Source organism: Pongo abelii, chromosome 23, assembly GCF_028885655.2.
Source record: "Pongo abelii isolate AG06213 chromosome 23, NHGRI_mPonAbe1-v2.0_pri, whole genome shotgun sequence".
In the NCBI taxonomy this organism is placed as follows: Eukaryota; Metazoa; Chordata; class Mammalia; order Primates; family Hominidae; genus Pongo; species Pongo abelii.
The window spans coordinates 25316912-25457319 of record NC_085929.1 but is presented as its reverse complement, the minus strand read 5'-3'; the positions used below and the strand labels follow the sequence as shown (position 1 = coordinate 25457319).

The 140408-nt window shown below is 52.6% G+C and overlaps 3 protein-coding genes and 1 non-coding gene across 15 annotated transcripts; 2 read left to right on the top strand and 2 right to left on the bottom strand.

Annotated features, from left to right (window-relative positions):
• Positions 1–37676: 37676 nt before the first annotated feature.
• RSPH14 (radial spoke head 14 homolog) lies at positions 37677–117670 on the bottom strand. 5 transcript variants are annotated; one of them, XM_024239968.3, is made up of 7 exons: positions 117530–117670; positions 115804–116054; positions 114425–114527; positions 110038–110156; positions 42180–42405; positions 40080–40216; positions 37677–37987 (listed from the first exon to the last, which is right to left on the bottom strand). In XM_024239968.3, the coding sequence occupies exons 2-7, from the start codon at positions 116000–116002 to the stop codon at positions 37731–37733; spliced, it is 1041 nt and encodes a 346-aa protein (XP_024095736.2). In that variant the 5' UTR covers positions 116003–116054; positions 117530–117670; the 3' UTR covers positions 37677–37730. The 5 variants fall into 5 exon arrangements, with proteins under 5 accessions (XP_024095736.2, XP_054399577.1, XP_054399575.1 ...); XM_054543602.2 differs by lacking the exon at positions 117530–117670 and adding an exon at positions 117268–117523 and having other exon boundaries at positions 37691–37987; XM_054543600.2 differs by lacking the exon at positions 117530–117670 and adding an exon at positions 116782–116936 and having other exon boundaries at positions 37691–37987.
• GNAZ (G protein subunit alpha z) lies at positions 48662–101501 on the top strand. Of its 3 annotated transcripts, XM_054543599.2 has the most exons (4): positions 48669–48853; positions 71477–72648; positions 97662–97806; positions 99572–101501. In XM_054543599.2, exons 2-4 carry the CDS (start codon positions 71926–71928, stop codon positions 99601–99603), a joined length of 900 nt encoding a protein of 299 aa, XP_054399574.1. In that variant the 5' UTR covers positions 48669–48853; positions 71477–71925; the 3' UTR covers positions 99604–101501. The 3 variants fall into 3 exon arrangements, with proteins under 3 accessions (XP_024095735.1, XP_054399574.1, XP_054399573.1); XM_024239967.3 differs by lacking the exon at positions 97662–97806 and having other exon boundaries at positions 48662–48853; XM_054543598.2 differs by lacking the exons at positions 97662–97806; positions 99572–101501 and adding an exon at positions 74845–80334 and having other exon boundaries at positions 48712–48853.
• Positions 113383–113442, bottom strand: LOC112130691 (U7 small nuclear RNA). The gene has a single exon (XR_002912923.1). It is a non-coding gene; the product is annotated as a U7 small nuclear RNA (small nuclear RNA).
• A 3210-nt stretch (positions 117671–120880) lies between the features above and the next one.
• Positions 120881–139836, top strand: RAB36 (RAB36, member RAS oncogene family). Of its 6 annotated transcripts, XM_024239966.3 has the most exons (12): positions 120881–121122; positions 121530–121601; positions 122176–122256; positions 125612–125703; positions 127991–128056; positions 128548–128649; positions 131528–131592; positions 133560–133611; positions 134470–134551; positions 134736–134826; positions 136422–136541; positions 137049–139836. In XM_024239966.3, exons 1-12 carry the CDS (start codon positions 120937–120939, stop codon positions 137111–137113), a joined length of 1074 nt encoding a protein of 357 aa, XP_024095734.1. In that variant the 5' UTR covers positions 120881–120936; the 3' UTR covers positions 137114–139836. The 6 variants fall into 6 exon arrangements, with proteins under 6 accessions (XP_024095734.1, XP_054399572.1, XP_002830945.1 ...); XM_002830899.4 differs by lacking the exon at positions 121530–121601 and having other exon boundaries at positions 120922–121122; XM_054543594.2 differs by lacking the exon at positions 127991–128056 and having other exon boundaries at positions 120922–121122.
• The last annotated feature ends 572 nt before the right edge of the window (positions 139837–140408 follow it).

Here is a 140408-nt window from a genome sequence, read left to right as displayed (position 1 = left end):
CACAATGGTTGAACTAATTTACACTCCCACCAACAGTGTATAACCATTCCTTTTTCTCCACAGCCTTACAAGCATCTGTTTTTTTGTTTTTTGTTTTTTGTTTTTTTTTTGACATACTCTGATGGGTGAAGCCACAGGGGCAGAGCAGGCAACTTCCATGGGAGGAATTTGCTGCTGTGCTTTTGACAAGGTCAAAGTGTAGAACACTTTCTATTGCTAAGTAACATGCAGGAGACATCTCTAACCCTAACTCATCTTTTAATCTGCCCCTGAGATGTGCCTATTTTTAAATACAAATTCCTTTCCAGTTTTAACAGAGAGGAGCGCTCTGTTTCCATGTTCCCGGGTTTGGTCTTCAGCTGTCAGGCAGCCCTCTGTTAGGTCTCTAGGTGGTGCTTCCTCACAGGTTAAGAAATAGCTCCCTGGCAGGGCCGTGTGAGGTGGCTCATGCCTGTAATCCCAGCACTTCAGGAGGCCGAGGCAGGTGGATCACAAGGTCAGGGGATCAAGACCATCCTGGCTAACACGGTGAAACCCCATCTCTACTAAAAATACAAAAAATTAGCCGGGTGTGGTGGCGGGCTCCTATGGTCCCAGCTACTCGGGAGGCTGAGCCAGGAGAATGGCATGAACCCAGGAGGCGGAGATTGCAGTGAGCCGAGATCCCGCCACTGCACTCCGGCCTGGGCGACAGAGCGAGACTCCGTCTCAGAAAAAACAAATAGCTCCCTGGGTCTCCAAGATGTTAGAGCCCCAAATACTCTGAAATAACACCTCCATCATGGCTAAGGGAGTGAGATTGTGAATTGCTCACACATTAGTGCATAAACAAGTAATCTGTTTGCTTTTCTGAAACCTGGCTGGCATCACTGAAAGGCTTGTTGAGGCTACATGGCTTGCTTTGGGTCACGCAGTGAATTGGAAGAACATCTATATCACCCTAAAAGCCTACATTATTCTTAATGAAGAAACTAGAGAGGAATAGTAACAGTGTCCCCCTCTCACCACTATATTTTGACAGACACAGAAACAGAGAGAAAGACAGGGATGGAAGGAGGGAAGGAGGGACAAGAGAAAGGGAGAGGTAGACCCACAGGTGATATTAGCAGACAAGGACTTCAAAACAACCATTTTCATCTGTCTTTTTTCTACTGGTTCCTGTTCTTCATGATTTCCTTTTTTCTATTCACTTGGATTTACTGCACTGTTGGTTTTTCTGGCTTCTTAAAGTGGAAATTAAGAGAATTGGTTTAAAACCATTCTTATTTTTTACTATAACTACTTAAAGTTATAAATCTCAATTTCTAATTTACTTCCACTGTGATTCAATAATATACTCCAGGAGATTTCAGTCTTTTGAAATTTACTGATACTTTTGCAGATGAGGAGCCAGAGACTCAAAAAAGGCTACTTGCTATATAGGTAAACTTGGGGTCAGTTTCTATTGATTGCTTTTTGTCTAAACTATGGGTCACATTTTCTTATTTCTTCACATGCCTAGTAAGTTTTATGTATGCTGGACATAGTGGCTAACATGTTGTAGAGACTCTGGATCATGTTCCTCTGGCTTTTGTTCTAGCATTCAGGTAAATTATTAGCTGCTCACCTTAAACTTGTGGAAGTCTGGTTTTAGGCTTTGTTGGGGTGGGTCCTTTCTGTTTTGCTCTTAGTCCTTGGGCAAGTTCTTAGTCCTGGGGTACAGTCTCTACTCCAAAAACTTGATCTTTCTGAAGTTTCAGTGACAGGCCTGTGGTGGTTACACAGTCCCTCTAACTTGATGAGATCCAACTCCGATTTCTGTCTCCTTTGCTGTAAGCAGTGGCTGAAATCTTTGCCTAGCTTTTCCTGCCTTCCAGTGGTGGCTTGTTGGTGGAATCTTTGGAGATTCTCACACACATGCACAGTTCAGGCATCAGCCAAGGGTTGAAGGGGAGTATCCATGCAGATTTGGACCCCTGCAGTCTGCGGCTCCCTCCCTTCTGAAATTTTCCCCTTAAATTTTCAACCACTCTAAATCCCCAACCTCTCCTCCATCTCCTCAACTCAGCAAGAGTGGGGCTTTATGTCCAACTTCTGGCCACCCCACACCATGAAGACTACGGAAGCCACCCAGGAGAAAATCTGTGTAAATGCAGCTATCACCTAGTGTGGTTCCTTTCTTTCAAGGATTGAGTCCTATCCCATTTCTTCCTGCTTTGGGTGGTTCTTCAGTGTCTTCAAGTTGCTTTTGCATTTGGCTCAGAGTTCATCATTGTCATCTGTGGCAAGGTCAGTCCACTGCCAGATACTACATCATTCTTGGAGTAGGAACTCACATCCTTGCCTCTTCTTTGACTGTCAATGAATTAGTCCTTTCTAGCTTCATTCACTCTCTCCAAATTATAATTTTTCAGCCCTTGTTGACATAGAACTAAGTTTTATTCATCTTTGGAGTGACATTTAATCTAGTGTGATTTTATACATGGATACACATTAGAACATTATTTACTTAGAAAAAGTACTGAGCATTGGCTGGGTGCGGTGGCTCACACCTATAATCCCAGCACTTTGGGAGGCCAAGGCAGGTGGATCATAAGGTCAGGAGATTGAGACCATCCTGGCTAACATGGTGAAACCCTGTCTCCACTAAAAATACAAAAATTAGCCAGGCATGGTGGCAGGCACCTGTAATCCCAGCTACTCAGGAGGCTGAGGCAGGAGAATGGAGTGAACCCAAGAGGCGGAGCTTACAGTGAGCCAAGAGCGCACAGAGCAAGACTCCATCTCTAAAAAAAAAAATTAAATTAAAACAAAAATAAATTTTTTAAAGTACTGAGCATTTGTAGCCTCTAGTCAGTTATTTAAAATTTTCAGCAAAATTTAATAAAATACATATATGAACTTAATTTGTTGAAATCTTTTATATCATGTGCTATACTTATCTCTCTGAAATTTTAAAAAATATATTACCCCTCAATAAATTAATATTTACCATGTATTATGTGTTTTAAGCCTGACTGCCCCAAACATACCCTCCAAATTTGCTGAAAATTCATCCATTATCCAGTAACAGGCAAACAGACACTTGGTTGGTTTTATTTGTTCAGAAGTTGAAGTGCTTTTGTATGTAACTCAGTAACACTCATTTGTGTTTAAGCATATGGCTGTCTCCTCTGCTCCCACACTTAAAATGGGCATCTGAATTTAAACTAGGGAATAACAAAATCAATAGCTTATGGTTTGTAGATATTTTATTGGCAAGAAGAAAAAACTCACCAAATTGTCATTGACTGTTGGTTCAATTTACTGTTTTTTTTTCTTACAGTCTTACTTGTCTCCCCATTGCATCCCTATTATGGAGATGAGTCAAAGAGAACAATTGTTTGCACACATGCAGGCATTTAGGAGTTACCTGATGCCACCCACTACAGTAGTCTCCCTGCTTGCTGTGATAAACCAAACTAAAATTTTAAGCCCTCCAACTGACTGATGGACCCCCCAGCCAGCCAAGGGCATTCCAAAGTAAAGCTGAAAAACTAGTTCAGGCTATTATGGGAAGTGGTGGGGGTGGGGGAAAGGTGGGACATACATCATTATATCACCCTCTCTTTGGAATTCGTGCACAACTGACCAGCATTATCATTAAAACAGAGATTTTAAGATTGGCAGGGCATGGTGGCTCATGCCTGTAATCCCAGCACTTTGGGAGGCCGAAGTGGGTGGATCACCTGAGGTCAGGAGTTCCAGATCAGCCTGGCCAACATGGTGAAACCCCATCTCTACTAAAAACACAAAACAATTAGCTGGGCGTGGTGGTGTGTGCCTGTAATCCCAGCTATTCAGGAGGCTGAGGCAGGAGAATTGCTTGAACCTGGGAGGCGGAGGTTGCAGTGAGCCAAGATCGCACCACTGCACTCCAGCCTGGGCAACAGAGTGAGACTCCATCTCAAAAAAAAAAAAAAAGAAAAAAAGAAAAAGATTAACAGTATAGACTTTTTGTAGCAATAAGACACCAAATTCCAGCCTGACACTAGTATAGCATCATATGATGGATAGCAGGCCCTGAAAGAAACCAAAGTATTTTATCCCCAAAATATATTTATTTGACATATTTTGAAATGGCCCTGCAAAGCTGTCTCTCGTGGGGGAAATCTGAATTCTGTAGAGAATTCCCTTTTCTTCACAGGTCTTTCCTTTGATCCGGAAGAAAATTATCTAAGAGCCTGGAATATTTTTTGGTCTGATAAGAGCTCTGAAGCCTGCTACCTGGAGGCTTCATCTGTGTGATAAAACCTTGGTCTCCACAACCCTTTATCTGAACCCAGACATTCTTTTCTATTGATTCCAGGTCTTTAGATAATAACTCTTTTAACCAATTGCCAATCAGGAAATCTTTGAATCTGCCTATGACCTGGAAGCCCCTCCACCTTCCCTGCTTTGAGTTGTCCCACCTTTCTGGACTAAACCAATGTACATCTTACACATATTAATTAATGTCTTATGTCTCCCTAAAATGTATAAGACCAAGCTGTGGCTTGACCACCTTGGGCACATGTTCTCAAGATATCCTGGGGCAGTGTCACAGGCCATTGGTCACTCATACTTGGCTCAGAATAAATATCTTCAAATGTTTTACAGAGTCTGACTCTTTTTATCAACAATAATTGGCACCCAACATCAGGCCTCAGAGCTCCCAAAAGAGTTGCCCAAATCTGAAGCTAAGGGACCAGCAGGAACCCACTGAAATACTGACAATGAAATTGCAAAAAGGTTTTAATTTTTAAATTCCATAATCTCTTTCTTTTTGAAATTTTTCAAGTTGGTATCTCAGAAGTTCAACTTCTGCTGTACCCCTGCTGCTTCAGCTCTTTCTTTCTTTGAGAAGGCCTGGGATGGTAACTTTTGTCAGCTCCTGTGTGTGTGCTCCTATAACTTTTTTTATTAATAGTCTAAAGTAAGGGAGAGGATTTTTGAAAACAGGCAAATCTTACAGGATCTGCCACTGTCTGTGTGTCTCTTATGTCTACATGTTTATATGTGTCATGTGGAAGTGATATTTTACTACCAAATTATATAAAAGAGCTCTAATCAGTTGGCTTAAAGAGGCCAGGCATAGTGGCTCAGGTCTGTAATCCCAGCACTTTGGGAGGCCGAGGCGGGTGGATAGCTTGAGGTCAGGCGTTCAAGACCAGCCTGGCCAACATGGTGAAACTCCATCTCTACTAAAAATACAAAAATCAGTCTGGTGTGGTGGCACATGCCTGTAGTCCCAGCTACTCAGGATGCTGAGGCAGGAGAATCACTTGAACCTGAGAAGCAAAGGTTGCAGTGAGCCAAGGTCAGGCCACTGCACTCCAGCCTGAGCAACAGAGTGAGACTCCATCTCAAAAAAAAAAAAAAGAAAAAATTGGCTTAAAGAAAAGTAAGTGCTTGTCAGACTAACAGAAGGTAGCTCGCATGCCTTTTACTTCACATGATTTTAGTAATCTTTGGTAAGATTAACTTGGTAAATTGAAGCTCAAAATTGTCTCCAGTTCTTAAGAAATTTAAAGTCATGTTATGTTAAATTAAGTAATCCTGGATTTTCCACTGGGAATTTGGATTACTAAAAATTAGAATACTTGGAGAATAAGATGTGTTTTTGGTGAGGATGTAAAAACATGAGGATATGGTTTTGCTAAAGAAAATGTATTTTTTTCTAGTTTAGAGACCATTTAAGGGTCACTTTAAAATAAAATTTAAAAAAAAATTTTTTTTGAGATGGAGTCTTGCTCTGTTGCCCAGACTGGAGTGCAGTGGTGCAATCTTGGCTCACTGCAACCTCCACCTCCTGGGTTCAAGCGATTCCCCTGCCTCAATCTCCCAAGTATCTGGGACTACAGGTGCACATCACCACATCTGACTAATTTGTGTATTCTTAGTAGAGGTCTGGTTTCATGTTTGCCAAGCTGGTCTCAAGCTCCTGACCTCAAGTGATCTACCTGCCTCAGCCTCCCAAAGTGCATGAGCCACCATGCACGGCCTAAAATAAAGAAAAAATTATACAGGCTAAATGGATAAAGAGAAAAATAAAAGAAAGGGTGGAGAATGGGAAACCTTTGACTCCTGGGTGGCCATGGTGTCACCCATCTTAAGGAGTTGCAGCTGGGCTGCATTCAGTTACTAAAGGTAAAAGTTACCAGTAGAACTTAAAAATGGATCATGCATGCTCCCAGGAAGTTGGTTCACTGGATGCATAAGGAAATACAAACTATAACCACAAAATAAGTGAAAAAATTTTTAAAAATAAAGAAAATGCAAACTAATAATGAAGAAGGAAAATATTTAATCCCTTGGTTATTGTTATCTGTAATAGCTGAGATGAAAACAAAAGAGAGTGCTGGGTTGGGCCTTAAGACTGGCCAAGCTCAGATGTGGGTCTGTCTCAGCTCAGGCCACTAGCCTCAAAGTGAAATGGGAAAGGTTCCCTTGTCCCCCTCGCAGGGCATGCAATGGGGGTGTGGCTCATTTCTTCAGTGCCCCACTGCTCAAACCTCTAGGGGAGCCTACAGATGGGCAGGCTGTGGGGCTCCCACCCCACAGCAGTGTCTAGGGGTGAATGTTTAGCTGAAGCCCCAGTGGGCGTGTGTTACAGGGTGCTCTGTTACAAGTTTGCGGCCTATAGGTGGCTTGTGTAAACCCTCTCAATTAGACCCTCTACCTTGTCGCAAGGACAGAGGGCTTTCTGTATCCTGGGTTCTTGCCTTAGTATACCGGAAGAATCAGATCACACGTGGGCTTGAATAATGGGTGCAAGGTTTTACCGAGTGGAGGTAGCTCTCCACTGATGGAGGATCCAGAAGGGAGATGGTTTTCCCCTGTAGTTGGGCCACTCAGCAGCCCCGGCTCTCCGCCGACTGCTCCAGCCAAACTCCGCATCATTCTGCTGGTCATGGCCTGCCAGCAAGCCGGCATCTGCCAGTGTGCTCTTCCACCAGCGTGCTCCCTCAACGTCCTCTTGCCATCCAGCTGCTTGTGTCTTCTTCCAGTGATGTGCTCCTCTCAATGTCTGGCTGCCTGTGTGTGTGCCTGCTAGGGTCTTGGGTTTTTATAGGCCCAGGATGGGGACATGGCAGGCCTGGGTGGTCTTGGGAAATGCAACATTTGGGTGCAAAGGCAGGAGTGCCTGTCCTCACCTAGGTCCGTGTGTGTTGAGCCCCAGCCAGGGACCACACCCTCCTCTACCCAGCACTTCAATTTCCCTTTTCATTTAAAGGGACCACACTCTTCCCTTCCCAGCACTCCCATATCAAAAGCTACCCACAAAAGGAAACATTAAGCCAGGGTGACAAAAGGTACCTCTGAGGTATGTAATTACCAAGAAGGTAGTCAATGTAGGGGAAGGGCAAAACCACGTAACTATTAAAACAAGAGGGTATAATATAAAGAAATCGTACCATTTGGTAGATTGGTATCATCAGCTTCCTGAGAAACCTTTGCTAAAATGGACTGTAAGAATAACTACTTTAAGGACAGTATCTTTAATTTTAAATGCTACAGAATGAAAGGGCATCTCTGGGTTGATGCAGGACCCATAGCTCACTATTAAACAATTGCGGCTGAGTATATGTGATCCAAATGCCCAGGAGGTTATTCCTGAGCAAATGGCCAGCCTAGTGAACTGGATAAATGCCAATGTAAGATCTTTTTACCCTGAGAAGGGCATTTCCTAACTCTCCCTATAAAATGCCAAGTGGAGCACCTCAGATGAAACAGCTGATATGCTTCCTATACAAGCCATCTAGGACTGGCTTTATCATGACCAGGATATTCACCCACTGAATATGGCTATTACCCAATTTATGGTAAATGCTGTAGTTGAGGGGGTCCCTTCTACATGGACACCCCAGGCTGTAACCAGAAAGGGGTCCCAATCTAAACTCCAAGAGAGGGTTCTTAGACCTCACGCAAGAAAGAATTTGGGGCAAGTACATAAAGTGAAAGCAAGTTTATTAAGAAAGTAAAGAAACAAAAAAATGGCTACTCCATAGGCAAAGTTATTTCTCACTTATATGATAAATAAGAGATGGATTATTCATGAGTTTTCTGGGAAAGGGGTGGGCAATTCCTGGAACTGAGGGTTCCTCCCACTTTTAGACCATATAGGGTACCTTCCTGATATTGCCATGGCATTTGTAAACTGTCATGGCACTGGTAGGAGTGTCTTTTAGCATTCTAATGCATTATAATTAGCATATAATGAGCAGTGAGGATGACCAGAGGTCACTTCTGTGGCCATATTGGTTTCTGTGGGATTTGGTTGGCTTTTTTTTTTTTAACCACAACCTGTTTTTTATTTATTTTTTTTAATTTTATTTATTTATTTTTTTTGAGGTGGAGTCTTGCTCTGTCACCCAGGTTGGAGTACAGTGGCACCATCTCGGCTCACTGCAAGCTCTGCCTCCCGGGTTCACGCCATTCTCCTGCCTTAGTCCCAAGTAGCTGGGACTATATGCGCCTGCAACCATACCTGGCTAATTTTTTCTATTTTTTCATAGAGATGGGGGTTTCACCATGTTAGCCAGGATGGTCTCCATCTCCTGACCTCGTGATCTGCCCACCTCGGCCTCCCAAAGTGCTAGGATTACAGGTGTGAGCCACCATGCCCGGCCACAACCTGTTTTTTATTAGCAAGGTCTTTGTGACCTGTATTTTATGCCAACCTCCCATCTCATCCTGTGACTTAGAATTCCTTAACCTCCTGGGAATGCAGCCCAGTAGGCCTCAGTCCTTTTTCTTTTTTCTAAAAAAAAATTTTTTTTTTTTTGAGATGGAATCTTCCTCTGTCACCCAGGCTGAAGGGCAGTGGCACAATCTCAGCTCTCTGCAAGCTCCACCTCCCAGGTTCAAGCGATTTTTCTCTGCCTCAGCCTCCTGAGTAGCAGGGATTACAGGCACCCACCACCAAGCCCGGCTAATTTTTGTATTTTTTAGTAGAGACAGGGTTTCACCATGTTGGCCAGGCTGGTCTTGAACTCCTGACCTCAGGTAATCTGCCCACCTCGACCTCCCAAAGTGCTGGGATTACAGGCGTGAGCCACCGCACCTGGCCAGTCTGAGCCTTATTTTACCCAGCCCCTCTACAAGATGGAGTCACTCCACTTCAAATGCCTCTGACAAAGTGATACTACTTCTGCAGAACAAATTTGCTGTTCTTCATGGGTCTTGCATATGCTAATAAAACATTGGGCTTAAAAGAAAAATAGGAAAGGCAAAGGGGAGTCAAAAGACTCTTCTAAGATGAGTGGTTATTAAGAAATGAAATAAATAAAATGAAAATTGATGGGGTTAAAACAAAGGTCTTTACAACACTATCAAAAGTTATAATAGCTTTGATAGTGGCTATTATATATAGCTTGGCTATACTAGTCCTCTAAAGACAAACCAGGTTATAATTCCCTTCCTGATGTTTTTAGTTGATGCCCTAATGGAATAGGTTTCTTTTTCTGTGCTGACACACAAATTGTCTTCTGATCGTCAAATTATTGATTAAAGGGAGCCCCTGCTGGTCCCCAACATTATAGAGCCCCACACCAGTTTTTAGTTTTCTGCTTTCTGCATTTGCTCCAGATTGGAGAAATTTAAGAAAAATCAAAAGACACGGAGTTATGAGAGAGCTGACATTGCCTGGGGCAATGTTGAGGCAAATTAAGATAATGATTGACAAAAGGGCCTGAGTCCCTTCACCCAGCCCCCTGCTGGAAACCCAGATTCACTCTCACCAGGGAAGATAAAATGGTCTGGGATAGAGAAGAAATGTTCCTAGAACAAGAACATAAAAATATAGGGGACGTGAAGCTATCCCTGCAGTAATGGAAATAATGATGCCCAAAAGAGTTCCATGAGAAAACTAAAATGGTTTATGTAAGATCTTGCTTCCTAGAAAATGCAAGAAGAAGACACTTGCAAGCAGGGAGCCTCTTTTCCCCCTTCGGATTAACACTGCACGAGGAGCTGCAAGATTCTACAGTGCTTGATAAATAGCTCTTCCCTGACTGACAAAGAGCTTCTTAGTTTGTGGATAGCCTTTCCTAGGTGAACAACTGACATCCTATTTGGAAGGCTGCTACTCTGTATACTTTTATGAACAGAATTTACCTTTCTTGCTACCTGAGTTCCCCTAAATTTGGTAACTATTCATGAGCATCCTTATTTTATGGCAATATACTCATTTGCATAAGTTTGGTTAAGAGGACACAATTGGAGACACTGTTTATTTTACCAAGGCTTTGACTAAATAATATATTTTTAGGAGTCCCAGCAAAGCCAACTTGAAAAGAGCCTGTGTGGTCAATCAATTCTTGTTGAACTTTATGCACATAATTAGGCCAAGTATAAGCCTAAAACTTAACTTACACACAAATCGGCCTTACTATAATTTCTCTTTAGTGGAAAAACAGGGCTAGAGAGAGAAAAATTATGTTTCAAAAGGAAAACTATTCAAACACCTGTTACTAGATTGCAGCCCTGACCTTTGTTTCTGAGTGCAGATTAAATCATGAATTATTTCTTGGCTATAATAGTCCTCTAAAGACAAACAATTTTATGATTTTCTTTATGATGTTTTTTAGTTGGCATTCTAATGGAAGAGGGTTATTTTTCTGTTCTGACACACAAAATTCTTTTTTGATGGTCAAATGATTGTTGTTTAGCTCACATGGCTTTACTTCTGAGAAAACCAGAATTACGGTATTCTGAAGGCTAGAGACAATTTGACAAAGCCTGTGAATCTCTCTCATTTGAGATCCTACTGGGCCCGATGTGTTTTTCACTGCCAATGCCCTGCTGCTAAAACTATACAAGCACCTGGCTGGGTGCGGTGGCTCACGCCTGTAATCCCAGCACTTTGGGAGGCTGAGGCAGGCGGATCACAAGGTCAGGATATCAAGACCAGCCTGGCTAATGCAGTGAAACCCTGTCTGTACTAAAAATACAAAAAAAATTAGCCGGGCATGCTGGTGGGTGCCTGTAGTCCCAGGTACTTGGGAAGCTGAGACAGGAGAATGGTACACAAATTTCCACATGCAAAAGAAAGACTCTGAAACCTTACTTCACACTATACACAAAAAGTCATTTAAAATGGATCAACAGCCTAGGCCGGGCACGGTAGCTCACGCCTGTAATCCCAGCACTTTGGGAGGCTGAGGTGGGCGGATCACGAGGTCAGGAGATTGAGACCATCCTGGCTAACACAGTGAAACCCCATCTCTACTAAAAATAGAAAAAAAGTAGCCAGGCGTGGTGGCGGGCTCCTGTTGTCCCAGCTACTCAGGAGGCTGAGGCAGGAGAATGGTGTAAACCCAGGAGGCGGAGCTTGCAGTGAGCCAAGATCGTGCCACTGCACTCCAACCTGAGTGACAGAGCAGACTCTGTCTCAAAAAAAAAAAAAAAAGAGAGAAAAAGAAAAAGAATGTTAAGGGTTGATGAATGCCTGTGCACCTTTCCTGTCTGGCTCAGAACATTTAAATTATGTGTTTTAGCTCTAAGTCTCTTGGCTGTAGGATCCCACTTAGAGACAGAAGGGACCCATGGCAGGCAGCCACACCACCCCAGCAATGCTGTGGGACGAAATAAAAGTTTGGTGGCTTGCTGTTTTCTCTGGGAAATCTTGGCCAGAAGGAGGAGAATGTAAACCAAAAATAAAATTCTAAGCCCTGCAACTTACTGATGGACACCCCTCTTAACCAAGGGCATTCCAAAGTAAACCTGAAAAGCTAGTTCAGGCCACAGTGGGAAGTAGAGGTCAGACATGCTTCATTATACCCTCCTCTTTTTGGAATTCAAGCATAACTAACCAGCATTAACATTAAAACAGAGATCTTAAGACTGACAATACAGACTTCTTGTAGCAATAAGACATCAAATTCCTGGCTGACTCTAGTATAGCATCACATGACAGATGGCAGGCCCTGAAATAAAGTATTTTAGCCCCAAACATGCTTCTTTGACATATTTTGAAATGGCCCTGCAAAGCTGTCTCTTCTGGGGGAAATCTACATTCTGTAGAAAGTCCCCTTCCCTTGCCAGGTCTTTCCTGTGACCCAAGAGAATTAACTAAGAGTCTGGCACCTTTTAGGTCTGATAAGAGCTCTGAAGTCTTCATCTACATGACAAAACCTTGGTCACCACAATCCCTTATTTTAACCCAGACATTCCTTTCTATTGATTCTAGGTCTTTAGGTAATAACTCTTTAACCAATTGCCAATCAGGAAATCTTTAAATCCACCTATGACCTGGAACCCCTTCACCTTCCCTGCTTTGAGTTGTCCCACCTTTTTGGACTGAACCAATGTACATCTTACATATATTGATTGATATCTTATGTCCCCCTAAAATGCGTAAGACCAAGCTGTAGCCCCACCACCTTGGGCACATGTTCTCAGGATCTCCTGGGGCTGTGTCATGAGCCATTGGTCACTCATATTTGGTTTGGAATAAATCTTTTCAAATATTTTGCAGAGTTTGACCCTTTTCATCAACACCATGTTTTGCAGGAGAGTCACTGAGCAGGTGGGTGTTGGCACAGCCACTGCCTGGACCAGGGTGATGGGTTGCCTTCACTTTGTAGTTGTCTTTGCAAGTGTTGCCCGAGAAGGGTCTATTTCACCTCATGGGTTTACACCCTGGCATCATTTGCTTTCTGAGACATGATTGTCTCCAGGCCAGGGTTGATTCAAGCTCCCTCTTGTTCGTGGAGGAAAAGAGAGAGCTCTTATTTGTTTTCCTCCCTTTGTAGTGTAATCTGCTTTTAGCCATGCCATAGATTATGCAAAATTGTAAATGGTTCTCTCTCACACAATTTGGCTGTAGGAAAATATTATTCTATGGCCTCTGTACATGGATGTGTCATGCTTAGAGATTTCATGCCCACGGGGGATGCATAGCAGTGGGCTCCTTCCACCTTCCCTGCAGTGAGGAGGGAATTATTTGACCATCTCTTTCAGCCACACTTAACACCAAAGATTCCAACTAATGGCTCGATATTTTATCAATAAGACTGAAAGTGTAGCTTGTCAGATATTTTCTTTCTTTTTATTTTTGAGTCCTGTATTAAATCTTGTTTCCCCTAACAGCACTGCATAGCTGGGCATTGCAAAAGCACAGCACCGGGTGCTCTGTGATCTGGTACTGCCTGCCTCTCTGGCCTCACTCTCTGCATGCACAGCCCTAGGTCCCAGCCACTCCGAACAGCTCACAGTGCTGATTACTGAATTGTCGTGTACCTTCTCTGGCCTTTCTTCATTGGCGGAGACTGCTTTCTTTGCCAGAAATATCTTTTTACTCCTCCACCTGGCCAGTGCTTCCTCCCTTGCATTCAGTCCTCTAAACCAACCTGCCAGTGCTCCCTGCACCACCCAACTTAGCAGGACTCAGCTTAGCACCATGCATGTGGAAGGAGAGCACTAGGCTTCAGGGATGCCAGAGCTGCCTCTCTTTGCTCTCCCTGAGAAGGGCATGAGCAAGAGGGCAGGCAGTAATGGGACTCTGCCTCCCACCTGGGATGCCAGCCTCAGGGTATTGGAACCTATCACCACAGAAAACTGGAGGATCCAGTCAGTGGCTCTCCTGCTACCCATGGTCTGAAGTTGTGGGCACATTGCACATACTTTCCTGGATTAGAGAACTCTCCAAGCCCTCTCTCCTGCCCTGCTTCAGAAAGCATGCCAATCTGGCTTCTGCCCATCTCCAGCAATGGTTCCTGTGGATCCTCTGCCTAGCAACAGGATATACCAATGGATCAGTGGCAGGGCAGAATAGAAAGGAATCAGGGATGGCTCCCAGAGGATGTTTTACCTTAAGCAACCAGAGAGATGAAGGTGCCACATAGACAGATGGAAAAGTGTTATTTAGGACACATTTGGAACTTAGCTAGTCAGGGGAGCAAGGATGAAAATGGTTTGTCTTATCACCCACCTTCCTGCCAAGTGACTCCGATGGGTTCCTCTTTGGTAGGGTGCCTTCTAGGGGCTGACTTGTGGGATGCTGATTGGCTTCTTTTGATTGGGGGTCCATTGGGGCTATAGCCCCTCGAGCTGTGTGGAGAACAGCAACGACCCTTTGCTCATCTGCAGCTTACAGCACTGTTTCTACTTCATCTTGATGCTGCTCCTGGTCAGTCTCAGCATACTAGGGATCTCCTTACTCACAGACCCAACTCCTGATAAACAAGTAAGTGCTGCTAGGTAGGGTGCTCTGGGGTGGACCCTAATAGCACTTTGGAAGGCCGAGGCAGGTGGATCACCTGAGGTCAGGAGTTCGAGATCAGCCTGGCTAACATGGAGAAACCCCGTCTCTACTAAAAATACAAAAGTAGCCGGGTGTGGTGGTGCATGCCTGTAATCCCAGCTACTCGGGAGGCTGAGGCAGGAGAATCACTTGAACCTGGGAGACAGAGATTTCGGTGTGCCGAGATCACACCATTGCACTCCAGCCTGGGCAACAGGAGCGAAACTCCATCTCAAAAAAAAAAAAAAAAAAAAAGAATAGGGGAATTCCTGCATTCTCTTTGGAAAGGGGAGGGCTGGGGGTGGCACTGGAGTGAATTAGAAATAGGAGCGTAACGCTGGAAGGGCCCAGCTTAATGAAACAAAGCTGAACTCACCTAATGCTCTGCAGTGATCTGTCAACTAGGTATTCATTTAGATAGAGAAGTTTGGCTTTTAAAATGCAAATTTTCTTTGGAAGTATTAAGTTCACCAACCTCAGTATGAATTAATGCAATCAGGGCAATCCCAGCTGCTACCCACCAGGGGGAATTAAGCCAATGGCAAGGGGGAGGGGTGGTGTTGTGGGCAGCTGCCTACAGCCTTCTCCTCATGAGCCATTTCTTACCTCCCAGGAGGCAGGTGTCAGTCACCCCTGTTTTGAATATTTATTACAAAGTCTGGGTTCAGAGAAATTAAGTAATTTGTCCAAGGTAACAAAACTACTAAGTGTCAGGCCTGGGCCCCAACCTGGCTCCAGAACTCATGCTGGCTCCACCAGGTTGTTACAAGTTTAGATAAGTGTGAACAGGGCGGGAGAGGGCTCTCCCCTACCCACTAGAAATGTCGGGTGATGGTTCAGCAGTTATCACATTGCCTCTCTAAAAATGATAACGCAACAGCACCAGAGAGAGGTCATTTCCTGATGTTCCACACCTGTTAACATCAAAATGTTAATTGAATGCAGGCCCCAGGGAGAAGCAACTTCCTGGGCATACAAGTTAGGGGACAAAAATGGTGAAGTATGATCTTCCGGGGGCACATGCCACTGGAAAAAGAAAGAAAGCCTCAGACGGGCGTGCATATAACTCCCTAAACACAGTGAGCATGCTCAATTCCAAAGGATAAGGAAAGCACTGGGCATGCAGAAAGCCCACCCGAAGGGCAGAATCATGGGAAAGAGGCGAGCTCATAAAAGTCCTAGGATCATGGTTAAATGGGGCACTTGACCCTCTCTCTTTAACCTTCACATGTCCTCCTGGGTCTCTTCCAAGCACCCCTTCCTTTCTTTCCTGTTCTAAGGCCTTTGAAAATAAACTTCCACTCCTGTTCTGGAACTTGCCTCAGTCTCTCTTTCTGCTTTATGCCTCTCAGTTAAATCCTTTCTTCTGAGAAGGCAAAGACTGAAGTTGCTATGGACCCATATGGATAGGCCACCAGTAACTTGGGGTAACTTGGATCTCTTCCATCAGTAACAAAGTCACCTACTTTGCCAACTTAGCAGGACAGGGACTTGGCCCCAACAGAAAGCAGCAGGAGAGAGGGTCCTGAGGGTTCAGCCAGCAACCAAGAGGGTCTGAAGTTCAGGGAGGACCGCAGAAGGGACTGGGGACAGAAGACCTGTATCTTTCTACCAACTTCACCCAGGGTCTGGATAAAAACTGGCACTTGGAAGACTGCAAGCCCCAGGGTCCCCCAGCTCCATCATGGGGATTTTCCCTCTGGCCACCCTACTTTTTCTGCTCAGCATTTTCCATTTGGTTCATTCCTGTCTTGCACACACAGCCCGGCTGGAAGAGGGGCAAAGCACATGCGGAAAGGAGCCGGCTGCTCACACCCCATGTGATTGCCACCTGCATCAGTGACACACATGGGAGACTTCCCTGCTCCTGGCACTTTGAGAAGCTGGGGGCGGGTGACTTTCTATTTCCTGTTGCTCAGGGTCTCATCCGTTGTCTGCATTCTTTTCTGCTGTTCTCTTACTCTCAACTTCTTGATGTTGCTCACTTCTTGTTTAGTCAGCCACACATTTTTTGAGTGTTTCCTACCTGCCTGGCTCTAGAGAACACAAAGAAAGTAGCAGCTGAAGCTGGGCGCAGTGGCTTACGCCTGTAATCCCAGCACTTTGGGAGGCCGAGGTGGGCAGATCATGAGGTCAGGAGATCGAGACCATCCTAGCTAACATGGTGAAACCCTGTGTTTACTAAAAATACAAAAAAAATTAGCTGTTCATGGTGGTGCGTGCCTGTAGTCCCAGCTACTCGGGAGGCTGAGGCAGGAGAATCACTTGAATCCAGGAGGTGGAGGTTGCAGTGAGCCGAGATTGCGCCATGGCACTCCAGCCTGAGTGACAGACTGAGACTCTGTCTCAAAAAAAAAAAAAAAAAAGAAAAGAAAAAGAAAAAAGAAAGTAGCTGCTGAAAGAGGAAGGGGCGAAGAAGACAAAAGTGAGTGTTTATGGGTCCGTGACAATGTGCCAGGCCCTAGTCCACTGTGCATGGCACCTCTGCTCACCACTGTCAGGGAAGGATGACTCTGTCCCTGACTCAATGCAAGCTCAGAAGCCCACAGGCACTGTGCAGCCCTCGGCCCTGGCTCTTCCAGTGACCTCATCCACAGGAAGCTGATTGTGTCCTTGAGAAGGCAAAATGTGCACATATGGCATCACCAGGAAGCAATTAAAGGCTAAGCTGAGTCTCTGTCATCAACACAGCAGAATCTGAGTCCCAGCATTCTAGTCTGAGAGGTGGGGCTCAGGCTGGGGAGGCAGCACAGCCCAGCAGGGTTCCTAAACATCCCTGCCATGGTTTAGCAGGAGACACCGTGGGGCAGAGCTTCAAATACCCTCTGCTGAGGCTGGGGTAACAGGTTCCAATGTATCTACTCTCCTGACCCCAGCCCTTAAAACAAAACAAAACCACAATAATCAGCTGGGTTTTGTTACTTCCCCAAGTTCCCAGATATGTTTTTAGGAAGAGGGAAAAATGACAGACCAGAAGGGAAAGGGAGTGCCCCCCTTAGGATCTGCAAAGGTGCAGTTGAACTAGGCCCTAGGCCCAGGTGCTGGCTCTCCTGGACTGAGCTAGCACCATCTCTGATGCCCATAGAGGGCTCTGGAATGAAAGCAGCTCTGGGGCTGCCCTGTCCTGTGCATCCACATGACAGAGCTTCTCCCAGCACCACCATCAGAAGTAGACCCCAGCGTGATAGACAGCTGCTCCCCATATGAAGAGGTTCACATTCCTGCACCCTCAGACTGGGAAAGAGCTCTGAGCTCATTGCCTCCAACCCCTGCCTCACAGCTGAGGGACACTGAGCCGCAGAGCAGTGTGTCAGCCTTTGCCAAGGTCACACACCACAGGGTGCCAGAGCCAGAACAAACTCCAGGGTCCTGATTCCTACACTTTCCCATCCACATTCCATCTTGTGTTGGAGTCTAACAACCAGATCTCTTCAGTCCTTTGAGACCCTGGTGTCCAGCTGTGGACAAGGTACTGTGTGGCCAAGGTACTGTGTGGCCCTCGTGGCAGGGTCCCAAGTGGTGACACACCCCTCTCTTCCGTCCATGGCTCCACCAGCTCTATTGGAGTTTATGCAGCAGCCAAGAGGAAATGGTAGATCAGGACGCAGAGACACAAGGGAGCAGAATCCCCATCCCCCCGGCACAGCCAGATGAGAGGAGGTTCCAAAGCCCTGGGGGTCCTGCGTGCAGTACTCAGCACCCCTCGGCCCCACATTCTGCACCCTCAGAAATGTCCCTCCAGGCAGGGGCCCGGGCATTCATTTTTCCTGAGACACCTCATGGGGGTGTTCAGGGCAGGTGGAGGCACCTATGGAACAGCCAGGTGGAACCATCTGGGCTGGTGGGACGGGCATGGGAGAGGACAGAAAATGCACCGGTAGGCCCCCAGAGGTGCATATAAGGGAAACACAAGGGGTGCAAGGGCCACCCCATGGGATGTGGAAGAGACAGCGCAGGGGCAGAAAAGCAGAAGTGCTTTGTTTCCTGGAAGTGTTTTAGGGAGGGAGAGGTGGTGAGGATCCACTGAGGGAAATGCTAATGGCTGAAGAAAGATGAGGCCTGATGACTAGTAGTTGGGTTCCTATACATGGAGAACACATTGTGCCCCACAGGAGCAATCTGGTGTTGTGGTGTCAGGGAGGGTGGAGGAACTGGGTTACAGAGCCTGTGCAGGGATTTGGAACAAGAAGGCTCCTCAGAACGGGTGAAGGAGATGGTCTGTAAGGACCTGTCTGACTCCAGTGAGGGTACGAGGGACAGGGAGGGAGGAAAGCAGTCCCACAAAGGAGGATGCCCAGAGTGGGGAAGCAGGTCTCAGGGAGAGCTAGGTTTCAGTCCGAGCAAGAAGGGAGAGGATGTTCCAGGGACAGGCTGAGACCCTGGGGCCTCCAGAAGGCTTGAAGGAAAGGTTTCAGCAGATGGGGTCAGAAAAGGAGTGTTCAGGGCCATAGGGGGAGGGTGACCTGAGCTTCTTGCAGCCCCTGACGCAAACAGGGATAAAGGACATAATGAGATTAGTCCTGAATCTGAGGCAGAGAGTGATGAGGAGGCTGTGAGTTTGCAGGAGGGAGGGGAGGGCCTGGCTGGGAGAACTCTGGGTTCTAGGTTCCCTACTGTCCTGCCAGGGAAGGTCAGAGCCCAGAGAGTCAATGGCTCCCTCCTGACACCTGCACAAACAGGTGTACCCCTGGTCAGGGAGTGCTCTGTAGACTGCTGTGGGGTGAGGGAGCAGCTTCTCCTGGGCATAGGACCCAAGGCAACTGCAGGATGCAGGGCTCCAGGCTCCCTCAGATGCCTGCTGATGGCTCTCCTCTGAGAGGGGGTAAACTGGCTTCCTGGTTACCCACAATGTGCAAGGCACTTGTTCACAGTATGATGCACCAGGAACTGTCAGAAGTATACCTATATGTGACAGGCATGATTACTGCTCCAATTTTGGAGGTAGGGAAACTGAGGCACTGAGCAGTTAATCAATTTGCCCCAGGCTCCATAGATAAACAGTCAGCATAGAGCTGGGGTCTCAACACAGGCAGGCTCCCTCCACAGTGTGGGCTCCAAGCCACACTGGCTATCCTGCTGCCAACATCCAGCCTTGGCTATGTTTAAAAAGAAAAACAACGTCGGGCGCGGTGGCTCACGCCTGTAATCCCAGCACTTTGGGAGGCTGAGGTGGGCGGATCACGAGGTCAGAAGATGGAGACCATCCTGGCTAACACAGTGAAACCCCATCTCTACTAAAAACACAAAATATTAGCCGGGCGTGGTGGCATGCGCCTGTAATCCCAGCTACTCGGGAGGCTGAGGCAGGAGAATCACTTGAACCCAGGAGGCAGAGGTTGCAGTGAGCCGAGATCATGCCACCGCACTCCAGCCTGGGCAACAGAGCAAGACTCTGTTAAAAAAAAAAAACCCTCAGCCAAATTAAATTTAACAGAGTTTAATTGAGCAAAGAATGATTTGTGAATGAGGCAGCCTTCTGAGCCAGAGTAGGTTCAGAGAAACTCCAGTGCAGCCACATGATGGAAGAAGATTTATGGACAGAGAAAGGAAAGTGACACAGAAAACAAAAGTGAGGCACAGAAACAGCCGGATTGGTTACAGCCAGGCATTTGCCTTATTTGAACGTGGTTTGAACAGTTGGCCCTCTTTGACTGGCCAAAACTCAGTGATCCGCACCAGAGTAGCTTACAGTCTGTTTCTACCTCCATTTAAGTTATAGTTTGCTATGTACAGGGAAACTATGAGGGCAAACTTAAAAATATGTTAGGAGGAAGCTTTAGACTAAATTTGATGTAATGATTCCCCCCTTTTGGTCATGCTCCCAATTTTGATAGATTGACCAAAACTTTAGTCATTGATGTCACTATCACCATTGTAAACATACTTATTTGGTCTCAAAACCTATGGAAATAGCAGAAGAGTGGATTTTGTAAGGTGAGAACAAGGACATCAGGTTATTTTTTTGTAAGGGTTAAAGTAGAGAGTACTTCCTTATGCTGGAATGTCTAGTTTACAGAAGAAAAACAAAACCTGGTCTGTTCTAGGATATATTTGTATCCTTAAAGTCTTAGTTTGATTATGTCAAGTTTACCAGAAGTGACTCCATTTTGGTTTGATCTGATCTGTTGGGATTAGTACAGGAGCTCACATTCTCACATAGGTGAGAGTGTGACCGAAACTTAAGGCCTTAGCACCACTCTCAGTTGCCGTCATTTTGGGTTTCCAGTCTCAATGCATCATTCATAGGTTACAGTGCCCTCACGGTCATACATTTATTTGAGCTCTTGTCATTCCAGTTGAAGAGCGACCATCTGAAATTCTAGAGATGGCTGCAAGCAAACATTTAAAACTTTTGAGAGAATACAGTGCACCAGGAAGGCTACTATTATGACTATCAAGAGGATAATACACAGAGTTTGGAGTATGCTCCTTAGCCAGGGTCCCCATAAACCAAACCACCTAAAACCAAATAGATCAAAGAATTAGCTAGATGAAGAGTCTACTTGCTTTAACCAAGCAGCCTGTTCATTCATCTCTTACAACCAAATCTCTATAATACCTGATTTATTTCTCCACAGGAAACAAGAAGTGCCAGCAACTGCAGAGATACTTCTCTGTTTAGCCAGTAAATAATCTGGAGAAATTCTGTTATTTAGCATAACTTTCACCAGAGAATTTATTTACTGATTGATTGATTGATTGATTGAGATGGAGTCTTGCTCTGTCACCCAGGCTGGAGTGCAGTGGTGCGATCTCAGCTCACTGCAACCTCCACCTCCCAGTTTCAAGCGATTCTCCTGCCTCAGCCTCCTGAGTAGCTGCGATTATAGATGCCCGCCACCACGTCCAGCCAATTTTTTGTATTTTTAGTAGAGGCAGGGTTTCACCACGTTGGCCAGGCTGGTCTCAATCTGACCTCAGGTGATCTGCCTGCCTTGACCTCCCAAAGTGTTGGGATTACAGGCATGAGCCACTGCTGTGTAACCATTAAGCCTGCTGTGTAACCATGGCCTTTACAATAGAATCTGGTGTAGAGCCTATCACCAGGGATACATTTCTAATCATTGCCTCATTTACTCCAAACCGTGGAAAAAGAGACCTAAGAAATGATGCCCATCTAGAAGAATGAAGGATCGCGGAAATGTTCTCTTTAGCATGTGATGCATCAATAGGTTAAGAGAAGTGAAAGAATATTCTGTTTCTGACTGCTTATGAGGCAACACATGTGCCACTAAAATTTCTTACCTACATTGGCCTTTTATCTTCCATCTATCAAGACATAAGTTTGTCCATGTATAAGGCTAGCTGTAAAATTCTTCATTTAAAAGTATACCCCATGCGTGCACACAAAAGACCCCCTTTTCACTCCTATTGTTTGCAGAGGCATAAGCAAGGAAAAAATTGAAAGATAAGAGTCTCATGCTAGCAGAGAAATCTTGATTCATGATCTTGGAAAAAAGCTGTCCACATCAAGGATGCTGTCTACTTCTGGGGAGAAACTTCCCTGGTTAGCTTTACCTTAAGGTTTCCAATGGATGTACAGTTCCAAGAGTGTGGAGGGGCCCTTATGAGTTGTGAGATTAAAAACCCAAGATTCAAGGTCTGGAAGTTTTGCTGCAGTGTGGATGGCAAGTGCAGTCTTTCTCTGATTTTCTCAGAAGATTCAATCTTCAGGTTCTAGATTGTGAAGGTGTTGCTTGTCCTGTCAGTGGACCATGAAAAGCTTTCTTTACCTGAAAATACACTTTGGCATAATGACCTACTGTTCTATCAGCCCTCTTGCATGCACGAAAAGTTTTTATACAACCAGAAAACATGCATTGGAAATGACAATGGAATAAAATCCCTCTATAAAAATTTAAATGACTCTCCACATAGCAAAAATGTACCTGAAGTTTTGACTACCTTTCCAGGAATGTGGGTTTGACAAACTAAATATTGGTCATAAACTATTTTAGCAATTTAGAACAGTCACCACACACACATATATATATTTAATTTGAATCATTTTATCTCTTTCATGATAAGTCATGGAATGCAAAGCTTTTAATAACAAAAGCTTTAATGACTCAGGAAGGATGAGGTGGGCATCCAAGTTCTCCATGAATCCACACTTAACACTGAACTTACGTCCTCTTACATACCAGCTGTTTCTCCAATTTAGGTGCATAGCACTGATAACTGATAGGTTATCATAGGTAATTTGACCTGGACCATGGAATTCATTTGAACTGCGTATCTAAACAATTCATTGATTTAGCATAAAAATCTGGCAAAGTACCTTCTTGGTATTCAGTTTTTTTCCTGCTTGTGTAGCAGTTTTATAAACTAGTCAGTCTCTTTGTTAGAGTTCAGGAATTCTTACCCAGTCCAAATGATTTGATCTGAAAGTTATCAGAAACCTGTATTCGAGAGTGTTCATCAGGGTCCTTTTCATCCCTTCATGAACCTCCTTAAAGACACCATATTCTAAGACTTTGTGTGCTTGTGAAGTTTTCAGAAACTGCATCAGAATTAAGCAATTAACTGTGGAAATAACTTTAAATGGTCATAGTTAAAGAGACAATTTACAAGGAAATTTGGTTATTTCTGTGGCTTACAATAATTTAACATAATAACCATAATTATGACTGATAGCATATACCCAAACATTAGAATTTTATAAATGCCATATAATTCTGGAATATATATTAATAACATAGTCACTAAAATAGAACTTGAGGAAGGTTAAACATTATTTCTTATTTGACAATGCCTCCCATATAGTTTAACATGTCAAATAATTCTATTTATCTTTCTTTTGGATGCTTCAGGAGCCTTTTTTATCATCCAAAAGTTAAAGATAAAAAATACTTAATTTTGAAGGTGAAATTTGATTTTGGAAAGCCTGTAAAATATGTCAAAGGTTTAAAATATGTAACCAAATAGGATCACAGGCTACCATAAAATAATAGTCATTTATTTAGCCAAAGTGATAATTAAAATATTTTTTTAAACCCAAAACCTACACTCTTCGATAGAGGATACTCAGTTTTCCAAACAGTCAAGAGACCTGAGAAAGACTTCAGGGGATAGAATCTGTCTCTTCTCTTCTCTCTTTTTTTCCTTTTTGCTGTTTACTTAAAAGATGAACATAAATATTTTACTGTGTCTTATCGCCACTACACAATATTTTTGTTCAAAAGAGAAAACCAAATTTTACTTTTGTATTAGTGTACTATCAACACTAAAGCTGATTTTTATAAAATCTTATAAAAATTTATCAAATCTGTCATTTTTAACTACACAAGATTTTCATAAGCCTTTTGCTTTACATTTTCTCCCCAACTTTCTATGTTTATCTAGTTTTATCTATTTTTTACTCCTCAATTTGAAATCTTTAGTAACTTCAAACTAAAAATTTTTAACAAACACACTTTTATGCCTTTAAAACTTCCTAATCAAGGCATAACTTACTTTTGTTTAGATACTCTTTATACAGAATTGTTTCTCTCATATCTAGTATTTTTAATTACATATATTAACTATAATTTTAACTCTTAGTAACCCTAATTTCTAGTGAAAACCACACCAACCAAAAAGTAATTTTGAACTGTTTTATATTAGTATTTGTAGAAAAAATCATTTTTTAGAAAGATGTTTCTTCAAATTACTGTTTATTAACAGATCTAAATATGTTTGGCTTTTCTATACCACGTTAATGAAAATATCAAGGTATATAGGCTTAAACTCTTGTTTAATAATTAATATTTCAGGTCGGGCAAGGTGGCTCAGGCCTGTAATCCCAACACTTTGGGAGGCCAAGGCAGGCAGATTACAAGGTCAGGAGTTCGAGACCAGCCTGGCCAACATAGTGAAACCCTGTCTCTACTAAAAATACAAAAATTAGCCAGGCATGGTGGTAAGTGCCTGTAATCCCAGCTACTCAGGAGGCTGAGGCGGGAGAATTGCTTGAACCCAGGAGGTGGAGGTTGCAGTGAGCCGAGACCACACCATTGCACTCTGGCCTGGGTGACAGAGTAAGACTGTCTCAAAAAATAATAATAATAATTAATATTTCAGTATTTTAAGTTATAAATGACTCAGACATTTTGTGATTATCTGTTACTTTGGCATAATATGACTTTAAGATTTTTAATTACTAAAAAGAATTTTGAAACTATAACCCAAGTACCCTCCCTAATTGTTGTAGAACTCTTAGTTCAGATAAAGATGGGGGTCCTTGTCACACGGCCACAAAAAAATTAGGCTCATAGACAATTTGAACGATGAGGATGGCAGGGTTTATTGAGTGAAACGGAAAAAAGATAAACAGGGATTCTCCACAAAGCCAGAGTTCTGCTAGTGTGCTTCCCACCTCACAAACTGAATCCCACGTACCACCCAGGAAGAGAAGGGGCCAGGCTCCTCCCCACTGCAAATGGCACGAACTTCTGCGGCTCTCATAACATCTTCCCCAGGTCATCTGGGGTCTCAAGTAACCATGTAGTACCGAGGAGGACTATGAAGGTCAGGGCCTGTCTGAGTCATGAATTTACATACCTGGTGTAGAGGCCAGGACAGAAGACAGCTGTAAAGACTGTGCCTAGAGGATCCAACCCCTTCCCAAAATAGCCAGTAGGCAAGTAGGGAAAGCAGGGAAAAAGAGTCATATTTGGCTTGATTCTGACTTGTAGCTGCTGGTCTAGGAACTGAGAACATGTCTCCAGACCTCATCATGGACACCTATTCACATCCCTAAATCCAGAGGCTCTAAACCAAAAAAACATAAGTTCACAGTCAAGTCAAACAGGTATCTAATTATATTTAACTGATAATTGTGAACTCATTCCTATTTCCCCAAAAATAAACCAGCTTTATTTATCAAATATTATCTCATACACATAACACATATAGACATACAAACACACAAAAGCAGATCTTATAGCTTCCATAAAGGATTTTTATTTGCTAGCTTTCAAATAGTTTTTCTTTCCCCCATACAGACTATCAATCTTCCAGTTATCTGTTTCACTGCCCTAAGCAATTGTTAACTAGGCAACAAATTTGCATTTCTAAAGAGACAGCTCTTACATGAAACAAAAAAAATTATATTTCATAAGCACAGAGCTAAGATTTTAGGCATAAATATTGTATCATCATTTGCTCAAATCAAGGGAAAAAATGGTACATAAATGAAAGTTGATCAAGATAAAGTGGCCAGAAAAGCACCTTAAGCAAAGGCATGACTTATTATGTAAATTTAAAACAATGGTAAGAGTTTCTAATGGACATAGGCAGACTTTCTTACAAATGGAGGTTTCCTTTATAGATGTAAATTTCTTTTACAAAAGGCTTTTAAGATTGCCACTTCAATTCCAGAAAGGTGTATTTTAGTTCAGTTGGTGTTCTTTTTAACTTAGCTACTGTTTCTTAGCTAAAATTACTAAATTCAGGGTGGAGCCTCTTAAGGAATAGGGCAAAGAGAGCATTCTGTATGCCTGGACTTCGCATGAATAGATATGAAAAAGAAGCAAGGCTATTTTAACTGAGGGTCTACCTTTTATAAACACTTTACCTAGGATAGCTTTCATTTCACCTTTGGGGCAGCATAGCAACTAAGCCAAAAGGTTAACAGATTTAATTTTTCTTATCTATTAGTAACTTAAGCTTTTTGCCTTTTTAAAAGTCTTTAAATAAAAATATTGCAATCTTTTTAGAAGCTTCTGCATATCAATAGACATCCCTAGATGAGACTATATTGGGAGACCTCATTTTCAAATGCACTTCTTCAAGTGCAGGGTTGTTCATTTGGAACATTTCACTGTAACTTTAACTTATCTTTAGTAAGATTTTGCCATTTCTGTAGTCCCAGCTACTCGGGAGGTTGAGGCAGGAGAATGACATGAACCCGGGAGGCGGAGCTTGCAGTGAGCCAAGATCGCACCACTGCACTCCAGCCTGGGCAACAAAGCAAGACTCTGTCTCGCAAAAAAAAAAAAAAAAAAAAAAAAAGGCCATTTCTGTAAGCCTTTGCTACTTCTAGGGCCTTCTAGGGCCTAATACTGATACGTATATTAGCCGGAAGGTACTCAGCTCTTTAGAAATAAAGGATCCCATTTTTACCTCAAATATTGACTTTGGCTCTCAGGTCCCCTCAAGCAAATATGTCAGTGATTTTTTTCCATACCTAAGTGTACAAGAAAAAAGAAACAAAGGAAGTAGAAAACAAAAATCCCTGTGGACTTCCAAAAGCCAAAGTTTACAGCCCCTGCAATATTGCCATCTGCTACTGGTTTCTTTCTGACCCAGTCAGACAAAAGAGGCCCCTAACTGTATCCAAGCCAGTTAATTATCAGATACAATCCAATTGTAGAACCAGTTCAGTTTCTGTCAGAACTTCCAAACCCAGTGTTGATCAAAAATTTGCTCAAACAAACTCAGAGAGCTCAAAACGCAAATCCACGGAGCCTCAGAATCTGAGGGAGAACTTACCAAGATCCCCAGTTGCTGTGACAGAACAATGGAAACAACAGGCACAGTGGGTAACTTGCTTGCTCACTTGGCACTTTGGGGGTTACTAGAAGTTCTAGCTCAGATCCCACTTCTGACACCATCTGTTAAAAGAAAAACCTTAGCCAAATTAAATTTAACAGAGTTTATGGGTTTTTTTTTCCTGAGGATCAAGGCAGACAGGAGGCAGAACTAAATAGCAGCTTTCACTCAAATGGAGCAGAGCAGCATGTGGAGTCTCTAGAACTACTGCAAGAATAATTCAGGAAAGCCAAGAGAACCCACAGACCCTCTTAAGGAAGTGGATTGCTCCTGCAGGACCTGGGAGACACCCCAATTACCATGAGTACCCAAACTGTGGGAGTGAGAAAGGGAGATTATCTGGCCCTGAACACACACCCTCACTGGGGAACCTGAAGTCTAGATCACAAGAGAGGATTCTGACAATACCTGGAGCTGAGTCAATTTAGAGAGCCGAGGGAAATACAGGGGTAGGGGAAGCAGTGGGAAAAGCTCTGTGGGCTCTCTGGGTTCCCAGCAAAGCCATTTCTGACTTGTCTCACAGGGTTACCTGGAGAGGGCTGCCAGAGGAACTGGGAAAAGGCCACAGAGAGAAGGAAACCTGCAGCTGAACTTTGCAACAATTCCAGGAAGTCTCCTGGCCAGAACTCAGGGGAGGGCGTGAATCCAGTGTGCAGACTCCACAGGCAGGGAAGCCTGAAAGCCCTACTTGCTTTTGCAGCTGGGGGCTGGTAGCCTGGGGCAAGTTCTTGGCCCTGCTCGCAGACTGCTTGGAAACAGACTCAGTGCTGTTGTGGGGTGGGGCACGGTGAGAGTGAGACCCGCCTTCTGGGTTTCATGGGAGCTGGGTAAGGCCTGTGACTTCCAGCTATCCCCCCCTTCTCTGACAACCTGCATGATACAGCAAATGCAGCTATAATTCTCCTAGGAGCATAACTCCACTGACCTGGGAACCTCACTCCCATCCGCCACAGCAGCCGTAGCAAGATCTGCCCAAAGAGAGTCTGATCTCAGACATGCCTAGCCCTGCCCTCACCTGATGGTCCTTCCCTACCCACCCTGGTAGCTGAAGACAAAGGGCATATACTCTTTGGAGTTCTAAGGCCCCATGGCCCCACCCACCACCTGATACCCCCCATACTACCACAGCTGATGCTGTCTTGAAAGTGTCACCTCCCGGCAGGAGGCCAACCAGCACAAAAATAGTGCATTAAACAACTAAAACTAAGGACCCTCACAGAGTCCATCTTGCCCCACTGGCACCTCCACCAGAGCAGGTACTGGTATCCACAATGAGAGACCCACAGATGGTTCACATCACAGAACTCTGTGCAGACAACCTCCAGTACTAGACAGGAACCTGGTAGACCTGCTGGGTGGCTAGATCCTGAAGGGAAACAAGAATCACTACAGTATGGCTCTCAGGAAATCACATCCCTAGGAAAAGGGGGAGAGTACTACATCAAGGGAACACTTCATGGGATGAAAGAATCTGAACAACAGCCTTGACCACTAGACCTTCCCTCTGACAGAGCCTATCCAAATGAGAAGGAACCAGAAAACCAACTCTGGTAATACGACGAAACAAGTTCTTTAACAGCCCCCAAAAAATCACACTAGCTCATCAGCAGTGGATCCAAACCAAGAAATCCCCAATCTGCCTGAAAAAGGTGTCAGCAAAACTAAGCTTCATAAATGAAGGAAAGACCGTCTTTTTCAGACAAACAAATGCTGAGAGAATTTGCCACTACCAAGCCAGCCCTACAAGAACTGCTAAAAGGAGCTCTATATCTTGAAACAAATCCTGGAAACACATCAAAATAAAACCTCTTTAAAGCATAAATCTCATAGGACCTATAAAACAAAAATACAAATAAAAAGCAAAAAACCAAGGTATGCAGGCAACAAATAGCACAATGAATGGAATAGTACCTCACATCTCAAAACTAATGTTGAATTTAAATGGCCTAAATGCTCCATTTAAAAGATACAGAATCACAGAATGGGTAAGAATTCACCAACAAACTATCTGTGGCTTTCAAGAGACTCACCTAACACATAAGGATTCACGTAAACTTAAGATAAAGGAGTGGAAAAAGACATTCCATGCAAATGGACACCAAAAGCAAGCAGGAGCAGCTATTCTCGTATCAGACAAAACAAACTTTAAAGCAACAGCAGTTTAAAAACACAAAGAGAGACATTATATAATGATAAAAGGCCTTATTCAACAGGAAAATATCACAATCCTAAATACATGTGCACCTAACACTGGAGCTCCCAAATTTATAAAACAATTACTACTAAACCTAAGAAATGAGACAGACAGCAACATAATAGTAGTGGGGGGCTTCCATGTTCCACTAACAGCACTAGACAGGTCATCAAGACAGAAAGCCAATAAAGAAACAATAGATTTAAACTATACCCTGGAACAAATGGACTTAACAGATATTTACAGAACATTCTACCAAACAACCACATAATATACATTCTATTCATCTATCTATCTTGAAATTTTCTTCAAGATAGATCATATGATAGGCCACAAAACAAGCCTCAATAACTTTAAGAAAACTGAAATTATATCAAGCACTCTCTCAGACCACAGTGGAATAAAACTGGAAATCAACTCCCAACAGAACCTTCAAAACCATGCAAATGCATGGAAATTAAATAACCTGCCCTTGAGTGATCATTGGGTCAACAATGAAATCAAGGTGGAAATTAAAAAATTCTTTGAACTGAACGACAACAGTGAACAACCTACCAAAACCTCCGGGATACAGCAAAGGCAGTGCTAAGAGGAAAATTCATAGCCCTAAGTGTCTATATTGAAAAATCTGAAAGAGCACAGACAATCTAAGATCACACCACAGGAACTAGAGAAACAAGAAAAAACCAAACCCAAACCCAGCAGAAGAAAGGAAATAACCAAGATCAGAGCAGAACTAAATAAAATTGAAACAAAAATATTCAAAAGATAAGTAAAAAAAAAGCTGGGTCTTTGAAAAGATAAATAAAATTGATAGATCATTAGCAAGATTAACCAAGAAAAGAAGAGAGAAAATCCAAATAAGCTCAATTAGAAACAAAATGGGAGAAATTACAACTGACACCACAGAAATACTTCAGATCATTCAAGGCTACTATGAACACCTTGGCTTAGGCAAGGATTTCATGACCAAGAACCCAAAAGCAAATTCAATAAAAGCAAAGATAAATAGCTGGTACTTAATTAAACTAAAGAGCTTTTGCACAGCAAAAGCAACAGTCAGCAGAGTAAAGAGACAACTCACAGAGTGGGAGAAAATCTTCACAATCTATACATCTGACAAAGAACCAGTATCCAGAATCTACAACAAACTCAAACAAATTAGCAAGAAAACACAATCCCATCAAAAAGTGGGCTAAGGACATGAATAGAAAATTCTCAAAAGAAGATACACAAATGGCCAACAAACATATGAAAAAATGCTCAACATCACTATGATCAGGGAAACGCAAATCAAAACCACAATGTGATACCACCTTACTCCTGCAAGAACGGCTGTAATAAAAAAAAATCAAAAAATAATGTATGTTGGTGTGGATGCAGTGCACAGGGAACACTTCTATACTGCTGGTGGGAATGTAAACTAGTACGGCCACTATGGAAAACAGTGTGGAGATTCCTTAAAGAACTAAAAGTAGAACTACCATTTGATCCAGCAATCCCACCAGTGGGTATGTACTCAGAGAAAAATCAGCCATTATACAAAAAAGATATTTGCACATGCATGTTTAAAGCAGCACAATTCGCAACTGCAAAAATGTGGAACCAACCCAAATGCCCATCAATCGATAAGTGGATAAAGAAACTGTGCTATATACATACAATGCAATACTACTCAGCCATAAAAAAAGAATGAATTAATGGCATTCACAGCAACGTGGATGAGAATGGAGACTGTTATTCTAAGTGAAGTAACTCAGGAATGGAAAACCAAAATTGTATGTTCTCACTCATAAGTGGGAGCTAAACTATGAGGATGCAAAGGCATAAGAATGACACAATGGACTTTGGGGATTCTGCGGGAAAGGGTGGGAAGGGGATGAGGGAAAAAAGACTACAAATTGAGTGCAGTGTATACTGCTCAGGTGATGGGTGCACCAAAATCTCACAAATCACCGCTAAAGAACTTACTCATATAACCAAACACTACCTGTTCCCCAATAACTTTTGGAAATAAAAAAATTAAAAATAAATTAAAAACAAATTAAATTTAACAGAGTTTAATTGAGCAAAGAACAATTCATGAATCAGGCAGCCTCCTGAGCCAGAATAGGCTCAAGGAGACTCCAGTACAACCACATAGTGGAAGAAGATTTATAGACAGAAAAAAGAAAGTGGCATACAGAAAACAAAAGTGAGGTAAAGAAATGGCCAGGTTGGGTACAGCCTAGCATTTGCCTTATTTCAACATGGTTTGAACAATTGGCCCCCTTTAACTGGACAAAACTCAGTGGTTGGCACAAGAGTAGGTTACAGTCTGTTTACACCTCCACTTAGGTTATAGTTCATTATGTACAGAGAAACTTTTAAGACAACGTTAAAATATGTAAGGAGGCAACTTTAGGTTAAACTTGATTTAACTGCTGTGTGGGATGGCATTTTTGCCTTTGGGCTGTGGGGTTGAATGACCAGCTGCTTTTTCCAGACTGGCTCCCACACTTCTTAGGTCCCAGAAGCTGATAATGGTATAATTAATGGACATTTGAGAATAGAGGCAAGGATGTGGTCCTCAGGACTTCTCAGTCCTAGCATAGGCTGTGTTCCTGCCCCCTCCCCTTGTAACAGAGGCTCCTCTGTCCCTGTGTGATGAATTCCCTCATTTCTGCTTCCTCCTCAGCCTCTGCTGCAGGGGTGGGAACACAGGAGACACTGGCATGGAGGCTGTCCAGCAGGATGACACCCAGAAGACGTCACAATGCACACTGCTGGGAGCCTGTTCTGAATGAACACAGGGTCGTCTCATCTTCCAGGAGGGAATGATTCTCAGGAGCTGACCATGGTGCTAAGCCAGGTGAGCAGGCCCCAGGGGACAGGCCAGCACATGCTGCATGGACATCTGGGTGATGTTCAAGCCCCTCAGTTAGCTGTCTCCCCTAGTTTGGCCTAGAGAAGTGGATGGCAACCTTCCTGTGATTTCTAGGCTCTCCTCCTGGACAGCACCAAAAATGTGCCTTCGAGGGCCCCAGGACAGCCTTACTGTGGGCCAAGTGCAGTGAAACTGGGAGTTGCCTGGAGAATACACTCCCCAAGAGGTTGCCAAAGAGAATGGTACCTATTTGCATGACTCAAAGGGCTTCCTCTGTCCTGCAAAGAGCAGTGTTTGGAGCGTAGAGGTGAAATGTTCAGAGGATCAGGGACCATCTGCCCTAGACCCATAGGGACAGAGAAGGGTAAGCAATTACTGCAGCACCCCAGGGAGGGTCATGTTCTTGTAACACCACCTCCGCCAGCCAGTTACGGGGATCTGGGCATGCAAAGGTCAGTTCTTTTTTATTAAGAGTAAGCCCATGGGTCTTCACACAGGACTCGTGGAGGCTGAGACGTTATGAGTCCCTACACAGGCTTCCCTCCTGTGCCATGGCCTGCCTGCCTCCTGACCTTTGCCTATTCCCTCTGTTCTAGATGTAGGCAAGGAGACCAAGAGCTGCACCTGGATGATCTGGGACATGTTCTGTGGACTGGAGTCAGGAGGGCCCCAAAGTGGCCCCAGCAAAGGCAATAGAGGAGGTAGAGCATGGTGACATTTTTGCAAGGTGCAGAGGCGCTGGCCCTGGGAGAGGCAACTGAGAAAGTAGAGGTTGCTGAGAAGACGGAAGGTACAGAGTGGGGCAACATGTCAGAGAACCCCTACTGGAGGACAGTTGTGGGCATCAGTGGGATCATCCTGATCACACTCAAGGTCCTTGGCCTCATCTACTTTTCCAGAAGCAGCTGGGCGGGGGCCGTCCAGGAGGAGGCAGAGCTGCTACTTCTCCAGGATCATCATGAACAGGCACAAAGCGTTTCCTACTGGGAGACCCATGGGCCTGGGGCCAAGGATTACATTAATAAAAATGTTCCCTTGGTGTCATGCATCAAGGGCTACCAGCAGCAGCACACACATGCTGTGTGGCAGGACAGAGCAAAGTCCATTCGCCATTACAGAAAGTATGCAAATGAGAACATCTGTTCCTTTACAAAATGAGTCATTTTCTCCAAATGGCTGCACTGCATAAACACTTTCACTTTAAATTTAATTTTGGCTTTTCATCTCTATATATATTTGGAATTTTTGCTTGTGTTTACTTCACTGTCACCAATTCTTTCATGTACCCAACTTCCATTGCTTGGTTCTCTCCTTATTTTCCAAGGTATGTCCCTGCTGGCCAAGATGCCGAGTTGTGGAAGCCCCACCCCACCCCTGCAAGGGAATCTCACCTGCAGGTACTCTCCAGCACTGATGACCACACAGGTGGTGGGGCAACAGGTGCCAGGGATAGAAGCTTTGGCCCCTGCCTGAACCTCGGTGGGACTGAGGCAGGCTCTGCTTTAATAGAACAGGCCTCCCCACCACTCAACTCTGTTTAGCTTCTGCTGTGCTGCATCCCTTGAGGGCAGGTTAAGAAGAAACTCCCTCCAGGCCAGCTCTCCCCAGTCACACTCACAGCCTGCCTGGCATCACGACATTATTATGAGTTGGCCCCATAGGTTAGATCCACTTGAGCTATCAGACTGAGGACACTCCTGAGCCGTGTTTCCATAGGGGTTCCCTAAACCTTTCCTTCACTTTTCTTCTTCCCAGTCCGAAATAAATGATTTGTGTCCTTAGGAAAAGTTCCAGGTGCCTTGAAGTTATTTCATCATGAGAATCACACTCTGAAGGTATATTCACATGACCAGCCCTCATCCTTTCTCTAATCCTTCAGCTGACACTTTTGAGTGCCTAATACGTGCCAGCCACCATGTCGAGCTCAAAGAAAATAACCGTGAACAAAGCACATGGGAAGTTCTCTCCAGAGTATATGGTGTTTGGTGGAAAATAAGCAATCACAGCAATAGACAGCATTTCATGTGTCCTGCTGTTTTCAGGCCCAGGGTAAGTGCATTATCATATTCAAGCCACAGAACCACCCTTGTGGAGGGACAAGAATTAGCCACATTTCACAGGGTGCAGTGTGTGCACTGCAAGAGCATCCAGCAGAAACCTCCATCTAGCCTCAGAGTCAGGGAAAGGGGGAATCAGTTGGCTGGATAACAGAAGGGACACGTGTGGGAAGACATGTGGCAAGAGTACAAGGCATGTTTGAGGATGCTGAGATATGGCATGTGCATGGAGAACAGTAGGAGGGAGAGAGTCAGAAGCCTGACCAGCAGACCTTGTATGCTTTGAGGGCCTACGTCCCTGGAAGTGTAGGCAAGGAAGTGACAGGATCAGATTTGCTTCCTGCTGCTGGGAAGATAAAAGTGAGACAGGAACACCCACCAGGACACTGCTAGAGCAAAGCAGGCAAGTTGGTGGCAGAGAGGCAAAGAGTTGGAGACCTTTGGAGGAAGGGGCCGGGGGTGACTCTCTGGCTGGAGCAGGTGAATGAAGGGGGCACCAATTCCAGAGACAGGCTGCACTGGAGTAAGTGCAGGTATGGGGAAAAGATGAACCCGTTTCTGACATGTAGAGTTTCAGCTGCATGAAGATGTTTATTGCCATCTTGATAATATTAAGTCTTCTAATCCATGAACATGGGATGTCTTTCCATATATTTAAGTCTTTAACATCTTTCAACACTGTTTTGTTTTCAGTGTAAAAATCTCGCACTCCTTTTGCTGAATTTATTTCTGAGTATTTTATTTTTTTGATGTTATTGTAAATGAAACTGTTTTCTCAATTTTGTTTTTGGATGGTTCATTGCTAGTATTTGGGAATACAATTAATTTTTGTATATTGATTTTGTATCCTGCAACCATGTTGAACTTATTCATTAGTTCTAATCATTTTTAAGTGTACTTCCTTGGGAGTTTTCTTATACAAAATCATGTAATCTGTGAATAGATAATTTACCTTTATTTATTTGCAATCTGTATGCTCTTTCTTTTTCTTGCCTGCCTAACTAGAACCTCCAGTACAATGCTGTATAGAGATGTCTTGTTTCTGATATCAGGGGAAAGCAATCAGGTTTTGCTATTAAACATAATGTCAGCTGAGTTTTTGCAGATGTTCTTTATTATGTTGAGGAAACTACCCTAGATGTTCTTTATTATGTTGAGGAAACTACCCTCTTTTCCTAGTTTACTGAGAGTTTGTTTTTCATCATGAATGGGTGTGGAAGTTTGTGGAATGCTTTTTTTGCATCTATTAAGATGATTATGTGACTTTTGTCCTTTATTCTACCTATATGTTATATTACGTTAATTGATTTTCATATGCTAAACCAACCTTGCATTCCTGGGGTAAATCCCAGTTGGTCATGCTGTATAATGCCTTTTATATGTTGCTGAATTTGGTTTGCTAATATTTTGTTGTGTTTTTGTTTCTATAATCATAACAAATATTGGTCTGCAGTTTTCTTGTGATATCTTTGAGTGGTTTTTGTTTGTTTGGCTGGAGTGCAGTGGTGTGATTTCGGGTCACTGCAGCCTTGACCTTCCATGCTCAGGTGGTTTTCCTGCTTCAGCCTCGCAAGTAGCTGGGACTACAGGCACATGACACCACGCCAGGCTAATTTTTGTATTTTTTGTAGAGACATTGGAATGACACGCATGAGCCATCGTGCCCAGCTGATATCTTTGGTTTTGGTATCAGGGTAGTATTACACTCATAGAATGAGTTGGGAGATATTTCTTCCTCTTCTATTTTTTGGAACAGTTTGTGGAAGATTGGTATTAATTCTTGCCTGGAGCCATTTAAGGGTAGATGTTAAGTTGACCATAAGAACCCAGAACTCAGGAGAGAGGCTGGGGCTGGAGTCCCAGATATGGGGAAGACAGGGGAGAGAAATCAGGCCCAGCTCAGAAGGGAACCTGGTAGAGAAGGCCCAAAGCCAGGCGGATGAGATTGCACAGGGAAAGTGGGAGAAGAGAGTGCCTAGAACAGAGGCATGAGAAGCATCAGCACCACTAGCCATGTAAAGAAAGAGGGTTCTACAGAGGAGACCAAGAGCACAGGGTCTTGCAGCAGGGAGTTTGATGATCTTGACCAGAGCCTGTGGAAGGGGTAGAGCCAGCCTGCTGTGTTAAGGCAGGACTGGGACGTGAGGAAATGGACATGAAGAAATGTTTCCTGAAGGAGAAAAGGTTTCCTCTTAGGGGGCCTTTTTTAAAGTTTTATTTTGAAACAGAGTCTCACTCTGTCACCCAGGCTGGAGTGCAGTGGCATGATCTCAGCTCACTGCAACCTCCGCCTCCTAGGCTTAAGTGATTCTCATGCCTCAGTCTCCCAAGTAGCTGGGAATACAGGCGTGCACCATCACGTCCAGCTAATTTTTGTATTTTTAGTAGAGAGGGGGTTTTGTCATGTTGGCCAGGCTGGTCTTGAACTCCTGGCCTTGATTGATCTGCCCACCTCAGCCTCCCAAAGTGCTGGAATTACAGGAATGAGCCACTGCACCCAGCCCTCTTAGGGGCAGCTTTTTTGAGAATGGGGATGAACCTGAAACCCCAGCTGGGCCCAGCTGCCCATCCCTTCCACAACAAGAGGCCCTACTTGGATTCATCCTGTGCTTCCAGGGACAATAACTTCCCTGTGTTTCTTCTGGGAAAGTGAGGGCCCCTGGGGCTCATTGAAAGGACTGCAAGAAGGGGCTCCCTTTGAGATTCTGGCTTTGCTGAAAGGTTTATTCTGGGAGAAGTGGGCACCTCACAGGAAATATGACTGCCAAGGGGTGATGTGAATGAGGGAAACCTTTGAGAGAGAGAGAGCCTCAGAAAGCTCCTGGAGAAAGAGTAAGGCCCAGCTCAGACCCAGACGAAAGGGCCCAGCCCGGAAGCTGAATTCTGCTCTGGCAGCTTCTCCAACAGAGGCCAGGACAGGCTGCTTCTCCCCCGAAACGAGGAGAACCATTGCCTTGCCAGACCATGCAGAGATGAGTAGGAGGAGATTAAGGAGCTCTCCCAGTCACTCCCCAACCTCAGCCCTATGCCCCATAGCCCCCTGCAGCTGGGCTTCTCCCCTCCTCCACCTCTCAGCCCACCTCTCTCTCCTTGCCTAAGCTCCCAGCCTGCTTGTCACCTTCACTGCAGAGAAAGGGCCCAGATGAAGGCACAGGCAGAAGAGGGCTGCCCTGGGGGCCACATACACCCAAAGGGAGAGAATGGAGGGTGGGATGGGCTTCAGGCCAACCTGGGGGCATGCTTGACTGACTTCCTTGCTTTGGAGAAGAATGAGGCTGTTTGGGGTAAGACATTAACAAGGAAACCAGAACCTACCCCTGTCCTGAGCACTCATCCCTAGGGGAGCCTCTATGACTGAGTCACCTTCTCCACGAAGAACCTGCATTGGGTTTCACCTATCACCTTCCTTCCCATCACCCAGGGTGGGGAAGGGACAGACCTCGCTGAGCAGAGCCACACCCATCCACAACCCAGGGGTCAGTCACTGGATCTTCTGAAACCTGGGTGGTGCCTGGCGCATCTGGGTTCCTTCCTTCCCCCAGCCCAAGTCCCTGCCCCCAGCCTTGTCCCTGGAGGGCTCAGCCCTATTCTCTGCCTTCTGAGGGGGACTCTTGGCACCAGGAGAGAGAGCACAACTCCAAGGCCACCTCCCACCCATCCCCCGCACTGGGTTCAGCCTGTGCCACCCAGACCCGGTGCTTCTGGGCCTCGCATTTCCCCTTTGGCAGGAGAGCAAGAGAGGATGTGACTGTGCTCCAGGAACAGAAAGTGCCATTTGGACCCGAGATAAAGAGACTTAGCGCATTTATTCACTCACAGAGGCGAATGAGGGGCTCAGGGTTTGAACTCGATGACACTGACGGCGATCCGGGCTGCCCGCTGTAAGGCTTCGGCCACTTGAGGCTTTTCATAAGTCTCCAACTCCATGACACGGAAAGTGGGCACGTGCGCCTGCAGGGCCTTGCGGCCCTCGGGGGCCTCTGCCAGCATGGTAAGGGCCTTGGTGGCATTCAGGCGCGCTACGGCCATGGGGGAGTGCAGCAGCTCCAGGAGCGGGCTGATGGCTTGTGCCTCCAGGGCCGCATACTTCCCTACAGGCCACCAACACAGGGCGTTCCAAACAGACCAAGGGGCCCTCTTCTCACCCCCTCTCACCCTAGCCCTCTCCTGACCCTCCTCCTTGTGTAGTCTCAAGGGGTTTATGCCTGGTTTATGCCCCACCAACATGCCCTCACCCTCAGGGCTCTTGCACCTTCGCTGAGTCCAGCCTGGGCCTGGCCTCTTCATCTCCTGCCTTTCTGGCCTCAACTGGCTCCTCTCCATCCACCCTCATATCCTGCCCAGGAGTTCAAGACCAGCCTGGGCAACATAATGAGATTCCATCTCTACAAAAATTTAAAAATTAGCCAGATGTAGTGACAGGTGCCTACAGTCCCAGCTACTCAGGAGACTGAGTGGGGAGGATCACTAGAGCCTGGGAGTTTGAGGCTGCAGTGATCGTGACATTGTACTCTAGCCTGGGTGACACACTGAGACCCCGGCTCTTAAAAAAAAGTAAACCCAGCCGGGCGCGGTGGCTCACGCCTGTAATCCCAGCACTTTGGGAGGCCGAGGTGGGCAGATCACGAGGTCAGGAGATTGAGACCATCCTGGCTAACACAGTGAAACCCCGTCTCTACTAAAAATACAAAAAATTAGCCGGGCGTGGTGGTGGGCACCTGTAGTCCCAGCTACTCAGGAGGCTGAGGCAGGAAAATGCGTGAACCTGGGAGGCGGAGCTTGCAGTGAGCCGAGATCGCGCCACTGCACTCCAGCCTGGGCGACAGAGTGAGACTCCATCTCAAAAAAAAAAAAAAGTAAACCCAATAGTTCATTTATGTTGCCAGTATTTCTTGAGCACCTACTCTGCACAAAACACACATAGTTCCCGAGAGATGCCCTCCTCAACCCTTCGCTGCCCCTTCCTGCTGTCCTTGCCGGCCCTACGCTCCTGCAGTGCCCAGCGGACTCTCCCCTTTGCTGGTGGAACCTCTCAGCCTGGGCCCTGCCAACTTCCATTGTCCTTGGGATTGACCCCAAGCCCTTCCCAGAGGAGACTTGTCCCCTGTGTTTGCCCCACCCATGCTGGGCTTCTCCTCCACATCCCTCATCACTGCCTCCCAGGGCCTGGCACGTGGCAGGGGCTTCAGGACCCTCAGCTGGAGTGCCAGCTTAGGAATAAGTGGCCTCATCTCCCTGGGTCTCAGCCTCTTGTGTCTTGAGCCCCATGGCCCTCCAAGCACTCCTACAGGAAGCCTGGACCGAGAAGGACACTGGGCTGAGGCTGCCCCAAGATAAACACGCAGGGGGAGCTCCTGCCACCGTGCAGTCAGCATCCTGAGTATACCAGTAAAAGGAGGGGCTGTGGACTCCAAGAAGGTCCCAACCTCTCCCATCTGCATACCTCAAGCAGCATTAGGGTCAGGTGTGCAGGGCCTGGGAGGACCTGTCTTTGGGAGGCTGATTGCAAATCCAAGCCCAGATGGTCCTCCGTGGAACTCAAAGGAAGCACAGGGCCCCAGGCTGGTGGGTGTGTGGGGGCCAGAGGGAAAGTCAAATGCTTTCAGGGGGTCCTGGGAGTGCTATGCCCCAGTCTGCCAGGTGTGGAAACAGCCCAGGTTTCTTCCATTAGCCCAGGGTTGGGTGACTTGGAGGGGAAGCCTGACTGGCTGGGAGTCCCAAGGTGGGGGGCTCGGGGGAGATAATTCTGATTTTGCCCCCTCCCCCAGTTTAAGAAAAATAATTATGATGAATAAACACCATAGAGTCAAGGGCTCCAGGATTTGCTTAGACTTCAGGGTAACAGAATCATGGATGGCAAACTAATCAACCCCTGAGTCACAGCTCACGAGGGGCCTGGGTGGGAGACGGGAATTCCAGGCCCAGGGAACAGACTGGTGCGAAGGCACAGAGGTCCTAATGTGAGTGACTGGTGAGGGGCCACTGTGCTGGGGAGAAGAAGGAGGGCTGAGCCTTGGACCCAACCTTGAAAGGACATCAGTGATAGGCCAAGGGGAGGGTTTTTTTTTTTTTTTGCAAAGTGTGGGGTTTGGGGGACAATACCCAGCCCCTGAGCACGGAAAGCTCATCACGGCTGCTAGCCTGCTACGGTCTCCCTCCCTGCGGCACCCCCCACCGCCTCACCTTCAGTGATCACTGTGGCGAACATCAGGGCACCGGCGGCGTTAGACTTCACATGCTCCACCGGGTCTTTCAGCAGATGGACCAGGACGGGGATGACGTCAAAATGACACACCTGTTTCTTGCCCTCTCGAGACATGCTGGGGCAGAGAAGGAACAGAGAGGGGCTCTGCTTGGAAGGGAGAAGAGGGGCAAGGCCCAGGAGTGCCCCAAGGAGACACAAAAGAAAGAATTGTGTGGGGGCTACCCCAGGTAGTCCCAGGACTGGTCCCCATGATCCAGGACTGGTCATGGCAGGGATGCTGGGCTACAGAGAAGCATTGGTGTGAACGCGGCCCACTGCCAGTGAAGACCACGGGGTGACAGGGCCTCATTCTGAGCCAGCACACAGAAAAGAAACAGGGCATGTTCTCTGTGGCCCCAAAATGGGGAACAGCAGGACCCAGGGGTGTCAACCACAGGGAGACCTGTTTTGACTTTACCTAAGAGCCAGAGCTGACAGTGATGGGCCAAGCTGCCCCCAACAGCAGCAGCTGCCGGGCACTGGGCAACTGCAGCTAAGGACTCAGACCAGGTGACTTTTAGGCCACTTACTCTGGCACTGAATGAAGTTGTGGAAATGAGAATGATGGACTCCCCAAAAGTTTCCTGAGAGAGGGTCAATTCTGTCCCCTAAAAAGAAAGGGCTCCCTGGGCCAGGAAACACTGTTCACAAGCCCCACAGGAGTGCCACAGTGCAAAGACCCCTGTGTCACTTAGTTTAATCAACATTTCCCAAACGTAGCCACCAAAGAACCCTCATTTTTGTAGAGCTCTTAATGACCTCAAAGACACAGGTGTTCCCTGGGAACACAGATTGGGAAATGGGGTTGGCCAGCCACTAGCTGTGACATTGGGAGCCTGTGGAGCTTTCAGGACAGTGGGCCTCAACCCCAAGGCCTGTGATCAAAGATGCAGAGTCCTGGGCCCCACATGCAGGGATTCCCCGATTCATTCACACAGCGAGACACTGAGACAAGAGCGATGCAGGGATTCCCCGATTCGTTCACAAGAGCGGGGACAAGAGCAGGGTTTCTCCAGCTCAGCGTTCTTTAGGGCCAGATAATTCTCAACTGGGGGCCAAAGCTCCCCCGCTGCAAACCCTGGGTTTAGGGCAGCAAACAGAGGAAAGCTCTGTCCTCAGGAGCTCCCCTCGGGGATGACACACAAAGTAACAGCAGGGACGGTCGTCACAGTGGACATGGGAGGACAGGGGACAGCAGGGAGGTTACAGTTTCAGAGAGAGAGCTCTCTCCTGGAAAGCCACTCTCGTGGTCCCACAGAAAGGGGACCTCTGAGCAGACCTAAGAATGATGGGGCTGGGACAGGGCCCGGGAATCTGCATTTTCACAAACCTCCCTGGGGGCTTGGGTCAGGGGCCCCACTTGCAGAAATACTGGCCTGGACCTCTAGTGAGACTCTCAGAAGAGAAGCCAGGACTTAGGGAAGGCAAGAGGGCCTCCACTAAAGAGACATAGCCACAGCTAAGGCAGAGACTCTGGGGTTCGGTGACCAGCCCGTCCTCCTGAAGAGGGGCCCAGTGTGAGAACACACACCGCACCCCGCCCCCTGCAGCTTTCAGGCTTTGGGCTCCCTCGGTTTGCAGGCCAGGATGTAGACTGTGATCCTGTGTGACCTGGTGTGAGACACAAGACACTGCCTCCTTTTCTCACCTGTAAAGGCAGACATCACCTCCCTGGAGGGTTGCCTAAATGTGAGGTTTGTAGACAATGCTTGGCACACAGGAGGCACTCAGTGACCGCTGGGTGTCATGATCATCACCAGTGCATCTCCTGTGCTGGCCTTCCTCATGGGGAGGGGGTGCCCAATCATCTGGCTTTGTCCAGGCTGAGGGGTTTCCTGGGATACAGGACACTCCCAGGCCAACGGGATGGTGGTCACCCTAGGGGAGAAGGTCACCCTCCGTCCCAGCTACCTCCTGCCCCTGGGCACAAGCAGGCAAGGGGAAGCAGGCCCAGGGTGGCCGCCCTTGAGCTCTGGACCAGTCCAGCTCAGGTGCCTTCTCCCAGCCTTGGTAGAAACCCAGCCTAGGCCAGGCCTCACCTGACATTAAGGAGCGCACGGGCGGCCTTGCTGCGGATGTTCTGGTTGGTGCTGAGGAGCTTCTGCTTCAGGACAAGCACCACATTGCTGCCCAGGGCCTCGGTGGCATCCTCCTGCAGGCAGAGGACGAGTGTGTCCAGGATGAACTCCTGGAACTCCTCCACCTCCACCTGCAGCTTCCATACCAGTGAGGAAATCAGACCTTTGCTGATGATCTCTTGGGCCCCTACAAGGCAGGAAAGGGCACTGAGGGCAGGCTGGCCACACACCCACCCACCCATGCCAGTTGGCCTGCAGGGCTCAAGGAGGGTCTTGCAGAGCCAGTGGGTGGGTTTGACAAGAGGACTTGCAAGTGCCACCCCCACACACACATCCCGCCTGGCCAGGGGCCTGAGCGACCAGCAGGCAGCTGCAGTGACAGCCATGTCAGGGGCTGAGGGCGGAGGCTCAGAGAACCCAGGAAGGACCAGTCTTTGGTCACCCATTTCTCAGGGGGCATCCACCATAGCAAGCACACAGCAGCCGGAGAGGCAGTAGCCACCCCTCGGAGAGGCAGTAGCCACCCCTCGGAGAGCCGACAGCTCACTCCTGCAGGGCCCAGGCACACCAGGAGACCTCCACTCTTCCCTCTCCCTGCCCCAGAGTTGGGGAGCCAGCCAAGCCCCCGCTTCCCATCCACCAAAATATTTCAAAGCTGCTGGAGACCCCACACTGGTCTGACCAGCCCTTGAGAAGAGCTTGGGTTTGACTCTGAGACAGAAGACCTAGAGTGTAGGCCAGTGTCACACACACCAAAAAGAGCTGTGCCCCAACTAAAGGTGACGGGAAGCCATAGGCTTTGTTCTTCAAGGAACCTGGGTCTCTGTGGGAAGGGGGCTCCACAGGGCACAGCTGGGGTGCAGGTACTGGGAGAAGCACAATGAGGCAAGGCTCCCCCATAAACAGGCCCCACCTGGCTCCTCCCAGCTCCCTTCCCTCCTGAGGAATGTCAGCAAGTGGTTGCCTAGAGAACCCAGCACGAGTGGCATCCTGAGCCCAGGACAGTGGGCAGAACAGCCCTCCTGAGTCACTGAGATGAGAAGCACAGGGAATGTGCACAGTGCCCTTCCCTACGGCACGCGGCTGCCCTTGCCACTGCCCTGCAGCCCACTGCCTACTGCAAAGCCATCTACAGCCCCCAGGGAGGTGGCCACCAGCAGACACCTCTTTCTTCTGCCCTCCCCAGCTAAACCCTCTAATTTACTCTAGAGAGAGAAATAAACAGGTTGATTAGCCTAAAGGTCTCCAAGTGCCAATTAGTACCAGGGATTTCCTCTTTGAAGACATCACCCCAGCCTTCTTCCCCTACTCCCTGAGGACATCAAACAGCAGGTGCCCAGGGTGATGGGGTAGAGAGGCGGAGCAGGGTACTGAGTGGCTCTTACCGCCCCCCCACCATGTCTCATAATGTCCAGCAGCTCTCCGTGCCCCATCCCCCAGGTCCTCTGGTGTCAGGTGGCTCCCAGTGCCCCTGGCCAGCTTCTTACTGGGGTATCAGATGGAGCAGCTAGATCTGCCCTGTTTGTTCTCAAGGCTCTGACCACCCAGGAAAAGTGGGTTCCTGTTGCTTCTACTGTGTTGGCCTTTTTTATTTAATAAGCACAGATTGAAAAAAAAAAAAAAAAAAAAAAAAAAGCCTAGGTCTCATTTAAAACATATCCTTTCCAATCTGTGTGACCTTGGACGAATTACTTAACCTCTCTGAGCCTAGTTTCCTTATCACTGAAATGGGCCTATCTGGCAGGGGGTTGTGGATGAAAACATGTTCCACGTGCTGTGGATTTCTTCATCCATATAAGGGTCCATCCCTGTGTGCCCAGAACATCTGGGCCTAGGGTGGCAAGAGTCTCCTGAATTCCACCAACACTGAGTCCCAGCTACAAGCAAGGGCCTGCTGGAGGCTGAGGGGTAAGATACAAGACAAATGCTGCACAGCCCAAGCCCTGCAGAGCCCGTCAGTGCAAAACCCCCCCAGCCCCGCCACCCCTCCTGAGGCCTGATCCTCTCTCCCGCGCAGCTCCCTGTATTGCCCAGACCACACACCTGGCCTCCTGCTCCCGCTCTGCTTCCCCTCAGGTTCTGCCCACGGTCTCCCTACCCACTCCTGGCTATAGATTCAACTCAGTGGTGACCTGGACAGCCCTCTTCCAGCTCACAGCAGGGAGGTGACAATTTGACCTTCTGTTAATTTTGCTGGCAGATGGAAGGACAAAGTTCTGGGATGGGGACACTTGAGCAAAGATCTGGGGGTAAGGAAGTTGTTAATTTTCAAATCAGGGCTAGACTGTAGCCTCATCTCACCTATCTGAGCTTCCCAGGCAATCCCTGGGACAGGTGTCATTGCTGAGTCAGGATGGGCACAAGTTAGGGGAGGAATAAAGAGAGAGTTGAGGTCAGAAAAGTCAACATTCAAGGTGATCACCTCCATTACCCACCTCTCCTTGGTGAGGAAACTGAGGCCCAGAGAGGCAACTTGAATACCCAAGGTCACACAGCAGATGGTGGCAAAGCCAGGCAGGGCCCTCAGCTCCTTGGGTTTTGTTTCTCAGGCATTTGTCTTGTACTTCTGCTCCTAGAAATGCTTAGCACGGGGACCGGGGTTCATTTTGAGACAGAGGGAGAAGATTAAAAATAAAACGCGTGCCGGGTGTGCCTTTCTGCTCGTTCACTTTGCTTCTTTTCAGCTAAAAGAAGAGTCTCGGGCCTGGCTATTTATAACTAACCCAGATCTGCGATGGCTTGCTCAAGTGGGGGTGGGGCACACAGACCCCAGGGAAACAATCGGGGAAATCCACCCAACTGGGCGGCAGCCTGAGAGTGTGCTGTGGGTGGGGGGTGGTTGCAGAAGAGGTAGGACAGGTGGGGCACAGAGAACCAGCCAGATGGGGTGGCACCAGAGCAGGCCAGGCTCTGGGCCATCCATGGTTTAGAGACAAGCAGCATATGCCCACCCCACCCCCAGGAAGTGGGAAAACTAGTGGAAGAGTCAGCTGGGGACAGGTCACTACAGAACAGGTTGACATGTGTGTAGACCAGGAATTCCAGGGTCCTAGGGGCTCTGGAGGTGCACAAAGGGAGGCCCCAGGGAAGCTGGTTCTCATGGAGGCGGAGGAGAGTCCAGAACAGCAGGGGAACAAACGTGTGTGTTTGTGGGGAGTCCCCGATCTGGCCTGGCTGATATGTAGGGGCTAGGATGGGTTCAGTGGTTGATGAGCCAAAGAGATCCAATGGGACTGAGGGGTCACGGTTGTCCATGGTGTGGAGCCCCAGTGGCGGAGGCTGGGTCATTTTCTTTGTGGTGGGGCAGGGCGGGTGCTGACACCATGTTGAGGCGCCACTCCTCAGCCAGCTGTGCCTGCTGCGTTGGGGAGGTGCTGAGTGGGCTCAGTCACCACCATGGCCCCCTTCCTCTGTCTACTGCAAAGCCCCAGCTGTTGTCTCCCAGCCAATGAGGGCTCAGGACAGAGCACCAGCGCCCAGGTTCTGGTCACAGCCACACCCTTTCCTGTTAGGGGACTGCACATCCACACATGGCATCTGGGGCCCACCTTGCCGCAGGTGACCCACCTGTCCAGCTTTAGCCTTGCGTGGCCCTGTGCCCTGAACTTCTGGCCCACTGGGCTTGCCTTTGCTCCAAGGGGTGCTTCTCTGTCCTCAGCTTTCTTGGCTTCCCAGTAGCCGGGAGCATGGTTAACAGCTTCTTCCTTCACCACATGCTCTCTTCCCGTGCCTCTGGTACCCTCCATTCTCTGGTTCCTGACCACCTCTCCAACTGCTCCTCCATCTTTTTGGTAAGCACCATCTCTTCCTCCAGTGGTCCCCACCCTCTCCCCTTCTCTCATCTCCCTGGGTCCTGATACTGCCCCGCCACTGTCTCCTAACATGCTCTTGGTCTCCCTGCCATCTCACAGCCACAGCAGAGCCTACACTGAACTCAGCCTCACAGACTGACTTCTGTGCTCACTCCCACTTCCTCTGGACTGACTAACTGATGTTTTTGTTATTTTATTATGTCCAGTAGGACAACTCACATTGTCTGTGGGACCATGCCTACTGTAAATAGGCAATAAAAACTTCTCCTCCTCCTTCTCAAATTTAAAAGACTAACGTTAAAACTCTCTAGCGGTTCTTAGGCCAACGTCCCCAATCCTACTGTCCCGAGCTAGCATCTGTGCATGGGCAATGACCCTGGCCCCAGCCACATTGGTCTTCTCTGGGTTCTTCCTGGCCTCGTGCTCCTTCATGTCCTGCACCCTCCCCGCCTTGGAACTCACTTCCCTCCCACCCTATGTCACTGGCCACCTCCACGCCAGCTATGGCCTCATTCCAAGCATCTCTTCCTTTGGGAAGATGGCCCAATGCCCAATGCTCCCCAACTCCACGTGCCCCCAGAGCCCCCGTGGGTCTCCTCAGATAGCCTCACATGACTGTAAGGCCCAATCGTTGTTTGCTTTCTGCCCTTGCCCTACAGGCAGAGGGTCTGCCAGAAAAAGGCCGGTCTGAATCCTAGAACTGTGCCTACAACTATACCCTGGTGGAGGAGGCTATCTGTGACTGCTGCATGAATACAATATTGGTTTGATGCCAGGTAAGATGTCCCTCTCTTATTTTGAGGTCAAGTCAGGGAGGTGTCAGCCAGCCCCAGTGGACCCCTCCATAGGCTAGCCTCTGCTCTGGACCACTGGAAAGGGCCATCTCACTGTTGCATGTGGGCTTACCCCTGCAAACAATTCAACTCTGACCCCCTGACTCTGCAGTGGAAACAGCCTCTGGCTATCCCAAGACATGCTAATATGCATTTCCTATATACATTAACCCTCAGAGTCACCGTCTGACCACAGTCTGTTACATTCCCTTTCGACAGAAGAGGAAATAGAGGCTCAGCCAGGTAGCACAGCTGCTGGTCTCTGTGTGGTCCTCCTGGCAAGAGGTCCGGCCTGACACAGCCTGGTGGTGTGGAAGGCAAGCACAAAGGGTAGCCCCTCAGCCATTGGCTGAATTCCCTTGGTCCTCACTGGACACCTCCAGTGAGCACTAAGTTCGCCTCCATGATGCCCATAACAAATATACGTCCTGTTCCTGACAGTTGAGGCAGCACCCTCACAGGTGGCCCATGACCCTGCAGGTACGTATGGCAATGGTCTCCATCTCACAGCAGAGGAAACATTCCTAGGGAGGTTATGGGATGATGCTGAGATGCCAGTGTCCAGCTGGCAAAGCCAGGCACATGCCCCTGCCTCTCCACCACAGAGCTACAATGGAGAGACCGCTCCATGGACCTCTGCCATGGTCAGGTCCAGGGCTGCTGCTCAAAGAATGGCACGATCCACATAGTTTGACCACAAAGGTGTAAGGTGATAAGGAAGGCGTTAGCTGGGAAGGCATTTGCACTTTGCCAGGGATGCTCTAGGATACACAAAGCTTCAGGTTTACAAAGATGGAGAAGACAGACAGGAGCATTCATGTCTTGGCCCTCTGGCTTGAGAGTCTTTTAAGCATGGAACTAAGGGACTCCTGGCCCTGAGGTCCACAGATAGGCTTTGAAATTGAAAACAGAATTTTGCAGCCTGGGTTCAGCTGCGTTTTGCTGAGGGTCTGATGCTTTCCACGAGCTTCCCAAAAGCGCCAATCAATGGCCTTAACTGAACTGGCTCCCTCACGCTTGTCTGGGCTGGGGGCCAGCTCCTGGGTCCTTCTCCCTTCCTTCCCTCCCAAGGCCACCTTTCCGTGTGCCAGGATTGCCAGGGACGCCAAAGAGCCCCTAGACACTGGGCGGGGGCGGGGGGGGGGGGGCGGGGGCCGGCAGCAGAGATGACTAATGCCCCCTCCCATCGCTGCACAAACCTCACCGGTGTAAATCGCTAGGGTTTGCATAAGCCTTTCACACGTTCTGAAGGATTGGTGAGACAATCCAGGAAAGCAGGTGCCACTAGCCCCACTTTGCAAACAGAAAGGCTGGGAGAGGTCAGTCGGTTGCCCAAGGACGTAGAGCTCACAAGAGGCCGAACTGGGTTTGAACTCGAGTGGAGAGAAGGCGAGCCGGGACTGGCTGCGGTAAAGAGGGCCAGGACCATGGCTGGGCTCAGTCTCGGTTTCCCGGGCTGCCAGACGTGGCCCCTGGGGCTCGGCTACCAGGCCTCAGCCCAGCGGAGTCGCTGGGACGCCGGCGCGGGGAGCGCGTGCGGGACTGCGGCGACCGCGGAGCCGCGACCCCGCCCCTGTCCGTCCCCATTGGGCTACTGGCCCGTCCGTCAGCCGCCTGTGCCCAATGGACAGAGGGCCGGCGCTCGTGGCGGGGCGGAGGTGGCCGGCGCGTGGTGCCCGGCGGGCGCGCGGCACCCCCCGCCCGCGGTTGGCCTGGCAACGGGCTGCGCTCGCGGCTCCGCCCCCTGCCGGCGGCGGCGCGGCGCGGGGCGGGCGGACCCGCGGGCTGGCGGCGGGCGGCGCGGGAGGGCGGGCGGAGGGAATCAGGCCGGCCGGAGCGTGTGCGCCGCCCGCGGTCCGGTCACGTCCCCGCGTGGGCGCCGCCGCCCGCGTCGTACGGAACGAGGGCGCCGCGGCCCCGCGCTCGCCGCCCCGCCCCGCCCCGCCCTGCCCGGAGCAGCTCGGCAGATGCTCTGTGCCGCGGCCCGGAGGTGAGTGAGCCGACCCGCGGCCGGGCGCGCGCCGCTGAGCCTCGGGGGTCGAGGGCACGGCCGGGTCATCCACCTTGCCCCCACTTGGGACTCTTCCCAGGCCTTTGTGCCCCGGATCCGCCAGGACGCAGCGTCGGGGATGCCCGTCAGGGGTGGGGGACACCAAGGGCGGGGACGTCTGCGAGGTGGGCAGGGGGCGGCCTCTGGTCGAGCAGGTGCTGGGGGAGGGATGCGCAGCCGAGCCGATGACCCCGCGGGAGGGGGCGGCTGCGGACCCGGGAGGGTGGACAGAGGGCGCCGGGGATGCCGCGCGGGGCCGCCGGGCGCCCCCGAGCAGCGGCTGATGCGGAGCCCGGGCGGGCCAGGCGAGCTGCGGGAGCGGCGCTGAGGCGGGTCTCCCAAGGAGGGGATCAGGGAGGGGCGGCCGGAGCCGATGCAGGGCCTTGCCCGAAACCGAGGAGAGGGCCCCAGAGGCCTGGGCCCGAGGACCTGGGCCCGCAGACGGACAGCTAGCAGTTCTCGGTCACTGCTCTTGCAGCGAGCAGGTTCCTCACAGGCATTTAGAGCAAGAGATGAGTATCGACCTGCTGCGATTGTAATACGTTCCCGGCTCAATATTTTTTCCCTTAAAAGGCGGTGGGGGTGTTTGGGGGAGGGGAGTGAGGGCCTCAGGGCTGGCGCTCCGTATCCTGCAGGCGATCCGAGGGGGCTCTGCCTTTAGGGCGGTGCTGAGCCTTTCTGGGTGATGATGGCAGGATTCGGCCTAGGCCGAGAATGGGGGCTCCTGTTAACTGAGACAAGAGGATGATGCCAAGCGAGACCAGCGTTCCGCGTAGTCCGTGTTGGGGTGGAGGGACCCGCCTGGTAGAGAGGTCTGTCTTGCTTGGGGAGACAGCTGAGCCCCTGACCGGCTTCTTTCTGCCCAGGTGATTTCCCTGCCCTGGGGATTGAGCTGTCTGGAGAAGGCTCCTTGGCCAAATTCAATTAAGCAAATATTTACTGAGTGCTCACTCCCCCAGGGCCTGGCGCTGGGGTGCACCGGGTGGGAGTGGACTGGGCTTGCCCTCCCAGGACTGATTCACCACCGCATAGGGGAAAACGTCTCTACTCGACCAACCCAGCTTGAGTGCAGGTGCAGGGGCCTCGGGAGGGACCTCAGAGTGGTGTCCTGGGCTGGGGGGTCAGGTGAGCCCGTGGGCAACATGACATTTGAACTGGAGCTTGAAGGACATGGGCACAGCTAAGCTGGGCATTGTGGGCAGAGAGGAGAGAATAGACCGAGGCACTTGGGCAGTTAGGTGTGATAGGAGCACTCAGCATGCCTGGGGAGTAGGAGGAGGTATGGCGGGAAAGGCCTGTGGGGGCTGCACGGGGCTGAGGGAGCTGGGAAGTGGAATGACCCCACTGCTGGTTAACTGTGGCTGTGGTGGAGACCACAGCTTCCTCATCTGTGAAAGCGAAGCAGTCCATGACCCCATGAGCTGGGGTGGGCCTGGAGAAGAGCTAGCTTTAAAGACTGGGGAAGGCTCCTTGCAGTCTGAGGCTGTGCTTCCAGGCACTTCTCCCTCGGGCACAGCCAGGGCACTGGGTAACCACCCAGGCAACCCCCTTGTTAGGATTGAGTTGCCTGTTTCGGGGATGATGCTTAGCTGGTGACTCTGTGCCTCTGGGATGTGGATGTTTGAGAGCAGTAATCGTGGCAGCCTGGGAGCATCCATCTAGGGGGTGCAGTGGGGGTGTGGATGGCCTGGCGGTGCTTGGATAAAATATGCGCCTTGAGCAAGCCTCATTCTCTAGGAATGAGGAGATGCTGGCATCTGGTTTAAAAGTCTTCCTGTGTGTTCCTCTAACTGACGTTGATTTTCTGAGACAGGAGGTGAATAAGACATAATTTCTCCCCCTTGGAAGTTGGTGTCACTTACTGTCCTAAGTCAGCTCCCTCATTTCTGGGGATGTTTTTGCTCTCCCTCTGAAGGGGCTGTTTGTTACTCATCTTTGTAGTGTGCCTACCCTCCCCACCCAACACACACTTGGCTTTGGCTAAGGCCCAGGTTGATGCAGCAAGAACAGGGCCTGCCCTCGTGGGGTGTGCAGTCTGTGCTGAGCAGGGTGAGCTGCTGCGCTCTGTGCCTGTCGCCTGGACTGTTGCAGGGACCTGGCATGTGACTGTGGGTTTGGGACACAGGGAATGGATTCTTCCCTCTGTCCCCAGCCTCTCAGTCCTTTTGTTTTCTAGAGTCTCAGGAGGAACCTCAGAGACCTGGAGGCCCCACCAGAGTGGCCAGAACCTGGTGCAGGAGTGTGGGTGGGGTCTCAATCTGGCCCTCAGGAGCTTCTAGAACAATTCCAGGTATTTGCAGGTAACTGGATGGACTTGACAAGGCTGCCCAGGGCCCCCGCAGAGAGGCCAGTGGGACAGGAATGCTGAATATAGCAATTGAGGAATGCTGAATTTAGTCATCTTGTGTGTGAACACACGTGTGCGGCTTCCTCCCCTGGAGGCAGGGAAGGCAGCCCTGTGGTTTCTGTCCCACGCTAGCCTCAGAAGACTTAAGACGGTGTGCGGCGGCAAAGGCACTCTCACTGCTGCTGACCGTGGAAGGTACACGAGCGCACTGGAGGAGGCAGGTCAGCACGCTGCTCTCCCCAACCCTCCAGCAAGGAAACCTGAGGTAGCCAAGCCTCTGGGCGCCTGTGAGCACTGTGCTTGGCTGGAAGGAGCACAAAGTGAAATAGACAGAGGTGTCAATGCAGATGCCAAGGGTCAGCCCCAGGCAGAATCCCAGAGCAGAGGCTATGCGGCGGCCTGGGAAGAATGAAGAGGGACATGGGAACACCCAGACTGTTGTGGCCCCAGGGTGGTGAGGTGAGAATTCCAGTCTAGGTGGCCGAAGACCTGGGGTCAGGCCCTGGCCCCGCCATCCTAGGTCCAGCCCCTTTTTCTCTGAACCTCATTATCCTCATCCATACCCAAAGCCAAGAGTGCCCCGCCCTGTCCCCACACCAGCCCCTGCCACACATTTTGGCCTTTTCGTGCGAACACCGCCAGGGGAGGCGCTTCACAGGAGTGAACCAACAGGGACCGCTTGACAGATCCTGGAGCACATAGGAGGAGACATCAGCCCTCTGGACTGAGCCGGAGGAGCAGAATCTCACGCGATTCATCCATTCATTTGTTCAGCTAACATTTACCAGCGCATGCTGCATGCCAGGCACTGTGCCAGGTGCAGGGGTACAGCAGGGACATAGCATCCACTCACAGTGCTCACACCAGACGGGCAGGGGTTGACAGTAACACGTGTAACTAAGTGCTGCACTGTGGAGAACACTAAAGCAGAAGGTGGGGGACACGAGATGGGGGTAGGGGGGCTGACACAGTGCCAGGGAGAAGTGCTGGGTGAGTGGTGTGGCTGCGCAGGGGAGAGACAGCAGGTGTAAATGCGCTGAGCAGACACTCCCTGGCCTCTGGAGGCCCTACCGGAGTGGCTGGAACCTGGTGCAGGAGTGTGGGTGGGGTGTCAGGGCCAGGTCCTGCAGGACTCAGTGGGCCCCAATGAGGCAGGAAGACCTTGGCAGGGTTGGAACAGAGAAGAGACTGGCGCTGCCCTCCCAGGAGGAGCTAATCTACACTTTGAAAAGATCTCTCTGCTGAGGTGGGAAAATGGGCTAGGGTGGGGTAAGGCTGGGGGCCATGAGGGGCCACTGCAACATTCCAGGCAGAGAGGCTGCTGACCCAGGGGTGGGGGCTCTGGAGGCCCTGAGAAGTGCAGGTGGGAGATTTGTTTTTTAAAGCTGCAGCTTTTAAAGGACAGCTGCAGTTTTGGTCTGAGCCAGTAGAAAGATAGAGCTGGTATTGGCTGAGAAGCAAGATACAGAAAAACCCATTCTGGAGAGGTGGGGAATTGGGAGGTGGGTGTGAGACCTGGAGAGCCATTGATGGGCACATGTGGCCAGAGGGAGAGCAAGGCTGGAGGTGGCAACCTGGAGCCCTTGGCACTGAGGTGTGTGGGAGGCCGGGGACCACGTGAGGTCACTTAGGGATCAAGGGTATGTAGGATCAGAAGAGGCTAAGCTGGGCCCCTGGGCCTCCACTGTGGGGAGGATGAGTTGAGAAGCATCAAGAAAGAGAGATTGAGGATTGAAGTGAGGTGGAAGCACAGTCATAGTGGCGCCTCGGGAGGCTGGAGAAGAGTGGATCCCAGAGAGCAGGTCCCCTGTGTCAAGCAGGCAGGGCATGCCCAGGGACTGAGCAATGTGGGCACAGCTGGCCACATGATTTTGGGGGCCCCCTATTTGAAAATTATTAAGGGCCTGACATGATGGCCCACACCTGTAATCCTATACTATGGGAGGCTGAGGTAGGAGGATCACTTGAAGTCAGGAGTTTGAGACCAGCCTGAGCAACATGTAAGACCCTGTCTCTACAAAAGTAAAACTAAAATTATGCATTCCAAAACAGTAACAGCAGAGCATTAAAACTGTATGGATGCCCAAGTGAGTGCCCAGGAAGCTGGCTGGTCACGGGGAGCTCAAGGATAATACTGGGGCTGTAGTGGCCCCTGTGGAGAAGGAAGGCCTGGAGGGTGGGCCCGAAACCTGCCCACTGCCCACTCCCCACAGCATTTCTCCTCCCTTCCCTGAGTGGGCGGGTGGGTTGCGTTGGACTTTCAGGGCCGCTGGAGTGAGTCACACCCAGCCTGTGAGCTTCGCCTTGGCTCCGTGGCCCGGGGAACCCAAAGTGAAAACCGCAGCCGGCAATTGCTGCAATTGTTCACTAAATGTGCTGCCCGCTGCAATTCTTCACTAAATGAATTGCCCGCTGCAATTCTTCACTAAATGTGCTGCCCACTGCAATTCTTCACTAAATGAATTGCCCGCTGCAATTCTTCACTAAATGTGCTGCCCGCTGCAATTCTTCACTAAATGTGCTGCCCGCTGCAATTCTTCACTAAATGTGCTGCCCGCTGCAATTCTTCACTAAATGTGCTGCCCGCTGCAATTCTTCACTAAATGTGCTGCCCGCTGCAATTCTTCACTAAATGAATTGCCCGCTGCAATTCTTCACTAAATGTGCTGCCCGCTGCAATTCTTCACTAAATGTGCTGCCTCCCGCCCCTTGGTCTGTGGACCCTTGGGCAAGAGGCAGCAGGAGGCACATCTCGAGGTTGAGGTTTAGATGGTCCCATCAGCAGGCCCTGGACCTGCATGGCCACAGCTTCACACAGCAATGGCTTCTTTGCATTCATCTCTTTTCCAAAGGAACCTGCCACATCACAGAGTTTTGAGTTATTTGCTTCTAAATTAAGGTATAACTCTCTTTTAGAGACGTCCCTGGAGAATCCATCAAAAAGTGCTAAGAAGCGAGACTGTTAAAAGCCACAGTGCAGGGAGGGGCCTTACACATGGTGTCAAGCCCGGGGGTGTTCCTTCTAGCAGCCTCCAACCAGAAACACACCCCGTCCCCGAGGGCTCAGCCAGGCCTCTCGTGGCCATGGGGGGCCGTGGTTAGAGCAAACCTTTCAGGAGACCCTGGGCCCCTGGGATGGAGAGCTGCCAGGACAGAGGTCCCTGAGCCCCTTTGTGAGGTCTGCCCCTGTGAGTCATGGAGGCCAAGGTCCTCTGAGGTGTGGAGAGTGGACCTCATGTGCCCAGTGCCTTAGTAGGTCTGGGCAGCCCCGCATCTGGGCAGCATGGCCCCTCTCACCCTTGTTGGTCATAGGAAGGGTGGCTGAGGAGGAGGCTGTGCTGGAGGCTGGCATGGCAGTGAGGGCTGGCTCTTAGGCTGTGGCCCTGCTCCAGACAGGGCTGGTGGGGCCTCTATGTAGAACAGCGCCATGTTCCTGACCATGTTTCCTATGCCCTTTCCTGCTGCTATTTTTTTTCCCCTTAGCACTCGCCACAGCGTGGCCTGCTCCCTATTTGATTCATTCATCATATGTGTTTCCGTAAGCTCCATGAGGGCAGGGACGTTGCAGAGTCACCATTGAGAATCGCCACCCAGGGAGTCGCTGTGGAGGGACTGAACATTAGCAGACAGTCATGCCTCAGTGGCCCTGTCCAGCCCCTTTCACCCTAGGGCTGGGCTGTGTGCTTGTGCGCTGCAGAACCCCTGCTGCAGCTCAACCCTCTGCTCCTAAGAGGTTGTACCTTTGGGTCCCCAGAGATGTTTCTCTGGGCCTCAGGTTTGGCCACCAAACACAAACCACCCTCAGGTGTATGCTACCAGCTGGGCCCCGTCAGGCCCAACCGTGGGTTACTCTCAAGCCAGAGGCAGGTGGACAGATGCCTCAGGCTGACGCCGGGCCACTCAGTGATGCATTGTGACTCAGTGGGGCCTTTGTCAGACATGGAGATTCACAGAGTGATGACCTTCAGAGGCATGTCAGTGGAAAACTGTCCTAAGGGGATGAACCAAGACCCTGAAGGTAGTAAAGGAACATGATGATGGTAGAGTGGCCTTTCCAGGTGGCCCCTGTGCCCCAAGATCAAGGAGTGGCCTCTCAGGCCAGCAGAGGAGCTCAGGGCAGGGGAAGGCACCAGGCCTGGGTAGAAGTCCAGCTTTGCCTGTGATGGTGACCCTGTGAATGCTTTCCACTCTCTGGGCCTTGAGTTGGAAGCTCTGGGCTGGGTCAAGGGTACAGATAGTTTCCTTCCTTATCTCAACTCTGTAGTGGCCGTCCAAAGCATGCTGTGCTGAAGAGGATTCTAAGGCTGTGCTGCAGCCCAGAGGGAAAGAGTCATGGTTGATTAGTGATGTCTGCAGCGGGCACGGGAGGCAGGATTTAGATGAGCTTGCCAGTGACTGGTGAACCTCACCACTGCACCCCCCTCCTTCCTAGCAGCTTTAATCCCCCCCATCTCTCCTTACATGCCCCTTCCTTAGTGACACCGATGCTAACCCCTTATTGGGAAGGACTGGCCTCCCTCTTCCTGAGTCCCATGAGCAGCTCAGGTCATTGCTTGCTGACTGTCTATTCTCTCATTTGATGCCTCACTCCCTGCAGTGACCTCAGGGTCCAACCCCATGCTTGGTTCATGGCAGCCTCTTTCTGTACACTGAAGAATGAATAAGTGAACGAGTGGTAGAGACTCAACCACTCTACAAGGCCGGGAGCCTCCTCTTGGATGTACACCTGATGTTGATCTCTGTTCCAGCAAGGAGCCCCTAAAAGCCTTCCTGGAATTGGGAGGCTGGATGGCCACAGAAACAAGGTGCTAAACCGTGTGGTTTCAGCTCCAGGTGTTGCAGGAGTGGGGTCAGCAAGGGAGGAGGGGGCAAGGTGAGCAAGGAGGGCTGAGGAATGTGAGTACCAGGCTCTGTGTTTGTGGGGCCCAGTGGTCCTGTCTGACCTTGGCTGTGGAGCAGCTAATCAGGCTTCCCCAGAGGCGAAGCTGGGAAAACCTTCCAAGCTGCCAAGAGGGGCCTTCTGAAGACCCTTCTGACTATGGGCGGGAGAACTTGGCACCTACAGCCTTCACCCTGACCCCAGCAGGCCCTGACCCCCTATGAACTGGTGGTACCCCACCCCTACCTCTCTTGCACCCCCACACTAGTGGCCCTACCCCTCACCGTGGCCAGGCCAGGGGAGGAGCAACTCCGCCATGAGGGCTTGGCCCTCATGCCTCCTCTTGCCCAGCTCTGCATGGCATGTACTCTCTGGCCTTAGCTGCCCCAGCTGCGTGTGGCCTCAGGCCAGCCCCGCCCAGCCCTCTTGCTTCCTGTGGCCCTGTGGAGTGGCTACCAGGACCCCTGCTGGTGAGGGCGGGTGCGGGTGGCCTGTCTCCGAGCTGGGCTGTCCTCCAGCATGGTCACCCCCTCACCCGCTCCGTTACCTCTGATATGCTGTGCAAACATATTTCTCGATAAAATGCTGGGAAGAAAAATAATTAGAGTGTTGCCTCCATTATCCAATTTCTGATTAATCAAACTCTCTTTGTCCTCGGCCAAAATCTATTCATTTCCCTTAAACACTGGGCCAGTGCCAGGCATTGATTTCCTCTATGATAACACCACGCACGCAAGCACAGCCATGCCCAGCCTGGCCCCACCCCGTGTCTGGGACACAGAGGCACTGGTGGGGCTGCCCTTGTTCCCCTAACACTGCCCACCTCCTCCAAGGAGTCTCCTGGCCACACTGACACCCCCATCTCTGTCGCGGCTCCTGGAGTGCTTGGCCTCAGTCTCCAGTGTGTTTGTCTTGCCACGCTGGCTGTTCTGAGGCTCTCCCTCCTCCCAGGATGGTGTGGAATGGATAGAGGAGGTGTGAGGGTGTGGCCACTGCGGTCCCCAGGGACCACAGGGAATGGGCTGCAGCCCCAGGCTCTGCGTGGGCCAGGGTTTGGGGGATTATCCCCATCACTGGCACAGGAAGAAGGCCAAGGGTGAGGGCCAGGGCTTCTAAGGGGGCTGAGGGGCCATGCAGTGTATGTGGGGTGGGAGCACATTTGCAGGGTAGCAACAGAAGCCCAGGCCCAAAGGGCTTACAAGACGAGGGGACATCCTGGCTCCCGGGCCTGAGGGCTCAGTAATGGGGCAGCATCAGGATCGGCCAAGTCCAGGTGGGAGGGGGCTGTGCATCTACCCGTGTCCACCCAGGGAAGGCTATGGGCCTTTCCAGAAGACCTCCCAGAAGTCCCCAACTATCCCCTCCGTGAGCCACGTTGACCGATCCCTCACTCAGTCACTACAAGGGCCTGGTATTGATTTATTGGCACCTGCTTGGTGCTAGGTCCTTGTGGGCACATGGGATACATCAGTGAACAAACAGACCAACAGCCCCTGCCCTATGGCACAGTAGGAAAGAGGTGGGCGATAAACACTAAGTAAATTATACAGTGTGCTAGAAAGGGACCATGCTTGGGGCAAGGCAGCACATGTGGTGTGGCTGTGTGCGAATATGGGGGTCATTTTCCATCGTAAATAGGATGGGCCGGGAGGCCTCCTAAGGAAGGGACATCTGAGCCATTGGATGGGGAGGGGTCGTGGAAGCCAAGTCCACTTGGCTTTCTGGACAAAGAGCTTTCCAGGAGGAAGGAACCGCCAGTGCACAGGCCCTGAGTTAAGAGTGAGGGATGGTGCTGGAGAGGCAGCTAGAGGCAGCATGGCAGGAGTGGGGGAGGGGGAGCATAGGCGTGGGAGTCAGAGAGGCCAGGCATTGCAGAGCGCTGGTGCCCTGGCTGGACTTTGACTCAGGGTCTGCCCATGTCAAGCAAGCGTCGGGGGCAAGCATGAGAAGGTTTCAAGCACAAGTGAGACATACTCTGCCTCATTTTTCCAAGGATCCCCCTGGCTGCTGGTGGAGCACAGGGCACAGGGGGCTGGAGACAGCAAGACCAGAGAAGTCATACTGCTGCAAAACAGATGAGAGGCTGGGGCTGACTGCTGGGAGCGAGTGGTAGAATTCTGGACAGAGTCAGGGCAATTGAGGGTTTCCCTGAGGCTGGCTGGGTCCAGCCACAACCTGTGGTGCCAGCCTCAGTTCTCAAGGAAAGGGACCCAGGGAAGGTGTGCTGGGCATGTAGTGGACACCACTCATGCCCCTAGGTCCCCAAGGTAGGGGATGGGATTGTGGGATGCCACACATGGAGGCAGAGGGCAGGAGGTTGCAGGGCCTCAAAGACCCAGAAGGTGAAATCAGATTCCCTACTCAAGTGAGGGGTTTGATGGAGTCAGCAGTTTCCTTCCCTGGGGAAACTGGGGAGCCAGGAGCCTGGGGCTACGGCTCTCTCCAAGGCAGCAACCTCTTTGATTTGGCTCTTAATGAAGGCCCCACTTCTTCTCTGCTGTCACGGCCACCCTCTCCTCCATAGGCGGAACCATTGCATATTGATTTATTTATTTACTCCTGGCCCAGAGAAATATCTGGCTTGATTTCCTCCTGAGTCAGTGTTCCTCAGGCGACACTATCACCCTTTGTCTGGTCAGCCATGGTGGCTGTGGGCCAAAAGACGGGACAGGTGGCTGAGGGTGTCCAGAGCCAGGACAGCACAGGGTTACAGGGAAGGGCCTCCCTGGTCATCTCATCTCCCCTTCCTTTAGCAGAAGGACACTGGGAGGTCCAGCCAGGGCAGAGCCCGGGGTTGTCTGTAGGATGGGGACACTGTTTTCACTAACCCCAGTCCTTCCTCCCATCTGCTTAGACTATGGCTTTAGGATAGGCAGAGAGCTTTGAGGAGGCAAAGAAAGGAGGACCTGTTTCCAAGGTGACACCCATTGCAGATCTGGCCCATTGCCAGGCCCATCAGGCAGGTTGTGGGGAGAGTGTGGAGAAGCCAACCCAGTGGCCTGGGCCCTGGTTACTGTGGAGTGGCTGCAAAGAGCCCACAAACATGGAGTCACATGTCCCCAAGCCATGCATCAGTGATGTCTTGCATGTGCGTATGCTATCACTTTTCAAACATTGCAAAAGCTATTGTGATAAATGAAATGCAGAGTCATTTACAAGCCCTGAGGAAATCTTGGCGAGCAAAAACCCTTTTTACCTCTGTCATCAACACTCACTGGATTAATGGGTGCTCTCCCTTCTCACTGTAAAGCATGCTGGCTTGTGTTAGTACAGGGTGGGCCCTCCAGGGCAGCGGGTACTCTCTAGAACCCCCTTGCCCTTCTGCATGTATCCCTTTGAGTCCATTGTGATTGTCCCAAACCTATTGGTGCCAGTTGTACTCATTATAATCACAGCCTGGAATACTGTGTAAACTGATGGGCTGTGACTGTATAGAGGACTTCTGTGGAAATGAAAGTGGATGCTTTGGAAAGCCTCAATAAAAGCCGTGGGTAGGTTTGGTGTGGGCAAGCCAACTATGAGTTTGGGGACAAGGAGTATAACAGCCTAAAGTTCAGATTCCAGGTCCTTTGCCACCTCACTTGTGTTGGAAAAAGTAAACGAGATGTCACGCAAGGTGTGCTGTGGTTTAAGCAAGAAGTGGCATAACCCAAGGACCGGAAACTTTGATTTAGGAAGAGTTTGTGTCTCTGAAAATTGACAGACATATGAATGTATGTTTGTCTGAGTTAAGTGAAAATAAAGTACACGTGTGTCATTTCTTAAGACTTCCTGCTTTAATTCACTTTTCAGTAGATCAGCCAGCCAGCAGTCTCAGGTTCGATTGCAACTTTTGGCCATCAACAGTTATTAGAAATATATCTGTTATAGGCCAGTCGCGGTGGTTCATGCCTGTAATCCCAGCACTTTGGGAAGGAGAGGCAGGTGGATCATTTGAGGTCAAGAGTTTGAGACCAATGTGGCCAACATGGCAAAACCCTGTCTCTACTAAAAATACAAAAATTAGCCAGCCATGGTGGCGGACACCTGTAATCCCAGCTACTTGGGAGGCTGAGGCAGGAGAATCACTTGAACCCAGCAGACAGAAGTTGCAGTGAGCCGAGATCATGCCACTGCATTCCAGCCTGGGCAACAGAGTGAGATTCCATCTCAAAAAAAAAAAAAAAAAAAAAAAGGCCGGGGGCGGTGGCTCACGCCTGTAATCCCAGCACTCTGGGTGGCCGAGGCGGGCGGATCACAAGGTCAGGAGATCGAGACCATCCTGGCTAACACGGTGAAACCTTGTCTCTACTAAAAATACCAAAAATTAGCCGGGCGTGGTGGCGGCCACCTGTAGTCCCAGCTACTTGGGAGGCTGAGGCAGGAGAATGGCATGAACCCAGGAGGTGGAGCTTGCAGTGAGCCGAGATCGTGCCGCTGCACTCCAGCCTGGGTGACAGAGCAAGACTCCCCCTCAAAAAAAAAAAAAACACCCCAGAAATATATGTGTAATAATGTCAGAATCTGCAGGTTGGTCTTTTTCGTTGTGTTTTTTTGTTGTTTTTTTGTTTGTTTTTTTGTTTGAGTCTCGCCCTGTTGACCAGGCTGGAGTGCAATGGCGTGATCTCGGCTCACTGCAACCTCTGCCTCCCAGGTTCAAGCTCCTGTCTCAGCCTCCCAAGTAGCTGGGATTACAGGCGCACACCACCACACCCGGCTAATTTTTTTTTTTTTTTTTTTTTTTTTTTTTTGTATCTTTAGTAGAGATGGGGTTTCACCATGTCAGCCAGGCTGGTCTTGAACTCCTGACTTCGTGATCCACCTGCCTCAGCCTCCCAAAGTGCTGGGATTACAGGCGTGAGCCACCGCGTCCAGCCTCGTTGTGTTTGTTTATTTTTGTTTTGCATGGGGAGGGTCATTCCATAATACTTGGAAAGGTTGTAAACCAGGAGTCTACAACAGAGCCAAGGCCACAGGGGCCAAGTGTGAGGAGGGGGCTGCTTGATAACACTGCAGAACTCCCATGACAGGCCAGCCTGGAAGCCCCTTTTTCCCCAGGACTAGGATTCACAAGGCCCTTGGAGCCCCAGCCCACCCAAGTGGAAGAGTCCGGGGACAACCTGCAGGGAAGTGTGAGGTTTTCTCGCACAAGAGGACATGGGGGATGGGCTTGAGGACCAGGAGATGCTGGTTTCACAGAGCCGAGGCTAGCTGGGCTCTCAGCCTGGGGTGTGCAGAGCCCACAGTGTCTTCCCCCCAAACCTTGCCCCCAGAAACTCCCATTTTAATTCAGTAAGGTGTGAAGTGGTCAAGATCATATTAAGGTGGGGTGTGAGCTGGCTGGGATGGGAAAGGGCAGGTGGGAGACTGGGAGGCCAGGCAGGGGGCTCCAGGGAAGCTGGGAGAGTGAAGGAGGAGGGCGAGCAGGAGAAGTTTCAGGAAGCGGATTCTCCACACAGACAGAAGGAACTGGAAACCATACCAAAGGAGGGGTCCTTAGAGGCTAGTCCGCAGCTCGGAGAGGGGCAGGTGTGATGTACATTTGAGAAATATTTGTGGAAAGCAGAAGCAAGAGGGCTGTGGGAGGCCTGGGGTATTGGGGGTAGTAGCGGAGGGTAGACCCAGGCAGAGGGGTCCCAGGGGAATCCAGTAGAGCTGGCCCACAGAATCCCAGGGATATCACGGGCTCCAGGAGCAGGCCATGGGTCAGCAGCAACCTCAGGTCCTGAGGCCTGTGGACTGCAGGGTGACCCCTTTGCAGGCTGCTGGGAAAGGTCATTTTAGGTAATGCTCTCAAAAGGGAGTACTGGGGAAGCTTCCGAGCTCTGTACAAATATTTTTTGGTGTTCCTCCATCTACCCATCCATCTGTTCTGTGAATCTTTCACAGAGCACCTGCTTCCAGGGAAGCAGAGCTGGTGCCTGGGGGAGGGAGGGCAGAGCAGGAGCCCAGACCAACCTGCGGTGGGGACCCTGGGGAACTACACACAAGCCATTGGAGGTGAAGGTGGGAGGAGGGGATGTGAGCCAGATGTGGTCAGGGAAGGTGCCTGCAGGAGGAGCCAGCAGCCCTGAGGCTGAGGAAGGACCGGTTTATGGGGCATCCCTTCCATTTCTTCCCCAGGGGAGGTCCAGTCCCACTGCCGAACCAGCGGCACACCACACCTATTCCAGGTCACGCGGGCCAGGTCGTGGGCCCAGACTGAGTCCACTGGGGCTCCAGGGATCCTGATGCTGCAGTAGTCAGGGGTCCTCATCAGGGAAGGAGGTTCTCCCTGGGCTTCACAGGGCTTTGTTTTCAGCCAGGTGGGGTGGAACAGGGCACTGTGGGTGTGGTGGGTGGGAGATGCAGCCGAAGAGGTAGGAACCTTGCTTCTTGTAGAGTTAACAAGGAGGGAGGGGTGAGCTATGCAGGCGATCTTTCCCCAGAGGGCAGTTCCTGGGAGGGTAGCTTGTCCCTGCCCATGTCCAGTGTCACTGGCATTAAGGCAAGTTGGGGTTTTTATCTTCTCCGGAAGATGTGGCTTTTTAGTCCAAAAATACAAGCGGTCCCCAACTTAGGATGGTTTGACTTGCAGTTTTTCAAGTTATGGTGCAAAAGCAATAAACATTGAGTAGAAGCCTTACTTCGAGTACTCATACAAACATTCATTCTGATTTTCCCTGTCAGTACAGTATTCAGTAAATTCCACAAGATACGGGTTAGATCTTTTGTCTACCTGCAGGCTAATATAAGTGTTCTGAGCACATTTAAGGTATGCTAGGCTAAGCTGTGAGGTTCAGCAGGTTGGGGGAAGTCAACGCATTTTCAACTTAGGATGGGTTTATCAGGACATAACCCCATCCTAAGTCAAGGAGCATCTGTAGGTGTTGTATCAAAAGCTTTAAACCATCAGGCCTTCCTGCAGACAGCCACACTGGCCAGGATGAAGCAGCATGGGGAAGCCCTGGTGCACTGGGTGTGAACGTATCCTTGCTCATTTTCGCCTTCATCCCCACCTGGTCCTGAGCACCTGCCCTTCGTGGCCCATGATGCAATGCAGCCTTGAGAGCTGCAGCCCTGCCCTTCACTACCCCAAGGCCCAGTGGGGAGCTGGACAAGGAGCCATTCAGTGGGGATGCCACAGACAGTGTCGTGCTGGGAAGGCAGGGAAGTCAGGTCCCTGCTCTCCCAGATGAATGTGGGCGTGGACACCAACCCTGGCTCACTTGCCACAGGACATGCTGTCTGCGGTTTTGTTGTCACCCTACCATCGCATGTCCAGGTGACATCGCATGTCCAGGTACCATTGCACACTGGAGGTTATGATGCAGAAGTGCTGCTCCAGGAGGCCATACCAACCCCCATCCTGTCCTGGATCCCCTGGGGCCACCTGCTACTAGGTGGGGAGCCTCATCTGGAGCCCCTGAGCTTTCTGGGGGCAGCTCTTAGGATGGAACCCCCACCTCAGATAGGTGGACGTGGTTTCCAGGCAGCTTCTCCCCAGGCTAAGCCCGTCTGCTGCATCTGCGGGGTCAGCTCTGGGAATCACCCCACCCCTTGATGTCCTCAGCGATTCCTCACTGCTGCCATTCTACATTTTTCTCTGTGTCCTCTTCTCCATGGTGCTGAGCTTTATTTGAAATGGCCTGGATGCCTTATGTGCTCACCATCTACCCAGCGAGAATACAAGCTCCTTGACACACAGACTCAGCTTGTTCCCCACCATGTCCCCCTGTCCCCAAGCAGGGCCACACACAGTGGGGCTCGATTCTGGGAGAGCAAAGTATTGATCAGAGCAGGTTGAGTGACTGATCAGTTGCCCATACAGATCTGAGGGTGGAAGGCCTCAGGCCTGGGCGCACGTGCTGGGTGATTTAGGAGCAACTGGAGAAGCAGTGGAGGGTGCTCTGCTGAGCAGACAAATGGAACTGAGCCAGGGAGAGGGTGACCCACTTTGCTGAGATAAGAGATGGGCTCCGGCCTGAGGACAAGGGGTGCAGTGTTTACACCACAGCCCAACAGCCCCCATCCCTTCAACACCAGTACCAGTGCCTCCGCCCTGGTTGTCCCAGCTTGTCCCAGCAGAGAGGGCCTCTGGCCCCAGTTCCCCATGTACCCCACTTGTGTCCCCAGGAGGCAGAGGCAGTGGGGACAGAGCAGGGGGCTGCAACACCACCAAACCCTAGGAGGTGTCCTAAGGCCACAGCTGTGAGTGGCACTAACCCTTCCCCGGAGGAAGGTAATCCTTCTTGTTTCTCTCTCAATCCTTCTCCTTCAAGGAGAAAATCCCAGTTTGGTGCCAATGTGGCTCTCACACCCTCCAGCAGGCGCTAATCCCCGCTGTTTAAGCAACAGCCAGTGGCCTTGCCTGGCCCCTCGGCAGTGTCCCGCCCCTGGCTAGTGGCAGAAGTGGTTCCTCTACACTGTTTTGTTTTTGGATTACTTCTGTCTACGGCGGGTGACCCTGGCTTTCCACTGAAAGTAGGACTATGAAGTTGTTATGAAGTACATTTTTTAAGTAAAAAAGGCAGTCAATTTAAAGAAAAATGCTGAGTAAAAACAGCAAGTGATACCCAGGTGTGGCCAGGTTAGGAAGGCTGCAGTCCCATGGGGCCCAGTCGAGGGCTTGGTGGGAGCTGAGGCTTGCGGACTCCCAGCCAGGCCACCCCAGGAAATCACCTCCATCTTTGCGCTTTGGTTACTACAGCCGTAAAGCCGAGGCCACCTCCCAGGCCTGCTTTTAACATGAGATGACATGTGTGTGAGCAAAGCACTCGGCCCAGCAGTGGCAGCAGACAGGAGTGGCATGGAGGTGCAGCTGTCCCCTGCATGTCTCCAGCCACGGGCCTCTGGACCTAGGTTCCCTGGGCACCTTCCTCTCCTTCCAGTGGCCTTAGCCACCCAAGGAGGCACACTATAGATGAGGAAAGCACAGCAGAGCCACAGCTAGGACCCAGAGTCCCCTCCCCGACCCCACCATGCCCAGCTTCCCTGAGACAGACCCTCCCCAGGGCCCAGCCCACAGTTGCCCCTGACCTCCCATGAAGATGTGTGGAAATGGCTCCATGAAGAGCCTGTGGGGACACTGGACCGTGACCAGACCACTGGAGAGAGGGGAAAAGCAGTCATGGGGCTGCAGCGTATGTGGAGCCCACTTCCCACTGGGTGGGGCCAGCATGACAGGATGGAAGGCAGTGGGACAGAAGAACTGGGCAACACAAAGGACACCTGGCTCCTCAGCAACCACAGAGAGCTGCCACCGAGGAGGCCCCTACAGGTGCAGGGCAGGCCCTGGGAAACTCATGATTGGACGCATGGCTGGGGCAGGACAGGGAGTGTGCAGCTTGTCAGCCGGAAGCAAACGCGGCTCCGATAAGTCGGGCGTAAAAGGGCAGTGGAAAGTGCTTCCTCATTCGGCGAGGAGGAAACCTGGTAATCCGCAATGGCCACAGGCACGGGCTTTTCCAGACCTTCGGTTTCTAAAATAGTATCATGGTGGGAGCTGATGTGGGGACGGCGGCTCCAGAGTTAGGGGCAGCACCCACTCTTTAAGAGATGATAGAATGAGCGTGGTGGCTCACACCTATAACCCCAGCACTTTGGGAGGCTGAGGCAGGAGGATTGCTTCAGCCCAGGAGTTCAAGACCAGTCTGAGCAACATAGTGAGACCCCCCATTTCTACAAAAAATAAAAAGATTAGCTGGGCATGGTGGCGCGTGCCTGCAGTGCCGGCTACTCAAGGCTGAGGTGGGAGGATGGCTTGAGCCTGGGGGGTTGAGGCTGCAGTGAACTGTGATGGTGCACTGCAGCTGGGTGACAAGTGAGACTGTGAAGATAAAAATGCCTCAGTTGAGCTTGTAACTGCCCAAGGGGTTCACCTTGCCCGCTGCCTAGACAGAGCCGATTCTTCAAGATGAGAATTGCAGTAGAGAAAGAGTAATTCATGAAGAGCCGGCTGTGCAGGAGACCAGAGTGTTATTATTACTCAAATCAGTCTCCTGGAGCATTCAGGAAGCAAAGTTTTTAAGGATAACTTGGTGGATGGGGGGGTAGCCAGTGAGCCAGGAGTGCCGATTGGTCAGGGATGAAATCAAAGGGAGTTGAAGCTTTCTTCTTGGGCTGAGTCAGTTCCTGGGTGGGGGCCACAAGATCAGATGAGCCAGTTAATCGATCTGGATGGTACCAGCTGATCCATCAAGTGCAGGGTCTGCAAAATTTCTCAAGCACTGATCTTAAGAGCAGTTTAGGGAGGGTCAGAATCTTTAGCCTTCAGCTGCATGACTCCTAAACCATAATTTCTAATCTTGTGGCTAATGTGAGTCCTACGAAGGCAGTCTGGTGCCCAGGCAAGAAGGAGGTCTGCTTTGGGAAAGGGCTGTTACCGTCTTTGTTTAAACTATAAACTAAGTTTCTCCCCAAGTTAGTTCAGCCTACACCCAGGAATGAACAAGGACAACTTGGAGGTTAGAAGCAAGATGGTCAGTGAAATCTCTTTCACTGTCTCAGTCATAATTTTGCAAAGGCGGTTTCAAGCTTGGCCCTCAGGTTCCCATACTCATGCAGCAAGTTGAGTGATCTGAGTTATATGAACCACCTACATGCCCAAAATGTGGGTTCAGGGTACCCCAGTGCATTTCCTCCTGCTGGTCCCTGCATGCTCTGAGCTGTGGGCTGGCTTGGGGTTGGAGCCTTACCCACTCTGCCCCACATCCTTGTGTGAGGAAGGGCCTGTGGTCACAGGCATCAGTGAGCCTGGAGATCTGTCACTGCGCGGGCCTCCTCCCTCCCTCCCCCAGGTCACCACAGACCAGCTGCTGGGTGCCAAGGTGGAGCTGGCAGGTACAGGACCTGCAGCTGTCTGGATAGAAGGCATCTCAGCAAACAGGTCAGGGTGGGGGTGGGGCAGTGCTGAGTCATAGCCCTGCTTGGGGCATGCCGGGCAGCTCAGCCTCCACAGGGGACTCCAGGACAGGGTAAGTGGCAGGTAGGTGCAGGCAGCCCTGGGGTCAGCTCCGGTGGGGTGGAAAGGACTTGTTGGTCTGAAGTGGGTTCCATGACTCCTGCTGCCACCCCACGCCTGGGACAGTGGATACCACTGGTCCCCACATTGAGGCTAGAGAGTCCTGAAGGTTCAGGGTATGTGGTATCTGGGGAGGGCTGGGAGCCCATGGGGCATTAGGGGTGTGGCCTTGCTCTCCCGTGCTGGCCCTGTGGCCTGGGCTGCCTGCCAACTCTTGGGGTCCTAGCTTCTGTTACCAGCAGAGGTGGCCATCTGAGTGGCCTCTATTGGGCCTCAGGCATGACTGCCTGTGCCTCTCCCCCAGTCACAGTCTGGGTACAGTTCCATTTCCTCAACAAGCCTAAACTACTTCCCTGGGGGCACGGTCTGTGTGTTGAACCATCACTTCGTCTTGGCTCACCCTTTCGGTCGCCCAAGCTCAGCGTGGGGCAGGCTTTCCTGGGAGGTGAGGAGGGAGGAAGGCAGGTAGCTAGGGACCTGGAGAGTGAGGGGCTGGACTACCATCTCTGAGGAAGTCGGGCACAGTGATGAGGGAGCTAGTCTATAAGCTGATAAGTCTTCCCACCCCTGGCTTAGCCGGCTTGGGCAGTGAGACCTTCGGTGACCTTGGCTGTGGGCTGTCTTCTTCTGCCTCAGCGGAGGGCACTGACTCTGTGCTGTGCTGGCTGTTGTGGAGGAGGCCTTGAGTGAGGCTTTGGGGAGAGGCTGGAGGTTACGGGCAGGGCAGGGTGGCTCCCATGGCCTGGTGTGGCCGTGGCGAGCTCAGGCTATGGTGGGTGTGGCATGGGTATTATGTTGCCCAAGCTCTATGCCTAGCAGCAGGCTGAGCCTCCAGGGATTGTGCCTGGGGAGGGAAGTGTTCCTAGAGTGGAGGGCATCCAGGATGCAAAGGTCCCGAGAGAGGTGGCAGCACTTTCCCTCCATGGCCATGTCCCCATCCTGGCTCAGGGCTGTCACTCAACATCTGTTACAGGAACAGACTTGAGAGGGCCACGTCTGGAAGGAGGGTCATGAGGGCAGGCCGGGCCTGCTGGGCGGTGGGTGAGAAGGGAGGGTCTTGAGGGGGAAGTCCATGTGTGGGCTGAAGGATCAGTCCTGAAACCACAGGAAGCAAGCAGCTCTCAGCAGAGGGCTCCTGAGTGGGCTTAGGGCTTGGGGATCGTGCCTTAGGAATCTTTGGATAGGTGAGTCAAGGACCAGGATGGAGCTCCTTAAGAGCCTACAGCCAAGAGGAGCTAGTTTCCTGAGGCTGCTGGGGAGGAGGCAGGCAGGTGCAGACTGTGACCTGAGCACAGCCTACTAGGGCTTCTTGGCCTCTGGCTGCCTGCGTGTTGAACCTGGTGCCTGGCCTTGTGTCGCACTAAGTCCTAAGTGACCTCCTGGTGAATTTGCCACACTCTTCGTGCTGCAAACACTACACATCTGCTGGGGGCGGGGGCCGGGGACTGGATACTAGCTGGTGTTCACTGATACAGCCCACTCATCTGTACTGAGCCCTGGCCATAAGCACAGCAGGGTCCTATACCACAGGGATAGCTGACAGTCCCCCTTTCCCAGTACCTGCCACTTTCTCCTAATGTGTCCCCTCTCCAAGAGCAGCCCCTGCTTCAGCCTACTGGCTGGACCCTGGAGTTCCCTGATCGTCTCCCTGTTCCCACCCTGCCGCCACTCCATCACCAGGCACTGTGCACCGTACAGCTCACACATCTTGCCCTTTTCTCCCACATTGCCCTGTCGTTGCCGGTGCACACTGATCAAAGACTGCATGGGCAGCCCTTAGCTCCAGGCTTCCAGACAACAGCAGTTCAGGGCCCAGGCTGCCAGCCCAGTGTCCCCAACCTGCTCTCCTGATTCCCCAGCCTTGGAGCCAGGGAGCACATACATCCCAAAGCACAAATCACACATCCTTGGACAGAGCAGCTTCTCTGCCCACCACTGGGGACAGAAGGGGCACCTGGCTGTACCTCAGATTTTCAAACGCTGAATTGAGAAGAACAGTCATCACAACAGAGGACACCTCCCACTGGGTTGGACACTGCCTTCTGAAAGGAGCATGTTGGCTTCCTGCTGGAATGATGGTGCTGGTAGGGAGAGCCCTGGGTCCCCAGGCATTGGGCTGAGGGCTTTGGACACCTTTCGACACCTAAGGGGCTGTCAGGTCGTCAGCAGGGACAAGGGAGCAGCCACAGGGTCCCCATCCTCCATGCGCTGATGGTTCGTGTGCATATTACACATATTATGTACATGTCATTTTTAAGCAGATGTTCTGCCCACTGTGTGCTGGAGTGGGAGGGTCATCTCGAGGCTTCCATTCTCAGATGTAATTTTCAGCCTTACTGGGATTGGGCTGAGTGACTGTTTTAATCACTGCCCTCTTGGCAGAGATGTTTCTAGGGCGTTCCCTGGTGCACCTCTCATCGGTGGCTGCCTGGTGAAGCGGGAAAGTTCCTCAGCCTCTCCAGTGATTCCTTCCCTCCCTCTCTCCTTCCACCAACCAGTGCTTACTGAACACCCACTGTGCACCGGGCACTGCTCTGTTCCCAGTGGGGAACGAGGCCAGGACGGGCCCTCCTCACCCGCACTCTGGCTGGGGGTAGGGGCGACAGCAGCACACAAGGTCATGTAGGTCACACATTAGCTGAGGGCTGCTATGGAGGAGGAGGAACGGGGGCAAGGTGACGCTCACAGTGACAAGCACAGCAGGGCAGTGACTGCTACTGGCTGTCTCTCTCTGAGGACCAGGCTTGTGCTGGACGCTTTACTCTTCACAGATACCTGTGGCCAGTGAGGGACAGGCTCTGAGATGGGAGTAAGTCGCCAGAGGCCACACAATCTGGAAGAGGCAAGCAAGGCATGAAGGATGAGACCACCCTGAGAGTGGTGGGGGTAACATCAGGGTTTGACCAAGGGAAAGAGGCGGCATTAGAGCCTCTGGCTGTCAGAGGCTGGCGGGGCTAGGGAGCAGCTGTGAGAGGCTACCACCACTGCCAGGAGAGACCAGAACCTCTGCCCAGGGAGAGGACAGCCCACCAGGGGCCTGCTTCAGAGCAGGATCGCCAGGACTAGTGGTCAAGGTCTGTGAGGGGCAAGGGACAGTGAGGGGCACGGATGGCTGCTGAGAGGATGAAGTGCCATTTGCCGAGGGTTTAGCAGGTTGAGTTTCAGATGCTGGTCACACCCAGGAGTTGGGGGTGGGGCCTTGGCTGTTGGAGTCTGTCTGCCTCGGGCCTTCCCACCCCAGGGCCTGTCACGGAGTTGATGGGTGGTATTAGAGGGGAGAATGCTGCCTGTGGCAGGATGGGGAGGCTGCATGGGTCTCCAGACAGGGACAGAGGTCAGGGAAGGAGCAAGAGGGGTGCGTGCGAGCTGGGTGGGGCCTGGTGCCACCCTGGGCTCACAGCCAGGGGCAGAAGCCCGAGCTTTGAGCTGCCCCTCGTGTGGGGAGGCCTGGCCCAAGCACCCGGCAAAGTCACAGGGGCATCCTAGGGTGTGCCCCTCCCTGCTGGCAGGAAAGGTGGATGGGGAGGCCCTGACTTGCGGGGTTGGTGAAAGATTCTGCCTGAGGCCTCTAGGCCACCCTGCCTTGTCCTGGCCTCGGTGATTACTACTACCCTTGGGAGCCACTGTGACATCTGGTCTCCCAGGTGGATTTCCCCGCAGCACCACGTGCAGCTCCCAGCTCCTTGGTCTCAGCCTCCTTCTGCAGGAGTGAGGCTGCCCCTGCCCATTGTGCTTAGGCACCTCATGGTGCTCCCACAGCCTGAAGCCTCCACCTTGCTCTGGTCCCTGCCTATCTGCTGGCTCCTGGGCTGCCCCTCAGAGTGCCCTCAAGGGAAGGCAGAGGCCAGTTCTCCCTCCTGGTGCTTTTCCTCCCTGTGATCAGCAATGACCCAGCTCCTGCGGGGGTAATGAGAGTCAGGGAGGCGCTCAGTTATCCCAGGGCTGGGCTGAGGCCTGGCCACCCGTGTAAAACAGGGCAAGGCTGAGCTCTGTCAGTGCTCTCTGGGAGAAGGGCCCCAGGGGGCATCACAGCAGGGTGACCTTATTGAATCCTAACTGGATGCAGTAGAAGTGAGTCCAGCATGGGGGCTGGGTGGGCAGAGACCTCGCACACACCCTCCTCTCCCTCATGCACCTGGCTTCAGGTAGACTGTCCAGGCAGCAGCAGACATATGTGTTACACCATGGTGTGGACCCTGCAGCGCCCCATGGAGGAGAGGAGGTTAGATAGATTGTTGCCGGCTCGTTTTCTGAGGCCAGTCTCTGCTGCTCTGCTTTCAGAAGAGCTCCCTTTCACTGTCCAGCCTGAGGTGGGGCCGCGGGGAGGAGGCTCACACTCTTCTCTGTGTTTGGCAGGTGAAGGGCTGGATGCACAGTGGGAGCCGGAGGCGGGGGGCTGCAGGGAGCACACCAGCGACCGGCCCTCCAACCCTCCAGCCACTCAGCAACATCGCCACAGCAACCAGCAACCAGAGGGCAGCAGCCGAGGCAGACACAAGCGGACGGCTTCCCACCGTCGCCGAGGACAGGGAATGACTACGGCAAATCAGGCCACTTTGCCAACTAGGGAGCTGGAGTGTCACTAGTGGGGAGGGGCGGCCGCCTCCCGCTGCACGGAGCGCCATGCCAGCTGGAGAAGAGGCGCTGGGGCAGGGGCTACAGTGTGGCTCGGCCTCACCCCCTTGCTGGCACTGAGTGCCTCCAGGGCAGCTGGGCTCTTGTCTGCCTGGTCTCAGCGTCCCCTGTGGCAAGAGGGAGAGGTGCCCCATCCCGTGCTCCTTGTCTGGTCCCTTTGCTGCCAGACCATGGGATGTCGGCAAAGCTCAGAGGAAAAAGAAGCAGCCCGGCGGTCCCGGAGAATTGACCGCCACCTGCGCTCAGAGAGCCAGCGGCAGCGCCGCGAGATCAAGCTGCTCTTGCTGGGCACCAGCAACTCAGGCAAGAGCACCATCGTCAAACAGATGAAGATCATCCACAGCGGCGGCTTCAACCTGGAGGCCTGCAAGGAGTACAAGCCCCTCATCATCTACAACGCCATCGACTCGCTGACCCGCATCATCCGGGCCCTGGCTGCCCTCAGGATCGACTTCCACAACCCTGACCGCGCCTACGACGCTGTGCAGCTCTTCGCACTGACGGGCCCCGCTGAGAGCAAGGGCGAGATCACACCCGAGCTGCTGGGTGTCATGCGACGGCTCTGGGCCGACCCAGGGGCACAGGCCTGCTTCAGCCGCTCCAGCGAGTACCACCTGGAGGACAACGCAGCCTACTACCTGAACGACCTGGAGCGCATCGCCGCAGCTGACTATATCCCCACTGTCGAGGACATCCTGCGCTCCCGGGACATGACCACGGGCATTGTGGAGAACAAGTTCACCTTCAAGGAGCTCACCTTCAAGATGGTGGATGTGGGGGGGCAGAGGTCAGAGCGCAAAAAGTGGATCCACTGCTTCGAGGGCGTCACGGCCATCATCTTCTGTGTGGAGCTCAGCGGCTACGACCTGAAACTCTACGAGGATAACCAGACAGTAAGTGGGGCCAGGGGTTTTCCTCTGCTTGTTCCTGCTGTCATGGGTTCCTGGAAGCAAGAGGACTCGCGAGGTCCAGGACAGTCTGCAGCCAGAAAGGGAACCAGGCGCAGGCCTGGCCCTGCTGCACGATAACTGAGGCAGCTCCAGCAAGGTGGGGGCAGAGGGAACAGGGTGTGGAGTGCAGGTGTCATGTCCCATGCCTGAAGTACTCAGGGTGTGGAGGCCACAGGGCAAGAGAGTGTGAGGCTCCGCCGGGCATCCATGGTCAATCCATGTGATAGTTTGGCAAATCCATGAAGCTCCTGCCAGCACCAGTCTCCTACCAGCATGTAGGTCCAGGAGCAGCAGCCACCCCTGCAACCCCATCTTGAGTCTGCGAATCTGGCAGAGATGGGGTTAAGAGCTGTTTAGAAGGGATAATCCCAGGTCCTGGTGGAAAGGGGATGACGTAAAAGCAAGTGTTGGGATTCTTCCACAGTGGCATGGGCACAGCCCGAGGGAGACCTGGACCCAGTGCGAAGCAGTGGGGGCTTGAGAGTGGAGTTGCTGGAGAGGGTGGGGAGCTGGGCGAAGCAGCAGGGCAGTGTGCTCAGGCCCAGCCAAGACAGAAGGTCTAGCACACAAAGGGGGCCGCAGCCAGGAGTGGCAGCAGTGGAGGCCGTGGCAGACAAGGGAGGGGCTGTCTTGCCCAGCAGGATTCCCTGAGCACAGATTTCAAGTCTGCCCTTAAGAGGGAGGCCTTTGACCCTGGGGATGGGGGAGTGGGGGCAAACAAGGAGTCACGAAGTTATGGGTACTCTGGGGCTAGGGGAAGGTGATGCTGGGAGACAAGGGCCCAGCCTCCCCACTTGGGAGCACTGGCCTCCGAGGTCACTCCTTGCTTCACCCAGTCCTAAGGCAAGCTTTATTCTTTGGGTTCAGCCGAGAGCAACAATGGTTCTAGCTTTGGACCTGTGCCCCAGCCAGGGAACCTGGACAGCTCCAGGCAGTGGCCATGGTGCTAGGAGCCTGAGCGTTCTGAGAGAGAGGATCTTTGGCTTTCATCAAGCAGCTGGGGAGGCGGGCTTGCCTCCCTCCCCTCCTCGCATCAGGGGTCACCCTGGAACTGTGCCTAGGTGCTGATGGTGTGCCTGGGGGAAATGAGTGATGGACGGGCAGGCAGGTGTGTATGCAGGCGGCTGTGTCCACCCTGTTCCCAGTGTGCATCTGTGTGCTCTCTAGGGTTCTGGCCCCTTACCCTGTGGTTGCCACGAGTTCAGCCCCGTGTGTGGTTCTGGGCAGAGGGGACATCCCAGCAGATGAGTGAGGTTGGGCTCCCTTGATGAGGCATGGCCGTGGGCAGAGGGCTTGGGGCTGAGAAGCTGCAAGGCAAAGTGAGGTGCTCAGGCCAGACCCCTGGGACAGTGCCATGGTGGGTCTGCCAGTCACACGGGCTTGCACCACTGGCCTCATTCATCAACTCAGTGGCAGGCATGGCAAATTCCCCAGGCGCCAGGCCTGGCTTCCAGTTGCATCCTTTGACAGGCCGTGCCCACAGGTGTGCTGGACACAGGAGGCAGGATACCTGGGCCTTGAGTTAGTCCAGTTTTTCATGGAGGGCTTTGGCTGTCACCTTTGCTTTCTGAACTTGTCAGTGAGGAGATGACCCAGGTGTCTTCACAGATGGGCCCAAGGCTAGGCCTTTGCCTGCCTGCAGCCCTCTCGGCTCTGCCTGGCCTGTGCCTGCCACCTTGCTGCCTCTCTCTCCTCTCCTTCTGCTCCAGCCGTGGTCAGCTTGTTTTGCTCCAGCAGTACTGCTCTGTCCAGCCTTAAGTTTGTCACGATCCTGATCCCTGCCTCTCGTCCCCCTGCCCTTATCCTCCAGGTCTCATCCCAAGTGGCGCCTCCTGGGAGGGAGGCCTTTTCTGACCTAGCCCGGCACCTCCTCACTCCTGCATCTAGTGATGTGTGAGTGAGCTCCTCGGGGCAGGCCCTAGATGGGCTGGGTGGCTCCTGTGGGGCCTCACGTCTCTAGCCTGCTCTCTCCCAGGCCTGTCCCTGGGGAGAGCCATGGTGGGCAGCCATGGGCAGGGACAGCAGCCACTGGCCTGGCCTCAGGGATCCCGGGGAGGTTCCAGGCATTAGGGCACTTTCTAAAGGGAGGGGCTGGCAGCCAGGCTGGCACACCCACCACCATCACCCTGGTTTCTGCAGGCCTGGGGAAGTGGTTGTTCACCAGAAAAGGAAATTCTTGATGAGAAACCCAAGCGAGGCTGGAAATTCACTGGATTCCAAATGATTCTGACCTTTCATGCTCTACCAGTAATATCTGGAGATGGAAAACAAACAGGCTGCGGAGGAAAGACAATCCCCTTCCGTGATTCCTCCCGCAGGCTGGGCTGGCCCCGGAGGTGAGCTGGCCCCCAGAGTGGTGCCGGCAGTGAGGACAGCCCGCCTCCAGCCGGGCCATGGCCAGGGCCAGTGCTGGCACGGGCTGCACAGGGCTGCCATTCTCTGCCGTCTCCTTTTGGAATGTGCTGAACTGTCCTCCCTGGGCCCTGTCAAAGGCAAGGCAGCCAAGAACAGGCCAAGCTCGTTTTCACAAAAGCCGAATGAACCCTGGGGCCCTGTGCCAGGGCTCTGGACACGGCTCCTCCATAGCTCTCCTTCCATGCTCAGCTTCCAAGGCCTCATCTTCCCTGATGCTGGCAGTGCCTCCCCACCCCCACGCCTGGCTAAGGAGCCACAGCCCCCCGGCCCACCCGCTGGCTTCTGCGTCAGCACGTTGCCAAGGAGAACGTCAGTGTCTCTGGGCTCCCGGGTGTGAGGGCTGCAGTGAGTGCAGGGCAGCACCTCAGAGCAGGGAAGGCAGATTTCGGGGTGTCTGTGGAGCATGGCAGCGAGCCATATGGGGAGCCACGCCCCTCTATGGCCACGGTTTCCACCCTCGTCCGAAGGAATTGGCAGACCCTTGCCCTGACTAGGGCCGAGTCCTGCAGGTGTGGCAGGCACCCCGGTGCCCCCAAGCCCAACACCCAGCTGGGGCTTCCTCAGGCAGCACGGGAGGCCTGAACACAGCCCAGCAACACAAGGGGGTTTTTCTGGCGCACCTGTTCCCTGAATGATCCTGTGGGGCAGCAACGCCTGTTATTTTTGTCACAGATCGAGGCACTGAGGCTCAGGCACACAGCCGGCGCTGGCGGGCCCCCAGCCCTCAAGTCCACAAGGACAGCTCCTGAGAGGCCATGTGTTACAGGACCCACCATGGGCCTCCCACTTAGCCAGAGCCATGGCAGAGGCTCTGCCCCTCCTCTTTAGTACATTCACACAAGGGTCAGTCAGCAAAGACAGTCACTCTGCTGCCCTAGGAGGGAAAGGCAAAGTGGAGAAGCTGGCACCTACCAGCCCACGCTGAGGGACAGACATAGGTGGCTGTGACCGGCAGAGCCTGGGTCTTCACTCGGCCCCACTGGAGGCACCTGAGGGGGTAGGTGGGCACTTGTTGCCCAGCCTCTACCCTTGTGGATCAGCTAATGGACTCTGCCGGCCACCTAATGGTGTGGGATCCTTCAGAAGGCAAGATTAAAAGGTCTAGTTGTAAAGCATCAAATGTTCTCATGTGGAAACCCACAGAGAGCTCACTGCCCATTTCCCAACAGAGCTGTCAGCATTCCCAGCCCTGCGGCGGGTCTGCTGTGCACCTGTGATGGACCTGCTGTGCAGGCGCAAGGCTCAGGCTGGGGCCAGGTATGAGGGTGAGCACAACTCTCCCAGCAGCACAGGGAACTGGGGGACAAGGAGGAGGCAGTCACACCAGCCCAGCCACAGCTTCATTTCCACAAAGCCTCGTGCTACCAGGGACACCTGCCCTGTCTTTCTAGAGCTGGCAGGCAGCAGTTCCCAGTGGTGTCCCCATTGTGCTTTCATCTAGGACCCACAGTAGTCACTTGGGCCCCACAGGCAGGCTGGGTCACAGCAAGGTTCACCGTGGGAGGCCTGGTGTCTCTGCCACTTATCTGAGAGACAGCTGGTCAACATGTTATCAGTGAGGGTATCCAGGGGACGGGGGACATGAGAACATGCCTTTTGTGGGGCAAGTTCTGCAGGTGGCAAGTGCTTGAGCAGCCAGTCTCTAGGCAGGAGGCCTCTGCCCAGCCCTGGATAGTGGTCCCTTGTCCTGGGGCCATTGGCTTCCTGGGGAACCCCTCCCCACTCCAGGGCAGATCAGCAGCCCCAGCACACCACGAGGGCAGGTCCACACCCACCCGGCACAGCCTGTGCTCTGAGCAGAGGGCCTGGCACACAGTGGGTGCTCTGCAGACTTTGTGGAGCAGGCGGGAGGTGGTAGGCTTGAGAAGAGCTGGAGCTCCAGGGCTCTGGCTTCTGGGTGCAGAGCAGCTGGGACACTCAGCCCTTCCCAAGGAGACCCTATGGGTGCTGGTCCATAACAGGAGTGTGTGCAGTACCCTGAGGAGGGGCTTCCCAAGGCCGTCCTGTGAACACAGCATGTTCCTGCCACCCTAGCGCTGTGGTTTATCATTTAGCCCAAAAAGGGTGCTTGTTTTAGTGCTTTAAAAATGGAGTTTAAACATTTGTGCCATAAAATGGCATGTTGTGGGTGAAACAAGGTATTTCCAGTAAGACAGGCTTACACCTATTGATGACAGAGCTGGTTATATTTGCCCAAGGAGGGAATTACAAATGGGCAATAGCCAGACACAGATGATACCCTCTCCCCAGCATACCAGGGCTTAGATTGAGAAGGGACCTTACATATCCTTTAGTGTTCTCAACCAGCCGGCTTTGCAGATGAGGAAACTGAGCCTCAGAGAGGTTCCTTCACATACCCCAGGGCTGAGACTCTGGCTCTCAGGGAGGATTCTGGCACTGGCCCCTGGGAATTCCAGTGGCCCTCCTCTTCACCCTACTGGTCCCACATCCGGTGGGTGCTGGGGTTCTCCAGCAAGGGCCTTGGGGATATAGACTGGGTTCCACCCTGGGAGCTGCTGTGTAGCCAGCCTCCCCTCAGGAGAGTGGAGGACAGTGACACCTGGGCTTGGGAGAGGTGAGTGGCTGTCAAGGTTGACACTCCCCTCGTCCCCTTGTCTCCTGGTCTAGTCAGTGGCAGGACCACAGGGAGCCCTAGCAGAACATGGCCTCACTCTGCCTCTTGTTCCTGACCTGGTCAAGGGCATAGCTCCAAGCCAGAAGGCCTGCCGCCCTTTTCCCAAAACACACAGGTCTCCCAAGCAGCTCCTTCTGATTTTGCAATGTGCCAGGGCCACATGCAATTTGTCTGCAGCATCCTCAAGTTATCATGACCCTGGAACAGCAGAGCCTCCTGACCAGATCCAGAGGCAGGGCCAGGCTGGCACACTGGGCTCCCAAGGACTGGATGGCCCCCATGGCAGTGCAGCTTGAGAGGCTCCACAGGGGTGGGAGACACAGAGGACCAAGCCCACAGCAGCACCCTGATGGCACCTCGCATGGCAGGCATGGAATTGGGAGCAGGGCTCAGCTGGCCACACGATATCCCCAGCCTGCATCCCTCTCTAAGCTTGGCCTGGCTTCCTCTCTATGGCCTGTTATCCTTCCCGAGCACTGCAGCGATGGGGCCAGCCTCAAGAGGGCTGGGCACACACCTATAGCTGGGCCACCCATGGCCTAGAGGCCCCACCAGCACTTGTGAACAGCCCCTGCCATCCCTTCAGCACCGGCTCCCCGCATCCAAGTTCCCTTGCCTCATTACCCAGCACTCAGCCTTAACTGGGGCTGTGGCCATCTCAGTGGGCCTTCAGCCGCTCTGAGCCTGTGGCCAGTGCTTAGTGAATGATGGGTATCTGCTCGCCTAGGGTCCCAGGCTTTATGCGTGACCCCATGGGGTGCTGGCTCAAGCCCAAGATGGGAGGGGGATGAGCAGGGAGGGGTGGAGAAGGCAGCATGTCCTGGCACCTATTTGAGGCCCTTGCTAGCACTTCAGTCCTTGGGTTAGCTCCTTCCCTCCTCTGCTCTCAGGAAGGATGCAGCCGCAAGGCCCCTGTCAAAAGCAGCTTCTCCTTCCCTGTCACACTGGGAGCTTCCAAGGGTGGGGCCATTTCTTAGCCCGCCTTGTGCAGTGGCTCCTTGCCCTGGGTAGGTCCTTGGTCAGAGGTCAGCCGCAAGGCAGGAGGCAGCAGGGCCCTGGGCTCAAGCCCTGCTGCTTGGGCTGCCCCCACACCTGCTCTGCCTGCAGGGCCTTTTCCTTTGGCCCCCAACTCCTCATCATCGTGAACCTGGGGGCTCTGTCGTTCAGTGCATCAGCCACCCCTCCATGATGGTCACCTCCTGCTGTGTCACTAGAGGCCATTCCCAGGGCACAAGCTGTCACTGAACACAGCAGGGCAGCAGCCAGGACGCCAACCCCATCACTCTTGTCTCTTCCACCATGATGACGTTGCCAGGTGCCTTGGCAGAACCTCCATGGGGATGCCCATGGTGTTCCTCAGATCTCTCAGACAAGTGCTCCTGCCACAACAGGAGGTCAGCCAGCGTGGGCTCTGCTGGGGCCTCCTTTATGGGAAGGTAGGGGTCAGTCTCTTGCCCTAGTGCTGGTAAGCCTTGAGGGAGGAGGGAGGAGAGAGCAAGCGAGCTCTCTTCAGCACCATGCCAGGCAGGGCTGCTCCCTGCAGAGGAGAGTGCTGAGACCCAGGGCTAGTGGTGGCAGAGCCTCTGTCTGTGCATGCCAGGGCAGTGAGGGGCTAGAGCTGGCTCATACTGGCTCACAAGAGCGAATTTTTCAATTTTCAAGACGTTTGTGAGCTGTTTGACATTAGATTTGTGGCTTCAAATCAGCCAGGTGGGGGTAATCACACCCCAGGAATTGGCAAATGCTACAAAACAGTTTTACTCCTCCCCAGCCCCCGCCTCCATGCCAGTTGTTAGACCTTTACCAGTGCACCACAGCCAGTGACTCCCAAGCGTGGCGGGGAGAGTCTGCCAGCCAGGCTCAGTCACTGGTGTATGGCAGGATTGATCCGCTGCTGCCATCTTACTGAAGAACCCGACAGTGTCCTTGCCTGTCGGTCCCCCACTGTGCTTCCCCAGTGACTCCTAGCTCTGACCCTGTGGCCGCATGGGTTGCATCTGTTTGTGTTTACCCCACTGGAGAAAGGGAATTAGCCAGAGCGGCTCTTCACTTGCCTGCCTCCCTCCCGCTCTTCCTCGGCAGATTTAAGAGAATCCTACTCCACAGAGAGCAACCTTGCATTGGCTAACATGAGACCACAAGCTGGGGGCCATCTGATGTTCTCCATCTGAGAACAAGCCCTGTGGCATCCTTGCAGGAAGCAGTCCTTGTTCACCCAGTATGTGTGGGCCCTGGGCCTGACAAACTCACAGTCTAGGGACAGAGGCGGTCCTATCCCTTCCTCCCTCAGGTCAGCTGGGGATGGCATCAAGCAGGCCCTGGAGGACCCGTGTAGCCAGGGCTGGCCTCAGGCTGGCTTCCCCAGTGCCTGTAAACGCTGGCCACATGCTCTCTGTGACTGGCCCTGAGCCTGCCCTAGGAAACAGTTTTCTAGGTGCAGAGAAGCCAGGAGCAGGGGCCTCCTCTGTCCCAAAGACCAACATTTGCAGGAGAGAAGGGGGCCTAGACATTGGCAGCAGGCCTGCACAGATTGGGATGAATGTGGGGGTGGTGATCTGATCTGGACCTTGCAGAATCCAGTCAAGGCTATGGGGGAGCAGTGGGGACAGTCAACAAAGGCAGGACTGAGGGGGCTGTCGGGGGGCCATGGAGAGCACAGAGCTATGCACAGTGCCCTGCAGTGGGGTGACGGAGGACCAGGCAGTGTAAGGTCTAAGCAGGCAGGGCAAGGTCCCAGGCACAGTGTCCAGTCCCCAGTGTGGCCTGGGGTGGGTGTTGCTGCCTGAGCACCCTGTGATGACGGAGCCAGGGTTCAGCCCCAGGACTGTGTCCCTCCCAGTTTATACACCTCCTGCTCTGCCTCGTGATCAGGCTGGATGCTCACAATGATACCCTGTCTGAACTGTTCCAAGAGCTTCAGGGCAGAGCTGCTTCCCACCCCACATCCCCTCAACCTGCATCCGCTAGGCTTGCCCAGGCCAGTGGGTAATTAATTTCCTGAGCGCATTAGCTCTGCTCGATACACATACAGGAGAACAGCTCTGGGTTTTAAGACACAGATTACTATTGTTTTAAGGGATTTGTATAATCCAGTAACTGAAAAACAATTTTCCACTATCTAGAACAGACTCCAAGGTGGAGGCTAAGAGTGCTGGGGGCCTTGCTGACTTGGGGACCCCTAGTAACCAGTGTAGATGGGGGGATCTGCCACTCAGGGGAGTCCTGTGACTGGCTGTGAACAACACAAGCAGTGAGGACAGGACGCAGCAGCAAGGCTCTGTGCTGACGGGATGCATAGCCCTCTTCACCCAAGGCACCACTGGCTCAGTCTAGTTTCTGGAGGGATTGGAATCACAGTCAGCTAGGGGGCATGGCCCTGGGCATCTCAGGGGGGACACCCAGTGTTGGCCAGGGCAGAGTGAAAGGTGCTTCTTCTCCCTGCATGTGGTTCCCGTCTGGATAGTGGACAAGCTTAGGCCAGCCCAGGAGCCTGGCTGCAGCTCACCCTAATCCCTGCTTCATCACACCTCATGGTGGACATGTCCTCAGCTCAGGTACTTTCTCTAATTTCATTAATAATGAAACCAGAGTCAACTGGGGGCCCTGGGCCTTGTGTCCTAAGGTTCCCAGCCCAGGCCGGCCAGGGCCACAGCCCCACACACCTTTTCCTGGCCTGTGGTGACCACGGGAGAAGCACAGCAGCATCCTGACCAAGGGGCCCAGAGCCTCGAAGGCAGCTTGGCCCAGCTGGAGGAGTGACTATGGACAAGTCCCTGCCCCACAGGGCCACCCAGCTCAAGCAGTAACAACCCAAATATGTTTTTTTAAAGGATGAATATTTTTGAAAACCATCTTTTTGGCCACAGGCAGAGGTTCACCACTGGGATCTCGCCACACTACCCCCAGTTTCTCATGTCCTTCCCAGGAAAGAGCCTGAGCCTGCTGCAGAGGGGTTCACAAGCCCTTGAGTCTACAGGTGTGGGTCCGAGGCTGCAGTGCCAGCAGCTAGGAGTGCAGAGTGCACCCACCTTGCTGAACAAAGCAAAGGCAAACCAGGCAAGGGTGTCGGCCTTGGGTTCCTGGGGATCCTCTGGAGCTGAAACTAGGAGGGGTTTCTCACACTGCTTTCTTCATGTGGTGATGGCATGCCAGCTCCTGGCCAGGCCTGTGTCTGTGTTGACAGCTTCCAATCTACAACACACCTGTGTCATGCTGTTTGTTAATTTCCCTTCAGCGACTGACACTGGCTGGTGGGGAGCAGGGGTGCGGGTTACTTAAAAGCAACAAGATTTAACACAAAAACAAATAGGAGACAGTTCTCAGCTGAAACAGAAGTGGACTGGGGCTTTGGAAGAGGCCAGTCCTCCCAGTTGGGCAGGAGAGCATATGGGGTCAAGGGGAGAGCAGGTGGGACCCAGGTGCTGAGGGTGCCCATGGCCTCTCTTTCTGGGTCTGGGTGTGAAACCAGGGAGCAGGACACAGGAGCTCCAGGCCCTTTCAGAGCAAATGCTTCCAAGATCTTGGAATTTTCTGTCCTAGGACTGGGAGTCTTTGAGCATTGTTAAGGCACCGCCTCCAGTCACGTGACGCCCGCCATATATCACACTTACTCTGGGGCTCTGCCTTCCCAGCAACTTTGACCAGCACCTGTGGGAATACAGAGGGTCCCATTTGGACCTAAGACCCTGCAAGTCAGTGATGGTTGAGATCTGGTGAGAGCAAAAAAGCAAAACAGAGTGACATGAGGGTGAGGGGGGTGGTGCTTGGGCCTGTGCTGGAGAACAGCAGCCACCCACCTGCAGGGCTGGACAGGGGTGCCAACATCCTGGAGGCTGCACACAGACTTCTGGGAGAGCTCTGCCCAGTGGGTGAAGCCCAGCTGAGGCATGAGAAAGTGCTCTGTGTACAGCACTGTCTCCATCTCACACTGGGCCCTGGCACTGTGGGTGGGGCCCTGGCCTGGCTGTGGCCCAGGGTAGTCATGTGGACCCGTGTCCATCTGGACTGCCCAGGTGGAGACTGGCCCAGCAGCACAGCTCCTGAGCTCCCGCCCCTCCCCTGGCTAGTGAGGAGGTAGGGCAGTTCTGGAAGTACTCTGAAGGCTCAGGCTGTAGGATAACGTGTGCTGGCTGACAACAGAATAGTGGAAATGGAAGGCCCAGAGATGTGAGTGGTTGGCAGAGCCTGGCACAGGGCATGCTGGTGCACTGCATGCACAACCTCTAAGCCTCCCAGCCCAAAGGGGCTCCCCACCACACAGATGAGGAAACTCGGGTTTCAGGAAAAGTTGTCCCTGTGGCAAAGTGGGGGGCCTTCTGACCTGGACGTCCCGCCGCTGCCCAGGGGAATGGGCAGGGCTGGGAAGCAGCCACCCTTGCCATTACTACGGGTCACCCCACCCCCTCCACACTGCACACATAGGGAAACCAGGGAGGGCAGACAGGACTGCCCAGGCAAGGTGGCAAAGCCGAACTGCCGCGGGAGGCAGGGAGCAGCACGCTCAGCTGTTTCTGGCAGGTTCAGAGCAAGGGCTTTTCAGGCCATTAGGGCCTGTGCTAGGGCTTTAGCGGCAGCCTGTTATCTTGTTTAAACAGCCCTCGCTATTTGAAGTGCCAGGCTTAGCTGGTGCTGTTACTATGAGCGCTACAACTGTCACCAGGCGTAGTTGCAGGGAGGAGGGGGCCACCGGCAAGCAGAGGCTCTGACTTCTGGACTCGGCCGGAACACACCCCTGCCCTGGCCGCCATCCCAGAGGAGCCCCATCTGTCGCGGGCCTGGGACCTACAGGCCTGAGTACTCTGTAAAATGGGCCCCTCCCAAGCTGCCCATGCCCTCCTGAGCTGCCTGCATGGCAGCTGAGCAGCCCTGTGCAGGTGGGCAGGAGCGGTGGCCTTTCTTATCCCCAGGGAAAAGTCGAGGGTCTCATGAAAACCCAGGGCCTGAGAGTGTCTGAGGGCAGCAGTTGCGGCCACCCCAGGTTGTCAATCCTCCTGTGCCACTCGAGAGTCTCTACTTCAGCCAGCCAAGTCCTGTGAACTGGCGGCCTCTGTCTGCAGGTGGCAGCAGCTGGGGTGTAGGGAGCAGAAGCTGGGGCAGGAGCAGGGGTCCCAAGCACAGTGTTCCAGCAAGAAGTACCGGAACCCACCGAGGGAGCACAACAGTGGAGTCGGGTCCTGGGGCCTCTGCACACAGAACCCCAGGGGGCTGGCCACACGGTGTGAAAATAAAACCCACATTTTCATTCGCCAGAATACAGGATCAGATAGTTCCTGATTGTTTTAAAGCCGGAAGAGCACCTACTTATCAAATGCCTCTTCAGTCTGTTCTGCCAGATTGACCCATTGACCGACAAAGCCACAGTGAGGAAGGACACAGGCCAGCTGTCACTGGAGGGCCAGCCCAGGGCAAGGCCTGCTGCGGGGGAGGAAGGCCCAGCCCGAGTCCCTTCAGAGCCTCCTATAGGTGCCCATCACCCACCCCAGCCACACCCTAGGCATCCACAGAAGCGGCGGGTCTGGGTGTGAGGCCTGTGCCCCCTGCCCTGATCCAGCCCATCTGTGGGCCAGGAGCAGGTGCATCTGTGCAGAAGGGTGGGGCCAGGGGCACACGGGTGGGGAGCAGCCAGGCAATCCCAACCCCTGCCCCTGTACACAGCTGCCACACCAAACACCTGCAGCATGTGCCATCTGGCCCTGCCTGCCATCCACCCCATGCTGGGCAGAGCTGGGGAGAGTGGTCCCCAAGCAGACAGCACTGCTCATAGGCAGACCATGGGCAATGAGAACAGGGGCCAATGGTGCTAAAAGCTGTGCAGCAAATTAAAAGGGTTGGGGCTGTGGCTAGGGCTTACTTCAAGTGAAGGAGTCTGGTAGCTGCCCAGCTACACAAACCCAAAAGAGCAGCCCGTGCAGGGTAGCACAGCAAAGCCCTCGAGGTGACAGAGATGGAAGCAGGAGTCAGGAGATGAGCCGGGAGGGGCCTGGATTACACAGCCTGCCATGGTAGGCACTGGAGGGTTTGTACAGGGGGCAGCCCCAGAGCAGAAGCAGCACAGCCTGCCATGGTAGGCACTGGAGCGTTTGTACAGGGGGCAGCCCCAGAACAGAAGCAGGTAGACAGACCCTGAGGAGACATGACCACGGCAGAATGGGAAGGAGATTGTCCAGGAGGTGCCCTCATGGGGCAGAACTCAGAGCCATAGCCCAAAACTGGGCCCTCTGCATGCGATGTCCCAGGGCCCCAGCTTCCTGCCTGGTAGGCTGTGTCATGGCCTGGGACCTTTCTCCCCAGGCAGGAGTCAGCTCCACCTGCTCTCTGGCTGGCACAGCCTGGTGCTGGCCACCCCAAGTGTTAGCATCCTCTGCCTGCTGGAGAGATGGTGTCCCTATGTGGGGACTCAGTACTCTGAAGTCAGGGTTTTGCCGTGCTCTTCTCTGTCCTTCAAGGCAGGAGACACGCTGTGCACGCTGCAGGAGCTTAGGAATTGTCTGAGGGTGACCAGCGGGGGTCCAGAGGAAAGGTGCTAGGAAGACATGGAGGCTTCCAGGGGAGGCTGGGCCTGAAGCTCAGCTCCACATCCGATGTGTCATCTTGGGAAGAGCAGTGTCTTCATGAGGCCTGGACAGTGCCTGGGTGGGAGATAGTGAGCTCCAGACTCCTTGGAAGACCTATTGACCACGTTTCTCTTGTGGCGCACTTCACTGTCCCCCAGAATAACTGTCGTCTCACGGCCACCAGGACCCGAGCCTCTGGGGTGAGGTAGAGTTCAAGGAGAAGCAAGGCAGCCCAAGTAAGCCTGGCAGCAGAGCCGAGGGCAGCCCCACCAAAGCCACGGAGCCAGCCCTGCTGGCATCCAGAGGCCGGGGTGGGCCTGCCCTCCCATGGCCCCAAGCTCTGCCCCCACCCTTTAGGATTGCACCCTGCCTTGTTAAGGGATCAGCTGCTGCTCCTCTCAGGTCTTTTTGGGAGTCCCAAATCTGAAGTGAGCCTGGGAGAAAGAGAGTCAGACAGGAGAGGGGTGGGTGCTGAGCCAAGTGAGGGTCTCAAGACCAAGGGGACCCCAGAGCACAGGTACCCAGAGCCTACACTTGGGAGGCCTGTGGCTGGGCCAGGAGACACGAGGATGAAGCAGTGTGGAGTTGAGAGCCGTGGAGTGGCAGAGAATGGGTGCCAGGAGCTGAGGTGTTCAAGCTGGAACAGAGTCCTCCATGCAGGCAGGGCCGAGCCCGTCTCCCTCAGCATCTCAGATGCTCACAGAACCATGGGGGCAGCAGGGTTCAGTGCTAAAGGCCAGGCTGGAGGGATGGAAACAGCTGCCCCAGCCCTGGAAGCTGTGGGAGTGGTGGTTGCCCTGCAAGAGAAGGCTCAGAGCACGGGCAGGCCTTCTGCTGGAAGGCAGGACCCAGCAGTTGAGCAGGCACCAGCCCCCCACCTCCCAGTTCCTGAGGCTGGCCGTCAGCACCATGTGCCCTGTGCTGTCCCCGCAGACTGGATCCAGGGACAGGCAGGAGCTCACTGAGTCATTAACCCTCAATCCAATTCTCCAATCTGTCAAGGTAGCATTGAGGTTTGCGGGAGGAAGAGGGAAGCGCTAACCAGATTGGACTGTAAGTGACCCTGGTCATCCAGCTCTGTCCCCAGACACCTCCCCATTTCCTGAGGCTAGTAGCAGTGGGAGGATGACCAGGCCTGAGGGGTGGTTCGGGCTGTCTGGTGCTTTCCTTGGGGCAAGGGTAGTGGGCCAGGCAGAGGGGCCTAGGCAAGCCAGGTAACCCCTCTGAGCACCGTTTTCCACATCTAGAATGGAAATGTTTTGAGCCTCGTGAGCCCAGGAGCCTCTCACAGTCACTTCTCAGAGGTGAACAGAACTGGAGGGCATCACGGCAGCCCCCACACAAGAGGAAGTCCAGACTGATGAGGCCACAGGGTGACAAGAGCGAGCCACGTTCTGGGGCCCTCCCTCCAGTGCCCCTTCAGTAACAAGGATGCCTCCCGTCCCACCAGGAGGTCCACCCCACCCATGGTGCTCCAGCCAGGAACAGGTCACCAGAGGTCCTCCCCTCTCCCCTGTCCACTGCCCTGTCTCTCAGGGCACAGCAAGCCAGGTCCTTAAAGAGACAGAGGGAGAGCAGGGTACCCTCGCTCCCAGAGACCCTCTCCCACCACCTGAGCAGATGGGCAGTAGACAGTGTTTGTCCAAGCAGGCTGTGTGCCCCTGTGGGCACCTGCCCCAGCTCAAGGGTCAGCAGCTTCACCTGCCACTGGTCTGCTGTGGTGTGAGACTCTGAGGGTGAGGGTGTCCGCCCTGGTTGTCATGGAAACAGCAGTGCATCTGCAGAGAGTTCATGCCAAGCTCAGCAGAGGGAGGAAGCAGCTGGCCTGGGAGGCAGCTGTTGTCATTGACTCCTGAGAGCTCAGTGTTGGGAAGGACCCAAGGGCCCACCACACTCTGAGGCTGGCGAGCACACGGGGCAACTCAGGCCTCCCTGCCCACCATCTTTCTTTGGGCAGCTGCACCATGTTGTCTGTCCTCTTGTCCACTTGGGGACAGTGACGATTCCATCTAGGTGCCAGGTGAACCAAGCACAGGGGCGCTGCCTCAGAGCCACTTCGAGTGAGGGGGCAGGATAGCACTGGGATTCCAGCAGGCGATCATCAGTCGCTGGGGGGCCTGTGCGCCTTTCCTGTGAGTGTGAGCAGGAATGACTCATGCCTCCTCCACCTGCTATCACACTGAGCCTCTGCAGGGGAGTGGCCTCACTGTCTGCCTGGTTTTTGTCTGTCTGCTCCTCTGTCTCCCAGTCCCATTACCTGTCATGCATCCTAAGCTCCTGAGGACAGGGAAGGTGGAGAGTGGCAGAGCCAGAGAGGCTCTCCTGTGACGTGGCTGGCTGTGTACTGAGCCGGGGGTGCGGCCACAAATCTCCAAGCCCAGGCCAGGGGAGAGAGGCAAGTGCACTGGACTCAGTTCCGCCTAGCGGCAAAGAGGCCCAGAAAAGTCTCAAGTGCTTGGGACAGGACCCCATCCGCATGTGATGTGTTGGGGCCTCTGGAAACAGAGACGCCAAGACAGGCTTCTCTGAGGTCAGTGGTGATGCCAGTGAGGTGAGGCTCAGGCCAGTGCCAGCTGCACCAGAGACACCAAAGCACTCCAGGGTCCCCCAAGGTCACTTTAGTAGAACCGAGTAGCCATCTTGGACAAACATCTTATTTTACTGAGGCAGGAGCTGCGGCCCAGAGCAGAAGTGACATGCCCAGGGTCTCACTGCAGTTTGGTGGGGGAATTAGGTTCCAGAACACAAGACAGCCAGTACCTCCCAGGCCCCTTCCTCAGGGAGCCAGCAAGGCCGTGGGCAAGCGGCCAGGCTCCACAGGGCAAGCCCCTTTGGACTTAACCCTGTTTGTGACAGCCCTGGTCCCTGACAGTCCTCAGATCCCGGTGGCAGTGGGCAGTGGGCTGTCTGAAACCAAGGTGCTCCTTATTTCCAAACCAGAGGTGTCTGATCACAGAGCATGTCACTAGGAGCATGTTCTGAGAAGTCAGGGAGCCTGGTGCCCAGATTCCCATCCTTAGACCAGTCCTCTGTCCCTTGCAGCCTTAGTCTCATCCACAGCAAGACTGGAGCCTTGGGGGTAACCAGGAAAGGACAGGCACTGCCCCTGGCATTCACACAGGGACCAGGAGGGCCAGAACACAGGCACCCTCAGCCTCCTGTCTTCACCCCGCAGCCCAAAGGAGGGCTGCCTGACCCCTGGGCCTCACTTCTCTCCCAGCACCAAGAAAGAGGCTCCCAGCTGCATTTCTGGTTTCTGAGGGGCCCTTCTGCTTCCCCAGCTGCCACAGCCCCAGGCCCTGCCTGAGGTTCTCTAGAGGAAGCAGAAGAGGCATCCTTCGGCCCCGCCCCAAGTGCACCAGGCTCTGGGGCCCAGTGCTCACCAGGCCGTTTGCTCGTTGCCTCCCAAGACCGTGGGAGGTCCAGGGACCTGGTCAGTGGCAATGCCTTCCACCAGGTACGTGGTTGAAGAGGTGAGGGGAGCATGCCAGGGTGCAGCCAGGAGGCCAGATGACCACAACCAGGGGTACGACAGCCCTGGGCACAGCAGGTCTGTGGCCAGGGCAGGAGGGCAAGATGGACACTTAGCAGGAGGCTGGGCTGAGCTCCTGGTAGAATCAGGGTGGGACTGTGGCAGGGAGACCTCCTTCTCCAGCAAGGACAGGGCCACATCCTGAGAAATGGAGCATCGGACAAACACCAGTGGGGTGGGAATGGCAAGTGCTCAAGGTGAGCACGGTGCAGCTGCGACCTGCAGACTGGCTGCAATGGGGGGCCTGGCCAGGAGAGGCCAGAGACGGACACCAAGGTCAGATCCTGAAGCACAGAAGATCCTCAGTGGGGATAGGGACCTGACTGCAGGGAGCAAGGTGGCCGGTGTGGACCCATCAGGAAGGCAGGGGCCTGGTCTGGGGACCCCACAGCTCCAGCTGGGCAGAGCTACCCCGTGCTGTGCTGTGCCATGGAACACCAGCCAAGAGACCAGGAGCAGGGAGCGTTCTGATAGGAATATCCAGCTTTCAGGTCTGACGTGGCCCATTTTACCAGAAGAAGGGGTCCTGCTCTGAGCATAGCAGCTCCCTCTGTCTGGGACCTCACAGGGCTCACCTCCAGGCTAGCACCCCGGCCCTGCAGCTGACCCTGGCCAGGAAGACACATGTTAGACAGCTGGCTGGACTTGGTGCCTGCTGTGGCTGCAACTCCCCTGGGAAGAGAGCTGAGTGTTCTAACGTTGGCTAAACTGCATCTTTACAACAGCTGGGGCCCCAGTGCCACCTGGCCCTGTGCCCAGGCAAGGCCCTGCTGGTCCCAGCATCCTTCTCTCCCACAGATCTTACCCCAGCTCCCACCCCAGCACTCTGGCCAGCACCGCCTCCCTGTGTCATAGTCCCATCAGCCCCTCACACACTGGCTCCCAGCTGCTGCCACCACCTTGAGCTGTCTTCGATAGCCTTCTGCCCGTACCCTTTTGGCCTGAGGCTAGATGTAGGCCAAGAGTTTGCACCTACAAGCTTCCCCAAAAGGGAAGTGAACTCAGGAATTCCTGATGAGGATTCCAGGACTGGCTGGGGAAGCACGGGGTTGCAAGCAAATAAGCTATTTCCTTTGCAACTGATACCATCCTTGGAGTGGATTTCCTCTGGTGCCTTCCCTGTTCTACAGCTGCAGATGCATCTAGCACAGGGGGCCAACACCACAGGTCCCTCCACTCGGTACACCCGCCAGGACCTCGGCGCATGATCGGATGGTGGGGCCTACTCGCCCTCTCCCCACTAGAGAAGTCTGGGAATGCCTGTGTCCCAGACCCCCTCAGCACCACTCAGGATGGCCCGGGCAGGTTGCAGAGGCTCCTGCCCACCAGGCCTATCACACAGAGCTCTGGGAAATGGAGATGGGCAGTCAGTGCCAGCCAAGGGCAGGCACCAGCTACCGATGGAGACATGTTGGTCACTGTGTCAGCAGTGCCCCATGTCCCTCCAGCCACACCCTGCCCGGCAGAGAGGCAGCCCCACCAAGGTGTCCCCAAGCTTCCACCACAAAGGGAGGCCCAGAGGGCTGAGAGTCTTGGCCGGTACTTTGTGAAAGGTGACAGCATGAAGCTCATCTCCGTATGAAACCTCTGCCTCGGCCCCTCAGTCAGGGCGCTGCCCTCAGAGCCTGGTACTCGGTGGCCCTGGTCAGGCCTGGTGGCTCAGCTGCAGGCTGGGTGGCCACAGGGCTGGCCTGTCCGTGGTGAATGGAGCGCATTCATGTCCACAACCCAGCCCCACAGCTCTGCTCTCAGCATGAAAAGTTGAATTCATGGTTCGGATGAACACTCCCAGCTTTTCTACAGTGGGCTGACTTGAGCTTCTCAGTCTGTAACAGAACTGAGGACTTGTTCTACAGATGAGGAAACTGAGGCCCAGGGTGGGACAGACCGGCCCCGGCCCCACCCTTCCCAGCAATGCGGCTGCATCCCCATGCCTCTGTGCCTCTGCCGGCCCCTCCTGCAATGCCTTCCCTTCCCCTCAGCCCCCAGAGGTCCAGTCAAAACGTCCTGCTCCTGTATCACCCTTCGCCCCCTGCATTCCTGTGGTGTGTCACCTGTCAGAGTTGTAGCTGGCCAGCACTATCTGCAGCAGTGCCAGCTGCACACAGTCACTTGTGCCTGGGTGTGGGGACTAAGCTGTCCATGTGTATCCCACATCAGCCCTCAGCCCCCTCATGAGGGAAGTATGCTTACATGTTCTGTGTATGTGTGGTTATTTTTTTGGAGGGGTGACAGGTTTAGAACAGCTGGCAGCTGGCAGAGCAGGAGGTTGGGCCTGCATTGGCCACTCCGCAGCTGCCACACCAGCTCCAGCATTTCTTCCTGCCTGTCCTCACCCACCTTGTTGAGAGCAAGGCTGTCTGCTTGCCTCCATCCCTCACGCAAGAGCACCTGGAGAGCCTCTGCCCAGGGAGGCGAGGAAGGGGAGAGGGCGGTGGGGGCTGCCATGAAGGCATCTCAGAAGCTGGCAGGGCTGGGGGTTCCAGGTCATCTGTGTCCCAGGGATGATGCTGGTTCCAGGAAGAGCTGAAACCTTAATGTCACCTTCATTTTATGTGAGGTTTGAGGCCCCTAGTTGGGCGAGCTGGACTTGCTCTGTGCTGTGGCCACAGCAAACTGCATGGGGTCCTGTGGAGTAAGGGGACCTGGTGGAGAGTGAGTGGACAGGGAGACCAGATGGGTCAGTACAGAGCCTTCCCCAGCCAGGTGGCCATGTCACACTGGCACCACCCACCTATTCCCCAACACAGCACAGTCCGGGGGCCCTCACCTGGCTGAGGCATGTGACAAGGCTCTGAGCTGATGGTGTATGTTCAGTAGGTGTTTGCATGAGGCTGTCCCCAAACCAGTGTGATTTGGGGCTGCGTGGATCCAGAGTAGGGAGGTGACAGTCCCACCATCTCTGGGGTGTGTGCAAGGGTCACGGTTTGGGAAGGGGTTGGACAAGACCAGTGTGCCTGAGGACTGCTTACCTGCCGGGAGCTGACGTGGGAATCTGGGAGTGCGTCTGGCCTCCTGGAGGGGGTCTCGGGTTGCCCAGAGGGGAGCAAGGAGGAGGCCCAGAACATACCTCTTCCTAGAACAGGAAGGTGGGGTGACCCTGCAGGGTGGCCTCCCGCACCTCAGTGATGCCTCAGTGACCCCTAAGGCAGAAGATGAGTGAACCAGGCATGAGGCCCTGAGCACTGCTGGCCACCCCTGCAAATGGAGGGGCCCTACCTGAAGTTGGGGGCCAGGACTCGTTTGAGCCATTTTGACTGGGTCTTTTTCAGTTTATTTTCTAAACCTCCGTTTACTTAAAGCACAGTACATGATTGCTCACTTCAGGAAATTCTGTTCAAGTTTTCATAGCAGAGTTACTCATTCCTTCCTCTGTGCAAGGGGAGGGTGGTGGTCATAATCACCACCCTGATCCCCATACCCCCTGGGCCCTGTATGAACATGACAAGGCAGTGCGGTTGGCTGAGGGCCTGGGCCAGGCCAAGCACACCAGGAAGGTGCCGCGCATGTGCCAGATGGGCCCCGAGGCCGCTGGGGTCCCACGGCAAACAACAAAAACAGTCAAACACGTGCCAGCCTCTGTCGTGTGCTCACCATGTGCCCAGGACCACGTCTGTGTGTGTGTTTGCCTGGGTAAGCCTTGCTTTGTGAAGCTGCCATGACCTCCGTCTCCTCACTGAGGGGCACAGGGCAGCAGGCTGCCAGGTGAGGGGCTGAGGGGCCTTCTGGGGGCCACTGGCCTGCTCGAGGCACAGCGAGTTGTGGGAACGAGGAGTAACTTGGAGGTGGGGCTGGGGGTGCAGAGGGAGAAAGACTACCTGGGTCATGAAGGGCTGGCCTGTCCGCCTGAAGGGTCCAGAAGTGCAGTGAGGGGACGACGTGGCTATGGGCCTGTGACAGGGCACCTGAGGACATTTGCAGTGCAGGAGGGAGAGCGCTTCAGAGCAGGCCAGTGTCCCTCCCACCCGGCCCAGTCCTTGGTCCCCAGGTGGTCACTGAGCTACCACATGCAGGACCATGGTCTTAGCAGGACACCCGTGGTGGCCTGTGAGGCAGGCACAGGAAGGATGCCCCACTCTGGGTTCCTCAGGGACCTGCAACCACAGCGCAGGATGGGCTGCGGTACTCAGCACTGTGGATGTCTGTCAAGGCGGGGTGTAATGGACTGGGGGTCAGAACGTATGAGGCCCTGGATGAGCCTCTCACCTCCCCACCCCCAGCCCAGGCGCTTGTCCCACACAGCTGCCTTGGATGTCATTAGCTGGAAAGCCGTGAGTGCCTGATGGGGAAGGGGTGGGGTGTGGGGAGGTGTTTAGGCTGTGACAAAGGGATGCTAACTCCAAAAACAGTCCCCTAGCCCAGAGGCCTCTTAAAATGCAAATATGCCGCACCTGGGAGGGAGACAGGCCCCTGGCTGAGACGAGGAAGCCTGGAGGATGCCTCTGTTCCCTCTCCCACCGCAGGCCCATGAGCTGTCAGACCAGCAGGAGGCTGATGCTGGAATATGCGCGCACCTGCTGGGGGATCTGTGTGCCTCAGCTCCAAAGTACAGGAGCCAGACTCCAGTGTCCATGTCAGGTCCCATCCAGCTGGGATGCAGGAAGCCAAAGGCAACCCTCCCATGACCCAGCACTGAGGGCCAGACCTGTTACCCAGGAACGTTGGTAACTGGAAGAGCCTGGTACTTGGGGCTGTTCTGTGCCCCACAAACAGAGGGACCGACTGTAAGGAGACTGGCCTGACGGGGAATGAGAGAGGGGTTGAGCCAGAGGTGCCGACACGGTATGTTTTAAGTAAGGTCCAGGTGGCTGCAGGCGGGATGGAAACACATCCACCATTCATCGCATCGGCCATTGCCATCTCCGGGCTAAGGGGCCACAGGAGCCTCCCAAAGAGCCAGGCTGACCTGGGCCCCGTGGCCAGCAAAGAAGTGTTGCTGGCTGAATCCCCATCTGCAGCGTTGAGACCTTTCCCACCCCGTCCCGCTGAGCTGGCCCTGCATTTGAGTAGCCTTCCCTCAGCTGCCTCATGCTGGGACAGAGGGAGGCAGGTCTTCCGATGAGACCTCGCAGGTGAGAGGACGTCCCAGTGCCAAGGCGAATCACGGTGGGTGTGGCGTGGAGAGGGCCCACTGGGGTGCCAGTGGTAGCCACAGAGCAAGGCCCAGCAGCTCTGGGTCCTTCCCATGTCAGCACCTTTGTGCCTTCTCACAACAGTCCCAGCGTTGCACAGAGCACCTTTGTGCCTTCTCACAACAGTCCCAGCGTTGTACAGAGCACCTTTGTGCCTTCTCACAACAGTCCCAGCGTTGTACAGAGCACCTTTGTGCCTTCTCACAACAGTCCCAGCGTTGCACAGATGAGGAAACTAAGGCCCAGAGAAAGGAAATGACTTGTCCAAGGTGCAGCGTGCACCGGCAGTGAGTAAACCCCAGACCCTGTGTTCATGGCCAGAGACATCTGCCCCTTTGTGTCTCCAGGAGAACCTTGGTGGAGAATCAGGAGTGAGAGGCCTCACCACCCCCACAACTAACCAGGCACAGGCTCCTCTCCAATCCCCAACTTGCCCTGGCCGCTGACCTGGGAATGTCCTTCCAGGTGCCGGACCTGTTCTGGCTAGCAGCCTGGCAGCCACGTTCAGGGGAAATACCCCAGACCCGCAGGCCAGCAAGCTGGAAGCCCCTTAGGGATGGGCTGTCAGCTCCCCTGCTGTAGTGACAAAGCCATGGCCTGGGGCAGAGTCCCTTCCACAATGGCAAGTCTATTTGGACCTGTCTGAGCAGGAGCTCTCTTCTCACAAATGGCCAGGAAATGACTTCCACACCACCCCAGGGACTGCATCCAGCTGCCTGGTGGCTGACAGGCCTGGTTACAAATCACCTCACCATTCCCCGACGCTAAGCAGTGAGATTCCCACCATTGCACAAGCTTCTCACGGGAACTGTCTGCTCCGTGTTATTTATATAAATAAATGTGCAGACAAACCCCAGCCTCCTAGAAGGTGCCGTCTTGCTGGTAAGCAGGCCCTGGAGAGAGCGGGATGGGCACTGGAGCCCTGGGCTGGCATCACAGCAGTAAATGGTGGTGTGTTTCTGCCTCCCTCTCCCCCGCCCCACCCCCCGCGGCTGCCTTGGCAGCCACAGAGGTGAAGGCAAGGAGGGCTCCTCGCCAGAAGAGGACACTGTGGCAGTTGGAAAATACCAGGCTCTCAACTGCACCCTGGCTAGTCAGCCCCTCTTGAGGCCTTGGGCCCCATATGTGAAGTAGGGAGCCCTCCCCCTTGCCATGGGGTCATGGTTGGCATAGGCAGCTCCTCTGAATCCAGGGTCTGTCAGGCTGATGGAGGAAGTCACTGCAGGACAACGGGGTGATGCACTACTGTGGGGCAGGGCCACATGACTCCAAAGCTGCATCCAGCTCTGCCCCAGTGGCCCACAGGTGGGCTGTACCAGGACAGTGTTTAACCCTGCCAGGCCAGGGAGGGCAAAACCCCATGCAGGCCAGGACAGGCCAGGAAGGAGAACAGAGCCACATCCACCAAGGGCAGGAGGACCCAGGGGAGCCCACAAAGGCCAGATGGGTGCAGGAGGCACAGCCAGTCATGTTTTGCAGGGTGAGCAGAGCATGGACAGGTCAGAGGGCTGTGAGGCCAGGCCCTGGAGGCCAGCAGAAGGCATGTGGGGCTTCATGCCTCTCATATGCATGCTTGAGTCACAGTTTCCAGAGCTACAGCCTCAAATAGACAGCTCTGATTTCAGTGGTGGTGATTTTGAGTGTCAGGATGCCGCTTTGCCCACCTGTCTGCACTCCAGGCTGCAAGAGTGCAGGCACCGCTGTGACACAGGCTCCTGAGGTCACCAGGCAAGCACCGGGGGCCAGGCTGGGCACTAGGTCAGAGGACAAGACTGGGCTCCTGGCCTGGCAACACCTTTCCCCACTGCCTCCTCTGCAGTTGATCTTTCAGACCCAAGTATGAGGCTCTTCTCTGGGTTTGGCCTCCTCTCATCAACTTCAGCTGGTCAGGGTCCTGACTTTCTAACCGTCTGTGGTTCTTCAGCACCCCCCCACCCCCGTGTCTTGTCCCCCATCTCTGAGAGCTGCAGGCCTCTGGTCTAGGAACAAACCCATGATGCAGCTCCTGCCTCACTTGCTGGTCCATCAGCACCACACTGCCAGCACCACACTGTCCCATGCTGGGCCCTCTGGCCTTCTTTATAGCCTTCCTGTTCTATAAAGATTCCAGGATGGGCACCCACCCATCTCCTAAGCTTCACCTCCTGGTAGGGTGGAGCCCATGTGCCGTGAAGGCTCAGCCTGCATCAGGGACGCTGGGACGGAGTGAGGCGGCAAGCTCAGGTGCTTCCCACGCTCTGAAGCTTCCTGTCTGAGCCCGGAAGTGAGGTATGTGGTTGGTGCCTGCTGCAGGCTTTCCTGACTCCTGCCAGACAGGGCCCAGCCAAGAAACGAGACCAGGAAACCAGGCGTCTACACAGAGATTTTGTTATTATTTGAGGCCCATCATCTCCCGGGTGCCCACTAAATATTAGTTAGTGTGGTTCCCATGGTTTGTCTCAAGGAATAGAGGAAACCAGGAAGCCTGAGCCTGAAATGCCTGCAAAGCAAGGGGAGCCCTGGGCATAAGCAGGGGCCTGAGCTGAGGGAAGGGCCCACACTCAGGAGATGTTTGTCTGTCCTGATGAGGCTGCCGCAGTGGCGGAATCCTGATGAGAGTGTACTGTGAGGCACCGTGCCCACCTCCAGCTGCCTTGTGAGATAAGTACCTGAGTTTCCATGACCTCTAAGTCAGGAACGGGAGGCTCAAAGAGGTGTCCAGGGTCCCCAAGGTCACCTTGAGGAGCAGACTGAGAGGCATCAGCAGGGAAGTGGTTTAGACACCGTGGAAGGGGCTCCTAGTGCGTTGGGACAGCTTGACTCACCCCAGGACTCATGGGGGCCACAGTCAGGAGTGTTTCATGGTGTTGGGCAAGAAGAGTGGCTGCCTTGGCCTTGGAGAGAGGGGGTCCACATGGTCTATCGGCCCCTCCCACTGCTGCCAGCTGAGCTCTCCCCACACACAGGTGCCCTGCAGAGGACCAGTCTGGTTTAGATCTGAGGCTTCAGATGACAAAGTACACGTGAACTGTTTGCGCGTCAGTGAGGTGGCCCTCCTGCTCCTCCTCTTACCTAAATTCCACTGCCTGCCCAGGAGGTGTTGGGCTAAGCTGGGTATTAAAACCATCTCAACTGTCATCCTCAAGTGACCCGTCAGGGCTCAGAGAGGCAGACTCAGGCCTAGCACCCACTCTGTGCTTGTCCCCTCACCCTTGAACCCCCAGGTCCATACCCTGCTGGTGGCCAGATCATGCCCTTCCCAACCCCGGAGGAAGCCCCCTACCCCAAAAGGACCCTGCCATCCCTGCCTGGTTCTATTCCTGCAGCCCCAGGACTCCCACCTCAAGCTCCATCACCTGGCATGAGAGCTGATGTGGACTCAGGGCGTGCTCAGCAAGTGTTTGCCCAGTAAATTAATAATACGTGCTAATGGTCATATCTGTTATTTAACTGATGCAAAATTTGGGGTCAGAAGCATAGCCCCCAATTACAGCATCATTTCTATGAGAAATGACAGCTCCATTACCACAGTCCTCTATGATGTGGCTTCCAGGAATCCATTAGAGCTAATTACTCCCTCAGCAGAATGTGACATTCCTAGACCACCACTTATCTCACATTTGGGAACGTGCAGCCAGGTTCACTGCAGAGGCGCTGGCTCCTCTCTGCTCTGCTGGGGATGAGATCTTGTGTGTTGCTTGTCTCTGCAGAAAGGCCAGCACCCCCCATCCCCAGACCTGAGGCTGCTCACTCTTCAGGACTCCTGTTACTCCGAAGCTCATTCTAAAGAAAGAGCAAGATTGGTTTGGAAAAACAGTCTTCCAGGTGGAGTGCAGGGTTCCAGGGTAATGACAGGTACCTCTGGGTATCCTTCCTTTCTCTGCACAGATGCTGCCAGAGCTGTTCCTCAGACAACTCGGGGGCTCTGGAGAGCAGGGTTTCTATGCAGCATCCTCTCGGGCACCCCGGCCCTCGGGCAGCCTCCTTTGGGTCCACCCTGCAGGAGCAGCAAGCCAGAGGACCTGGTTATGGGGCTTGGAGCACATATCCTGCCTCTCTGAGCCTCAGTTTCTTCCTCTGTAAAACAGGAGTGGGCAGATGTGAGAACAAGCTGGCAGCTCATGTCCAGCTGTGGTTACCAGCGTCATTGTCACTGCAGTCATTGGTGATGCTGTTGCTTCGTGCCTGAGTCATCACCACCAGCTTCAGTTACCACTTGCATTACCATGGTCACTGGTGATGTAGTCTAGTCAGAAAAGTTCCTTTTTTTGTTTTGAGACAAAGTCTCGCTGTGTCGCCCAGACTGGAGTGCAGTGGCGTGATCTCGGCTCACTGCAACCTCCACCTCCCGGGTTCAAGTGATTCTCCTGCCCCAGCCTCCCAAGGAGCTGGGATTACAGGTGCTTGCCACCATGCCCAGCTAATTTTTTTGTTGTTGTATTTTTAGTAGAGATGAGGTTTCACTATGTTGGCCAGGCTTGTCTTGAACTCCTGACCTTGTGATCCACCTGCCTCAGCCTCCTAAAGTGCTGGGATTACAGGCACGAGCCACGGCGCCCGGCCAGAAAAGTTCTTAAATCCAAAGCATCAGATCTAAGCCAGATTGGTTCCAGATTTTTGATATTTTGCTCATTGAGTTTATCTTAGAAGCAGGGGTACCTTTTGCCGGCAGCAATTCCAGGTAGTTACTCCTTTTAGAAGTTAGAATTTATTCATTTTGCAGGGAAGTGGTGAACTGGAGAGTCAGACAAGAGCATCATGCTTCTTAAAAGCCCAGACCCCTGACTATAACACATGGAAGGTTCTCAGAAGAGAACTGAGGAGCGGACAGGCGCCACACTCCATTGTGGTCGCTGCCACTTCCTGGGCCACCACACTCCTGTCCTCTGCATGTACTGAGAGCTCTGTCCAGGATGCCAGGGTCCTGCCTGGGCAGAGAGGCGGTGCCAGATGCCCCACAGCAGCTGGTGGGAGTGCCCACAGCTGGAGGGCAGGGGAAGAGCCTGGCCTCTGGCTGGTGTTTCCTTCCCAGCACTCGAGAACTGGAGACTTTGGTTACAGAAGTGAAGGCTGCTCCCTCACAGACTTCCTAGTGTCCGATGGTACCACACGGAAGGATCAGAGTTTTGAAGGACTGGGCCAGAACCCAGATAAGGCACAAGGCTGCCAATGCCTGCATTGAGGGAGCTGTGATGTGACAGGGGCTCCTGTAGAAGATGGCCTTTCTTGTACAGGTGTGGGGCAGCCTGTGTATGGGCAGTGGGAAGATTGGGGGGTCCTCGGAGCTGGAGGTGCCCAGTGGTTTAGGAGGCTGTGCTTGGCACAGCTGTAGCCCCAAAGCTGTATGTTGAGATCACTGGCACCCAGAGGAGAGACCCAAAAGGGGCAAGAGAACAGCTTCCAAGCACTCGCCACAGGCAAGGAGGGTGGTGCCGGCTATTTCCGTGGGAGGTGGGTGAAGACATTTAACCTGGGCTTCCCCAGCAGAAGGAGGTGCTGTTGCAGGGACCAGCCTTGGGCTGGAGACCCTAGCAAGGGCTTCCTCCGGCAGGGCTGCAGGTCTAGGGTCTGTCTCTGCCTGCTGCGGGCCTGATTAACGCCAGTACTTTCCTTTCCCCAGAGTCGGATGGCAGAGAGCTTGCGCCTCTTTGACTCCATCTGCAACAACAACTGGTTCATCAACACCTCACTCATCCTCTTCCTGAACAAGAAGGACCTGCTGGCAGAGAAGATCCGCCGCATCCCGCTCACCATCTGCTTCCCCGAGTACAAGGGCCAGAACACGTACGAGGAGGCCGCTGTCTACATCCAGCGGCAGTTCGAAGACCTGAACCGCAACAAGGAGACCAAGGAGATCTACTCCCACTTCACCTGCGCCACCGACACCAGTAACATCCAGTTTGTCTTCGACGCGGTGACAGACGTCATCATACAGAACAATCTCAAGTACATTGGCCTTTGCTGAGGAGCCGGGCCCGGGCCCGCCTGCCTATGGTGAAACCCACGGGGTGCCATGCCCCAACGCGTGCTAGAGAGGCCCAATCCAGGGGCAGAAAACAGGGGGCCTAAAGAATGTCCCCCACCCCTTGGCCTCTGCCTCCTTGGCCCCACATTTCTGCAAACATAAATATTTATGGATAGATTGCTAGGTAGGTAGACACACACACATGCACACACACACATCTGGAGATGGCAAAATCCTCTAAAATGTCGAGGTCTCTTGAAGACTTGAGAAGCTGTCACAAGGTCACTACAAGCCCATCCTGCCCCTTCACTTTGCCTTCCTGAGTTGGCCCCACTCCACTTGGGGGGTCTGCATTGGATTGTTAGGGATAGGCAGCAGGGCTGAGGCGAGGTAGGCCAACTGCATCCCTGTTGCCTGGAGGAGGGCCAGCTCACTGCCCGAGCTCTGGCCTAGGGACCTTGCCGCTGACCAAGAGGGAGGACCAGTGCAGGGTCTGTGCACCTTCCCTGCTGGCCTGCACACAGCTGCTCAGCACCACTTTCATTCTGGACCCGGGACCTTAGGAGCCGGGTGACAGCACTAACCAGACCTCCAGCCACTCACAGCTCTTTTTAAAAAACAGCTTCCAAATATGCAGCAAAAACCAATACAACAAAACGAGTGGCACGATTTATTTCAAACTAGGCCAGCTGGGATTCCAGCTTTTCTTCTACTAGTCTGATGTTTTATAAATCAAAACCTGGTTTTCCTTCTCTGACATTCTTTTTTGTTTTTTGTTTTTGGCCAAATCTCGTGGTGTTTCGCAGAAAAAAAATCCAGAAAATTTCAAATGCAGTTGAGTATTCTTTTTTAAATGCAGATTTTCAGAACATATTTTTTTCAGGTGGTCTTTTTCGTGTCTGGCTTGCTGAGTGTAAAAGTTGTTATCTGGACGACTCTGTCTCTCTGCTCCAAAGAAATTCCGGAGTGAGTGGCGGTCCTGCGCCAGCCTCGCGGGACACGTGTTGTACATAAGCCTCTGCAGTGTCCTCTTGTTAATGGTGGGGTTTTCTGCTTTGTTTTTATTTAAGAAAATAAACACGACATATTTAAAGAAGGTTCTTTCACCTGGGAGCAAATGAACAATAGCTAAGTGTCTTGGTATTTAAAGAGTAAATTATTTGTGGCTTTGCTGAGTGAAGGAAGGGGAGCAAGGGGTGGCGTCCCTGGTCCCGGCATGCCGCGCGCCTGAGACTGGCTGGAAATGCTCTGACTCCTGTGAAGGCACAGCCAGCGTTGTGGCCTGAGGGAGGCCCTGCTGGGACCCTGATCTGGGCCTTCCTGTCCCAGGGCCTATGGGCAACTGCGTTGAAAGGACGTTCGCCAAGGGCCGTGTGTAAATACGAACTGCGCCATGGAGAGGAGAGGCGCTGCCAGAGCCCTTGCCAGATCTCCCTCCCTCTCTCCGTGCAGTAGCTGTGTGTCCGAGGTCAGTGTGCAGAATCACAGCCAAGGACGTGAAGAGATGTACGGGGGAAGGAGAAGCTGGTGATTGGATGAAAGTCAAAGGTTGTCTACTTTAAGAAAATAAAATACCCTGAATGGAGCCCAGCATTGTCCCAGTGTGCTATCTGTGTAGCTGACCTGTGGCTGGACTTGGTGCCATCTGGGAGGGCAGCCGGGGACACCTCCATTCTGAGGTCCCGTATTCCAAACCCCACCCCTATACCTCCACACATTTAGGTAGAGTCATTTTGCAATGAACATCAAGAATAAACATCAGGAGAGGAAAGAAACTGCAAAGAGGGGAAACCTGCCAGGTCCATGCAGTCCTGGTGTGGAGGTTTGGGGGTGATGATGACTCCTGCCCCTCCTGCTGCCCCCAAGACCCCACCCAACACTGACCCAGGCTGTGCCATACCCTGGACCCCTCCCACCATGTGGACGCCTCGGCCAAGGTCAGAGTCATCCTGCAGAGTGGAAGAGGTGCCCTGAGGGCCTGGAGGGTGCCTGTGCCCCCGGTAGTGTAGGGCAAACCTTGTAGGGTTTTGGGGAGGAGGGGTCCCTGAGCATGCAGTGCTCGCTGACTGGCTTGTGTGGTTAGAGCTATCTGGATATAGTGGAAAAGTGCCGATCAGAAGTCAACGGAATGCATTCACCGAGGGCCTGCTGAGAACCAGACACGGAGCCGGGCTCCTTACTAATGATTTTATGTAACACCCCACCTCGGCAGGTTGCCAGAGGTGCCCATTTTACAGATGACGAAAGGTGCCTGAGGTCAGGGAGAGTCAAGCCAGGATTCACCAGGCCAGGGAGCTGTTGCTCCCCCTGGAGGAGCAGAGATGCTGATCTTTCCTGCTGCTGGAGTCCTTGCCTGGCTTGGCACCTGCACAGGATGGAAGCCTACAGGGAGCAGCACAGAATCACCCTGCAGCCTCCTCCTCAAAGCAGGACCTCAAGCACAGTGGGGCGTCGGCAGGCACACACACGCATGCATGCACACAAGCACATGCACACATGCGCAGATACGCACACAGCCCTGGCGCTGTCACCGCCCCATCCCTACTCCTAAGCCCACGCAGGGACTCCCTTCACACCTTCCTATGTCACCAAACAGCCAGAACCCAGGGGGGCTTTTGTTTCTGAAGAAATAACATGTGACTTAAAATCGTTCAGACTTATTTTGTGCTTTTAATGCCAACTGTGAAAACAGCAGTAATTTCGCCATGAGCATCTTTAATCTAAAAATACATGGCTAAAGGGAGAAAGGGATTGAGCCTCCCTTCCTAATGTGTGCAAAGATCAGAGGAGGCCTTCCCTGGAGGGTGGTTTCTCCCGGTTCCCAGAACCTAGTCAGGAGTCTCCAGTTCCCCACAGGCTGCAGAGAAACCTCAGGCGCTGTCAACCTCTCTGGCTCCATCCTCCTCTGCAGTTCACCTGCACTGGTTCTCCTCCTGAGCCTGCCTTGTTCCGCTCTTGCCCCCAATGATCCCTTTGCCTGGCATGTCCTTCCCCATCCTCACAGCTCAAAGTCACCTGGGCGGCTTCTTGGAAGTCTCCTCCTTCCCCGCATTCCATCTGCCAGGGCTCCAGGGTCGAGTGGGAAGGGGTGTTGGAAACTCCATTGAGCAGCTCAAGGCCAGCACCTCTGACCCACCTCGTTCCTCCAAACAATGCCCCACGGAGAAGGCGCATGCTGAGCTGGGAGGGTCCAGGAGTCTTAGCCAAGGGGAGGTAAGCACCAGGACTCACCAAAGGAGCTGGTGAGAGGAGGCTAGAGCAGGTGGCAGGGTGCCTGATGGGGAGGACCTGGGGATGGCTGGGCCAGCCCTGCCCGCTGCAGGTGACTAATCCCGCCTTGTCCTACTTCACGCAGCCCCAGCCTCCTTTCCCAGGACCCACCATCATGTGGCTCCCTGTGGGATATTGCCATCCTCACCTATAGCCCACGTGGTCACCCTGGTGGTGCAACGGGTCAACAACAGTGGTCACGATAATCCCAGCTCTCCTCAGTGACTGCTCACTGGGGGGCACACTCATGGGAGGCCAAGATGCTTGATTCCATTCCACAGAAGTGAAAGCAGAGACCAGGAGAGGCGATGACTTATCAGCATCACACAATGTGACCCCACCAGGCCAGGACCTGAGGGGCTTTACTCCGTCCACATTCCCCAGATCCCCACAGTGGCCACAGGCCCTGGCACCCTACTTCCAACGTCAGCCGTCCAGAACAAATGGTCCATCTGGCTCAGGGGACAATGCCAGGAAGGGCTGCACTGCACCATGCGGACTTGAGGCAACACTGAGGCTAGACCTCGCCCTGGATGAGCTCACCTCACCCAGATGAGCCTGATGAGAGGGGGAGGCCTGACAGGCTGGGAACCAAGAGGCCAGAGTGTCCCTATCAGTGACCATCATTCCTGCTAAGTCCAGGAATGGGGTACAACTACCCACCAAAGACTGTCAGGCCAAGGATGTGCCTGGGGTTCTGGTGCACCCCGCCCTGAAGGCAGGCAAGACAGAAAAGGGCCTGCTCCTCTAGGGCAGCTGGCCTCCACCCCTCACCCTGTGGCATCAAGGGCAGGAGGAGGAGGGGGCTGCTCTGGGTCCATCAAAGGAAGCTGGGTGTCCACGGGTGGCTGCTGAAAAGGGACAGGGTGCAGTGATGGCCCACCCAAGGCCACTAGCCTGGAATGAGACACACCACTGACTGCAGTGGGAGCACCTACTTTGCTTCTCCAGCAGCCTACGTACCTGGGGTTCAGATGAGATTGGGTGCATTCTGGGTGGTATAGCTGTAGACCCCCAGATTTCTCCCTAGCCTAGATGCTATGACTCCAGTGATGTCCCCTGCACCCTCAAATGACTTGGATCAAACTGCATCCAGACATTTCACCCACGGCACCCTCCCCTTCCCAAGCCCAGTTCTGCTCCTTTCCGAGGTCAAGGAACCAATTTCCAGAGGCAGGGCCCAGGCGCATCCTTCCTGCCTCCCTCCTCCTCCCAGGCTGGTGCTCTCCCCTGGGCTGGGAGGGTCATCCATCTCCACCCCCAGGCTGCACACGTGTGGAGTCAGGGTCAGAACAGGCCCCATCAAGCTGCTGCTAAAGCTGGGCTGGGGTCTCAGAGCCTGGCACAAGGAGAGGGCGACTGGAGGCAGGGCCAGAACAGACTCACAGGTGTGCCCAGTCAGGACCAGTGGGATTGGTAGAGGGATACTTCCAGGGGACCCTGAGCTGTTCAACTGCATCCCAAAATCTGGTTAGAGAAGAATTGTCAATTTCAGCCACAGAACTCTCTCTCCCACAAAAATGAAACCTGTTTTCTCATGGAGTTCTACCCCATTCCTGGACTTAGCAGGAATGATGGTCACCGATAGGGACACTCTGGCCTCTTGGTTCCTGGCCTGCCAGCCTCCCCCTCTCGTCGGGCTGGGGAGCAGAAGCAGACCCCGTGCGTCACTCAGGGCCCAGCTGGCAGGGAGCCTGGGCTGGCAGCCTGTGTGTGGCATCTGTCTCTACAATCCTAGTTTCTCCTCTCCTGACACGGCACCACCATGGGGCAAGAGAAGCCAGCCTGGAAGGAACTTAGAGGAATGCGGAGCCACCGCTACGTGTGGCTGAGCGCAGCAGCTTGGGCCCAGGACTCCTGCAGGGCCAGGGCCCACCTGGGACAATCCTCAGTCCTGGGGTGCCCCCTCCTGGTTACTCTGGGAAATCATGCAAGTCAGACCTGGCCAGAGCAAGGATTCTGAAACCACTCTCCCACAGACACCCATGACACAGGGGAAGAAACTGAGGCACAGTGGCCAGAACAAAGCAGGGGCCCGACACTGTCAAATGAATGAAGGAATGAGCAAGCAGGTAAGTGAACTGTAGCAAGAAGACAACCAGCAATTGATCCTTTAAAGTATGACGTAAAACCTACTAAACAGCCAATATTTGTTGAGCGCTAGCCACATGCCAGGCGCCCTGCCAGGTGCAGAGGGTGCCATGGTGAAAACGGCCTTCCATTGTGGCCACTGATAGGAAACCATACCAATGGCCACCAGCATTCACTGGGAGCCAGCTAAGCCCTGCTCAGAGACTGTCCCAGCTAAGCCACACAGGTGACACCCACGCTCCCACAGGTGACGGTACTGCCCAAGGTCACATGCTGGTAAGAATAGAGCCACTGAAAAAGATGCCCTCGCCACCCCCCAGGCCCCCCACCCGGAGGCCCACGAAGGACACCACCTGGGGCACAGTCACACTCGCTAATCCAGAGGCCATGGCACTCAGTGTACCCCCAGAACAGATCTCCTGGGCATCCGCCACATTGCCTCCTTCCCTTCCTCCCTCTGCTCATTGTCCAACTGTCCCCTGCATAGCCAGTGTCCCAGGCCTCCCTTCTGGGCCCTTCATAGATCATGAGCAGCACTTAGTAAACCCTGCGATGAAGGGCCGAGGCTCCCCACCCTGACCCTCACTGAGGCTTCTGTTCGTGAGCTTGTCAGTCCCACAGCCCCCCTACTCCTAATGGTGCACCCAGTGTTTGTGGACTGCAGAAAAAGACAAGGGGAGGAGATGGGGAAAAGCAAACGCATACATTTTAGAAGAAAATATGGCAGAATATCTTCATGAGTCAGGGTAAAGAAAGATTATCTTACACGGCACTCAAAAAAATAACAAAGCCCAGAGGAAAAAAAAATCATGAAATTGACTACATTATTCAAATGAAAAACTGCTAAGGCTGGGCACGGTGGCTCACGCCTGTAATCCCAGCACTTTGGGAGGCCGAGGCGGGAGGATCATGAGGTCAGGAGTTCAAGACCAGCCTGGTCAACATAGTGAGACCCCCATCTCTATTAAAAATACAAAAATTAGCTGGGCATGGTGGCACATGCCTGTAGTCCCAGCTACTCGGGAGGCTGAGGCAGGAGAATCACTTGAACCTGGGAGGTGGAGTTTGCAGTGAGCTGAGATTGTGCCACTGCAGTACAGCCTGGGTGACAGAGCGAGACTCCATCTCAGAAAAGAAGGAAGGAAGGAAGGTAGGAAGGAAGGAAGGAGAAAGAAAGAGAGAGGAAGAAAGAGAAAGAGACAAAGAGAGAAAGAAAGAAAAAGAAAGCAAAGAAAGAAAAAGAAAGAAAGAAAGAAAAAGAAAGAAAGAAAAGAGAAAGACAGAAAGACTGCTGCACCAGTGAATCAACAAAGGCACAGTGAGAAGCCAAGAAAACAGCCTGGTTTGAAATGATATTTGCAATGTAGGTAACCGACAAAGGGTTGGAATCCAGGATAAATTACATACTCCTTCAAATCAATAAGAAATGGAAAAACAACTCAGCAACAGAATGAACACACTCTCTCCAGAGGCACTGGGCAGGAGAGGAATCTGAGGAGGTGTCAGGCAGAGGGAAGATGTTTCCTCTCACCAGGACAGGGACAGTAAAGCCATATCACAGTGAAACACCATAGCACAGCCATCAGGCTGGGTTTTCCCCCGGGCTCTCTGGAGGCCAGAGGCTGGGCTGGAAGCAGTTGCAATATCCAGCAAAGCTGAAGGCAAACGCATTCTTCCTACCCCAGCGATGCCCTCCCTGGCAGAGGCTCTAGGGGACTCTCCTTCCAGGGTACCAGGAAGCCCTGGGCAGGAACAGCCACGGCACAGTCCTTCTGCAGTACAGGAGTACAAACAACGAACAAGCCTGCCAGCCTGGGATGGGTGAGTGTATCGTGATACATACAAACACCGGAACAGTGTGCAGTGATGGAAATGAATGAAATACAGCCAGTGGCACAACATGGATTCATCTCAAAATTTCTATACATCTCTAAGGTTATTTAGGTTTTTTAAGGTTTTGGAAGTAGCAGAGAGATACATACAGCGAGATCCACTTACATAGTTTTAAAACATGCAAAGCAAGATTATATATAGTCCGTATGTAATTATATCTGTGGTAAAATATAAAGATATGCATTTTGGGGACATAGTTACCAGATTATCGGTAGCTAAAGGAAAGGCAGGAGGAAGAGTGCTCTGGGTGGGGGGAGGTTCACAGGGTGCTTGGACTGTACCTATGATTTCTTCAAATAAAAATTTCAAGCAAGTATAAAATATGGATGTAGAATGTAAAGATTGGCAAAGCTGGCTGGTGGTATTCAATATTCCTTATCACCATCTCTGTACTTCTCTAAATGCTTTAAATAGGTCACAATCATTGTAAGAGGACTGGTTGAGAGCAGCAAGTCCCCTGTCTCCACACTCCAAGAATGAGGGGACAAGACCCTCACTTATTCCTCAGGTTCCTTCATGGTGGGCACAGGGCATTAATTTAGCTCAACCCAGCACTGGTCCCCCGTGGATCACCCTAATACCCCAGGGGCTCTCAACCCTGGGGCACGCATGACTGTCATTTAAGGTGCATTTTCAGAAATATGTGTGGAGGGCCCCACCTCCAGAGACTGATCGTGGTGGCCTGGGAGAGGACCAGGGGCATGGTGGTGTTTTTAAAAAACCACAGGCCTAGCGTGCTCAACTTCCAGCCCAGATCAGCTGGAAGAAAATGCGCTTCAAGAGCCAAGCAACAATCCTAAACCCTCACGGGCTCTGCTCTGTTGGGCCTGCCTATCTGCACCTGATCCCGTAGTCATTTCTCTGAGCCTTAACCCAGGGAATGCTCACACCTGGCCTTGAATGTTTACACTCCATCCTTGGGCAGGACGCTGAGCTATACACCAGGCCAGCGTTTCCACTTCAACCTCATTTCTGGCCTCTGAGGCAGGTACTTTAGACATGGGAAATAACCTGTCCAGGGCACACGGGGAGTGAGGGGAAGGGCAGAGGGAACCCAGGTTCATCTGACTCCTGGGCTACAATATCTGTTTGTCCACCTTGAGCTAAGGTATCCCTTTCAATGCCTCCTATCACGGCCCTTGAAATGATTCCCTCGTCTAAAAATACTCATTGCATCATGCGACCGGGCAGGTATCAATCTGCCATAAATCTTAACTCTCGAGCTGTGGTATTGGGTAGCTGTTACCTCGGACTCCCCATCTAGTCAGCAGGGCCAGTGGGACAGGAACTGTATGCAACATTGCCTCTGGGACGGGCCTTCTTTATCCCTTAAATGTGTGCTATGGTATTTCACAAAATAATACACTTACAGGACATCCCCTTTTAATCATCAGGGAAATATAAATTAAAACCAAAATGAGATACTACTACACACCCACCAAAATAGCTAAAATAAAAAGACAGAAAAAAATCTACAATTGATGAGGATGTAAATCACCTGGAACTCTCATATACTGCTAGTGGAAGTATAAATTGGTACAAATATTTTATTTATTTTTTTTTAGAGACAGGATCTTGCTATGTTGCTCAGGCTGGAGTGCAGTGGTTACTCATAGGTGCAGTCCCATTACTGATCGGCACAGGAGTTTTGACCTGCTTTGTTTCTGATCTGGGCTGGTTCACCCCTCCTTAGGCAACCTGGTGGCCCCCCATCTCGGGAGGTCACCATATTGATGCCAAACAGTACGGACACCCGACTGGCATAGGGCACTACAGCCTAGAACTCCTAGGCTCAAGCAATATACCTGCTTTAGCCTCTTGGGTAGCTGGGACATGGCATGTGCAGATGCAAGTATTTTAGAAAACCATTGGGTAGTACCTTCTAAAAGCTGAACATAATCTTACCCAGGCCAGCCATTCTCTTCTTAGGTATGTTTCAAAATAAATGCATACACATGTCCATCAAAAGACATTTATAAGAGTGTTCATAGCCACTCTATTCTTGGTAGCCATAAGCTAGAAACAATTCAGATGTCCATCAGCAACGGAATGGGTAAGTAAACTGTTGTATACTCACATAGTGTAAATACCATACTCCAGCATAAACCAGCAAAAATCAGTAATACATCCCACATGTAAATCTCAGAAATAAAACGTTAAGCAAAAGTAGCTACAAGCAAGATATTACAAGCTGGATGTTTCCATTTATGTAAAGTTTTAAAAGGGGCATCATCTATGTTCTTATAAATTGAAGATACCATTTATCATTGGTAAGGGTAATACCCAGTATGGGCATGTGGGAAGTTTCTGGAGAGGTGGTAAATACTCTACATGTCTTGACTGGGGTGTCAGTTACACCACATGTTCACTCAGAACAATTTGACCAAATGTTCATTTAGGATATGTGCTTTGCTTTTCTTTTTTTTTTTTTTTTTTTTTTTTTTGTCTTAAGACAGAGTCTCTCACTGTCACCCGGGGTAGAGTGCGATGGTGCAATCTTGGCTCACTGCAACCTCCGCCTCCCGGGTTCAAGCGATTCTTCTGCCTCAGCCTCCCGAGTAGCTGGGGTTACAGGTGCACACCAACACACCCAGCTAATTTTTGTATTTTTAGTAGAGACAGGGTTTCACCATATTGGCCAGGCTGGTGTCAAACTCCTGACCTCATGATCTGCCTGCCTTGGCCTCCCAAAGTGCTGGGATTACAGGTGTGAGCCACCACACCCAGCGGATATGTGCTTTTCTAATATGTATGTTGTAATTTAATAAAAAGTTGACGATCTACACCCTGGTACATATGTGACCTGGAGAGGAGACCGACGGACAACTTGAGTGCCCGGCAGATCTGTGTGCAGGACGCGAGCCTACCTCTAGGCACCTGGACCAGCTGCATGTATGCCTTGTACAGGTTCCCCCGGCAGACTGGGCTGGGGTCATTCAGCAGGAAGGACAGGGCAAGGACGATGTCGTGCTCTAGAAAGGCGTATCTAGGGATGGGAGGGTGGACAGTGACATAAGTGAGACCATGCCCTGAGAGGCTCAAATTAGAAGAGTCAAGGTCCCTGCTGGAGTCTGATTCATGCTATCTGGGGTAGACCACATTCCTCTGGCTTTGTGGGAGCAGACAAAGACTACAGGTGCATGATCCATCTCACCTGAACCTCCAGGGGAGCGAGCTCAGCAGGCCCAGCCCACCTTGGCCCCTTGTTCTTCTGGTCTCCCTTGCCTCCACATCTATGTACACTAGTTATGCTTGTTGTTATCATTATATAAGTTCAGTAAATATTAGGCAAGCCAATTAGATAAGAAGAGGATTTTCTTTTTCAAATTTGCTTATGAGAAAAAGTTGAATGCTTTGGAAGGACTCAAAATTGAGCCCCCACCCCCAACCAAAAAAAAAAAAGGAGATGATTGGCTGGGTGCAGTGGCTCACACTTGTAATCCCAGCACCTTAGGAGACCTAGGCGGATAGATGACTTGAGGTCAGGAGTTCGAGACCAGCCTGGCCAACATGGCAAAACCCCATCTCTACTAAAAACACAAAAAATCAGCCAGGCTTGGTGGCACATGTCTGTAATCCCAGCTACTCAGAAGGCTGAGGCACAAGATCACTTGAGCCCAGGAAGCAGAGGTTGCAGTGAGCTGTAACTGCACCACTGCCCTCCAGCCTGGGTGACAGAATGAGACTGTCTCAAAAACGACAAAAAAAGAGATGATTGTAAAAGATTCTAGAAGGCTCACACCTAATCCCAGTGCTTTGGGAGACTAAGGTGGTAGAATCACTTGGGCCAGGAGTTCAAAACCAGCCTGGGCAACATGGTGAGACCCAGTCCCTACTAAAATGTTAAAAGTTAGCCAGGCATGGTGGTGTGTGCCTGTGTTCCCACCTACTCAGTAGGCTAAGGTGGGAGGGTCGTTTGAGCCTAGGAGTTTAAGGCTGCAGTGAGCTAGGATCATGCCACTAAACTCCAGCATGGATGACAGAGCTAGACCTTGTCTCTTAAAAAATAAAAAGATTCTAGGCCAGGCGCGGTGGCTCACACCTGTAATCCCAGCACTTTGGAAGGCCAAGGCGGGCGGATCACTAGGTCAGGAGATCGAGATCATCCTGGCTAACACAGTGAAACCCCGTCTGTACTAAAAATACAAAAAAAAAAAAAAAAAAAAAAAAAACAATTAGCCGGGTGTGGTGGCGGGCGCCTGTAGTCCCAGCTACTCCGGAGGCTGAGGCGGGAGAATGGCATGAACCCGGGAGGCGGAGCTTGCAGCGAGCCAAGAACGTGCAACTGCACTCCAGCCTGGGTGACAGAGCGAGACTCTGTCTCAAATAAGTAAATAAATAAACATAAATAAATAAATAAAAAGATTCTAGAAGGGTTTTGCATACAGGTTATTTCATTAATGTCTTTGAGTTCTTGCTCTACTTTAAAGAAACCAAAGCTGCAAATCAGATGATGTTATGAGTATGGTTTAAGCAAAAAAAAATATGATAGGAAACACCAACCAGTGGTCTCATATCCAACAAAAAGCCTGGGTCCCACATGGGGATTAGTGAATGCCTTATCATTTGTGTTTTGGGTTAAAATGAACCATTTAAATGAAACCATTTCTTCGGTTCCTTGCTTTGTAATCATTTCTTTTGATTAACCAACTGACTGCTGGGCCTGAATGCATCTGAAAGAGGCCTTCTGAGGTCATGTCTCTGAGGGCTGGGTTCAGGAATGAATGAGAATGCATGTGCGAACCCCTCAGCCAAGTGCCCACAGGAAGTGCCCAACCAGCTGTGCCACTGCGGCATTTATTATAAATAAAAATAAATTTTATTTATTTTATTTATTTATTTATTTTCACTTATGGTGTGTTTTGAATCGTCTGGAAGAAGAAAGTCACCGTGGGACACACAAGTTGCAGGGGTCTTCCCTGACCGCAGGGGCCTCTTTGGTCAGTGCCTAGTCACCCACTCCATGTCTCTCATGCTTTGATAGTCAGTTGTGTTTGCCTGTGTGCCTCCTCACCAGAGGCAAGCAAGAGGGCAGAGAACAGGCTGCCAGGAAGCTCTCTCGTGGGATGTCATGCAAATTAACTCCTCAAGGTGACAAGATGCCAAGCCCAGGGCTGCTATCCTCATTCCCCCTTCCTGTCACTACTTCTGTGGGTAGAAGAGGCAGAAGAGTTTCAACCTGGGCAGTTCAGGGCAGCTACTTAGAGCTTGGTGGGCTCTGAAAGCTGTTGGCATTGGTTATAAGATCACCACTGACCTCAAGGGAAATTTAGAAGTTGGCCACATTTCTGAGAACGCTGAAGGAGTGCACGGGCCAGGCCATTATCAGGTCCTTGGTCAGGGATGGTCACTTCACCACATCTTCCTGCCTTGCTAATGTGGGCACAGCCAGGACCCCTGGCTTAGGCACTCTAGGTGCTGCTAAACAAATCCTTACTACCATTCATTATAAGTAGGTTGATGCAAAAATAATTGCGATTTTTACCACTACTTTTAATTGCAAAACCGCAATTACTTTTGCACTAATCTGATAATTGCTCAGGCTTCAGGGACCTGTCCTCTCAGCATCTGTCCCCCCTCACTGGGGATTACTACCTAATGTCCATATCGGGTCCAGAAAAGTAGGGGGGAAAAAAACAGCAGGAAAGGTGACTTGACTCCTGTGTGCCCCTAACCTTTTAAAGCACCTTGCCTGGGTCATCTAAGATCTGCAGAGTGAGGCTGGGATTAGGAGTGTTGCCCAGATCACAGAGCAGGAAAGAGTGGGTCCCCCAAAAGGCTGGGGCTTGTGCCCCGACTTCACTGGTCTGTCTGCAGTGCCGGCCTGCCCTTCTTGGTACAAAGCATGTGAATTAGGGTGCTAGCCATGGCACCACCTCCACACACACACACACGGTTCACACAGGGCCAGGGCTGCACACAGGATCAGCCACCAAGGCAGCGAGAGCTTGGGGACTGGCAGGGCTGAGTGACTTTGGGTTTTATGAGATGCCCTGGCACTCCTGAACCGATCTGAAGCCTCTCTGAATGGCTGCCTGTTTACACCAAACAACCAAGGCAGTCAGCACCTTGCCTTTCTTGTCTTTTCTTCCTTCTGAGCCTGTGCACACTGGGCAGTGGCCCCCTTTATCCGAAAGACCTGGGCCAGGGCTTGGGGGTGTTTGTGATGTGGGGTTCTGTTTTTTGGGGGGTGGGGACAGGGGCTGTTGGGGAGAGGTTCCAGTGAAAACCAGAAAACCTGCTAGACAAATTCTAAAAGAGCTGTAACACTGGGGTTTTGTTTCTAATACAAAGTAAAACTACTGATCGCTGGTCAAGAGGGTGAGCCGAGCTGATGTGGGAAAGCACCTCTGACCACCCTCACCCTGTTGCCCCAACACTTAACTAAAATACTCTATAAAATCTTTTTTAAGTGTAAAAAGTGAAGCTGTGCTTACACAGGAAAAGGACAATTCCAGGTGCCAGAAACCAAGAACCCGGCCATCATGAACAGGAGGTGAGGCCACCAGACCAGATACGCACTTTGAGGATGTTATTTTAACACCCTCACAGGGACAGGAGCCAAAGCCACAGGCCCTGTGGGGATCTGGGTTGGGGAACTGGGCTCTCTGTAAAAAGCTAAGAAGTGGCAAAATTGTTGCAGAAGTAAGATCTGAACTTTCTTCCCACCTTGAAAGTGGGAAGCTCAGCTAGGTGCGGTGGCTCACGCCTGTAATCCCAGCATTTTAGGAGGCCGAGGCAGGCAGATCACTTGAGGCCAGGAATTTGAAACCAGGCTGGCCAACGTGGTGAAACCAGCCTCTACTAAAAATACAAAAATTAGCTGAGCGTGATGACACATGCCTGTAGTCCCAGCTACTCAGGAGGCTGAGGCACGAGAATTGCTTGAACCTGGAGAGGCAGAGGCTGCAGTGAGCTGAGATCGTGCCACCGTACTCCAGCCTGGGTGACAGAGTGAGAGACTGTCTCAAAAAAGAAAGAAAAAGAGAGAAAGAGAGAGAAAGAGAGAGCGCTCAGAGTTTGGAACTAACATAAAATAAATAAAAATCAGTCTGGAACAGAGGGCCCCATAAGATCCACACACAGGCAACCAAAACCACCCCACAAAGAGTCCTGCTCTGGCTAAATAGAAGCCCCTCCAAAAACTGGTGCTGCAGACAAAACTCCAGAGCACTCTAAGCGACTCAAGGGCATCCACCCAGGGGAGAAGTGCGGCTCGCAAGCGTCACACTAGTTTCCAGAACAGCATCCCACCTGCCCATGCTATGGCTCGCCGTGATGTAGAGCACCTCGGTGGTCTTTATCCGCACCACGCTGTTGCTATCCTTCAGCAAAGCTTTCAGGTTCTCCATACAGCCTACAAAAAACAAACAAACCAACCAACCCTTGAATGTTTGCCAGTCTCACAAACCAACTAACCCAGAAGTCAATAAGTGGGCCAGTTGGGGCAGGAATGTACCAGAGTTTCTGCTGCTTTGGGGCACTGGGGAATCATGTTGGTTATGCAGCATTTCAGAGTCACTGAAGAGGCTCATGTCTCATCCAGCCCTCCTTGTGATTCTCCCTGCACACTTCCTACAAGTGCCTTCTCACAAAGTCTGCCATGAGGTTAAGAAAATGGCCTTTGCCATTTCTTTGACCTCAGGAGAGATATGGGGTCAAATTATAACCCTGTGTCAAACTAGTCACATGACTTTGAGTGGGTTACACCTAGGGATGCCAGATTTAGCAAATAAAAATCCAGCTTCGGCCAGGCACGGTGGCTTATGCCTGTAATCCCAGCACTTTGGGAGGCTGAGGCAAGCAGATCACCTGAGGTCAGGAGTTCAAGACCAGCCTGGCCAACATGGTGAAACCCCGTCTCTACAAAAATACAAAATATTAGCCAGGCATGATGGCAGGTGCCTGTAGTCCCAGCTACTCAGGAGGCTGAGGCAGGAGAATCACTTGAACCCAGAGGCAGAGGTTTCAGTGAGCCAAGATCGTGCCATTGTACTCCAGCCTGGGCAACAGAGCGAGACTCCACCTCAAAAAATAAATAAATAAATAAATAAATAAATACAAATCTAGCTTTATTTATTTATTGGGCAACCCTAGACTTACAATCCTTCTCTGAACCACGCTTTTCTTATCTGTGGGTTGAGAATGGACTCTCCCCTGTAGGTAGCCTTTCTGAGGATTAAGATAATCCAGGCTGGGTGTGGTGGTTCACACATACAATCCCAAAACTTTGGAGGCTGACCTGGGAGAATCAATTGAGGCCAAGAGTTCAAGAACAGCCTGGGCAACATAGCAAGATCTTGTTTATAAAAAAAAAATAATAATAAATTAGTCAGGCATGGTGGTGCTTGTAGTCGCAGTTACTCAGGAAGCTGAAGCAGGAGGATCTCTTGAGCCCAAGATTTCAAGGTTACAGTGAGCTATGGTTCTGCCACTGCACTCTAGTCTGGGAGATGGCAAGACCCTCCCTCAATAAATAAATATTTTTTAAAAAGAACCTGGGCACTGCACCTGTAGTGGAACTGGCCTGGAGTCAGGCTCAAACAATAGCAACCCTTATTACTGAAGTTCTACCAGTGCCCGAAGCCATGCTAGGACCCCAGTCATGGTCACCTGTGCTGTGTCACACTCACCTATGTTCATGGCCTTGTAGATACACTCGGGGTCATGCATGAGGTCACACAGGGCCATGAGGGCTTTCTGCCTCGTCTGGAGGTCCTCCGACTGCAGCTCCTCCTTCAGCTTGGGCAGGGCCCGATGGCCATAGGCAGTGGTAATCTGGGTAGCATTGATGTTAATGGGAAGCTCCATGGAGTTCTGGGAATGGGCCATCTTTCCCCAACTACAGAGGCCTTTCGAAATGAAGCCCTGCAGAAACCACTCACTAAAAGAGACCGAAAAGCTGTCATTATTTCTATTACGATTTAAAAGCTACTTCTCATTTGATCCTCCAAACTGCGAGGGCTGGCAAATGGGTATTTTTACTTTTATTTTACAGACGAGCAAACTGAGGCTGAGAGCAATGAAGAGATTTGCTCAAAGTCCCAGTGAAGGTAAGTAGCAGCCCAAACTGCAAACTCCAGAGCCCTCCCACACAACAGTGCTTCACAGAAGAAATCACTGATACTTTTGTCTGGATCTTCAGTCAAAGGCATTAAAGGACAAAACAAACCAAACAAGCAAACTCCAAGTTGGTCACTCTGTTTAGTGCTTACCTTGTGCCAGCAATAAGTAGTATCCAATTCAACTACCCCATAAGGAGGGGGCTGGTATTATCCATATTTTACAAATGAGGAAACTGAGGTTCTGGCCAAGGAGCTTACTGGAGGCCATGAAACTGGTAAGACTAGAAGCCAGTGTTCAAATCTGGGTCTAGCTCATTCACTGCCAGGAACCCATATTCAGATGCTTCTGACACATCCATGAAAAGGAATTAATGTTAAAAGGTGATTTATGGCCACGCACGGTGGCTCACACCTGTAATCCCAGCACTTTGGGAGGCCTGAGGCAGGCTGATCACAAGGTCAAGAGATCGAGACCATCCTGGCCAACATGGTGAAACCCCGTCTCTACTAAAAATACAAAACTTAGCCGGGCGTGGTGGCGCGTGCCTGTAGTCCCAGCTACTCGGGAGGCTGAGGCAGGAGAATCGCTTGAATCAGGGAGGTGGAGGTTCCAGTAAGCCAAGATCACGCCACTGGGCTCCAGCCTGGCGACAAAGCGAGACTCCATCTCAAAAAAAAAAAAAAGTGATTAACTTTTATTGCAGACACAGACACACACACACACACACTTTCAGCAACTATGGTCAGTGTAGGTTAGTAGTGAAGAACTGGCTCCAGATTCAGACCTAGGTGACCTTGGCAAGTTACTTCCTCTATCTGTGTCTTTCTGCAGCTTCAGAGGGGAGATGATAACAGTACCTCCTTCCCTGCCTCCCAGAGTTGTCATATTAACGAATACACGTAAGCCTGGCATACCAGGGCTTCAGATATGTTGGCTGTGGTTATTATTACGGTTGTTATCATGGTGAGTAGAATGGACAGGCCCCAGGCCTGTAGGAATCTACTCCAGTAAAAGGTAAGCCAGATGCTCACGCGGGACACCAGATGACAACGGTAGAAGTGGGGGCCGGACTGGGAGGGACGCGGCCATGTTTGAGTTGAGCTCAACCTCGCAGGAACGGTGGGCGCTGGAGACAGGGGCCTGCCCTCTTCTAAGCGGCGTGGGCTGGGAGAGTCGGGCCGGAGATGAAAGACCGTGATTTTGAGTGTGGGGACACGGCCCCGTGTGAATGGGACTGGGTGGATCACTGGGCCTCCCTGTCCCCGGGCCCCTAGCCCACCACCGCCGCCTCACCTGCCTCCGCAGCCCTTTCTGCTTCCAGTAGCCCGCGCCAGTGGCCAATCTATTCAGTTGCCAGGCGACATCGTTGCCAGGCGACTCCAGCGGCGTCCGCTGCGCCGCGGTCTACATACTCAGCGTCCACTGCGCAGGCGCAAACCTGCAAGGCTGCGGCCGGCTGCAAAGCGGGAACAATCATTTACAGGGTTGCTGTGGGGACCAAAGGCAGCTCAGCTTTGTTCAAAGTACAGCTTTGAAAGGAAGTGACTTATTTACGCCCTTCTCTGTACTGGGTACTTTGCATGCCTCTGATCCTCAGAGTAAATTCATAAGGTGGTAACATCTAGTTTAGAGACAAGAACCTCAGAGAAGTTCAGTCGTTTCTCCCAATTTTTTTTTTTTGACGGAGTTTCGCTCTTTCACGCAGGCTGGAGTGCAGTGGCGCGATCTTGACTCACTGCAACCTCCGCTCCACTCCGCGCCACCCCCGCAACCCGGGTGCAAGTGACTCTCCTGCCTAAACCTCCCAAGTAGCTGGGATTATAGGCGCCCGCCACCACACCCGGCTAATTTTTGTATTTTTAGGAGAGACAGGGTTTCGCCATGTTGGCCAGGCTGGTCTCGAACTCCTGACCTCAGATGATCCACCCGCCTCGGCCTCCCAAAATGCTAGGATTACAGGCGTGAGCCACTGCGCTCAGCCAGTTTCCCCCAAATTACACAGGCCTGATCTCAGGACTGCCTAGCCCTGCCCATGCCTCTTGCTCTTCAGGCTGACCTCCTGGTAATGACAAAGGTTAGCCTCTGCAGTGGACCCAACACCCTGCTGGCCGGCGTAGCTGTTCTCAAAAGCAAGCCAGACCCAGCCACCACCTGCATAAAACCCTCCATGGCTTCCCACTAGTCTCAGGGCTGAGTCCAAACTCCTAGCCTAGTGCTCCAGTCCCTGGGTAATGACCTCCTCCAGCCATGCTAGACTCTCTCTTAACCCCTTAAATGCCACCTTGCTCATGAAGCCTGAGCGCCCTGTAACACTAATTATTACCTCTTTATCCTTCAGGATGCAACTTGGTGAACACTTCTTCCATGAAACCTTCCTTCTCCCTGAAGGAGTGAAGTATGGGCCATCCCAAAGTATGCTGGATTGGTATATTGACCATTTTGAGTTGACAACATTGGAAAAATAGTGGCCTCAGAAAGGGCTAGCTGGGCCAGGTGCAGTGGCTCATACCTGTAATCCTAGCACTTTGGAGGCTGAAAGGGGAGGGTTGCTTGAGCCCAAGAGTTTGAGGTTACAGTGAGATATGATCACACTACTGCACCCCAGCCTGGGTGACAGAGTGAGACCTCAACTCTAAAATAAATAAATAAATAAATAAAAATAATTTTTCAAAAAAGATACAAGAAAAGGCAAACAGATATGCTTCTTTCTGCATTCAGCAAGCCATAAAGATTCCTCTAGGAGGGGTACCCTCACTGTACCAGGGCAAGAAAATAGCCCTTATCACCTGAGACTAAGAATTGGGGACTGCAATGGACCTGAATAAATATACTTAACCCTGTCTTCCACTAGGTTTATGCCTCTCATATTATCTCCTAGTGAATCCCCTAGAATTTACTGCCCCTAGCCAGATCCCCTTTGTCCTGCCGTTTCTTCTCAAATTTGTCATCCTTTGTCTAAAAAGTATAAAAGCATCTTGCTTTGGCCACTTCTCTAGACTTCACTCTGGTAAAGATCCCCATGCACATGTAAAACTAATAACACTTGTATGCTTTTCTCTTGCTAATCTGCCCGGTGTCAATTTGGTTTCTAGATCTAGGCAAGGAGCCCACTTAAGAGCTAAAGGAGGGTTGGGGCCAGGTGTGGTGGCTTATACCTATAATCCCAACACTTTGGGAAGCCAAGGCGGGCGGATCACATGAGGCCAGGAGTTCAAAACCAGACTGGCGCACATGGCAAAACCCCATCTCTACTAAAAAAACTTAAAAATTAGCCAAGCATGGTTGGTGCGCACCTGTGGTCCCAGCTACTCAGGAGGCTGAGGCAGGAGAATCGCTTGAGCTGGGAGGCAGAGATTGCAGTGAGCCGAGATCACGCTACTGCACTCTAGCCTGGGCGACAGAGTGAGACTCCATCTCAAAAAAAAAAAAAACAAAACAAAAACAAAAAAAAGCTAAAGGAGGAGTTCAGGGTGATCTTTAGCTCCTGCCAAATCCCCAAATCCAAATTAGTAAGTGACCCCACAGCTTAATCTTCCCTTCTCCTAAATCCCATTGGCACACTCCCTTCCCCTAATTCTCTATTTACTTCTCTGCTTCCCGCAGTGGACTCCAATTTCCCTGAGGGTGGACACCATGTCCGTTCTGTTTCCTTGTCTCCCCAGTGCTAGGCATATACCAGGAAGCTTTCAGTACATGTAGGACAAATGAATGGTTAATGGACTTGAATCAAGCTTTACAGTATAAAAGCACTTTCACCATCTCAGGTGATCCATTGAAATAGATAGTTGCATTTATTTTATAGTTGAGTAAACTGAGGTGCGGAAGGTGGAACAACTCACCTAAGTTCACCCCCTAAGCCTCAACCTTAGCAATGAAACTCACTAAAAGACATTAAACAGAGCCAGGTGTGGTGGCCCTTGCCTGTAGTCCCAAGGACTGGGGAGGCTGAGGCGGGAGGATTCCTTGAGCCTCGGAGTTCGAGTCCAGCCTGGGCAACATAGCAAGACTCCATCTCTTTAAAAAAAAAAAAAAAAAAAAAAGACACCAAACATCAGCCTCCAGAACACTTAGCTTTGAATTGAAGATGACTGAGTTAGATCTGTGTACCAAGGCTTCCATATTGTGATGCAGAAAAGTTAAGGAGCTGAATTAAGTAGGTTCTCAAACTGAACCCCGGACTTCGAAGCTGGTTCCACGGTTTTATAAGGGCCACGAGGGGCCATCTAGCCCAAAACAGCTAACTTTCCAAACCGAAACTAGTTCAGAGGAAATCACTGACTCAGGTCAGCTTTTTATTAAGGAAATTAATTTTGTACCGTGAGCTCTAGAAGCCAGGCATATGATATTCAGACAGCACTGGATTCAGAACTGTGCAGACTAAGGTCAGTAGATGGTAGGCACGTCTATCTGTTGCAGCTGCAGGGTGCTTGACTACAATTAAACATCAATACTACATCAGGAGCTCTCATGCCATGACCGCCCCACCTCTCCCAGCCGAAGTGATCACCAGAACCTGCGCGAATCTCTCCACGGTCAGCCCCACCCAGAGCCCAGGCTCCGCCCCCGGGCCTCCATGACCCCGCCCACCGCCCTCCCATCCAGCACCGCCCTTGTTGTCATGGCGATCTCCGGCTCTCCAGGGTGTCCAGGAGTCTCTCTGCTGCCAGCCCCGCCCAGACTCCAGGCAGGTTCTCGTTGCTATGGTGATCGCCGGTGCAAGCTGGACGCTTGGACGCGCCGCTGCCAGTCCAACGCAGACCCCGCCCACGACGTCGACGATTCGCGTAGCCCGCAGGTCCCGCGTGGCTCTCGTTGCCATGGTGATCGCCGCCGCTGGCTCAGGCAGACCAGGCCGCGCGGAGCCCCAGCTTTCACAGTCATCGCTGGTGAGTCAGCTCGCCCACTCTGTCCGACCCTCCCGGTCACCCACCCCCGTGCTGGCACATCCCGAGGCCAGGGCCGCGAGGGCACAGCGTCCGCGCCCGCTTCCCGCCCCTATAACTTGAAAGCGGCCAGCGGCCCCAGGGCGTCCTCATTTCCGGAGCGCAAACTCTGGGCCAGGCCCGCGCTGGTTGTGGAGGAGAGCCAGGTCAGATGCGGGAAGACAACCGGACTCCGCCAGGGCCACCCCAGCCCAGCCTGGAGAGGAGCCCGGACAGAAAAAGGAGACAGAGGGGCTGTTGAGGAGGCTCGAGGAGTCAGAGGCCTGGTGAAGTGAGGGCTTTCAGAGAAAAGGCCTGGTTGGCTGAAAGTTAAGGCCCCCAGGCTCACCTAGAGCCTTCATCCTTTGCAGATTAGGAGCAGGAGACCCCTCCCCACTCTACTTCGACTGCCTGAGCTGTACCATGCCTCACAGCCCAGTAAGGTAAGCTCAGAGGGGAGCTCCTCCTTGGTACACACCTGTCAAGGGGAGACCCAGGTCTTCTGACTCCCAGGCAGGGTGGGGCAGGCCTGGTTCCCCCATACCATGCTGCCTGCTGTATGCAGATTGAGAGAAATGGCCTCTGCCTCATATTCCTGACAGAGAGGGAAGCCTGGATCTGGTTTTATTTATAATTCTTGAGACAAGGTCTTACCCAGGCTGGAGTGCAGCGGCACCTTCACGGTTCACTGCAGCCTTGACCTCCCAGGCTCAAGCATTCCTCCCACCTTCCTCCCAAGTAGCTGGGACTGCAGGCACAGGCCACCATGCCCTGCTAATTGTTTTTGTTTTTGTTTTTGTTTTTTTAGAGACTGAGGTCTCACTTTGTTGCCCAGACTGGTCTCAACCTCCTGGGCCCAAGTGATCCTCCCACCTTGGCCTCCCAAAGTGCTGGGATTACAGGCATGAGCCACTGCACCCAGCCTGGATCTGATGAAAAGTTAGGTGGAAACTCGTGGGTGAATCCCCAGGTATTTGCACAGCTCCTTAACTGTCTTTCTCCTGGTTGGGTCCACAGGACTCTGGAAGAATGAGGTCCTCCCTGACACCTTTGGGGCCCCCTGTGAGCCGCGACCGTGTCATCACCAGCTTCCCTAAGGTAGAGAGTCATTACGTCTGCAGTGCTCTCCTGGCACTGCAGCCACATCAGCTCTCCCCACTCTACACTAATGCCTAGAAGTAAAGCAGGTGAATCAAGGAGGTCTGTCCATTGTCAAATTTACCTTGAGGAGCTGGGAGACTGGCCATTGACTGCCCAAGGTGGGACAGCAAGTTAATGGTGACACTGGGCAGCAATGTGGCCTGGAGGTTATAAGGGCTAGGATTTTGCAGCCAGACAGTCCTCGATGTGAGTCCTTCATTCTGATTCTGTCATTAAGCTGTGTGGCTGTAGGCAAATTACTCAACCTCTCAGAGCCACTGTTACATGAAGGTAATTCCTCTCATATTGGGTGCCTGGCTCATGGTATGCAGGAGCTCCCCCGCAGTCATGGTTGCTGTTGTTCTCATTATCATCGTTGTTATCAAAACAGCATTCCAGTTCCATGACCCCAAATCCAGGGCTCTCTCCCCTTGCCATTCTGCCTGTGTGAGCTTGCAAACTCACAGCTCTCTTGTGTCTGTATTAAAATCCAATATTAATTGCAGCAGGGAATACAAATTGAGTACAACCTCCATAGGGGGCAGTGGACAATATTTACCAATATGGCAGATGACCCTGCCCTCTGAGATCCAGCCATTCCGCTTCTTTTTTTTTAGAGACAGGGTCTTGCTCTGTCACCCAGGCTGGAGTGCAATGGTACCATCATAATTCACTCCTCTAACTCCTGGGCTGAAGCAATCCTCCTGCCTCAGCCTCCTGAGTAGCTAGGACCACAGGCATGTGCTACCATGCCTGGCTAATTTTTAATTTTTTTTATAGAGACAAAGTCTTGCTATGTTGCCCAGGCTGGTCTTGAACCCCTGGCCTCAAGCAGTCCTCCCACCTGCGCCTCTCAAAGCACTGGGATTATAGGTGTGAGCCACCACAACTGGCCTTGCTATTCCATTTCTAGGAATTTACTTGGCAGATATTCTGGCATGGGTTTACAATGTGCATAAGGATAGGGGTTGGAGCAGTTTGTAAGAATAGAAGATAAGATACAACATAAACATCCTCGGAGAGGAGACTGGCTAAACAAGTAATGCTTCCTGGCACAGACATGAGGAAGAATGAGGCAACCTCTTCAGGAGCTGACATGCAATGAGAGCCAAAGTAAACCGTTAAGTAAAAATGCAAGGCATGGAACAGAGTGCAGTAGAGTGTGTGCAGCACACTCCCGTGTGTGAAAACAAGGAGAGGGAGAAATGTCTGTTTGTTTATATACGCCGAAAATATTTCTGGCAGGATATATAAGCCCCTACTCTCAGTGGTTGCCTCTGTGGCTTCGGACAGGTGCAGAGGGAGAGATCCTCTCCATGGAATGGCCTTTTGCATCTTGGATTCTGTGGCCAGGCTGGTGAGGAGGAGGTGACTCTAGATAGGTCCTGGGTATTTGGAGTATGTGGCCATTCCTCCTTCCCCCTTCTTTACCTTCCTCGCTAAGTTCCTTCTTCACACACCTACAGAGAAAGCCTTTGTGTCTCAGACCTGTGGACAATTCCCCATGGGTTTTCCAACTCGACAGAGGCTCAGGCAATTGTTCTCTGTGCAGAGCTTGACAGTGGTAACTAGGGATGACAGAGACTGGTCTTTCTTGAGTCAAAAGGAAGGAAGTGTGATTGGCACAAAACAGTCCAGGTATCATGAGATGAAGAACCCCATTGGCAGAGCAGACAGTGAGGATCAGAGTTAAGGAGGGTTGCCTGACATCACACAGCTGCGCCTGGTACCTCTGGGATTTGACCTGGCCATGTCTGGCTCCAGAGCACCCTACCCCAGGGAAGCAGCTTAGGGAATCCGTCCTGGTTTCACAGGTGGCATTCTCCCCTCCTGCCCATAATAGTCAGGAATCAAGGCCACTGCTGGTCAAGTTCATCCTGCACCCCAGGGCCCTGAGAAATTCAGTCAGGTTGGGCAGGGTCCTGAGACTGCTTGCCAGGCAAGTCCTTCCCTTTACGCCATGTGCCTCAGTTTCCCTGTCTCTGAAATCAGCTCACACTTCTTACCCTGCAGCCTTCATTATCACAGTCTTCCAGCCATCCTGTAATGACCATTGTGTCTGGGCCAGTCCCCAGCTTAAAAGCTGTGTCATGGAAGCTGACAGAAAGAAGCAGCCAGCTTGTTCATGGTAGCTGCTGCTCTTCTGCAGGAAAGTAGACTATCAGGCTAAGCTGCTCACCTGCATTATTCAGTTACTCCTCCAACAACCACATGAAAGGGTGCTATTATGAGCATCCCTGTTTAACATTTAAGGAAAGTGGAGCTACTTGCCCTTTGCCAGTCTCCTTTCACCATCCCTGCTGCCTCAATCACAGCTGGAGCTGAGAGGGCAGATGGGCCAGGCAGAGCCCGAATCCATGGCCAAGACACTGGGGCTGGGGGAGGGGAGCTGTGGATCCAAGCAGTGTTCAGAGGGACAGAGCAGGTGGCTGTGACTGTGCAGAAGTGGGGGGGCGGGGGGTGAGACCATTGCCATACACAGATCACACCAACAGCCTCAATAGTGTCCTTCTCCCCACATCCTTGCCACATTCTGTATTTAGCCTTGGCCGATCCAATGGCAAAAAATAATGGTCATCTTTAGTTTGTTTAATCTCATTTTCTTCTAATTACACACCAGATGAGGGTGGGTGGGGTACATGTAGTTTTTTCTGACCCTGAGGCCCATGCTCTTAAACCACTGCTGAGGTCTGCCTTCCAAGAAATGTGGACGACAGAAAGCGCCTTCTAGGACATTTTCCAGGCGCATGTATGCATGTTGTTAAAACAAAATGTCATCAGAGATTCATAGAAGGTATGGATTAGAGACAGGGTCTCACTCTCTCACTCAAGTTGGAGTGCAGTGGCATGATCATAGCTCACTGCAGTCTCTCTCTCTTGAGCTGAAGCGATCCTTCCACCTCAGCCTCCTCAGTATCTAGGACCACAGGCATGCACTAGTGCACCTGGCTAATTGGATCTTGGAGGAACTTGACACCAAAAGAGCTCCACTCGTTTCGCCCTGAGAGGGTTGAGGCCCAGAGCAGACAGAGGCCTGTCACATGCATGCAGCAAGGGGACTGCGGCCCCAGGTGAGACACAGATCTCCAAGTCCCTGCCTGGGCTTGCCCCTCCGGACTCACAAGGCCCCAGAGCCTCAAGGCTGAGGAAATAGAGGATACACATGACAGGTGGGTCAGGGAAAGCTAATGAGGCTGCCAGCTGTCAGGCCTAGGAAGGAAGGCTGGGAAGATCATCTCCCCTCACTGCTTGGCTATGGGGGCGGAGCCACAGCTTTGCAGGATGATGTGTCCATCTGTCTGTCTCTTTGCAGTGGTACACGCCGGAAGCCTGTTTGCAGCTCAGGGAGCACTTCCACGGGCAGGTCAGCGCTGCCTGCCAATGCAGGAACACGGGGACTGTCGGGTGAGCCTGCAGGGTGTGGGATGGGGGAGCAGGTGGCAGGAAGGCACGTGTGAAAGAATGAACAAATGAAACACACACATGAGGCTGGTGCAGCCCTGTGCGGGCCTGAAGATGACTGGGGTTTTCTTTTTTTTTTCTTCTTTTTTTTTCAAGACGGAGTCTCACTCTGTCACCCAGGCTGGAGTGCAGTGGCGCGATCTCGGCTCACTGCAAGCCCCGCCTCCCGGGTTCATGCCATTCTCCTGCCTCAGCCTCCCGAGTAGCTGGGACTACAGGCGCCCGCCACCACGCCCGGCTAATTTTTTGTATTTTTAGTAGAGATGGGGTTTCACCATGTTAGCCAGGATGGTCTCGATCTCCTGACCTCGTGATCAGCCCGCCTCAGCCTCCCAAAGTGCTGGGATTACAGACGTGAGCCACCGTGCCCGGCCAGATGACTGGGGTTTTCATCTGGCTTCAGTTAACACACCTGCCATATGGAACAACTTTCCCTCTTCTAAGTCATGCAGGTGATTTTTCAGCCTGAGGTCTTGACACAAGTTCATTTCCTCTGTCTGGAATGTCTTTCCTAATCCCCTCGCTTCCCCTTCCCCTTCCCCTTCCCCTTCAGGTCTCAGCGTAAGTGTCAAGTCCTCTGGGAGCCTTCTCTGACCCCCCACTACCCTTGCCCCTGGACTGGGGAGGGTACCCCTCCTGGGTGCTCTTGTGCCCCCAAGAACTTATCTCACAGAATTGCAGGCTGGATTCCTCACTAGACCTAGCCCAAGAGGGCCAGGGCTGTGTCTATCCTGTTCCTGCCACAGCAGCTCCTGCCTCCACCGGCACAGGGATTGTGAAATAGTCATTCCTTCTTTTAAGAAATAGGTACAAGGGCCTGCTTTTGCCCCTCTTCCTTAGGAGCTCATAGTCTGTTCAGGGAGTTGGCTGAGCAACCAGGGGTCACACAGGTACGATGAGGCTGCCGGAGAGCGCAGCTAGAGGTTCCCAGACTGCACGGAGCAGGTGAGGCAGAGCTGAGATCAGAACGGCCAAAGCAGCCATGCTGGTGGGATGAGAGTAATGGCATCTGCTGGGGAATGCTGGTGCCATATCAGGTGCTTCACACAGATGACCTCCCTGATCCCTTATGGCAGCACTGGAGGTGGGAAAACTGAGGATCAGAGGGTACCTGCAATACCTTTACTCATTCATAGGAGAAATGGAGTCAGAACGAAGGGCCCTCTGGGAGCAGGGTAGACACAATCCCTGCTCTCACGGACCTGGCGAGGTGACCTGCAGCCCAGGTCACCAGGTGACACAGTGGTGCCCTCTTGCTGTCTGCAGGCAGAGGAAGTGCCTGTCAGATATTTACCCAGGTTGGTTGCTGTGACCATTTGGCTCCTTGGGGATGAGCTGCAAAAACTCTTAAAGTGTTGTCAACAGTCCCAGGAAGCTGGGACAATGGCACCTGTAGTCCCAGTTACTCAGGAGGCTGAGGTGGGAGGATCACTCAAGCCCAGGAGTTTGAGACTACTAGCCTGGGCAACACAGCGAGACCCTGTCTCTAAAAAAACAATAAACAGTCCGAGAAACGCCTCTGCACAGAGTGTAGGACACCCAGAGGGTGAGGGTGGCGGCTGCTCTTGGGGAACAGTGACCCACAGAGAGCCCAAGAACCTCAGAGCCGATTTGCCTCAAGCCACAGCCCAGATGCATAGAGCCTGAGCCCTGTTCAGGGTGTGCCCCTTGGCCTGTCGGACCCTTACAGATACCTCTAAGTGAGCAGGGCACGGTGGTGTCATGGTCAGGGAGTGCCTGCTTGCAAGAGGCCGGAGCCCACATGGGCGCACAGCCCCGGGGGTGCGTAGGAGGGTGAGAGGCTGCCCATCCCTTGTGCCGGGGTCTCCCTGCACGTGGACCCTGTGTCTGCACCCTCAGCACAGCTCCCCGACAGCATAGACGTGCCCACGGCTGTTGGTTGGTTACCACAGCCACACCTTGGCCTCCTGCCTCTGCCCCGCCACCTGTGACTCGGCCTCTTGTTATGCCCATTCCTAATTCTTAGGATGGGGACTTTGGCCAAATATGGTGAGGGGTGCAGCTTTAGGGGCAGCAGAGTCCCCAGCCTCTGCCGTCTCCCCTCTGGGGCCTGTGAAGGGGGAGCACAGTGTCTCAGCAGGGTGGCCCGTCCTGTGTCCAGGAGTGAGGGTGTCTCACCAGCACAGAGCTCAGGGAAGGCAGGGGCTGTGAGTGTCTGAAGACACCCTGGAAGGCATGCCCGAGGGCAACACGGCCGTATTTCTCACAGGCTCAAACTCTCCAAGGTGGTGGTGGTTGGCGATCTCTACGTGGGGAAGACCAGCCTCATCCACAGGTACAAGGCTTCGTCTGCCCCTTTTGCCACCTCCCCCAGCACCAGGTTGTCATACCTTTGCCTGGGTGGCCCAGATAATATCAACATAGCAGAAACTGTGTGGCTTCCAGGAACTGCTGGGCCTCAGCCTGCTGGGAGCCAGATGAGAGGGGGTGCAAGAAATTGGGGAGATGGCAGGGCTGGGCAGACAGTGTGGCATCCCAGGAGCCTGGAGCTTGTCAGACTGTCCCCCTGGGGCCACAGGCTCTCCCCTCCACTGCCCTCCCTGCAAATGGCTGCTCAGTTTCGCTCAGTTTCTAACTCGCAGCTTGCCTGCGGAGCTCCTGCACATTGTCCTTGCTGGCTGCCCTGCCCACTCATGGCCTGCGTGGACCATCACTTCCTGATGGGAAGTGGACCTTACTTGCCTAAAGACTTTCAGTGTTAAAAGTGAAGCTTCCAGGCACATTTCTGTGAGTACACCCCTGTGACGACTTCCTCGTCCCCCACAGGTTTTGCAAGAATGTTTTTGATCGAGACTACAAGGCCACCATTGGGGTAGACTTTGAAATTGAGCGCTTTGAGATTGCTGGGATTCCCTATAGCCTCCAGATGTAAGTTGCTGGTTCCCCCATGGCTCGTGGGCACCTTTCTCAGGCGGCACCTGAGAAAGGATTTGGGGAGCTCCTTCACTGTGTCCATGTCAAGGAGGACTGGTCTAGACAAGCAGAGCCTGGGGGTGTTGTGTGACACTCAGCTTCCCGGCTCCCAGAGCCCCCACACGCTCTGTCAGTCCCAAAGTTGTCTCATTTTGGTCATTGGCTCTGGGGAAGGTGCTCACAGCCTGACCTGCCCACCTGCCCATGACCTCCCCAGTCCCCACCCTGCTCTTCTCGAGGCCCTGGCTCCAGTCTGTCCCTGACCTAGGCCTCCTGTGATCCCACTCACCAGGCCAGCAGGGTGGCCTCCCGCAGGTTGCTGCTGAGCTCTGAGCCTCTGTTCCCACCTGTAAAATGGGGTCAAATCCAGTCCCTGCGTGCCAGGCTTGGGCAAGGAGGGCTGAGATGGAGTCCACAGCACCCACATCCTTCCTCAGGTCTGAGGCACTCGTCTTCCTCCTCACACTGCAGCCTTCACTCCCTCTCCCCTGCCTCACTTTCCTTCCACTTCTGTGTGTTTTTTTTTTGAGACAGAGTCTTGCTCTGTCGCCCAGGCTGGAGTGCAGTGGCGCAATCTCGGCTCACTGCAACCTCCACTTCAAGCGATTCTCCTGCCTCAGCCTCCCAAGTAGGACAACAGGTGTGTGCCCCCACAACCAGCTAATTTATTTTTGTATTTTTAGTAGAGATGGGGTTTCACTGTGTTGGCCAGGCTGATCTCGAACTCCTGACCTCAAGTGATCCACCCGCTTCAGCCTCCCAAAGTGCTGGGATCACAGGTGTGAGCCACCGTACCCGGCCCACTTCTGTTTGTCTTCCTTGCTAGGCCCTGGGAATCTGACTCGCGATGGCCTCCCCTGGCCTCACCCCTTCCCTCTGCCTTCCCTCCGAGTGGCCCAGGGCTTACCCTCTCCCACCCCAGCTGGGCAGCTTCCCTCTGCCTTCCCTCCGAGTGGCCCAGGGCTTACCCTCTCCCACCCCAGCTGGGCAGCTTCCCTCTGCCCCCACACCTGGAGAATGCTGCAGGCCTGCCTGGGCTCGGGCCCTTACCTCTACTCTCCTGTGAGACCCTTCCGTGCTCCCCTACATGGCTGGCCCCGCCCCCTTCCTCTCCACTTGCCTGCTGGCATTCACCAAGCTCCTTCCTGGTGCCTGAGTTCATTCCTCAATCCTCCATGCCCTGCCTGGACTAAGCCTTCAGATCCTGTGGATGTCAGCTTCTAACTCTGTCAAGATAGTGCCCCCTTCTCTCAGGACTTCCACAACCCCAGCAAAGCCCTGGAGATGGAGGATAACAAATCTTGCCCAAGGGAGAGTACAGGCCAGTCAAGAGCAAAGGAGGCTGGGAGAACGCAGGGCTGCAGGACCGAGGGATCCAGAGAGCTGCGAAGAGCAAAGGGCTGGTGGGGGTAGCCCAGGTGGAGCCCAGAAAGACTGGCTGGGGGCTGGGCTCACCCGTGTGACCACAGGCCATATCTCATTAGAGCGCCCTGGACAAAACAGGGACACTGTCCTGGCTCAGCCTCTCATTGTCTTACATTGAGGCCTTTGCCAGCCTCCCTACGGGCTCATCTCTAGGCCACCACCACCAGCTCCTCCCCCAGAGTCTTCAGAAATGAAAGAAAATATGAATGAATTAATGAAAGAATGAAGCCCAAACCTTCTGTGTCATACTGGATCACTTGAAAAAAATTCAGACCATGACCGGGAGTGGTGGCTCACACCTATAATCCTAGCACTTTGGGAGGCCAAGGCGGGTGGATCACCTGAGGTCAGGAGTTTGAGACCAGCCTGACCAACATGGAGAAACCCCATCTCTACTAAAAATACAAAATTAGCCAGGCACAGTGGTGCATGCCTGTAATCCAAGCTACTTGGGAGGCTGAGGCAAGAGAATCGCTTGAACCTGGGAGGCAGAGGTTGCAGTGAGCCGAGATCATGCCGTTGCACTCTAGCCTGGGCAATAAGAGCGAAACTCCGCCTCAAAAAAAAAGAAAAAAGAAAAAAATCAGACCATAGATGTCTCTTTTATGACTTGTCTACTTTGCAGTTTACTGAGAAAAGTTCAATTTTGATCAGTTGACCTCAAAAAGCGATGGATTGGGGAACAGTTTTCTGACTCAGCCCTGCATAATGACTACCTGCCTTGTTCTAAACCAGGGCGGGTAGATCTCAGTAGGTGCTCTTTCTCCTCTTCTAGACTGTGCCCATGGCAGACATCATTAATCGATTGTTGTACTCTTTTCCATGGAGCCAGGGCTTAGCTTCTAATTTCTTCTCACTACTGTGCTCCAGAGAGCTGGAGCTAACTGCTGAGACCCACCTGTTGCTCCCGTGTTAGGTATCCCCAACCCCTACTTTGGGACCTGCAGTGTGGAAGGTGAAGCAATGACCCAGTCACACCCATCACCCAACCAAGTGGCAGAGCCACTGCTGGAGGCCCAGCCTGGAGCCCCAGTGCCATTCACAGAGCCTTCTCTACAAGTGGACTGCTACATCTTCAGAGCGAGTCATGTCTTGGGCCGTATGTTCCGTTTTAATGTCTCAGTCAGAAGGGAGTGAGCTGTAACTTCATCCATCCAGGCAGCAGAACAACTAATGCCACACACCCCCCTCCACTAGGAATGAGAGAAGTCCACGGGGGGCACCTTAGGAAGGGATCATAAGGAGCTGGGGGTAGGGACAGCTAGCTCACAACAGGCACTTCCTGAAGCCCATGCAGCTGGCACAGGCCCTTAGGGTCTCCCACCCATGGTCCCGTAGCCTGTTGGCTCAAGACACTGTGATTGTGTAGCCTGACACCATTTCCTTTTCTTTCTCACCCACCTCACAGCTGGGACACAGCTGGGCAGGAGAAGTTCAAGTGCATCGCATCTGCCTACTACCGGGGCGCCCAGGGTGAGCAACATGCCACGTCGGGGCTCTCAACTGCGTGCAGCAGCAGAGTCCCTGCTGGGCTCCACAGTGGGAATCCCGAGTTCTCTGCACAGGCACCAGTTTTTTGTCCTCCAAGACCCACTGAGAAAACACCAGGCCACTGCTTGGGAACAGGGAAGCTGCCTTCATCCCCAGGCCCTGGCTGACTTTGGTGATCACACCCTTTAAGGGCCCTGTGGTAGTGGGTGCTGGCTTTAAGTCTCAGCCCCAGTTTCAGCTCATAAAGATGCTCAGAGATGAAAGTGCTTTTCCAGAGGCTCAAAGAAGGGCAGCACTGGACTCCAGGGGGAGGTGGGAGGAGGCTTGTCCTGTCTTAGCAGAGGGGGCTGGGCCAGGGAGTAGGAGTGAAAGGGGGACCACGGGAGGACTGGGAGGTCCCAGGTGGGGGCCAGCAGGGCCGGGTGCCCACCACTTCCATGGCCAAGGGCAGCCAGGTGGTGCTGGGCAGGGCTCACCGTCAGCAGGGGGCGGCAGCATAAGCTCCTGATGCCTACCCCACCTTCCCAGGGAGAAGACAGAAATGGATTTCAGTGGGAGATGTGAGAGAACCTCAAAAGTATCCAAAACCAGACTCAAATTATAAGGCACCGTTATGTCTACTCGGTAGTGGTGAAAAAGTTACAACATTTTCTTTTAGACTTAAAATAAGCAAAAATAGGAAACAAACCACGCAGCCCTCAGCCATGGGTTGGAGCTCCAGCCCTTCCCTGGCCGCATGGCCTCCTGCACCCTTCGCCTCTTCGGGCCTCTCCTCGAGAGGATGCTTCTCGCCTGGGAATAAGAGGTGCGAGGCCCCTGGCCCACCTCTATACATGGCAGCCTGGCTGCCGTCATCCCTATCCTCAGTTTCCCCCTTCCTTTCTCTTCCCATCTGCCTTGGGAGGGGTGCGGGTCTCCCTGTAGCCTTCAGCCAAAGTGCAGAGGAAGCTCCTGTCTGGCCCTGGTCACACCCCTGGGGGCAGTAGAGAGCATTTGCCTGGAATGTCCTCCACATGGGGCTCCCCTCAGGACCCCAACAGGACCGGGGTATGGCCAGTGATGAGAGGAGCTGAGGGCTCGGGCTGCATCCCCTGGTTTCCTGCCCACCTGGCTCCCCGGAAGCTGTTTCACTGAAGTGGGTTGTTGCTAACCACCACTGCTGCTGTTGGTTGAAAGTTGGCCCTGGACTGACAGTTTTTTAGGGTTTTTTTTTTGTTTTGTTTTGTTTTGAGCTGGAGTCTCACTTTGTAGCCCAGGCTGGAGTGCAGTGGCGCAATCTCGGCTCACTGCAAGCTCCACCTCCCGTGTTCACGCCATTCTCCTGCCTCAGCCTCCTGAGTAGCTGGGACTACAGGTGCCCGCCACCACGCCCGGCTAATTTTTATTTGTTTTGTATTTTTAGTAGAGATGGGGTTTCACTGTGTTAGCCAGGATGGTCTTGATCTCCTGACTTTGTGATCCACCCGCCTCAGCCTCCCAAAGTGCTGGGATTACAGGCGTGAGCCACAGCGCCCGGCCGACTAACAGCTTTTTAAAACAGCTGCTCTTGTTTAATCCTCACAGCAACCCTGAGAGCTACAGGTCTCGTCCTCACCGTTTTACAGGTGGGAAAACTGAGGCTCTCAGCAGTTAAGGCCCTCACCTGAGCTCCCTTAGCCGTAAGTGGCAGAGGGTGTCTGACGCTAAAGCCCATGCGCTCGCTCCACATCCACCTCGTCCTGCCTCCCTGGATCCCACACTGAGGCTGGGCTGCTGGATGCAGGCTGGAGGGTCCCGGTGGGGGACAGCCATGGGGTGTTTCCTCCTCAGCCTTCATTGTAGGAGGTTCTGGTGCTGAGTTTCTTGGGGGGCTGCCCTGGCAGTTCCTTGGGAGCTGGGCACTTCCTGGGTAGCCCCCTTGCTCGCCTTGCCTGGCACTGATTGGCTGTTGGCTTTTTCCGGGTGTCCAGTGATCATCACGGCCTTTGACCTCACTGACGTGCAGACCCTGGAGCATACCAGGTAAGTCTGGGCTCTGTGGCCCCTGCAGTCTCCCTGGGCTCAGGAAGCTGCCTGGAAGGGCTCCCAGACCCCGGCCAGTGGACCCTGACCCCATGGTGGGTGTGAGTGACCGGGGCCCCTTGTCAGAACCAGCTGCCCATGGACTACTTACTGTCCAGCTGCCTTTATCCCTGGAGATTTGTCTCCATTTATTCTGGAGGAGCCAGCACATGAGTGTGAGCCCAGCACAGCCACCCCCAGGCACGTGCTCAGAGGGGCCCCAGCCTGCTTTAATACACTGCCTTTGCCATGTTGCAAGTCCTGATACTTTTTGAATGAGGTGCCCCACATGTTCAGTTCACTCTGGACCGTGAAAACTCTATAGCCAGTCTTTGAAGGGACATGAATTTGGCACTTGGAGTCTTGAGAAGAGAGAATTGGCAACGTGTCCCATTCAAGAGGCTATCCTACTTCTGCTGGGAATTGGCCAGCTACTAGAGCAAAGCCCTCTCGCCTTACCTTGGTCTGGGGCATTCACACCCAGCATCTTCCAAACCCCGTGAGGGAGGCGGGGGTGATGGTTCTAGTTGATAAACGTGCAGGGCTCACGCAAGGTCTCACCGGGATAGGCCAGAGGTGGGGCCAGGAGGGGTCTTCACCACCTCTAGCCAGTGCTCTGGTATTCCCACCCCTTTGGATCCAGCCAACGCCCTTCCAGCTGGAGGTGCAGCATCCTGCTCAGCCAGTGTGGGCCAGGAAGCCCTCCTTGTCCCTCCCAGCCCAGCACCCCAGCCCTGGGAGGTCCCAAGTGTGCCCTCTGCCCACTGTTTGGGGTGGGAGGATGGGTGAATCTCTCAGCCTCTCTCCCTTGCACTCCAGGCAGTGGTTGGAGGATGCTCTGAGGGAGAACGAGGCAGGCTCCTGCTTCATCTTCCTCGTGGGAACCAAGAAGGACCTTCTGGTGAGCAGAGTGGCACTGGAGGTCTGGGTGGCCCTTGGGAAAATGCCTCCCCTTACAGCCCTCATTGGAGGAGCTGTGGGGAGGGAGGGAGGAAGCACAGTGGGAAGCAGGCAGCTGCCTATTCCCCTGGGCCTCCCTGCAGGAGAGCCCGGGACGCTGGGTCAACAAGGGCCATTTCTCCCAGTCAGGGGCCGCGTGTGAGCAGGCTGAAGCAGATGCTGTGCACCTGGCCAAGGAGATGCAGGCCGAGTACTGGTCGGTGTCGGCCAAGACCGGTGAGTGGGCCAGGGCTGTCGCCATGGTGGGGCAGAGCCCTGCTCTCAGGCCAGTCCCGTGGGGCCTGCCATGCAGCGTTTCCCTCTGCAGCCAGCCGTCTGTTCCCTCTGTGGCCCTGGTGCACACTGGCTTCACAGCCCTGCCGTGCTGGTGCCTGGCAGCACCTTTCACTGCCTAAGAGGAGCTGCATCATCTCTAGAAGGAGGCTGGGAGGCCTGCCCCATGGATGGGGGAATAGTGACCCCAACCCTGTGTCATGACGTGCTGGCCTATTCTCCAAGGCAACCCCATAACTACTCATGAGGCAGGTTCCATTTTATTCCTGTGAAGTAACTTCCAGGGCCACAAGGTGGCAGGGCCAAGATCCAAACACACCCTCACCTGTAACCACTGCACTATCCTGCCTCCGGCCCTGAAATGCCAGGCATATGACATCACCGGGCATAGAGAAGGGCCCAGTGACAGGGGCTCCCACCCCTTCCTAGTATCACTGTGGCACACAGACCCCAGCTCTCACTGAACTCACTCCCCACCGGGTCTACCCCTGGCCATACTGGGACCCCAGCCCAAGGCAAGATGCCCAGCATCTTTGAGCCTCCATCTCATCTGGGAAGCAGGTGATGCCATCCATCTCCCTTTTTTGTGAAAAAACGTTTTAAATTACAAAAGCCATGTGTATTTACTGAGGAAAACAGAAAATCCAAAGACACAAAGAGCAGATGGAAAACACAGGTTGTTGGGAGAAGAAATGAAGGCATACACAGGGCCTGGCACATAATAGGCCCTCAAGGCTCTGGGGACTCAGGAATTGGGCCCAGTAGTCTTTACCCTGTGTAAGAGGGGACAGCAGATATCTAGTCGGAGACTGGGTGAGCACTGAGGGTTGGCGTCACAAGTAGAAGTGCCACTTCCAGCCCAGCGCAAACAACTGGCAGTGCCTTCCACTGCTCCTTCCCAACAGTGAGAACTGCTCTGTGAGAATCCTTCCTCCTTTATCAGAGTAACAGTGAGTTCACCGACAGCTCGCTATGGACCAAGCAGGACTGCCCTATGCGGTTGTGCAGGTTGCTGGCTGCACAAGGGCAGTGTGCGTGTTAAGGGCTGGAAACCGGCCTGCTTTCTGATGGGCAGCCACCTCTACCTGGAGGAGGATGCATAAAGGCTCCATGTGGGGGGTGACAGCAAATCAATCCTCACAGCCCCACCAGACAGGTACGGAAAGTGACAGGAGGGCAGGCACACATCTGTCCTGAGTTGCACATCTTCCAACACTTGGGCCATAGTAGCATCTGATTGGAAGAGGAGATGCTCAGAAGCAAAGGCTCAGAAGTTTGAGGGAGTGGCCCAAGCAGGCAGTGGGAGTGGGGAGGCTGGAGCCAGGTGGGAGGCCAGGCTGGTGGACCCTGCCCCTGGCACTGTGCTGCCTGCGTGAGTAGGGGGGGCTGTGCCCTCCTGGGGTCACTGTTACTGTCAGGGTGCTCTAGAAAGGGCTACGTGCCAACCTGAGGGTGGGCTGGCCTGGCTTTCACACCCAGATGCATTAAGGGGCAAGGAGAAACACTGATGGGGTCCCGGCTGTCTTGTGGGCCCACAGGCGAGAATGTGAAGGCGTTCTTCAGCCGCGTAGCTGCCCTGGCATTTGAGCAGTCGGTGCTGCAGGACCTGGAGAGGCGGAGCAGTGTCCGGCTCCAGGTCGGCGACGGAGACCTAATCCGTGAGTATAGGTGTGGCTGGGTTGGGCTGGGGAGCAGGCTGGAGGCCCAAAATCCACATGCGCCATCCTCTTGTCACCCGAGACCTTGCCATTTCCTGAACTTGTGGCCCTCTCCTGTCCTTTGACCCTCCTCTCGGGGCGTCACTGCAGCCTCAGGCCTGTAGCCCCCCTGATTCCACCTGCCAGGTCAGACACCCTCCCTAGCCCTCCCTGTTCTCCTGACACATGGACCTCATGGGGATCTATGAGGTCCTCATAGCCCAGGTTGGGCGTCCCAGGCTCTGCAGATGTGTCCTGGCCCCGGCTCTCCCAGTCTGCACCTTTGCCCACTCTGTTCCAGTGCCTGGAATGCCCTCAGCCTCTTGGCTTATGTCAGGTCATTCAGGCCTTGAACAGCAGGCCCAGGAGCTTCAGCTCACAGCTCTGACTGTCAGGGCTGGCATCCCCTGCCCAGTGTCAGCTACAGGATTCTTGGTTCATGCTAAATTACTTCTCCCCTCCTTACAGAAATGGAAGGGAGTCCGCCTGAGACCCAGGAGAGCAAGAGGCCTTCCAGCCTGGGCTGCTGCTAGCTGGGGCCTGCATGGAAGGCCTCCGCTCCCTGCACACACACAGACAGGAACTTCCGTGACTGTGGTGCAGAGACTGGAGCCCAAGCTCTGCAGCTTCTCGCCCTCAAGCTGTAGGCCCGTGTTCCAGTCCCTCCACCCACCCACCGGGCTCAGCTCCAGGGCACAGTCACTTCTCCGTTGCAGGTTGGGCGCTAGAAAAAGCCCCCACTGGCTGCCTGGGAGCCCCACACCACCGGGCCAGTGCAGGCACCGTGGTGATCCCCTGAAAGGCCAGTCCATTTGCAGGGTCATCAGAAGTCACCTTTGGCCTCAAGAGGCCTCAGAACTGCAAACTCCTGCGCCGGTCTATACCACTTGGCCATGGCCCACATTAGCAGTCAACCCTGCACTCTTTCCCAGCGATCTTGGATGTGTCCCCAGGATCCGTCAAAGTGTTCCAGGCAACCTGGACTTGTCAAAGTCAGCACCCGAGGGAGAGGCCACCTGCCATTCCCCCTGGGAGTTTTCTGCTGTCAGCAGGACTTATGGTTCTGGGTCTCAGAGCTTCAGGCCTCACTGTCCTTCTGCCCCGGATGCTCAAGGTTCCTGGGCAGACCAGCACCTCTGGAGGACAATGGACAAAAGGTCTCTTAGACCTGTTCTGACTGAAGGGTTGTCTCTGGCACCTCTGAGATCCCTAGGTCTTGCCCTCCTGGTCTGTAGGCCAGGATGTGCAGAACAACCACTCAGGCCTTTCTGGCCCACCTGGACAGTGCATTTACCTGTGTGCTGTGGGAGGCAGGCTGCACAGCTGCCCTACGGTAACTCACTCTGCAGCCCTTGAACGTGGCACTGCCCTCCTCTGGCACTCATGCTGGGCCTGTGCCCACTGCTGCCTCTCCATCCCTCTCTCATTGGCCTACACATCTCTTAGGACCTTTGTAATGGTGTCCATGCACCTTTGGAGGACTTCAGAGGCCCTGCCAAGTCTAGCATGTTCCCATCTCCTACACCACCTCCTGCACATGCAGAGCAGGCAGAAATACCCCACACATTCCCCAGCCTCTCTGCCCAGTATGCTCATCCACAGGGTCTTCTCACTGCTATGAACCAGCCCCACAGCCCCAGGCTCCTGTCACCTGGCTGTGCCCACTCATCCCACCCATCTCGTGCTGTTGTTTCCCGTAGATGGTGAGCACCTTGCAGGCAGCCTTCTGATCAGTGCTGTTCTCCTAGGGCCTGGAACACTGCAGCTGCCCTGTAAATGTTCTGCTCAGTGATTGCCAAATACCAGTTAGGGAAGAACACTGGCATCTTTTTCTATTCATTCCCCCTTCAACATATTTTTTGTACTTTTTTATATAAATGACTTTTTTTTTTTTTTTTTTTTTTTTGAGATGGAGTTTCACCCTTGTTGCCCAGGCTGGAGTGCAATGGCATCATCTCGGCTCACTGCAACCTCTGCCTCCCAGGTTGAAGTGATTCTCCTGCCTCAGCCTCCCAAGTAGCTGGGATTACAGGCATGTACCACCATGCCTGGCTAATTTTGTATTTTTAGTAGAGATGGGGTTTCTCCATGTTGGTCAGGCTGCTCTCAGACTCCTGATCTCAGGTGATCCGCCCACCTCGGCCTCCCAAAGTGCTGGGATTACAAGGGTGAGCCACTGCACCCAGCCGTAAATGATTTTATTCATTTTTCTGTTTTCTTTTGGGCGGTGGGATGGAGTCTCTGTCGCCCAGGCTGGAGTGCAATGGCATGATCTTGGCTCACTGCAAGCTTCCCCTTCCGGGTTCATGCCATTCTCCTGCCTCAGCCTCCCGAGTAGCTGGGACTACAGGCACGTGCGACCACGCCAGACTAATTTTTTATATTTTTAGTAGAGACAGGTTTCACCATGTTAGCCAGGATGGTCTCGATGATCTGACCTCATGATCTGCCCGCCTCGGCCTCCCAAAGTGCTGGGATTACAAGCCTGAGCCACCACATCCGGCCTCCATAAATGACTTTTAAAGGGGTTGCCTGTTTAGTGTGAACAAAGACAGTACAAAGCATATAAAATACAAGGTGGAAGCCCCCCCCAACATTGGCTGCACCCCTGAAGTAAGCTCTGCTAACAGTTGGGACTATTTCTTCTGGACTCTGCGCCTTTGCCTGCACAGCCAGTGTTGATGGCTTGTTTGTTGTTTTCACCAGAGTGAGCTCCTGGACATACTGCCTGGCAGCCTGCCTTCCTAGGGAGCTGGCGCCGAGCCCTCTCCCTGATGGCACATGAGGAGCCTCCTTCCTGTAGCAGTGCCCAGTTTTCCCTTCATGTGGATGGACTGTAGTTCATTTTACCCTCTCCATCCGCGGGCCATCCGGCTTGTGTCCAGCTTTTAGCTCTTACTGATTTTGCTGCAGTGGCCATTCTTGTAGTTACAGCTTTGCGTACTCAGGAAGGCCCTTCTCCGGACTGTGGCCCCCAGCCTGGTCCACTAAGTGCAGCCTGTGGTCGGGCAGACAGCATTGGAGTCCATTAGGAAGACCAGGTTTGCTGGGCATAAGCTTCACAGGATGGGAGAACCTGGCCATGGTGGACTATCGTTCTCCACAGCTCCCTTCCCTTGCCCCTTTGGGCCTCCAGGATGTGTTTGCGGGGGTGGGTGTGGTGTCCAGCTGTTACCAGCTTCTGAGCTAGAGCTGCACTGCCTCACGTACACCCCTACCTCTGTAAATGGTCCTTGATTAAATCCTCCTCATACTACCTCCTGCAATGTGCCAGCTGATTCCCACACACCCTGACTGACACAGTTGTGGCCTCTCGAACTTTGATATTTGGCCTGGGAGGACAGAAGACTAAGGTCACCAGGGAAGCACAAGGGGCTCAGTTGTCCCCCAACCCCAAGTTGATGCAGCATCTTCTTGGTCAGAATCGCTTCAGCGTGGTTTGTGCACCCTCACTTTGATGATTTAATGAAGACATTTCCTTCATTCCCAGCATCGGGCAGTAAGTTTCCTGGGCAGAGGCACTTTCTGTTGGTCTGGTCCTGCGGGCCCAAGCAAGCAGCCCCCTGCAGCCAAGGCACAGCAATGACCACAGTGACCGCATCCAAGTGCTGCCGAAACGGCTTTTTCCTCTTCCCTGTTTCCCTGGACCCTTTCCTGCTCTCTGTCTGGTTGTGTGTCCTTCCATTCATCTGTCTCTTCTGCTGGAGACATGTACCTGAAGCAGGTCCTCTCCTGTCACTTCCTGGCTCCCCAGGGCTAGGTCCCAGGGTGCTCTCGCTCTAGCATTCGAGGCGTCTCACCACCCAGCCCACCCCACCCCCCCAGGCC

Excerpts from the sequence above, each read along its gene's own strand:
- GNAZ (XM_024239967.3), top strand. The coding sequence starts at position 71,926 with ATGGGATGTCGGCAAAGCTCAGAGGAAAAAGAAGCAGCCCGGCGGTCC. Across the intron at positions 72,649-99,571 it reads TCTACGAGGATAACCAGACA|AGTCGGATGGCAGAGAGCTT; the intron begins GTAAGTGGGGCC and ends TCCTTTCCCCAG.
- RSPH14 (XM_024239968.3), bottom strand. The coding sequence starts at position 116,002 with ATGGCCCATTCCCAGAACTCCATGGAGCTTCCCATTAACATCAATGCT. Across the intron at positions 114,528-115,803 it reads CTACAAGGCCATGAACATAG|GCTGTATGGAGAACCTGAAA; the intron begins GTGAGTGTGACA and ends TGTTTTTTGTAG. Across the intron at positions 40,217-42,179 it reads CGTGCGCTCCTTAATGTCAG|CATGTCTCGAGAGGGCAAGA; the intron begins GTGAGGCCTGGC and ends TCTCTGCCCCAG.
- RAB36 (XM_024239966.3), top strand. The coding sequence starts at position 120,937 with ATGGTGATCGCCGGTGCAAGCTGGACGCTTGGACGCGCCGCTGCCAGT. Across the intron at positions 131,593-133,559 it reads CTACTACCGGGGCGCCCAGG|TGATCATCACGGCCTTTGAC; the intron begins GTGAGCAACATG and ends CCGGGTGTCCAG. Across the intron at positions 133,612-134,469 it reads CAGACCCTGGAGCATACCAG|GCAGTGGTTGGAGGATGCTC; the intron begins GTAAGTCTGGGC and ends CTTGCACTCCAG.